This window comes from Pelobates fuscus, chromosome 5 (assembly GCF_036172605.1).
Source record: "Pelobates fuscus isolate aPelFus1 chromosome 5, aPelFus1.pri, whole genome shotgun sequence".
Classification (NCBI taxonomy): domain Eukaryota; kingdom Metazoa; phylum Chordata; class Amphibia; order Anura; family Pelobatidae; genus Pelobates; species Pelobates fuscus.
Genome location: NC_086321.1, coordinates 154,692,595 through 154,836,773, shown reverse-complemented (window position 1 = coordinate 154,836,773; position 144,179 = coordinate 154,692,595). Strand labels below are relative to the sequence as shown.

Genomic DNA, 144,179 nt, shown 5'->3' with positions numbered 1-144,179 from the left:
ATAGTCCCAGGTAGAAGCTTAATTTTACAATCAAATGACCTGTGTGGAGGTAAAGAATCGGCATTCTTCTTGTCGAATACTGCCTTTAAGTCTTGGTACAGGAACGGTATCTGTCTTTCTGTGGACTGAGTAGGACTACCAGGTGTGTTAATATTAGCCAATGGAGAAACCTTGCGTAAACACCTCTCCTGGCAGTTCTGACCCCACAAGAGTATCTCCCCTAATTCCCAATCGATAATAGGGTTATGTCTCTTCAACCATGGATACCCCAGAACTATGGGAACAGAAGGGGACGAAATGAGCATAAGAGATAAATTCTCCACATGTAGGATACCAACATTTAAGTTAATGGGTATAGTCTCACGAAAGATAACAGGGTCCAGTAGTGGTCTACCATCTATGGCCTCAACGGCCAAGGGTGTCTCCGTTAACTGGGATGGGAAATTGTGTTTAGTGGCAAAGGCTTGGTCGATAAAATTCTCAGCAGCTCCGGAATCTATCAGTGCCATAGCCTTTACTACTTCCTTCTCCCAAGTTAAGGAAACTGGTAGCAGAAGCCTGTGATCTTTATAATTAGGAGTAGAGGACAAAATAGAAACACCCAAGGCCTGTACTCTAGAGAAACTTAGGTGCGAGCGTTTCCCGGGCGGTTAGAACAGTTCGAGAGTAAATGACCTCTGGCACCACAATACATACATAACCCCTCCCTTCTCCTGTGCTGTCTCTCCTCCTCAGAGAGGCGGGTATAGCCTATCTGCATAGGTTCAGGAAGCAGAGAGACCGTGGAGTCAGGGCTTGGAAATGCGGGGGCTAACCTAAAGGAAGGTCTCCGGTTCCTCTCTCGAGTGTTCTGTCTCTCTCTTAAACGTTCATCTATACGAGAAATGAATGAAATTAAATCCTCTAAATTTTCAGGAAGTTCTCTAGTAGCAACCTCGTCAAGGATTACATCTGATAGCCCATTCAAAAATACATCCATATACGCCTGCTCATTCCACTTGACCTCTGACGCCAGAGACCTGAACTCTAGTGCATAATCCACAAGTGTTCGGTTCTCCTGTCTCAGGCGCAACAGTGATCTGGCTGCATTAACCTTTCTACCTGGAGGGTCAAACGTTCTTCTAAAAGCAGCTACAAATGCGTTATAGTTATATACTAACGGGTTATCGTTCTCCCATAGTGGGTTGGCCCATCTCAGAGCCTTCTCAATGAGTAAGGTGATAATAAATCCTACCTTTGCCCTATCTGTAGGATAGGAGCGAGGTTGCAATTCAAAGTGGATACTAATTTGGTTTAAAAAAACACGACATTTCTCAGGAGCCCCACCATAACGCACTGGTGGGTTAATGCGAGAAGAAGCACCTACTGTGGCTACCTCTAGGCCTGAACTTACAGGAGAGATAGGAGTAGTACGTATCTCCTCTGGTGGGTTATTGGCACGAGATAATAACGCCTGTAGTGCTAGCGCCATCTGATCCATTCTGTGATCCATGGCTTCAAACCTAGGATCAGGAGAAGCCAGCTGACTGTTTGTACTTGCAGGATCCATTGGCCCTGTCGTAATGTCAGGATCGGGACAGGGATCCAACACGCAGAGTACAAACAGTAGCCAGATACGTATACCGGACCTTAGAATGGCCGGACTAACGTAAGTAGTACAGTAGGGAATGGTCAAAGACAAGCCGAGGTCGAGGGTAACAGAAGACAGGTAAGCGAGAGACAAGCCGAATCAAGGGTAACAGAGATAAGCAGAGTAGAGCAAACAAGCCGGGTCAAAACCAAAAGGGATAACTAGAATACACGAGCACTGAGTGACTAGAACAAGCTAAAACCACGACAGGGCAATGAGCTAATGAAAGAAGCACTGTTAAATGCCCTGTTCAGATAAGTAAACACGCCTCCGAGGCGTCCTGATTGGTCCTGAAGCAATTGAGTGACAGGTCATTCCGGGTTAGCGTCCTGACGTCGCGTTCCGGACGTCATGCTATAAAAGGGAGTCACTCCCTCGCGGCCGGCTTTGCATGACCGGATAGACCGCGAGGAAGGGGGAAATCAGACCGTCCGGATGGATGAACGGCTAAGTCTCTACCTCTTTCGGAGGTAGAGACCTCAGGTACCCTGACAGTGGGCACTCGGGGGCGACATGCGCTCCTGCGGTCCCCCCTCCAAGAATCCGCATACTCAGTGCCCCCTGCACCTCCCCCAAACCTTCGGTACCCCGGTAGGTACATGGGTTGCCTTGCCTGTCTCTCCCAGTGCCGGCCGCTTCTACGGGACAGGAGATGCATTGCCTCTCAGCCACCGGTCCGCCAGTTCATCATTGGGTTTTACTTTTTCAACAGTTAGTGATCAACATTTTTGACAGCACTACTCTGCACATTTCAAGCCATTTGGCTTCACTAATACCTCACCTGTGATTAAAGATTTGTTTGAATAATTTTTATGTACTGATACTAGTCACTCCAACGTTTAGAGTAATACATTTCTCTCTTTTTACTTGACCTTTTTTATACTTTCCAGTGTAGACACGGGAGATCTGGTAACATTTGCCCATGGGGACAGGTACCAACAAATCAAATGACGTTTTCTTTTCTCACTTTTTTTTGTGTGCAGATGAATAGATCTCCATGTGAATGATCCTACTCCTATGTGAAACATGCAATATATAGAGATTTTACAAATGGAGACAGCTGGAGTTTAAAGGTATTCTATTATATATATATCCAAGAAGAGAAGAGAGCACTCCAGAGGACTTGTTTGAAGCAATTTATTCCGTGAGGAAAATCGTGCAGAAAATCAACGTTTCGACCCGCAGGTCTTTATCAAGATACAAAATCAAGTACAAACATATCTTTATATACCCTATAAGATTAAGGAGTGATTACTTACCCTGAATAAGATGTGCACCCGAAAGCCATGTGTGTTCGATGAGCTGTGATTGAAAAACCCGCACTGGCCGTTCCGTCGGTGTGTAGTGACGTCACCAATAGTGCGACGGGACGGAAAAGGACGTGAGCGTGCGTCTAAGTAACCCAGGGAACCAAGTGTGGGCAAAGACTTCCGTGATGTGTGTGCAGTGTGAAAATTAAGCCAGTTAAAAATACATAAGAAGAAGATATTCATTAATAAAACCACATATTGGGTTGGGCTTGTACTGTTATGAATAGACATATTAATCCTGCAGATAGGTTCATCCAGTGATGAACAGCGCAATGCGTATGTGTGTTAAATACAAGACGAGAATCATAGAGGATAATGATCAAAAAAGGGACAAGTGCGAAAGGACAGAGGACCCAGGTTGCAGAGGGTGTCAAAAGATGGGAAAGGCGGGGGATATGTGACAAGAAGTGGTAAAACATAAACACAAGGATGCCTGCAACCCTCCCGGACGCCCCATCGTCTCCGCCAGACGCGGAATTCTGGAACCATTAGCCAAATTCATTGACCATCATTGCAAAATGCCCACGTTATCAATTCCCACGTGCCTTAAGGATACACAAGATCTACTTGCTCACCTTAAACAAGTCAGCCTCCCAGAAGGTCCCATCACTCTGGCAACGGTAGATGTAAAAAACCTCTACACTATCATACCCCACACTGATGGGCTTGAAGCCATGAGACAGGTCCTCATCCAATCTGATCTATACACGGGACCCCCCATTGAGTTTCTTCTTGAATGTCTTGAGTTTACTTTAAGCAACAATTATTTTCGGTTTGAGAAATCTTTTTATGTGCAACAAACAGGAACGGCGATGGGATCGGCTATAGCCCCTAATTACGCCAATAGTTATATGTATTCTTATGAACAGAAACACATACTCTCTAAATATCAGTCCAATCTCATTTTGTATCTCCGGTATGTGGATGATATCCTCATGCTATGGTCAGGTCCCCCCTCGTCCTTTGAGAGCATGATCCAAGAGCTTAATACCATTACCTCACCAGTACGCTTTAGCTACTGTTGTGACACCAAGACGATACAATTTTTGGATGTAGAGATCTTCCGTTTCCAGCAATCCATTGGATACACTTTATTCAAAAAAAGTTCGGACCGCAACACGGTACTGCACGCAACAAGCTTCCACCCCAGGGCACTCAAGAGATCACTCCCGACTTCACAATTCCTCAGAGTTCTGAGGAACAACTCAGACATGGATAATACTAAGACACAGATTACGTCGATGCAACAGGCGTTTTTGAAAAGAGGATACTCTCACTCAACATTAAAACAATCACTGGAGAGGGCCTGGGAGATCTATGACAAGCCCCGCACACAACCCACGACGCTATCCAACAAACCTAAGATTGTAACCCTTCCCTTGTTATACCATACGGCCAGTGACCAAATCGCCAAGGCTATCCGCAGACGATGGGATCTACTATCCTCGGACCCTACACTCCACTCGGCTTTTGCACAGCCTCCTCGTATAGCTTTCAAACGAAACCGCAACCTCAGGGACATTCTGGTTCACAACGACTGTCCTGATCAATATGTGACACAAAAAGCTCACAGCAAAACGGGTTGCTTTAAATGCACCAATTGCGTCACCTGTGGACATATGCTCACAGGTTCCTCGTTTGCCCATCCACACTCAGGGAAGCGTTACCCCATTAAACACCATATTACCTGTCTCACCACCCACGTAGTCTATCTAATATCCTGCCCCTGTGGACTATACTACGTGGGAAAAACCGATCTCACGCTTAGAGACAGAATGCGGGGACACCGGTCAGGCATTATGACTGCATTCAGGGACAATAAAACAGAAAAACCGGTGGCCAAACACTTCCTAGAGATGAACCACCGTCTACCCACTCTCAAATTTATAGCCATTGACCACATCCCCCCTCTGTCCAGGGGGGGTGATCGATCCAGGATCCTGCTCCAACGGGAGGCATACTGGACCAAGATGCTAGACACCGTACACCCAAGGGGACTTAATGAATACATCTCCCTCCATGCGTTCTTGGACACTCGCTGAGCCCCCTCATGTCTTTGAACTTTTTCAACTATTTGAATTTTTTATGCATTTTTTTGCATCTCTTGACATGCGTCCAATAACTTGGACACCATCATGTCCGCTTGGTATTGATATGTCTCTACTATGGTCGCCCATGGTATTTTTGTATATGTTTGTACATTCATTTCTATTTTTTCGTATTTTATTCTATTTGATTTTTATTTACTTATTTTCTCATATATTGTCCGTATATTTTTCATTTCTTTTTTGTGATATTGAGTTCTCACAATCCTAGCATTTCTTTACTACTAGATGCTATATATTGCTCATTTTTTGTATAGATTTTTTATCTTTTTACCTTCTTTATTTTTATGTTTATTATTTACTCCCCACGTCCTGTTCATTCATCTGCCTCTATTCTACATAATATTGTCTATTGGTAAATTGGGCATTGTCACACGCTCGTTTTGGAGTGCAGGACCCTGTTCGGTCCATGTATACACAACTTTATGTATCTACTTGGTTATTGCATACAATCCAGCCTACTAGACGCTATATGGGATTTCCTGTCCTGTCACCTTTCCTCCTACTTTACCACTTCTCCCTTAACTCTACACCTAGCACTTGGCTTCCTAGCCTACTACCACTAGCTGCATAACATCTTCCCACACGTCACTTCACTACCTTTCCAGTTCTTCACTCACTCCCATACACACCGCTTAGCACCTCAGGACCCTTCTATACAGATCAGTTCATGTGCACATTGTTTTGGTCACGTTTTGTTTGTAAGTCCTTATGTTTTACCACTTCTTGTCACATATCCCCCGCCTTTCCCATCTTTTGACACCCTCTGCAACCTGGGTCCTCTGTCCTTTCGCACTTGTCCCTTTTTTGATCATTATCCTCTATGATTCTCGTCTTGTATTTAACACACATACGCATTGCGCTGTTCATCACTGGATGAACCTATCTGCAGGATTAATATGTCTATTCATAACAGTACAAGCCCAACCCAATATGTGGTTTTATTAATGAATATCTTCTTCTTATGTATTTTTAACTGGCTTAATTTTCACACTGCACACACATCACGGAAGTCTTTGCCCACACTTGGTTCCCTGGGTTACTTAGACGCACGCTCACGTCCTTTTCCGTCCCGTCGCACTATTGGTGACGTCACTACACACCGACGGAACGGCCAGTGCGGGTTTTTCAATCACAGCTCATCGAACACACATGGCTTTCGGGTGCACATCTTATTCAGGGTAAGTAATCACTCCTTAATCTTATAGGGTATATAAAGATATGTTTGTACTTGATTTTGTATCTTGATAAAGACCTGCGGGTCGAAACGTCGATTTTCTGCACGATTTTCCTCACGGAATAAATTGCTTCAAACAAGTCCTCTGGAGTGCTCTCTTCTCTTCTTGGATATACATGTACGCTGTGTAGCACCGAGGCTTTTTTCTGCGGTTCTATTTAAAGGTAGAGTGCCAGACTTTGAACATTTTATATATATATATATATATATATACCTGAAAGTTTCATCAGTATGATGTGGGCAGTACGAAGGAACATTCACAGGTATATGTGCATGACTAGAAGATGCAGAGTTTGTGAGTCCATTATCGCAAATTACAACTGATGCTTTATGCATATCACTGTTTTATCTCACCCTGTGGTCTCTGGCTGACACATCTAAGAATATCATACATAGTGATTGTGGCCTGGCAGCCAGGTCAGCCGCAGATAATATCCCCATGGAGTACAGGCCTGAAAAGCTCCAGCCCATGTACAAACCCACACAGTAAAGCCAAATGCCCTGTACATTTCCTGCCTGCTACCTTACTGCTATAGAACTGTGTAAACAGACATCCACAAACACCTTCAACTTTTACAGAGAAACGGAAATTGCTTTATTACATTGAAGTGGTTAGCAAGAGGATCTGCCCAGTCTCATAACTAAAGAGCCTGGTTCACGCTGTGAGGGATATGATGTGCGTCATGTCCCTGTCTCATCCAGCATGACCCAGAGCTTGAGGCTGGGCAGAGGAAAGGTGTTGCAGCTCAGCTGCGCTACATAATAAGAGGGAGGGGAAAAGTGCAGAGTAATGCTGGCATGCCAAATTATGATTTCAAAGAACTCCCCATCCCGACTGTGAATACCACTAGGTAGGACTAAAAGAGTCTCGGCCCTACGTCCATGACCGAGAGACCAGGTTTTCAGTCCATCCTTAGCACGGTATGATACCCCAGTGTGTATAAGGCCTCTTGGCCTAATGCTGTAGCCACCTTTGCTCCCTTGAGGTTCAAGCAGGTGAAGGGGCTCACCCGAGCAGGAAGATCTTTTGATTTTCCTGTCAACTCACGAAGGGCACCCTCACAGCTAGAGTCAAGCTTTAGGCCCATACAGGGGCCCACCAGGCCCCCTAATGGGTAATCCAGCTCTGCTGGAGAAGGTTGATTGGAGCATACTTGATACATTACCCTCAGATGATTTGAATAAGCCAGATGACAAATTCCTGTAATGCAGTGTTAGGTCTGTGTCAGGAGTATCAATCTGTGGCCCCCCTTATGTTGTAGGTTTTCAGAATATTACAGAGGTTGTATTCAAAAACACTTTAGAGCGGTCAGTGGTCAATGTTAACCCAAAATAACCAAATATTTTTATTTGTGTGATTATTTTGGGCACTTGTATATAGGTGTAGTTTGTAGTTTTTCTAGAATGTAAGCTCATTGAGCAGGGCCCTCCACCTCTCTGTTCCTGTATGTCCTGTAAGTCCAGTTGTCTGGTTACAATTACACGTCTGTTAGTCCACCCATTGTACAGCGCTACGGAATCTGATGGCGCTATATAAATAATAAAATAGTAATAATAATAATATAGCACTTTTCTTTACTTAAGCAAGAACTGTAAGTAGGAGACAGATTTTGGTTATGTGTCCTCTTTTAACAGGGTGCCGAGGTAACCTCCTTTCCCTTGATTTTCTGACAGGCATGTTATATCTGGTAGTATCTCTATTAGAGCAATCTAAGCAGTATGTTATCAGTAACTTGTATTTTAACAGATTTCCATCTCAAGTGTAATACTGAGGAGCATTAGAGCTGTATGATATCCATACATGCTAGTGGTAGTGCTACCCTCACTTAGTATAAGTGTTAGGTTCCAACTATAGTCAGACTATCTGTTTATGCTTGACATTGTATGTACCACAATTCTGCACTTATAATCAGGGGTGTATTAGCCGCGAGGCAAACAAGGCATTTGCCTTGGGCGGCATTTTCCAGGGGGCGGCAAAAAAAGCCGCCCCCAAATGCCCAGGGCAAATGCCTTGTTAGCCTTGCGGCTAACAGACATGCCGGCGGGCTGCTGGGCGATCGGGCGGCACTGCCTGGCGGGCGGCCGGCCGGCGAGGGAGCACTTCCCCTGAGCTGTCTGCTCAGCTCCCTCGCCGGCCGCAGAGTGAGGCTGGGAGGCGGAGCCGGAATATGACGTCATATTCCGGCTCCCAGCCTCACTCTGAGGCGCGCGTGGGAGCTGAGCAGACAGCTCAGGGGAAGTGCTCCCTCGCCGGCCGGCCGGCCGGCCGCCAGGCAGTGCCGCCCGATCGCCCAGCAGCCACTGGACTACCAGGGAGGAAGAGACACCCCCCTCCCCAGCATTCCCAAAGGTAAGGAGGCTGGGGGGGGGGGTGTTAAATAAAAAAAAAAAATGTGTGAAAAATGCATTTTAAAAAAATGTGTGAAAAATAAATTTAAAAAAAATGTGAAAAATAAATAAAAAAAAAACGTGTTAAAAAAAATACAAAAAAACGTGTTAAAAAAAATGTGTTCAAAATTTTTTTTAAAAAATGTGTTAAAAATACATTTAAAAAAAATGTGTTAAAAATACATTTAAAAAAAATGTGTTAAAAATACATTTAAAAAAAATGTGTTAAAAATACATTTAAAAAAAATGTGTTAATGTGGGTGGGTGAGTGTGTGTCTGTTAGTGTCTGTGTCTGTTAGTGTCTGTGTCTGTTAGTGTGTGTGCCTGTTAGTGTGTGTGTGTCAGTGTTTGTGTCTGTTAGTGTGTGTCTGTGTGTGTGTGTGTCTGTTAGTGTGTGTGTGTCTGTTAGTGTTTGTGTCTGTGTCTGTTAGTGTGTGTGTGTCTGTTAGTGTGTGTCAGTGTGTGTGTCTGTTAGTGTTTGTGTCTGTGTCTGTTAGTGTGTGTGTCTGTGTCTGTTAGTGTGTGTGTGTCTGTTAGTGTGTTTGTGTGTGTGTGTCTGTTAGTGTGTGTGCGTGTGTCTGTTAGTGTGTGTGTGTGTCTGTGTCTGTTAGTGTGTGTGTGTCTGTTAGTGTGTGACTGTGTGTGTCTGTTAGTGTGTGTTTGCCTGTGAGTGTGTGTGTATGTCAGTGAGTGTGTGTGTCTGCTAGTGAGTGAGTGTGTGTCTGCTAATGAGTGAGTGTGTGTCTGTTAGTGAGTGAGTGTGTGTCTGTTAGTGAATGTGTTTGTCTGTTAGTGAGTGTGAGTGTGTCTGTTAGTGTGTGTGTGTTTCTGTTAGCGAGTGTGTGTGTGTGTATTTAGAATGCGGGGCGGGGGGAAAGGTTGGGTGGGGGTAGCGCGGGGGGAGAGGGGGGCGCCTGAGTTTTGTCCTGCCTAGGGCAGCACAAAACCAGGATACACCACTGCTTATAATGTCCTCATTTCAGTGATATAGAAGACTGGACATTCTGTCTGATTGCCAGAAAATGTATACATTGTCTGAATAGACCCTTGCTGTGCTTAAAGTGGCTCCGTTGCCTCAAACTTGCCTTTTTCTCTCCTATTGTCTCCACTTCTCTTCCTCTTTCAGAATCTGTTCAGAACCCATATTTTGTCTTATGTTTTAAAGACAACTAGACTGGAAAGGAAGAAAAGAAGAACAGAAAGAGGAAGAGAAGATGGAACAATATCAGAAAGGCAAGTTTGAGGTGACAGAACCAGTTTTAATTGTTAGTAACTCCACTGTGACAGTTATAATCATTCAACCATAATAGTTCCCTGCAGGACCTTGAAATTTCGATTGATTTTTCTAGAGATACGTTTTGAAGGCTCTTGTACCATATTACATTAATCCCTAGCTATTTAGAGTACACCTTTTTGTTGTACATGTTAATCTATGTAATAGGAGAGGATTGCTATGATCCGGGTAGTCAATTATTCACTAGAAGACAACCTGTTCAAAAAAGAGTTCTGCACCTTTCACCACAAATTGTCATTTGTTCCTTTTGAAATAATAACATTTTACCTTTAAATCTCTCTAATTGGGAGTTTTCTTTGTAGCTTCATCTCCAGTCCCCATCAAAACCCATGGAATACCTAGTATTCCTTATTAAGATACACACAAAAATAAGGTTCAGCGCTGGTACTGGTAGATGGGAGAAAGCAGCTGGAACAACCCAGGCCAGAGTCTCTCTTATCCGGAAGAAATATAAGGTAGTGGTAAGGAGGAGTTTGGAGTAGCGCCTTGATGTGACCTCAGTGTGGTCACTTTGAAAAAGCTCTATGGTGTGGTGAATTGCATTAGTGCTACTTTTAATTGCTTTATCTTTCTCACTTGCTTGTTTTATTTTACACAATAATAATAGATCTTTTTTTTTTTTTTAAACTATCCTTGGCCATCCTGTCTGATTCTAATTCTATTACCTTGCCTACCTCACATACAGTGTGCACTCTATATTTGTTCATTGTCTTTCATATATATTCTGGAGAAGATACTGCGCTATCAATATATCCCTAAAGTGGGAATTATGCCATTCCACACTATTTCAAGGAGCCAATAAATGTGAGTGCATTTTCTATCCACCTATTTTATAGACTAAATCATCCCAAACTACTACACTATATAGTGTACATTTTTTTTTTGTTTTGTTTCATAGTTCTGGACCATCCACACAGGAACAAGACATGCACTGCATATCCTTAAGCGAGGATTACATTGCTCAAGTATGACCTACTAAAGATATTTAGCTCCACTTCCAGTGAGTGAATTTCACTTTCATCCATACTTCAGTTGTATTACATATTACACTAGATTATCTTCCACTGTCCCCCTCTTTCTCATTGAAAACGATATCATATATCACATCATGAAGCTATTCCCAACTCCTCCCTTCCTATTCCTCGTAAGGAGCCATGTGCATGCCAGCAGTATAAGCACATTATTTAAACTAGACTGTTTGCGATATCCCATGACCGGTGTATAGTCACCATATGGGCTGTCGGAACCTTGGACAAAAAAAACCCACATACCTAACCCAATAACACACTGACACTATGGTATATGGGAAAATTTGTCCACAGCTTTATTAAACAAATATATAATATATAACGATAATACTGCTTTAATAATAATGATAGCAATAAATTAACATATCAATTAACATATAAATGAACATATAAACATGGGTCATTGCCCCCACCTTGCGCCCCTCGCATCCGTATCCTTCTTTTTTAATAAAGGGCAATGACCCCCAACATAACTAATACAAATATATATTGACAGTTTCCAACTTGAACCGAACAAGTGCCAACCATAAGTAACCACGGCAGGGGTATACCCGGATACCCCTGCCCCACCAGGTTCTGAGCCACCTCCAGGACTCGAAACCACTATTGACCATAATTCTCCATGTTCCTCACGTTCCTCATAGGGAGCCTATGTCCTCTCTCTCAGCTCCCTATCCCGCCACAAGCTCAGACCTTGACCCCTTAAGCTGTCTGAGCTCCGCCACCCCAGAGGAAGAACGCCCTCTGCATCCCCTCCTGCAGACCCAAGTTCAGCAGGTCAAAACCCACCGCCGAAAGGTGTACACCGTCCGAGCGGTAATACCCAGCCAACCCCTCTTCCAATTCCGTATGTCTTATTACCACTCCCCCCAGTTTCCTGACAAAACTTGCCATTAGGCTGTTCACCTTACCCCTGCATCTGTCAATGGCTACCGGGTCCCGTGCGTGCCGCCACCACCGTCTCGGAACGATCTCCGACCATACCAGCATCACCCCGGGAAGCAGATCAACCAACCTATTAAGATCCTGCTTCATCCATTTGTCCAACCTCTGCGGGATGAGGCCCAGGTCATTACCGCCCGCATGTAAGACTAGCATGTCCGGCCGTGCCCCGCCTGCGACCATTCGGAATATCGCCCCGCAGACGTCCCCCCAGCAGAAACCGCGATACCCCCACCAGCGCACCACAAGCTGGTCCTCTGGAAAGCCCAGCTGTTGGCCTTGAGCTCAAGCTGCAGCCCTCCTTCCGGCCCAGAAAACAAAGGAATGACCCACGATCTATGCGACCCGGCCTGGGGAAGAAAGAAAAACAGGCTAAAACACACCCGCACCCCCAAGGCCGCCCCAAGGCTCCCTAGTGATCCAACAGACCCAAACGCACATACGAGCGGATTCCCATCTCCCAATCCGCTTGACTACCTCGTCCCCCAAACCCAGGCGCGTGGCCTCAGTGGCCGCCCCAATACGAAAGGAATGGGTACCGTAGGTGCCGGCATCCAGTCCCATCCGACCCAGACCCAGACTGAAAACCTTCTGAAATTGGAAGTGAGAAAGCGACGAGCCATCCGCGTGAACCAACAAAGACCCACCAACCGCGGGTCTCCGATCCAAATACTCCGATACCGCAGCTACTGGGCACAGTGCCGAACCCGGCAAGGCACCCAGCGCAACGTCCCGGCCCTTACCTTCCACATCCGTCTTGGACCTGGCCAAGTGTACCACCAGATTCCCTCCCAGTATACGCACCCCTGACACCTGCAGGCCCCCCGCGGCCGCTCGGGTGTTGCTCACCAATTCCCCGACGCGGAACGCCCCAAAGAAAGCCAAGAGAAACGCCACTCTGAATAGGGATACCTCAAAATCATTGAAACAAATGTCCGGAAGCACCTGGATAAGCCCTTCCAGCACCCTCACCGACACCGGGCGCCTAGCATCGGGAACCTTCCGAGCCCTCCGATACCCTTTGAGCGCTTTCCTGACAATGAACGCCTTGGTAAGGTCCTCTCCCCCATGGAGCTTGAACCAAAACGCCATTGCTGCCATGTTCCTGTCAATTACCGCTAGGGAGGCGCCCCCTGCCAATAATTGAAAGGTGAACCACAAGAAGGCATCCAGAGGCGGTTCCCCCTGTACCCCTCGGCCCAGCCCGCCCCAGGAACGTTCCTATGAACTCCAGACCTTACTGTAGGCGGCCCATGTGGCCGGCGCCAGCGAAGCCTTCACGAGTCCGCCAAGCAGGACGCTCCGAGTTGCCACATCTCGTCCGGGCACGGTTGACCCACGTCCTGAGCCTTCGGAGCCATCATCCGAAACCGGGACCACTGAAAACGAGACAGAGCGTCAGCTACCTCGTTCAAATACCCTGGCACATGGCGCGCGCGAAAGACCACATTCAGGGACATGCACAACAAAACAAAGCGACGCAGCAGTGTCACCACCGGCTTAGATGCCGCTGATTGGTTATTGACCGCGTGCACTACGGACATGTTGTCCGAGAAGAAAACTACCTTCCGGTCCCTCAACCGGTCCCCCCACAGAGCCAATGCCACCACCAGCGGGAACAACTCTAGAAAAGCCAGGTTACGCATGAGGGGGCTCTGCCCCCATGCCTCCGGCCACTTCTCAGCACACCAGTTCCCGCTGAAGTAGGCCCCGAAGCCCACACTACCCGACGCGTCGGTGTACAGCTCCAGCTCAGCCGTCGACACGCCCCCTTGCCGAAAGAACACTGTCCCATTAAAGTCCCGTAAGAAGGTATCCCACACCCCCAAGTCCGCCCGCATGGATGAAGATACCCGTACGAAATGGTGAGGGGAACGATTCCCCGCGGTAGCCGCCGACAAGCTGCGGCTAAACACCCTACCCATGGGTATCACCCTACAAGCGAAATTGAGCATGCCAATCAGCGACTGCAGGCGGCGCAGGGTTATTTTCCGCGCCCGCCGCACCTCGGCCACCACGCAGCGCAACCCTTCCAGTTTTGCCAGTGGCAGCCGACATTCCACCCGCACTGAATCGATCTCCAGACCCAAGAAACGGAGGCACTCGGTCGGGCCCTCCGTTTTGTCAGCCGCCAGCGGCACCCCAAATCGGCCCGCCACCCATTGAATGGTCCTCAACAGGTGCTGGCACGCGGGAGAGCCGGCAGGCCCCACACACAGAAAATCATCCAGGTAGTGAACCACCGCTCTATTTCCCGCCTCAACCCGCACCACCCATTCGAGAAATGAACTAAACTTCTCAAAGTAAGAGCACGAAATGGAACACCCCATGGGGAGGCACAAATCCACGAAGTAGCCCCCTTCAAAGAAGCACCCCAACAGGTGGTGACATGCCGGGTGTACCGGGAGCAACCGAAAAGCGGCTTCGACATCTACCTTGGCCATCAAGGCACCACGCCCGGCCCTCTTCACCAGCTCGACCGCCTGGTCAAATGATGCATAAGAGACCGAGCACAAGTCCCTATCGATGTCGTCGTTCACCGACTCCCCTTTGGGATAGGAAAGATGGTGAATGAGCCGAAACTTCCCTGCTTCCTTTTTGGGGACCACCCCGAGAGGGGAAACCCTGAGGCCCTCCAGCGGCGGGGCCGAGAACGGTCCCGCCATCCTACCTAACCGCACCTCCTTGCCCAGCTTCTCCCGAACCACCCCCGGAAACTCTGCCACGGACTTGAGATTACGAGGGCACGCCGTACCGCCCCTCTCCCGAAAAGGAATAACGAACCCTTGCCCAAACCCCGCCCGAAGCAACTCCGCGTCCGCCCTGTTACTGTAACGGCTTAGCCAGGGCTCCATCGCGTCTAGCTTCACCGGAGTTAGCGCCCGGGGTAGCGGGGGACCTTCCGCCGCCAACCGCGGCAGAGACTCCTGCCCCCCCAGACTTTCCCTTCTTGAAACATCGTTGGAGCCCGTGTGCCCCTCCGCAGCCCGAGCACTCATGCTTAAAGCGGCAGGCTGTGCCCCACTTGCACTGACCTTCATTAAAGAGCCAGCATAAGCCCTTCTGCGAGGCGGCCGACGAGGAGGACTGATCCTTAGCGCCAGCCGCGTGCTGAAAGGGCTGCGCCTTCTGTGCCATCATGAGCTTCATCCAGAGAGGCAGGTCCATTTGGTCCCACCTCATACCCGGATTAGCCGCCAATCGCTGCTCATCATACCGCCACCATGCCAATCCGCCATAGGTGCGGTATGCCTCCCATATGCCGTCCAAGTAGCAAAACAGGGATGAGCAGGAGCCCGGCGATTTCTCCCCGATCACGCTGGCTAGGATACAGAATGCCCTCAGCCAGTTACCAAAAGACTTCGGTATCTTGCGATACCGCCGCCGTTTTTCCTCCTCCTCCTTTTTCTCGTCCTTCTTGTCCTCGTCCATGAGGTCAATAAAGTCCTCCAAGGGAAGAAGGGAGAAAATCTCGCAAAATTCCCCTTTCCAGATTTTGTCTTTCACCTCCTGCTTGAGGTGCACCCCCAGCGGGCCCGCGAATGACACATACGCATGCTGCCTTGCCGCGTCCGGCACCCCACCCATCAACTCCGCCCGTTCGCTCCCCGCCTCCCCTACGCTGGACGCCACCATGGCATCTCCGCCCGCAACCGCCGCTGGGGTCCCTAGACCGGACCCCGCTTCCACCGCCCCCTGTGCCCACACCTGCCCTACACTACCTTGTGTACCACCCCCCACTCCCAGTGAGTGGAGTAGTGATTGCAGTGTTTGCACCAATGCACTGGACTGTAGCGATTCAGTAGACTCACCGGCCAAGCCCCTCGAGCCGGGAATACCCGGGGCTGCGCTGTCCATCACTGCCTGTCCAGGATGAGCGACATCCGCCGACGTCCCGCCAACCAGGGAGCCCACCTGGTGCCTGGAAAACACTGACGAAGAACGGCTCCGGGACCTGGAAAGAGGAGAAGAAGTCCTGGGCAAGGCGTACTGTTCCCCCACCACCTTCCCGTCCCGAACCGGGGAGCGCCTGCCAACCGCCAAAGCCTCCCGCCGGGTGTCACCCCGCTGTCGCGCCCCAAAGGCCCGGAGAGCCCTGCCCCGCGGACTACGGCTCCTACCGTCACCCCTAGATGCCATCCCCCGTCGTTGCAGCCTGGGGGACCCTGACCCCGCTGAACTGCCTGAAGTTGAGCGCCTGCGCCGGGACCTCCTATGGATTCTGCGTGCCCTCAGGACCCTAACTGGCGAGGGGCTAACACTACCAGACTCCGAACTGGGCCCACCCCACCTCCCCTCCGAACTGGGCCCACCCCCCCACCCGACCTACCCCCGCCCCCACGCCACCCAGACCAGGGACGCGGCCCCCGGGACCCCCTAAAGACTCGGACTGTGGCACACCGCTCCCAGAGGCAGCTACCCCCGACCGACCAGACCTCGGGGCCTTCCCCTTACCCTTACCGCCCAACGCCCCCCAGGCACCTACTAGACCAGAGGGCCCCCCCCTGCACCCCTTGGGAATTACCAGGCAACCCCAGGCCCTCCCCCACTAAAGCCTGACCCCTCTGCACCCCATGAGACCCTTGCGCAGCATCCTGCACCCCTCCTGGGACCCCTCCACCCGACCCTTGCTCTCCATGGGCAGCTCGCCTACCCTCCCCCTTCTCCACCCGCTCCCTCGACATGGACCGCGCTCCCCCTCTGACCCCCCCGCCAAGGGGACCCCCAGAAGGGCCCCTTGCACTTGCCTGCTGCGTCCTGGGCCTGTCCTGGACCGTCCTGGTCCGTGCGCCGCTGTCCACCGCCATGACCGATGGGGGCGCCCTCCTGGGCTGTGACCCCGCCCCGCCGGGCTCCACACCGGGCCGTCCCGCCGCCATCTTGGGTCCAGCTCCGCGCACGGCCCCATCCAGCTCAGGGGGTGCGCCGGCGTTGTCCTGGGCAGCCGCCCGTCGAGACTCACCACGCCGAAGCCCCGGCCGCACACTGGGAGGCAGAGCCTCGACCAGGCAGCCTCTGGGCCTGCTGCGGCCTTCACTAGCTGCCTCCCGCACGCCTGTGCCTCCGACCTCCGGCTCTCCACCTGGGCTCAAACGCCGGGCGCGCACCTCCAGCATCCCGTCCAGCCGCTGCAGCAAGGACCGGGCCCAGTTGGGCCTGCACCCACTCCGCTCCCTGTTGCCGCGCCGCTGTTCTGATCCCCTCCAAGAGCTTCTCCACGACATCCATGGCCCTGCAGAGGAGACAAAAGAGGAGAAAAAGGCCCTACCCAGCAAGTTTAGAGGGCACAAGATGCACACAAACTAAACCGGGTAGGAAATTAAAAGTGAACACTACAAAATGGCTCCTCATTTAAATAGCCAAACCCCCATATCCCACAACCCACCTGTCCTGTAGCCCCATGTAGCTAGAGCGCAGCTAAGCGGAAAAAGGCCTTGACAGGGGTTAGGAGGCGGGCTTAGGAGGAAGTAAGCAAGGATTGGAGTTATGGGTAAGTAGGATTGGCTATTTAAATTGGCAGCCATTTTAGGTGAGTCATTCTAACTTTCTACCTGGTTGAGTTTGTGTTCACCCCTGTGTGCACAGATTTGGCTTGGTGGGATTTTCCTTTTTGTCTCCTCTGCAGGTGCGATGGACGACGTGGAGCGTTTTCTGGAAGGGATCAGGTCAGCGGCGAGGCATCAGGGAGCAGACTGGCTGCAGGCCCAGCTGGGCCCTGCCCTGGCGGAGGCGGCGGAACGGGACGGCGGCGGTGGCAGACCGGTCCGGGCCAGGAGGCCCCGGAGGAGGCTAAGCCCGGGCGTGGGGCCCGGTGAAGACATCCCTGGTGGCAGTGGCGGTTCCGCTGCGGGCGGCCGGAGCCTCGGATGAGTGCTCGGCGGCGGAAGGATGTCGCGGACGGGGGCGCTGCTGCTCGGAGGTGACCGGGCGGCCCCCTGGAGGGCTGGGGACCACGGAGGTGCGGTCCGGGAGGGCCTCCTCCCCGTCGGAGCTCGAGGATGACGGGACCGGATCCGGGAGGACGCATGGCCGGCCCCTGAGGCAACAGGCAAGTGCAGGGGGCTCCGACCGGGGCCCTCTTGGCGGGAAGGACACTGGGGGAGCTCTGTTAGGGGGGGGTCGGGAGTATACCAGTGGGACTTAGTTACAAGGGGGGGGGCTCTGGGGCTCTTAAGAGAAAGTGTGGCCTAGGGGGAGCGGGTACTAGGGCGGGTGGGGGGTTAGCGGGTTCCACTGTGTCAGTGATTGGGTCCTCTAGGGGTGGTGTTGGTAGGCCTGGTCAGTCTGGGTCGGATAAGCATGGAGAGAGGGATGGGGGGGCTGAGGTGGTTAGTGCTGAGATGGGGGTTCAGGGAGCGGCTCGGCAGAGGGTCAGGGTAGGTGGGGGGTTGGGATCTTCCGCAGGGGGTGGACGGTTGGGGGCCTGCGGCCTTAGGGGGGGTTCGGGTTCCGGGAGTAGTAGTGGCAACACCTCGCCGGTTAGATCCTCTAGGCACAAGGGGAAAAAGGGTAGGTCCAGACGGCATTGCTCCCCCTCCGACAGCTCAGCAGACAGTGGGGAGGCAGCCCCCAGGTGTGGTCGGCGGGGGCGGTCCCCGGGTAGGGACGGGAGGAGTCGTAGTCCCAGGGGTTCCCATATGCCACGGGTACGCAGCGCTCAGCGGGAGGCTTTGGTTAAGGGCAGGCGCTCCCGGTGTCGTGACGGGGGGGGAGTTGATGCTCGTTACACCCTACCCAGGACTTCTTCTCCTTTTCCTAGATCTCGGAGCCGTTCTCTCTCCTCGCAGGCGAGACTCCGGGTGGGCTCCCCGGTTGGCTAGACAGTGGCGGGAGTATCTCTTCCTGGACGTCGGGCGATTGACGATGCAGCCCCTACCGCTCAGGTGTCGGGGGGCTTGGCCGGTGAGTCCAGTGGGTCATTACACGCCAGCGCTTTAGTTACCACACTTCAAGCACTTCTCCACTCACTGGGGGCGGGGGGTGACACAGGGGGCGGCGTTGGTCAGGTGTGGGCCCCAGGGGCTGGGGCTACGGGTTCTCGGGTCGGGAGTTCTGCAGGGCCTAGTTCGGGCGGGGACACGGTGGTGACGCAGGAGGTTGGGGAAGCTGGGAGTGAGCGGGCGGAGTTGACAGGGGGTATTCCCGACGCGGCTAGGCAGCACGCGTATGTCTCTTTCGCGGGCCCGCTGGGGGTTCACCTGAAACAGGACATGAAGGAGAAGATCTGGAAGGGTGAGTTTTGCGAGATATTTTCCCTTCTCCCCTTGGAGGATTTTATTGACCTCAAGGAGGAGGATAAAAAGGACGAGAAGAAGGAGGAGGAAGAGAAGAGAAGAGGAAGCGGTATTGCAAGATTCCGAAATCCTTTGGGAACTGGTTGAGGGCCTTTTGCGTGCTAGCCAGCGTGCTCGGCGAGAAATCGCCGGGGTTATGCTCGTCTCTGTTTTGCTATTTGGACGGCATTTGGGAGGCATACCGTACCTATGGGGGGTTGGCTTGGTGGCGGTATGACGAGCAGTTTAGGCAGCGGCTGTCAGCTAATCCAGGTATGAGGTGGGATCAGATGGACCTGCCTCTCTGGATGAAGCTAATGATGGCGCAGAAGGCGCAGCCCTTTCAACACTCGGCCGGCGCAAGGGGGCAGTCCGCCTCGTCGGCCGCCTTACAAAAGGGCTTATGCTGGCTCTATAATGAGGGCCAGTGCAAATGGGGGGCCACCTGTCGGTTCAAGCACGAGTGCTCCGGCTGCGGGGGTGCTCATGGGCTCAACCGCTGCTTCAAGAAGGGTAAGTCTGGAAACGCCGGCGCAGCTATCGCGGCTGGGGGAGGGGGCGCTTCCGCTACCGCGGGGCGTAACCCCGGTGAGGCTAGGCGCGAGGGAACCGTGGCTAAGCCGCTACGGTAACAGAGCTGATGCTGCTGTGCTCTGGGCGGGTTTTGGGAGCGGGTTTTTTATTCCGTTCCAGGAGCGGGGGGGTCAGGGAGGCTGCACAACCTGAAGTCCGTTGCTGACTTCCCAGACGTGGTGAGGGAAAAGCTGGGCAAGGAGATTGGACTGGGCCGAATGGCGGGCCCGTTCACGGTGCCTCCGTTGGAGGGCCTACGGGTTTCCCCCCTCGGGGTGGTTCCCAAGAAGGAGCCGGGGAAGTTCAGACTCATTCACCATCTCTCCTACCCGAAAGGGGAGTCGGTGAATGATGGCATTAGTAGGGACTTGTGCTCGGTTTCGTATGCATCATTCGACCGGGCGGTCCATTTGGTCAAGCGGGCTGGGCGTGGGGCTCTGATGGCTAAGGTGGACATTGAGGCGGCGTTTCGGCTGCTGCTGGTCCACCCGGACTGTCATCACCTGCTGGGTTGTTTTTAGGACGGGGCCTACTTCGTGGACTTGTGCCTACCCATGGGCTGTTCCATTTCGTGCTCCTATTTTGAGAAATTTAGCACTTTTCTCGAATGGGTGGTGTGGGAGGAGGCGGGGAACCGGTCCGTAGTTCACTACTTGGATGATTTCCTGTGTGTGGGGCCGGCTGATTCCTTGGAATGCCTGCGCCTGCTGCGGACAATTGAGTGGGTGGCGGGCCACTTCGGGGTTCCGCTGGCGGCGGATAAAACGGAGGGCCCGGTGACGTGCCTGAGTTTCCTGGGACTGGAGGTCGACTCGGTGCTGGGCGAATGCCGGCTGCCTCGGGACAAGCTGGATAGGCTCAGAGGGGCGGTGGCTGCTGTGGCTGGGGCGCGCAAGGTTACCCTGCGGCAGCTGCAGTCTTTGATTGGGATGCTAAATTTTGCATGCCGGGTCATACCAATGGGGAGGGTCTTCAGTCGCAGCTTGTCGGCTGCTACCGCGGGGGTTCGGTCCCCGCACCACTTCATCCGGGTGTCGGCGGCCATGAGGGCGGACTTGGGCATCTGGGATGCCTTCTTGCAGGATTTTAATGGAACGGTGTTCTTCCGACAGGAAGGACGGTCAGCAGCTGAGCTGGAGCTGTTCACAGATGTGTCGGGCAGTGTGGGCTTTGGGGCATATTTCGGCGGGTGCTGGTGCGCGGAGCGGTGGCCGGAGTCTTGGGGGTCGAGCCCGCTTATGCGCAACCTGGCCTTCCTTGAATTGTTCCCGTTGGTCGTCGCGATGGCGCTGTGGGGCGACGGGTTGCGCGATCGGAAGGTGGTCTTTTTCTCGGACAACATGGCGGTGGTACACACAGTAAATCGTCAGTCCGCGGCCTCGAAGCCGGTGGTTAAGCTGCTTAGGCATTTTGTATTGCTGTGTATGTCTCGGAATGTTGTTTTTCGCGCGCTACATGTTCCTGGGTATTTGAACGAGGTGGCTGATGCTCTGTCTCGTTTTCAGTGGTCCAGATTTTGGCTGGCGGCGCCAGGGGCATCGAAGGAAGGGCAGGCTTGCCCGGACGAGATATGGCAGCTGGGAGCATCCTGCTTGGAGGACTTGTGAAGGCTTCTCTGGCGCCGGCCACCTGGGCCTCATACAGTAAGGTTTGGGACTCTTGGGAACGGTCGCTGGAGGGGTTGGCCGTGGATGACGGGGATGCCCTGCGGGATGCTTTCCTGTGGTACACCTGTCAGTTGTTGGCGAAAGGGGCGTCCCCTGCCGTGGTTGACAGGTCCATGGCGGCGATGGCATTTTGGTTCAGGTGGCGCCGGAAGGAGGACTTTACCAAGACCTTCGTTATCAGGCAAGCCCTGAAAGGTTATCGCAAGGGACGCAGGTTGCCGGATACCAGGCGCCCGGTGTCGGTTAGGGTTTTGGGGGAGTTGGTGGGTCTGTTGCCCGAGGTCTGTTTCGATGGGTTTGAGGTCTCTTTGTTTCGAACGGCGTTTCTCTTGGCGTTTTTTGGGGCGTTCCGCATTGGGGAATTGGTGAGTGCTAATAAGGTGGTGCAGGGGGGCCTGCAATTTTCGGGGGTTCGTATTTTGGATGGGAAGGTGGTAGTGCACCTTGGCAGATCCAAAACGGATGTCCGCGGAGTGGGCCGGGACGTAACGCTGTGGGCCTTGCCGGGATCGGCTTTGTGCCCATTGGCCGCTACGGCTGAGTACCTGGCGAGGAGGCCGGCGGTAGGGGGTTCCCTGTTGGTTCATGCTGACGGTTCATCCCTTTCTCGGTTCCAGTTCGCGAAGGTTTTTCGGGTGGGCCTAGGTAAGTTGGGGCTTCGGGCTGAACGTTTTGGAACGCACTCATTCCGTATTGGGGCGGCCACGGAGGCCGCACGGTTGGGACTGGGGGATGAGGTCGTGAAGCGGATAGGGAGATGGGAATCGGTAAGATTCCGTTCCTATGTCCGGTTGGGTTTATTGGAGTAATGACGTTGGAGTATTACTAAATAAAAAAAATAAAAAACTGACGAATATATAAAGTAAAACTTTAATGTTTTGGGCCGGGGTGGGGGGTCTTTCTCGGACTTCCATCACCGTTTGTTTTCTCCTCCCCAGGGCGTGTTGCATGGATCGTGGGTCATTCCTTTGTCTTCTGGGCCGAGAGGAGGGCCGCAGCTCGAGCACAAGGCCAGCAGCTGGGTTTTCCGAAGGGCCAGTTGGCGGTTCGATGGTTTGGGTATCGGGGGTTTTGCTGGGGGGATGTTTGTGGGGCGCTGTTTAGGATGCTGGCAGGCGGGCACACGCCGGACTTGCTGGTCCTGCATGTGGGGGGTAATGACCTGGGTCTTACGCCGCAACGCCGGCTGGTGAAGTGGATGAAGCAGGACATTAATAAGTTGAGGGATCTACTTCCGGGAATTATGCTGGTTTGGTCAGAAATTGTCCCGCGGCGCCGATGGTGGCACGCACGGGATCCGGTGGCTGTCGATAAGTGCAGGAAGAAAGTGAACAGCTTGATGGCAAGCTTTGTCAGGAAGGTGGGGGGTGTGGTAGTGAGGCACCATGAGTTGGAGGAAGGGTTGCCAGGGTACTACCGCTCGGATGGTGTTCATCTTTCGGATGTGGGTCTGGATCTGCTCAACTTGGGTTGGCAGGATGGTATTCAGATGGCACTGTTTCTTCGGGGTGGCGGAGCTCAGACGGCTTAAGGGGTCAAGGTCTGAGCTTGTGGCGGGACGGGGAGCGGAAGGAGAGGAAATAGGCTCCCCAGGATGAACGTGAGGTGGAGCAAACAAGTTGTGGTCATCGGTGGTTGATAGGTTTCGAGTCCTGGAGGTGGCTCAGAACCTGGTGGGGCAGGGGTATCCGGGTATACCCCTGCCGTGGTTAATGGATGGTTGGCACTGTTACAATTGGTGGATTGGAATAATGTTGGTGTATGTTATATGTATGTATATGTGTTATTTATATGGGGGTCATTGCCTTTTGTATGGTAGCAGAAGGAACAGGATGCGAGGGCGGAGTATGGGGGGCAATGACCCATGTTTACCTGTTAATTTATTATTATCGTTATTATTATTATTATTATTATTATTATTATTATTATTATTATTGGTTAATAAGCTGTGGACAAATTTTCCCATATTCCTTAGTGTCTGTGTGTTATTGGGTTAGGATATGGGTTTGGTTGTCCTGGATTCCGACTGCCCAAATGGCGACTATACACCTGTCATGTAGCCCCATGTAGCTAGAGCGCAGCTAAGCGGAAAAAGGCCTTGACAGGGGTTAGGAGGCGGGCTTAGGAGGAAGTAAGCAAGGATTGGAGTTATGGGTAAGTAGGATTGGCTATTTAAATGGGCAGTCATTTTAGGTGAGTCATTCTAACTTTCTACCTGGTTGAGTTTGTCCCACCCACCCTCCCTATGTTTGTTATGTGTCAGTTTATCCCGTTTCTTTCACAGCGGCGGGACGGGGAGCGGAAGGAGAGGAAATAGGCTCCCCAGGATGAACGTGAGGTGGAACAAACAAGTTGTGGTCATCGGTGGTTGATAGGTTTCGAGTCCTGGAGGTGGCTCAGAACCTGGTGGGGCAGGGGTATCCGGGTATACCCCTGCCGTGGTTAATGGATGGTTGGCACTGTTACAATTGGTGGATTGGAATAATGTTGGTGTATGTTATATGTATGTATATGTGTTATTTATATGGGGGTCATTGCCTTTTGTATGGTAGCAGAAGGAACAGGATGCGAGGGCGGAGTATGGGGGGCAATGACCCATGTTTACCTGTTAATTTATTATTATCGTTATTATTATTATTATTATTATTATTGGTTAATAAAGCTGTGGACAAATTTTCCCATATTCCTTAGTGTCTGTGTGTTATTGGGTTAGGATATGGGTTTGGTTGTCCTGGATTCCGACTGCCCAAATGGCGACTATACACCTGTCATGTCTGTTCCTCCTAGGCCCGCCTCCTAACCCCTGTCAAGGCCCTGTTCCGCTTAAGCTGCGCTTTTGGCTACATGGGGCTACATTATTTAAATGTAGGAAGTATAACATATAAATGGTTGATGATGAATGCATAGTTTACAGATCTTTAAATATTGAGCATGATAAGTTCATGATTTGCAGGGCTTTAACCCCTTCATGACAGATTTCATGCCAAGACTCTCATGATATCACAGGCTTTTCCCTCAAAGAGGGGGGCGCCTGAGTTTTGTCCTGCCTAGGGCAGCACAAAACCAGGATACACCACTGCTTCTACTTGTTCGGCACTTATAGAAACTGAGAAAGAAGATACAACTAAAAATCCAGAAAGCATGCCCGAAATAGTTGTATCTACTGTTCCTTAAATAGCAGAGACAAGTGACAAGTCCAAAAAAAAAAAAAAATAAAGAAAAGCACACAAAGCTGGCAAATCTTTTTCTCAAACAAATAAAATATGATGATAGCTACTTGTCATTTGGATTCACAAGTACCAGAAATGAAGATTGTCCTGAAGCACAATGCGTACTTTGCAATAAAATATTGCCAAACAGTTCATTAGCACCTACTAAATTACGTTGTCATTTTGAGCAAAACCACGCAGAGTACAAAGATAAAGACATTGACTTTTTAAAGCGAAAGCTAAAGTTGTTTTAGAAGAGTAAACAATTTATGAGCGAAAAAAATCAAAATGCTAATGAAAAAGCCACAGAGTCTTCTTACAGAGTGAGTTACCGCATAGCGCTTGCAGGAGAAGCACACACAATTGGGGAATCACTAATAAAACCATGTGCAAACGAAATAGTGTCATATATTGTGAGTGAGAAGTTAAGTAAAAAAAATTGAAGCTGTGCCACTTTCCAACAACACAGTTTTGCGCCGTATTCATGATCTTGCTGATGACATCCATACTGATTTAATTTCTTGACTGCATCAATGTGATGGGTACTCACTGCAATTAGACAAGTCCACAGATGTTGTTGGTTTTTGGTAGATATAATTTTGACAAACAGATTGAAGAACACTTGCTTCTGTGTGAAACTTTGAAAACTCATACCACTGGTGAGAACATCTTTAACTGTATCCAGAAGTTCATGAACACACACAGTATAAATTGGGACAGATGTGTAGATGTGTGCAGTGATGGTGCCAAAGCAATGGTTGGGAAAGTGGCTGGCGCTGTGACACGAATAAGAAATGTAGAAAAAAACAGCACCAGTTCTCACTGTGTTCTTCACAGACATGCACTGGTAGCTCAAAATATTTCAATCTCACTTAAAACTGTGCTAGACGAATCGGTCCAGATTATTAATTTTATAAAAAGTCGACCATTACAGTCACGACTATTTAAAATAATATGTGAAGATATGGGTAGTCACCACTCTGCTCTGCTTTTGCATTCAGAAGTCCGTTGGCTATCACGAGGTAAAGTCCTTGTTAGAATGTTTGAATTGTGTCAAGAGTTGTTTTGTTTACATATTTCCAGGATCATAAATTTGGATTACCTGATCGATTAACAAACACTCTGTGGTTATCCAAAGTGGCATATCTTGCAGACATATTCACAAAATTAAATGACGTATGTTTATCACTCCAAGGAAAAAACACCAATATTTTTAATGCAAGAGACAATATTTTCACTGTCTTGTGAGCTGCTGTTTTGTTTTAAATATGTTTATTTGGTTCATAACATATTCCACGTATTAATGTTGAAGCGGGTAAGTGCCTGCGCAGAGGCCTGGTTTTCATTGCATGCATGGATATTCAAATCGTTGCCTGCGCAGAGGCTCATCATGATACCGGAGAAACTGACGGAAGCCAAGCACAGAGAGATGGACACAGGTTTCTTCAGGAAGGAAGAGATTCTTTATTGGATCACCGATCGGGACTCAGAGGGACTAGCGTCACCAAAATACAGCAAAGTCTGAGTACTGAATACATAGAGTACATTCCTTATATAGCACTGTAGCTCCTCCCACAATTAACTACACCCACACATACCCTTAACCTATTTAATAAATAGAGTCTAAACTCATCCATCCGGTCTAACCACGTGGCTCATCTGATACAAAGGAGAGGGACGCGTAATTCCAGTTCTTACATTCCTGCACCTGGTCAGTACAGTGATGACAGTATCTTAGCTACGTGTTATTAACTAACTGATACTACAAACACATATACATACATATGCCTTGTGGCAATCTTAGCCTGCTAAACTTGTATTTTACTGGAATTACATCACATTCCCCCCTTTGATGCCTCTGATATTTCACAATTACTTGAGGCATCACTTAACCTTGGTTTGCATATACCTCAGGTTACCATGAACCAGACCAGACTTATCTTATGATGTGAATCTTTTAACACTCATCTTCCTGCATTGGTTCTCCTTGATCTAGAGCCTTATACTTATATATCGCCATTATCTGTGCAGCAGCCTTCCTCTCTGCTATACTTCCTATCAGGCTTTGCACAGACCTAACTACTAAGGGTATAAGACACGGTAGGAGTAGACACAACAGTAAAATCAGTAGGACTCCACCTACCACTGCCTTAAGCCCTCCAAACCACTCATACCAGCTACCAAACCAACTACTTGGATTGTACCCTTTCCATACCTGAGTAGGCACATGCGCTAGTTTAACCATATGGCTAGTAAGCTCAGCTATTGCTTGCCCTTCGTCATCTATTTGAAGACAGCAATTACTTAGGTTAAACTTCCCACATACACCTCCCTCTACTGCCAAAAGGTAATCCAAGGCTAATCTATTTTGGTAGACTGCTGTCCTCATCCTGGTGTTATGCTTCGCTAGAAGATTGAGCGCTTGTGATGTCTCATTTGTGATAATCTCAACCACCGCCTGTAATCTTATAATACGGTTGAGCATATAAATAGGGGTTCTATAACCAAAGGTACCATCCTCAGCCCACGTGGCTGGCCCATAGTAATCTATAATACGCTGGGGAGGCCATTCATCATCTTCCCAGGCGCCTATCTCTATGGGTCCCCTTTTCTTCCTATGATTCACATCATACACTTTAACACCTAAAGTCTCACCTGTTTCAATCGGTAACAAGAAGAAGGATGGTTTGAGCATACCCAACACACATGCCCCTTCCCAGTCCTGTGGCAACTCCGAATAGGCTTTCTTACCACAGATCCAGTACAAATTTGCTGGGGCTCTCCAGGTAGATGTGATGGATAGATCAAACCACACATCCTTTAAATTGGCATATCTAGCAAACGGGTTAGATGGTTCTGAGACATTTGAAGCCGACCACCAAGTTGTATTCTTTGTATCATCATCATAAGCTTTTTGCCCTAGACAAGTTAATTCTCCTACAGAAGTATTATACATTATTCCTTTCCTTGCTATGCAAACATAACCTATGATGGAGGTCTTTAATCTCCACTCAGATTTACCTCTAACACTCAAATGATAATCGGCTTGTGTAGATATTAGTTGGTCAACTGCCTCAGAACCGGACATTACCTCCTTTGCTTCCCAAGGCCATTGGTCTCCCATGTTAGTACCTCCACACACATAGCAGTTGGTAACATTAAGACTACCGGCAATACTTTCAGCTAGGTCAATGAACAGGTTTTTAGCGTTATGGGGGATCTTATTATCTATACTCATCTCTTCATAAAAGGAATGGTATACTTGATGAGTCTGGGAGGATACCGTATCAGTCTCTATTCCTATAAACAATAATGTCCCAGGATCTAAACCCGTCCCGTATATCTGAAACCCAAATAAATTTCCATACTTATCTAGGAACTTGTCGGGGTTATTAATAAGTATATGGACTGGGTTGCATTCCATAGACTTACAATAAGGGCTAGTCGGCAACTTAGTCACTATCATGTCTTTATCTACTGTCTGTCCCCAAGTCGCCCACCCCACACAAGACCAATATGGACAAAAGTTATAGTCTTTATTTGGGCATCTAGGACTCACATATTTATTTTTACTACTGGGACAAATATATTTATCATTAGACCCATACGTCCTCTCCCATCTAAGATCCCCACATACATTCCACGGTTTTCTACCACTTGATATCGCCTTACATGCATCAAATAGCAGAACACCCGAAGAATGTACGGATTCTAACACCGTCTTATTAATTAGGGTCCCCTGAGGATCTCCATTCCTGAGAGTCAACCAAATTGTACGAGGTTGATACTCTGGACTGAAGCACTTAGGTTCTCCTACTCCTAAATGGCACACACTATAGTCTATATTTAGGTATCTACATCTTGATACCTCTCCTTTACATTCGTATTGTGAATGCCAAATTAGGGTTTGGGAAATATGGTTACCTGTTCTCGTAGTCTTAATGCATACCTCACAGCTAGGAGTGTCGGTACCTCTACCTTCCTGAATATAAAAACACATATAAATAAACACAATCAAAAGCACATCTTTCGCCGTCATCCTCAGTCTTCGTCCGTGCGATGGAACCTCAGCTTCCAGGATGTGAGGGCTGCAGGGAATGGAGTTCTGCTCATCTTCACAGGTGTCCCTTCGAGACTTTCCTGGCTTATACACTATGTGATGGTAAGCGGACAGGCTTTATTATGGCCTTCTCACTCACACCTGTAACAATAAAATTTGTAATCCACAATAATTCCTCGTTACTCCGACTGAGTAGTGCGTTTCAACCGGATCTTGCAGGGATTCTCTGGATCTGCTGTAATTTGCCAAGAATCGACTGCTGCTGGTTTAACCCTGGAGTGATGTATCCACGGAGTTACTTCGGCTACTTTTATCGCTGTAGGGGTAGACAAAAGAACAACATAAGGACCTCTCCACTTGGGCCCTAACGGTACATTATTCCACTCTTTAATCCACACTTGATCTCCTGGATGATAACTATGAACAGGGGGATAAATATTCACAGGTAATCTATCTTGTACCCATTTCTGTACCTCCTCCATAGTCTTACCCAACTCTACAACCTGCTGCCGGGTAATTCCTTCTCCCAACTGACTCAAGTCCCCCCTTAAGTTACCAAGTACGGGAGGTGGTCGCCCATACATGATTTCAAAAGGAGAGAGGCCCATCCTTCTGGTAGGGGTACTGCGGATTCGCAATAAAGCTATGGGTAAGAGAACGTTCCACTTAAGTTGGGTTTCCTGACACATTTTAGCCAACTGGTTCTTTATAGTTCTATTCATTCTCTCTACCTTACCAGAACTCTGGGGTCTATATGCAGTATGAAGCCTCCACTTTATACCAAGCATATGAGTCAGTTGTTGTAGGCACTGATGAACAAAAGCTGGACCATTGTCCGATCCTATAGAACAGGGTAGTCCATATCGGGGTATTATTTCTCGTAGCAGGAATCTTACAACTTCTCCTGCTTTCTCTGTACGAGTAGGACATGCTTCTACCCAGCCTGAATAGGTGCACACAATTACCAACAGGTAACGATGTCCACCCGATTTAGGCATTACTGTAAAGTCTATTTGTAGATCGGACATGGGGAGTCCCCCCATAAACTGGACTCCTGGTGGCTTTACTGGTCCTTGTCTTGCATTATTCTTAGCACACGTTACACATCTGCGTACAATGGCCTGAGTCAAGTTGGACAATCTTGGTATGTAGAAATGTTTCCTGAGAGATTCTTCAGTACTGTCTCTCCCAGAATGTGTCCCGTTGTGATAATTTTGGACAATTTCTACCGCTAGTGATGCTGGTATGACTATTCTTCCATCTTCTAGCTGATACCACTTGTTCTCCAAATACTTTCCCGGTTCAGTCTTTAACCACTCCTCTTCTTGAGCTGTATAAACTGGAGTCCATTGGGACAGTGGAGTTGGTATAAGAGCAGCTATATGCCCCACATACTCCTGTCTTCCTGATTCAGCAGCACGCTTAGCTGCACTATCTGCCATCCGATTTCCTTTGGTTACATCACCATCTCCTCTCAGATGCGCTCGACAATGTATGATACCGACTTCTTTCGGCTCCCACACTGCTTCCAATAGTTGTAGGATTTCGGCTGCGTACTTGATTTCTTTGCCTTCTGAATTCAGTAGTCCTCTTTCTTTATACAAAGCTCCGTGGGCATGAGTGGTTAAAAACGCATACTTAGAGTCCGTATAGATATTTACTCTTAAACCTTCAGCCAATTGTAACGCTCGTGTTAGTGCTATTAATTCTGCCTTTTGTGCTGATGTTCCTTTCGCCAGTGGCCGAGCTTCTATCACCTTGTCTATTGTTGTCACTGCATATCCTGCATAGCGGATCCCTTCTTTCACATAACTACTGCCGTCGGTGTAATATTGAACATCGGGGTTCTGGATGGGAAAATCACGAAGATCTGGTCTACTTGAGAATACTTCATCCATTACTTCCAAACAATCATGTTGACTTTCAGTAGGTTGTGGCAAAAGGGTAGCTGGATTTAAGGTGTTTACAGTCTCTAAATGCACTCTTGGGTTTTCACACAACATTGCTTGATACTTGGTCATACGGCTGTTACTAAACCAATGATTTCCTTTGTAATCCAACAACGTCTGTACTGCATGTGGGACTCGTACATAAAGTTCTTGACCCAGAGTGAGTTTATCGGCTTCAGCTACTAGCAGGGCGGCTGCAGCTACGGCTCTTAGACAAGGTGGAAGTCCGCTGGCCACTGCATCCAGTTGCTTAGACATGTAGGCAACAGGTCTTTGCCATGATCCCAAGTACTGTGTCAATACTCCCACAGCCATTCTTCTTTGCTCGTGTACATATAAGTAGAATGGTCGTGTGTGATCAGGTAGACCTAATGCTGGGGCACTCATCAAAGCCTTCTTCACATCTTCAAATGCCGTTTGCTGTTCTTGGGTCCATAAGAAGGGGTCGTGCTCTGTACCTTTGATAGCTGCGTACAGAGGTTTTGCTAGTATCGCATAGCTGGGAATCCATATCCTACAGAAGCCTGCTGCCCCCAAGAATTCTCGCACTTGTCTTCTATTCTTGGGTATTGGTATTTGGCAGACAGCTTCTTTTCTCTCTGGCCCCATAATTCTTTGACCTTCAGAGATATGGAATCCTAGATACTTGACAGTTGGCAAACACAACTGAGCCTTCTTTCTAGACACCTTGTATCCTGCCTTCCAGAGAATGTGTAGTAGATCGTGCGTTGCTTGCTGACAGATTTCTTTTGTAACTGCTGCTATCAACAAGTCATCTACATATTGTAACAATACACACTCTCCTGGGATGGACTCGAAATCCAATAGATCTTGACTTAGGGCTGAACCAAATAGGGTAGGTGAATTTTTAAACCCTTGGGGCAGTCTTGTCCAAGTCATTTGGCGTTTTGAGCCCGTTACAGCGTTCTCCCACTGGAAAGCGAAAATACATTGGCTTTCTGCGGCAATTCGGAGGCAAAAGAAGGCATCTTTGAGATCTAAGACTGTGAAGTAAGTAGCCCCGCCCGGAATTAAAGCAAGCAGGTTATATGGATTGGGTACAACTGGATGTATGCCAACAACCGCATCATTGACTGCTCTTAAGTCCTGTACAGGTCGATACTCATCTGTACCGGGCTTTTGAACAGGCAGCAATGGGGTGTTCCAGGGGGAAGTACAGAATTTTAGGATACCATACCGTATGAACTTATCCAGATAGGATTGGATGTTCTTCTTAGCCTTCTGCGGAATGTGATATTGTCTTAGGCTCACTGGATAAACCCCATGTTTCAGTTCAATTTTTATTGGTGGAATATTGCGGGCCAGTCCTGGTGGGTTGTTCTCTGCCCAAACTCCTGGTATGTTAAACAATGTCTCATCACTCCTAGGGTTTTGGCTAGTCAACACTGTATAAAGTCGCCACTCTTCTTCCTTTGGTACGGATAAAGTCATAATACCTGAAGGTCCATTAAACTTTAAAGATGTTGTTCCATCTGGTAGGAACGTAATCTGCGCTTGTAATTTGGATAGCATATCACGTCCCAGCAATTGGACTGGACATTCAGGCATATAAAGGAATTGGTGTTTTACTACGTGGCCTCCCAATGTACAGAGTCGACTTTTAAGAACCGGTCTTTCAGCACTTCTTCCAGTTGCTCCTATCACAGTAATAGTCCTTCCAGATGGAGGAGCAACTAGATTAGTCACCACTGAATGTTCAGCACCAGTGTCGATCATGAACGCACTCCTCTTTCCCCCTATTGATACATCGACCATAGGCTCCGCTCGACCAAGGGGGATGGAGCCCGGTCGGTATCAATAGTCCTCCATGACCGTGTCAGCCAATCCTACGAAGTCCCTACCTTCTCTATCGCGGGACCTTTGCGCTGCTGGAATATACCTATCTTCCCTAACACTTCCTCTGTTCCCATTACTCCCTCTATACCCATTACTCCCTCCGGGGCCTCCTCTACCTCTCGCTCTGCCTCTAAAGTTTCCGTAGCCTGCCCTGGGTTGGTCTCTCTCGTACTGCTCTCTTTGCGGACATTCGTTCCTCCAATGCCCTTCTTCCTTGCAATACGCACACTGATCCCTACTCAAAGGCTCCCTACTCCATCTATTATTGCCTCTATCTGGGCCCCGTTTATCTACGCCTGCGATCGCTACCGCTAGCATATCAGCCTTTTTACGCATCTTGCGCTCCTCCTCTTTCTTGCTTTCTGTTTCCCTATTCATATAGACCTTATTAGCTACCTCCATTAGTTGGGAGATTGACATACCTGCAAACCCTTCTAACTTTTGTAGCTTGCGCTTAATATCTCCGTATGCTTGGCTGACAAAGGCGGAGTTAACCATTCGGGAATTGTCTGCGTCTTCCGGATTAAAGGGGGTATACAAGCGGTATGCCTCCAATAATCGGTCATAAAAGACACTGGGCGCTTCATCGCTTTTCTGGATCACCTCAACTGTCTTCGACATGTTAATGGCTTTCTTTCCTCCGGCTTTCATGCCAGCAATTATAGCGTCTCTATAGGCTCTGAGTTGAACCATATCAGCACCATTTACGTTCCAATCGGGATCGGTGTTGGGATAGTGTGTCGCGGCCCATGCTGCTGGATTGGCTTGGTTCAAAGCACGGGCTCTATCCTCTAATGCTTTAATGGCTGCTTGATTTATTCTTGTCCTTTCCTCATTGTTAAATAAAGTCATTAGTAACTGCTGGCAATCAGCCCATGTCGGATTATGCGTCTGTACTATTGAGGTGAACAGATCAGTCATAGCTTGTGGTTTCTCAGTATACGAGGAATTATGGGTCTTCCAGTTTAAAAGATCGGTTGTGGTAAATGGGACATATACGAAGACTGGGTCAGCGTGTGCCATTTGACCTGCGGCATCGATATAAGCTGACCCGGGATTCAGACGAAGAGGCATCTGATAGTGCTTTAATTGTTGGGCACCAGTCAACTGTCGGGTTTGGATGGGGCTACGTAGAGAGGCGTCAGTCATGGGTTCCGGTCGGGGAGAGATAGGGTATGGGGATGTGGGAGGTCGGTTTTGGGAAAAGGTCGTAAATAGAACACTTCGGGCCGAGCTAGATGAAGCTTGACCGGAAGTCTGAAGTGGCGCCAAATCAGGATATTCGTTTCTAATGGAGGTTGGTCTATCTGGTTCCGGAAGGGGGGATTTAGTACGAGGGGGGGTGGATCCTGCACTGGAGGAGGAAGCGGAAGTGGATGAGGGTAATGAGGGAAGGGTTACAGGACTTCCTGTATTTGCGTCACTTCCTCTTACCGGAAAGTAAGGGGGCGGCAAAGGGATCTCGGACTCAGGGGGCGTGTCCAAAATGGGCCTAACACCAGTCCTAGTGGACGAGCAAGTCCTAGCTACCATGAGGCGACACTGCTCCTCGTGGCATGTCTGGAGCCATTTTGGCGAGTCATTTACGGCCTGTCTCCAACAGTCAATATAAGGAAACTGGCCGTAAAGTTCAGGCCTACCCGATACAGCCACGTGTAAGCGCTGTACCAGAGTTGGATCCAAACTGCCACGTGGCGGCCATGCCGCAACCAAAGTAGGCCACTCCCTAGTACACAAAGTGACCAAACGTACAGGAGACATCTTTACCCCAAAATCACAAACTTTGAATCCCTTTTTAAAATTCTTAACCATACATCCTAAGGGATCCGGAATCGTTGACTGCGACGCACCCATACTTAACAATGGAACGTCGTCGACAACGAATACTATACACGCGTACTATTCAACAGTCACACCCGTTTCCTCTGGCAACAGCACCACGTGGTACGGTTACCAAGTGAAACGTACACAATAACAATAAACACTCAGGGAATTCCCGTACACACACAGCTGCTACACCAGTCACTATATAATCAATATTATGCCCTTTGGCGTAACTACACAGTCACCCACGCTATAATTCTCTATATACGAATTACCCGTCTATAACACACCCCAGTAACATCGTCTTTTACAAATAGCGGTTACAGTACGGTTAGCATAGGTCAAAGCACAAGTTAAGGTCACAATACAATTATTAGTGGTTATGGTGTTAAACATGCAATGGACGACAATGATTAGTACTTATTATATAATGTCAGTAAATATACAGGGTTATGGTACCGTGCACTATAATACAGCAACACACTATTAACACTCTCGCTAGACGGCTGAGCTCGCGCTATCTAACAAGATATACACTTTACTAAAACAATCGTTAACACATTTACAATTCCCAACTAAACTATTGGCCAGTACCTTGAATGGACTACCTAAAACTATATACACCCGTTTTGGTTAGCCACACTGCCCAATCACCACATATACATAGCGAGCTAGAGAACCGAATTTACACAGGCGCCTCTTAGTCGCACTATACAACGAGCTAGAGATCCGAATTTACACAGGCGCCTCTTAGTCGTACTATCAAAAGTCTAGTGGGTTCCAAATTTACACGCCTTCCCACTTAGCCCAGATAGGATGAGAACTAGCGAACCGAATTTACACAGGCGCCGCTTAGTCTCCCGGTCCCTCCGACCTAGCGAACGTAATATACACCCTAGAACGCTAGTCTAGACAAGACACCGGTGTCCGGCTAGGGCTATCTTACACCAGGACCCCGCCTGACTAACCAAATCAAACGGTCTGACTAAAGAGCGTTCGATCGAGCGGTGCGCCTTCGCTCCTTCCCTCCGACAGAGGGGGCAGATACAGATTCAAAAACCCCTTTGGGCCTACCGCACAATCGGTATACCCCTAGCGGGTCCTGCCGTCTAAAACAGCAGTTATCTTACCTCCTCGTTCCTGAACCTGAGTTCACACTCATCGACGGGGACACCCCAGCACTTCTCACGTAGAGGCCGATGATCTCCTGGACAACAGACCAGTGGCGCCGAGACGAAGGGAGGTCCACGCAGAAGTTCAGGGGTGCAGCCGTAGAGAACGTGGGCAAAGATAGACCGTCTCACGCCTCTGCCTCTCAGCTACCGTTGAACGATGAGCTTCCCGGCCAATGCACCAAATGATACCGGAGAAACTGACGGAAGCCAAGCACAGAGAGATGGACACAGGTTTCTTCAGGAAGGAAGAGATTCTTTATTGGATCACCGATCGGGACTCAGAGGGACTAGCGTCACCAAAATACAGCAAAGTCTGAGTACTGAATACATAGAGTACATTCCTTATATAGCACTGTAGCTCCTCCCACAATTAACTACACCCACACATACCCTTAACCTATTTAATAAATAGAGTCTAAACTCATCCATCCGGTCTAACCACGTGGCTCATCTGATACAAAGGAGAGGGACGCGTAATTCCAGTTCTTACATTCCTGCACCTGGTCAGTACAGTGATGACAGTATCTTAGCTACGTGTTATTAACTAACTGATACTACAAACACATATACATACATATGCCTTGTGGCAATCTTAGCCTGCTAAACTTGTATTTTACTGGAATTACATCACAATCAATCTTGTCTGTTGTTCTATAGCGTTTAATATAATATCACATTTAAACGTGTTTTTGTCGTCTTTCTTATGAAGGCATTGTTCAAACTTTACAGTATCTAGTAATCATTTGGCATTAAATAATAACATATCCTTAAGTCCTTGTTGCCTGACCCGATTCTCATCTGTTTATCTTGCATATTTATAGCCAAATAAAATATATATTAACATGTAAGCATGTAAACATGGAAATGCTCATTTAAATAACGTAATTAACTTATAATGCATGGTCTGGTATAGACTGTTGCTAACAGTGCAGTACTGGTAACGGTTATATAATCGGACTCCCAATATAAAATGCTGTTGTCTTGTATATTAAACATGCATTAACTTTACGAGAATTTATGTTTCTTAACTGGAGTCGAACTTGGGGAGGCCGCGTTTAAACGCTTTATCCCAGCTGCTATAACCGTATAGAGGCAATTAACGTCTTTTATCTAGCCCATTTCTCCGGTACGGTTGTTGGGGCAGGTTTTTACATCATGGATAGATAATGTATTTTTAACAGCGCCTAAGAAGGCCCTGGCTTATAGGTCAGTAACATATCACAGGTTTGGTTCTGCCCTGGCTTAGCCTCATCAAGCTAGTGCCTGGAGTATTCCTTTAAGAGTTTATGAATGTGTTTTTTAAGAAACTAATGTTGTATTGCATTAACATGGTTCATAAAACCACCCAACAGAAATCTCCAGAAAAGTAACTGCCATTTTGTTTCGTTTGTGATAGTTCCTAATTTCTCACATTTAATGCAACGTTTGCTGAGATGAGAAACATACTTACCTCTAACGTATGAAGTAGTGGGCACATGCTTCCACCATCCATCCAATTCCTATGTATTTTTGGAAAGCATTTGGTTGTGGAATTTTTATTGCTTGTTAACTTTTTTTGCTGAGGCAAAATAAGTCCTAATGCCTTAAGTTACAATTTCTTTTTCATGTAAAATAGTGAAAGGTAGTTGCATTTTAAGTCCATCTGTTTCTCTATAGTAAAACAAGCATGCCTTTACAAAGTTGTTAATGTACCTCTATAGACAAATATTGAATAGAGAATTTACCAATAACCTTTTTTGCTTGCATATACTAATTCCACTGTTTATAGTGTTTACTACAGCTAATTTGTATTCTTCCTTTTACAATATAAATATTTACCACCAGAGGGCGCTCAAAACCATAGAGAAAATACATCAAATTAACAAGCTCTAAAAGTCACAGTAAAGAATTTTTTTTTTTTAATTCTTTATTTTTGAAGTGCGTGAGAGTAACAAGCATTCTCGCTATGCCACGACAGAAAAAAGCAAGATAGGAGTAAACAATGAGGTTAACAGTGTAGGCAGATTGGCAGATTGGAATAACTGCGCACCTTTTTTCTTAAATCAAAAATGATACACGTTTAAAGCATAAAGTAGAATAACTTCTAGCTTGGTCATGTACGGTAATTAATACTTAATAGTTTGGCAAAAGTAGGCTGCTTATGTTCTAGAGGTAAACAGGAGGATGCTAGTAGCTATTTATAACAAACACAATTATTATCCTTTCTTATACCTTGTGCGTTTTGCTCTGATGAGTGCTCAGTACTAGGGAACAGGTTATGTTGAGTATATTATTACTAGGTACAGCTATTATACTGTAAATAACCATGTAGTTAGATCGCCATTAATGCATCCCTGGGTGCAGGGCCAGCGATAAGCCTCACCGCAGTGGCACTAGGCAGTGCAAGGAGAGGCAACAAAAAATGATTAGCAATGTAATGTATAAGAGCATTCTTATAGTGGTAGCCTGTGATCATGTACTTGAGCTGCACATTTTAAAACTGCAATATGTCACCTAAGGTTTACATTCCTACCAAGGTAGGCAATAATAGTACAGGCTGTATGCTGTTCAAAGGTAAATCTTACAGGTTATAACACTTAGCAACTTTTAACTAGCTATCTTAAAGATTATAAGACGCTAGTGTCCGGGTACTGAGGCAGGAAGAAAAATATATTGGATCCCAAGTTCAGCAATCATGGCAGTATGTGTCATCTTATTAAGCGGTCATGCGCAGGAACACGGTGGAGAGAGTGTTCGGGACATGAGAGTGGTAATTAGAAGTTGTCTCTCTCATCCGATTCCTTCTGTCGGGAGGCATCTGTATCCCTTTGGTGGATCGTGGGGGTCAGTTGCCACATGGGTGCGGGTGTAGGTGACCCTCCAGCCCCAGGCTGATTTATAGGTCTGCATCTCGTGGCCACAAACTCTTCTGCTTCCCGAGCATGAGTTTCCTCCTTGCATGGGAGCGGCGGGAGGCCTGATGATGGGCTGCCGTTTGCGGTGCATGGGACGCCGCCGGTGTGGGCGATGCTGCTGGGTCAGGACCCTCTTAGCCTTCAGCCTTGGTGGGCTAGGGCGAGTAAGTAGTGGGTAGTCTAGTGCTTTGCCCGAGGGTGACCCCTTTGCCCCCTGCTGCCCGTGACCCTTCTTACCCTTTTCCAGGGGGTCTGGCTGCTGTAGCTGTGCTGACTGCATGCGACTTTGAAGTCTCTCCCAAAAGTCTCTGAATAGTCTGTCCAACCGCTGCTCAATATCAGCTGCTCCGTTATAGCAGGTCCTGTGACCTGTATTGGCTTAAGTGAAGAGTGTGCCTCCGCCATCTTATGTGCGCCTCGTGTGGCGATGCTGCTGATGCGTGTGTAGCGCTGGGGTTCCGGTCTAAGTAAAGGCAGGATACTCCGGACTTCCAGCGGTGACCGGGATATCCCCCACCGGTCCCGGGGGGGGGGGGGGGTAGGAGGGTCGAGGTACTTTCGTGCTAGTTAACGAGCGAGGAGAGCGACCGTCTCATCTCAGCTCGATCTTCAGCAGGCCTCAACAGGCGATTTCGGGTTCCCGGGTGGGTAGAAGGCTGGTTTTGGTGTCTATGAGTACACCCGGGTTTCCCCAGAATTAATGTAGCCCTCCGAGGTGCGGGCGTGTCGTTTTAAGGGGGGTTTTCACCCTCCAAGTTGTGGTTTGTTGCGTGAGCTTGATCTCGGCACGTCCGTTCACTCAAGGTGCTAGGCTCCGCCCCCACAGTAAAGAAATTTATAGCATGAAGTAAAACAAATACAAAAGATATATACCTGCTTCCTTTGGCAGCTGTATACCCCATAATTTACTGCTTCTTCACTTTTACTCAATCTCCTTTTAGTCCTTTATTCATCAGTACAGAAAAGAGATTGGGGGCACACCCGAAAGATGCATTATGCAAGAAAGGTGCTGCCGCAGTGACCAAAATACATACAGAAAAAAACTAGTTACGGCGCACTCAGACTTGTACAAATTCATAACTAAGAAGGCTACTATAAAACGCCTATCTAAGAGAATAAATATGGGGATTTAGTTCTTACAAAGAAATTAATTCAATACACTGTAGCTTGTGTTTAGCACCAGTACTATTTCATTTGTCTCCCACATTTTGTAATAAGCGTACGACCCACTGACATTGGGGTACTTTGAAGCAGTGGTGGGCTTAACATCATATGGCCATATGGTGGAACTAAATCCCCATATTTATTCTCTTAGATAGGCGTTTTATAGTAGCCTTCTTAGTGATTATGATATTACAAAGGGAAGCAGTATAGATTGAGAACAGTAGGGGACCAAGGACTGAACCTTGGGGGACACCAACAGAGAGGAGTTGGAGAGAAGAAGCAGAGCCAGAGAAAGAAACACTGAAAGAGTGCTGGGAGAGGTAGGAGGAGCACCAGGAGAGAGCAATATCTTGTAGACCGATATTGCGGAGGATGAGAAGAAGCTGTTGATGATCAACAGTGTCAAAAGCCGCAGACAGGTCAAGGAGAATTAGGATAGAGTAGTGACCACAAGATTTTGCAGCGAGTAAATCATTAGATACTTTGGTCAGTGCCGTTTCCACAGAGTGCTTAGCGCGGAAACCAGACTGAAGCGGGTCTAGCAGAGAGTTGGACTTGAGGAAGTCTGTCAATCTCGCATACACAATTCTTTCAAGGATTTTGGATGCAAAAGGCAGTAGCGAGATAGATAATTCTCCCTAAGTAAAGCCTCTGTATTAATGCCAGGCTTTCTTATCCTCATCTTGCTCTTTACCAGAACTCAGTCTTGGATGGACACTGCACAGTGCATATGTATATCTGTTAAGCATTATATATATATTTATTTGTGGTCGTGGCAAAATTGCCATAACGGTTAGATAACATATAAATAGTAGTAAATAACTTAGTTTTAAAACACCAGTCAGTTGTAGTGTGCCGGAACCGACAATGCAGTAGGCCTGTAATAAAAGAGGGCAAAAAGAAGTGTACCATAATTTTTTTTAATTCATTCTACAATACATCAATCATTTGGATAAGTCTTGAAAAGCCTGATGAATCTCTGGAGTGTTATTAGAGGAGGCAGGTGTGGCTGCCCCTATGTGGAAAGAGTGACCTGAAGAGTGATTTGAATTAAGTCCAAGCCTAGTTAATAGCATGCGAACGTACAGCATAAATTTGTGTTAAATTGTTTTTATTACGTTCACTTATGTTAAGCGTACACATAGCATATATAAACTGTTGTTGCATCATTGCCTACGCAGAGGCTCTGCTTGTATATCAAAGGTACTTGGAAGTGCGCCTACGCAGAGGCTCTGCTTGTATAACTAAGGTAATCGAAAATACGCCTGCGCAGAGGCTAACTTAATGAACATGCAGGCGAGTAAATTATGTGTATAGTAACTGTACAAACATAGTTTTTGCTTCAGATGAAACCTATATACCTATAGCTTTAGAACTAACAACAAAGAAGCTGAAATATGTGTAATAGTCGTGCATGTTGTATGCGGGTGAAGTGATCGATATGTGCAGTTCTTGTTTATTTACTATGCATGCAGTAGTAGGTGGTATTAATCTCTGGCCGCTAGGGGCAGTAACATAAACTAATGTAACGTATATTATGACATGCTGTGTTCAATGCAGTTCAGTAGGCACATAATATAATATTAAGGACTCTGGTACTGTCCTTTTAAGTCAAAAGCTAAGTGTCTAGTAAAAATCGCAGTTGTTATACTGAAAGAGTACACTGGTGTTTAGCATGAAGGGTGTCTACATTTCCTGGCTGACGTGTATGCATGTGGATATCTATTATGCAATGCGTTAGCTTGTAGCCATATGCCCAGATAGCCTAAGCAAAGGTTAGCCCGCAGGACCCGCAGTAACATTATAATCATGCTAAACATCATTGTTGTACAGTCTGTCCTGTTGCACTCATTAATAACCTGCAGTTTTGTATAGAATGCTCATTAGGGCAGATAGCAATAAACTTTTGAAAGAAAAAATGAAAAATTATGGGATGGAAATAAAGGCAGGTCAATACGGGAGCAGGACCAGTTTTGATGTCAGTCCAATGAGGGCCTCCCTTGGCGCGGTCGCAGTGTGTCACCCAGGACCTCGAGTCACCATCCGTCCTCCCCGAGACTACTCCAGCCCAGCACCCGAGTCCTCTGCGGTGCTGTGGGCACTCGGGAGCTGAATCAGTACACTCGACCCCCACACCTAGAGTCCGTGGGCCACTCACTCCCTGCACCTCCCCATCACCGCCTCAGACCCAGTGAAGCTCGTGTCCCAATGTCTCTCCTGGTGCCGGCCACACACTTGGGGCTGGTGCTCGCCGCTCCCAGCCACCGGTCCGCCGGAAGGGCCGCGCTGTCCCGCCCCACAGGGCTCGCGGCATCAGGGACATTGCTCTCTGGGGACCCCACAGACCCAGAGGTTAAGGCACTCACTTTTCCTGCGGGCCAGTAGCAATCCCAGGGGTCCGTCCGGCACCCAGCTGTGCCAAATTCCGCACTGGCCGTCCAGATCAGCTCCCTTTGGTGGGTATTTTTCTTAGTATCGGTCACCCAGGTTCTGCCTTCTCCACCTTCCTGTCAGGGTACTCACCTGTGAGACAGACGGCAAGACGTGGTCGTTCCTGGAATTCCCAACAGGGGACTTGAACCGGGGTACTTGTCTATCCCAGCCCTGCTCTCTACCTCTGAGCCACAGCGGCTTTACCTGAGACTTCTGATTCCGGCCTTGTTCATTCTGGCTTGGCTACTACACCGGGGGTTGCACCATGACTTGCCTGCTTCTCACCTGACTCTGATCTCCATTAGCAGGGTATTTAAACCCAGCCTCGCCCTGCAATCATTGTCAAGTCTTTGATCTTTGTTCCTGTGTCGTACCAGTGTTCCTGTTGATTCTGCTTCGTGTATTTGACCTCGGCTTGTGACTCGTTTATTCTACCTCTGGCATCCTTTGACCTCGGCTATCCCTCGACTATCCTGCTGGTTCTGTCCTTGCCTGTCCTGCGAATTTGGTACTGCATCTTGCACAGCCCCCGTGCACAGACCCACAGGCCAGGTGAATTCTTACCTGACCACCTCGGCCTGTGGCTATCTGCAAGGGTGAGCGTCATATCTGCGCTACAGACTCCCAACTCAGGTAAGACCCTGACAAAAGACTTGACCAATATGGAGTCCGCAGAAATGTGCTCACCCTCACTCCAGCAAGTATCCAGCTTGGCCCAGATTGTTTCGGAGTTGCAGCAGGAACTTTTATCTCTTAAAGGCGCAGTACTTCCAGCTCCGGAACCCTTTGTCATCATGCCCGACAGATTCGATGGTAACTACACGTCCTTCCAGTCATTCAGGATGGATTGCGAGGTATTGTTTTCTTTAAAGCCTCGAACTTACGCCACGGATTTCATCAGGGTCAGAGCGGCTATCAACCTGTTGTCTGGACGCATTAAAACCTGGTCTTACCAAATGTTGCAGAGGAAGAGTCCTGTCCTTGTCAGCTGGGAGTCCTTTATTATTGCCTTGGACTCACAGTGCAGGATCACTAAGCCCAAGCCAGCTTCTACTACTAAAAAATCGCGGAGTCTACGTCACCACACCCCAGTGATACCCTCTTATGATTCAGTTCCCAGGAGAACTCCAGAGGTATCCTGTGTTCAACTTGATCCTGAGGAGCCTATGCAAATTGGACGTATCCACTGCAAAGTCACACCGGGAGAGAGGGACCGAAGGAGAAGCCATGGTCTGTGCTTTTACTGTGGAGAAGGTGGACACTTCATCACCCTTTGTCCTGTTCGCCCTCCTAGACCTCCTGCTCCAGAGTCGTCTGCTGTTACTACCAAAGTTGCTTCCTGTATTACCACCACTACTTCCTACCCACTTGAAAAGGATTTACCCAAGGATTGTGTAATTTCTTCTAATGGCACTACGGTCTGTAAAAAAGACTTGGAAGTGTTCGAAAAAGCACTGCTAGCTGCGAGCACTGTCCCTCCTGAAGTGGTGGAAGTTTTTGTCACCCCTACCCGGAACCTAGACCGATCGTCAGCTGTACCAGAAGCTGGTACTGGGAAATCCCGAACTAATCAGGGATCCCATGCTGAGGACTTTCACTATGGGGACTCGACGGATTCTGAGAGTGACACTGGTGAGACGGATTACTTCGATGAGGAGCCTGCTTACGCCCAGAGGTCGTTTTTGAAGGGGGAGGTACTGTCAGGGTACTCACCTGTGAGACAGACGGCAAGACGTGGTCGTTCCTGGAATTCCCAACAGGGGACTTGAACCGGGGTACTTGTCTATCCCAGCCCTGCTCTCTACCTCTGAGCCACAGCGGCTTTACCTGAGACTTCTGATTCCGGCCTTGTTCATTCTGGCTTGGCTACTACACCGGGGGTTGCACCATGACTTGCCTGCTTCTCACCTGACTCTGATCTCCATTAGCAGGGTATTTAAACCCAGCCTCGCCCTGCAATCATTGTCAAGTCTTTGATCTTTGTTCCTGTGTCGTACCAGTGTTCCTGTTGATTCTGCTTCGTGTATTTGACCTCGGCTTGTGACTCGTTTATTCTACCTCTGGCATCCTTTGACCTCGGCTATCCCTCGACTATCCTGCTGGTTCTGTCCTTGCCTGTCCTGCGAATTTGGTACTGCATCTTGCACAGCCCCCGTGCACAGACCCACAGGCCAGGTGAATTCTTACCTGACCACCTCGGCCTGTGGCTATCTGCAAGGGTGAGCGTCATATCTGCGCTACAGACTCCCAACTCAGGTAAGACCCTGACACTTCCTTCCTCCGACTCAGCAGTAGCGCCTTTGTGGAGTATTTGCCAGTGTCAATAGGTCTGCAGGCAGGCCCCTGTCTGGTGGCCTTTGCCTGTATAGGGGATCGTGTGGGCTCCACGCGGTATCTACCGCCCTGGAGTGTGTCGTCCCCATACGGCCGGGATTACCCCCACCCGCCGGGGGGGGGAGCGGGGCCGGGCCCCCCCCTGCGGCTTTTGCTTTCCTCAGCGGAGAATTGCCAGGGTTTAGATGTCCCTGGCCTGTTGGGCCGTTATCCGTGCTACTACATGTGCCGTGCATGTCCAGGCTTAATGTGGCGTGTAGGCCCGCTTTAGGAGTTTCAGTGTTCCCATCTCAGCACCGGGTTCAGTGTGGTATCGTCAGGTAGCTGATCTGTTCCTCTTCGGTAATATGCAGAGGGATCCCGCTTTATCGTATTGTATGTGCTGTTTTTAGCCGTTTTTCTGGGCTCAAGGCTGGGAGACATGAGGTGCTGCTGCCATTCAGCTTGGCGGCCCGGCCCCGCCCCCCGTACAGCATGAATTTGGATGTAGTGAGTGTGGAACCATGTAGTTCAAGAAGTGGTTGATGAGGTTGTTTTTGAAAGGTACTGAAATATTTGTCTAATACCTGAACTGGGCACCATTTATTGTAGGTAGGGTATACTGACCAGGTGTCCCATCTGACTTGTTTTAGAGTGGCTAAGTGACAGGATGTAGTGATTTAAATTTCTAGTTGTAAGGTAATTTGTGGAAGTTAGATTGATAGAGGTGAATTCCCTTGGTCTTAGGAAACCATAAAAAGCTAGGTATATGGCAGTTTTGATTACCATATTTGTAATTGGTTCAAAAGGAGATGTGTCTAAAAAAGTGGATAGGGATTGAAACAGTTTACCATGGATGGGTAGTCTCTTAGAGGGTAATATTGTGTTGGATTTCTGTATTCCTTCCAGTATGGTTTTAATTTGGTTAGAGGATAGGAATCCTGTTTTGCTAATTAAGGTGTAGTATCAGCATGTGATGTTGAATGCCTGTCAGTTAGAGTTTGATTGTGTTATAAGATAAATGTAGCTTAAGGTGGCAAAAAGAAGTGAAAACTGATAAAGACTCCATTGCAAACTGTCAGGGTGGCGGTCCGGTGACCGGGACGCAGTATGCCTGATGTTGAAGTAGGAGTCACAGTGTGGAAGTGGATAAGCAGGGTCTGGTGCAGGGTTACCGCACGCCCCCTGGTGTTGAGCACCAGCGTTTGTGCGGCCACATACCAGGACCCTGATGCAGCTTCAGCGGATCCCAGGAACTAGGAGCTTGGAGTTAAGCAGACCTCCCAGGAGCTGAATAGGGAGGCTCTGCAGCAGGAATGTATCCAGTACAGAAGCAAGACTAGAGATAGGCACCAAACATGAAAACAAGACAGAACTAGGAGAACCCAGAACCGGAGCAGGACAGAAAGCTGAACCTAGAACATGTACACAAGACATGAGGGAAACATGAACAGGGAAGGACAGGACTGTACATGAACTGGGAATACAAGACAAAATAAAACAAGACAAGATATAATAGGCAAAACAAGAGGAGACAAACTAAGTACTATATGTGAAAAACTATGGGGATTTAGTTACATTATATGATCATACATTGCATAAGCCTGCCAACAACACCAATGTACCCCATATTTGGCAGGTCCTACTCTAACTGCCTAATGTCTGCTAAATGAACCATAATAAAGCACATACAGCACTTACCTGCAAGAAAGGGCAGAAGACTTGAGCAACTGCTTGCAGGAAAAAACTGAAACAAAAGGAATCATGGAAAAGGAACGGGTGTAGCAACATAAAACAAACATTTAATGGAATTCAAGAGACTGGGAATTCCAGGAACGGGACCCAGAAAACCCAACATAAAGAAAACCAGACATGGAATAGAAAAGCAGAAAAACCAAGAAAAACTAAACAAGAATTGTAAAAAGAGTACTGGATACCAAAAGCCATTGCCAGAATGACCTGCAGCTAGGAACAGGATGTGACACAAACATGTTGTGAATTTGAAAATCAGTAGTGAATTTGGTGAAAGGGGGAAAAGCCCTGTTGTATGATTTCCTTGTGTTAGCCGAGAGTGCCAAGTGGGTGCGGTTCTGTGCGTGTGATAATAATACATTTAACCATTCTTGGAATGGAGGGACAGGAGTAGCCAGAGGGGGAGCAGTGGGCAGAGTCTCATGGAATGCCTGCAAGCGGAAACAAGACAAGTGGTCAGCGGATATATAAGTGACCCCCAGGATGTGAATACAAGTAAGAAAAAACTGGTGAGTGGCTGCCACCCAAGTGAGTTTCCTCAAAAACCTCATGACAATTAATGATGATGATCAGCCTTTGTTGACAATGTGGCAGGTAGCTAGGTTATCTGAGAAGCATCTGATTGAGCGACCTGCCCAGCCAGGCCCCCAGGTTATTGCTGCCGCCACTATGGGGAATAGCTCAAATAAGGCCGAAGTTTTAGAAAAACCTGGTAGGGACTTAACTTCAACAGGCCATGGACCCTAGTGCCAGTTATTGCCACAGGTGGCTGAGAATCTTGTATTGGCCACAGCATCTGTCCAGTTTGTAGGGGAACTGTCAGAGATTGGGGGAATAAACATTACTTTTCCGTTCCAATTTAGTAAGAAAGTGCGCCACATGAGTAAGTCCGCCATCGCGTGAGGGTCCAAAGTTATTCGTGTGTGAGGGAAGGTTAGGGAAGAAACAGGAGTCGTGAAATGAAAGATCTACTTTGTGGAATAATCCTCATGGCAAAATTGAGCGAACCAAACAGGGAATGTAGTTCGTTCCGGTTGCAAGAACCCAATTGTAAGTATAGGTCAATACTTGACAAGGTTCGCTCAATTTTATCATGAGGCAGACAGGACTGCATTTTAACCGAGTCTAGTTTAATACCCAGAAAATTTATCACCGTATCAGGACCTTCTGTCTTTTTGGGGGAGACAGGGGGATTCAAAAAGACAGACTGCAGCTGTGAGCAGGGGCGGGCTGGGCTGGGGGGCAGGGAGGCAATTGCCCCCCAGGCCGCCCTAAATCCTTTTAAGACTGGCCGCGGCGGGCCGGCCCTTTAAATGCTGCAGCCGCCTGAGCGCTCTGTAAAGAGCCTCAGGCGGCTGCAGGACAGATTCTCCTCTCCCCTGTAGCATGGCCGAGCTCCTCTCTGGTCCGCGGTGCCCGGCCGGAGTGATGGGAAGGTGCACGCTCAGTGTGCACTTCCTTTCAGTCCGGCCGGTTACAGGAAACAGAAACTCCTGTTCCGCGCGGAGTTTCTGTTTCCTGTAACCGGCTGGACTGACAGGAAGTGCACACTGAGCGTGCACCTTCCCATCACTCCGGCCGGGCACCGCGGACCAGAGAGGAGCTCGGCCACGCTACAGGGGAGGGGGTAAGAAGAAGGGGGGAGGGGGGGAATAAGAAGAGGGTAGGGGGGGAGAGTAAGAAGAGGGGAGGGGGAAGAGTAAGAAGAGGGGAGGGGGGTGTAAGAAGAGGGGAGGGGGGAGTAAGAGGGGAGAGGGGAGTAAGAAGAGGGGGGAGTAAGAAGAGGGGAGGGGGGGAGAGTAAGAAGAGGAGGGGGAGTAAGAGAGTAGAAGAGGGGAGGGGGGAGTAAGAGGGGAGAGGGGAGGGGGAGTAAGAGGAGGGGGAGTAAGAGGAGGGGGGAGTAAGAAGAGGCAAGGGGGAGAGTAAGAAGAAGGGGGGAGTAAGAAGAGGGGAGGGAGGGAGTAAGAAGAGGGCAGGGGGATAATAAGAGGGGGGAGTAAGAGGGTAGGGGGGAGTAAGGGAAGGGGGAGTAAGGGGAGGGGCGGAGTAAGAGGAGGGGGAGTAAGAAGAGGGGAGGGGAGTAAGAAGAGGGGGAGTAAGAAGAGGGGAGGGGGAGTATAAGAAGGAGGGGAGAAAATAAAAAGAGGGGGGAAGAAGAGGGGAGGGGAGTAAGAAGAGGGGGAGTAAGAAGGAGGGGAGATAAGAAAAAGAGGGGGGTAAGAAGAAGAAGGGGGAGTAAGAAGAAGAAGAGGAGGGAGTAAGAAAAAGAGGGGGGAGTAAGAAGAAGAAGAGTGGAGAGTAAGACGAAGAAGGGGTAAGAAGAAGAAGGGGTAGTAAGAAGAGGGGGGAGTAAGAAGAGGGGGGAGTAAGAAGAAGGGGGAGTAAGAAGGAGGGGGAGTAAGAAGAAGGGGGAAGTAAGAAGGAGGGGAGATAAGAAAAAGAGGGGGGTAAGAAGAAGAAGGGGGAGTAAGAAAAAGAGTGGGGAGTAAGAAGAACAAGAGTGGGGAGTAATTAGAAGAAGAGGGTAAGAAGAAGAGGGGGTAAGAAGAAGAGGGGGGAGTAAGAAGAAGAGGGGGAAGTAAGAAGAAGAAGAAGAGGGAGTAAGAAGAAGAGGGGGGAGTAAGAAGAAGAAGGGGGTAAGAAGAAGAAGAGGGGTCGGGGTGTAAGAAGAAGAAGGGGGTAAGAAGAAGAATGGGGTAAGAAGAAGAAGTGGGGGTAAGAAGAAGAAGGGGAAGTAAGAAGAAGTAGGAGGGTTAAGAAGAAGAAGGGGGGAGTAAGAAGAAGAAGAGGGTAAGAAGAACAAGGGGGGGGGGGTAAGAAGAACAAGGGGGAAGTAAGAAGAACACAGGGAGGAGGGGGGTAAGAAGACATCATGGAGGAGGGGGGTAAGAAGAACACAGGGGGGGGTGAGGAGAACACACAGAGGGAGGAGTGAGAAGAACACAGGGAGGGTGGAGGGGGGGATGAGAAGAGCACAGGGAGGGTGGGTGAGTGTGAGAAGAGACTGCTAGGGGAGGGTGGGGGAGAGGAGAGACCACTAAGGGGCAGGGGTGAGCTCTAAGGGACAGAAGGGACAGCTCTATAGGACAGGGGGCAAGACAGGGAGCTCTTTCACACTACGCGCACACACACACACACACACACTCACACACGCACAATGCATCCCTATACATACACAGAAACACAAAATGCATCCCTATACATACACAGAAACACAACATGCTTCCCTTACACACAGAGAAACACACAATGCATCCATTACACACAAAGACAATGCATCATTTGTACGCATACACAGAAACATACAATGCAAACCCTTACACACACATGCAAACACACACACACACTGTTTTTCTTACACACACACAGAAACACAATGCATCTCTTACACTCAATGCACACACATACAGACACACACCTTGCATCCCTTATGCATACAAACACAGATTCACACAATACATCCCTTACACACAACCAGAAACACATAATACATCCCTTATACACAAATACACACTGCTTCCACTACACACAAACACACTGCATCACCTGCACAAACTTGTATCCCTATACACTACATACCATAAGCACACATATTAGATCCTCTACAATAACACATAACACATCCCCTACACACTCCACTCCCTGTGAGCGAACTCATGGGTGGGTGGAACATATAAGTGGACTTATGAGTGGGCCTTATGGGCATACTCACCGTCAGGCCCTGGGGCCCAGACCTTGAGCTGTGTAAGAGGCCCCCAAAAAATGGAGCTGCTTCCAATTCTCCCAGAACATTGAATTTTGTGACCACAGTTGCAAACAGCCTCCAGAGATCCTGTTCTACACCAGACCAGTGGAGCCAAACTGCAGCCCATCATCATCCTCATCTAATTGTAAGTAGGCAATCTAGTATATTATTAGTGACACTAATCTATAATTTACCTCACATTAAAACTATAGCTTAATGAACCTGATACCGGAGAAACTGACGGAAGCGAAGCACAGAGAGATGGACACAGGTTTCTTCAGGAAGGAAGAGATTCTTTATTGGATCACCGATCGGGACTCAGAGGGACTAACGTCACCAAAAATACAGCAAGTTCTGAGCCCCGGACAATAGTGCAGGCTCCTTATATAGGCACATAACTCCTCCCATATTAAGCTCCACCCGCACATTCTCTTAACCAATCAACACAAATAAGAATTAACTTCCTGCTTGACCGCATGGCTTGTCCAGCACAATGGAGGAGGGGAATACTATATCCTGTATTCTTGCACATGCTCCGTACACTACTGATCGTATCTTGCCTCGTGCAACCAACTGATCGATACGTCAGCATATGCACGTACACATGCCACGTGGTAATCTCGGCCTACTAAATTTATTTTTACCGAGATTCCACCACATTCCCCCCTTTGATGCCTCTTGATATTTCACAATTACTTGAGGCATCACTTAACCTTAGTTTGCATACACCGCAAGTTACCTTGAACCAGACCAGACTTATCTTATGATGTGAATCTTCAACACTCATCTTCCTGTATTGGTTCTCCCTGATCTAGAGCCTCATATTTATAAATTGCCATTATCTGTGCAGCAGCCTTCCTCTCTGCTATATTTTCTATCAGGCTTTGCACAGACCTAACTACTAAGGGTATAAGACACGGCAGGAGTAGACACAACATTAAAATCAGTAGGACTCCACCTACCACTGCCTTAAGCCCTCCAAACCACTCATACCAGCTACCAAACCAACTACTTGGATTATACCCTTTCCATACCTGAGTAGGCACATGCGCTAGTTTAACCATATGGCTAGTAAGCTCAGCTATTGCTTGCCCTTCGTCATCTATTTGAAGACAGCAATTGCTCAGGTTAAACTTCCCACATACACCTCCCTCTACTGCCAAAAGGTAATCCAAGGCTAATCTATTTTGGTAGACTGCTGTCCTCATCCTGGTATTATGCTTCGCTAGAAGATTGAGCGCTTGTGATGTCTCGTTAGTAATAATCTCAACCACCGCCTGTAATCGTATAATACGGTTGAGCATATAAATAGGGGTTCTATAACCAAAGGTACCATCTTCTGCCCACGTGGCTGGCCCATAATAATCTATAATAGCTGGGGAGGCCATTCATTATCTTCCCAGGCGCCTATTTCTATGGGTCCCCTTTTCTTCCTATGATTCACATCATACACTTTAACACCTAAAGTCTCACCTGTTTCAATAGGTAACAAGAAGAAGGATGGTTTGAGCATACCCAACACACATGCCCCTTCCCAGTCCTGTGGCAACTCCGAATAGGCTTTCTTACCACAGATCCAGTACAAATTTGCTGGGGCTCTCCAGGTAGATGTGATGGATAGGTCAATCCACACATCCTTTAAATTGGCGTATCTAGCAAACGGGTTAGATGGTTCTGAGACATTTGAAGCCGACCACCAAGTTGTATTCTTTGTATCATCATCATAAGCTTTTTGCCCTAGACAAGTTAATTCTCCTACAGAAGTATTATACATCATTCCTTGCCTTGCTATGCAAACATAACCTATGATGGAGGTCTTTAATCTCCACTCAGATTTACCTCTAACACTCATATGATAATCGGCTTGTGTAGATATTAATTGGTCAACTGCCTCAGAACCGGACATTACCTCCTTTGCTTCCCAAGGCCATTGGTCTCCCATGTTAGTACCTCCACACACATAGCAGTTGGTAACATTAAGACTACCGGCAATACTTTCGGCTAAATCAATGAACAGGTTTTTAGCATTATGGGGGATCTTATTATCTATGCTCATCTCTTCATAAAAGGAATGGTATACTTGATGAGTTTGGGAGGATACCGTATCAGTCTCTATCCCTATAAACAATACTGTCCCAGGATCTAAACCCGTCCCATATATTTGAAACCCAAATAAATTACCATACTTATCTAAGAACTTGTCGGGGTTATTTATAAGTATATGGACTGGGTTGCATTCCATAGACTTACAATATGGGCTGGTAGGCAACTTAGTCACTATCATGTCCTTGTCTACTGTCTGTCCCCAAGTTGCCCACCCCACACAAGACCAATATGGGCAAAAGTTATAATCTCTATTTGGGCATCTAGGACTCACATATTTATTTTTACTACTGGGGCAAATATATTTATCATTAGACCCATACGTCCTCTCCCATCTAAGATCCCCACATACATTCCACGGCTTTCTACCACTTGATATCGCCTTACATGCATCAAATAGCAGAACACCCGAAGAATGTACGGATTCTAACACCGTCTTATTAATTAGGGTCCCCTGAGGATCTCCATTCCTGAGAGTCAACCAAATTGTACGAGGTTGATACTCCGGACTGAAGCACTTAGGTTCTCCTACTCCTAAATGGCACACACTATATTCTATATTTAGGTATCTACATCTTGATACATCTCCTTTACACTCGTATTGTGAATGCCAAATTAGGGTTTGGGAAATATGGTTACCTGTTCTTGTAGTCTTAATGCATACCTCACAGCTAGGAGTGTCGGTACCTCTACCTTCCTGAATATAAAAATACACATAAATAAACATTATCATAAACACATCTTTCGTCGTCATCCTCAGTCTTCGTCCGTGCGAAGGCACCTCAGCTTCCAGGATGTAAGGGCTGCAGGGAATGGAGTTCTGCTCGTCTTCACAGGAGTCCCTTCGAGACTTTCCTGGCTTATACACTATACGTCGGTGAGCGGACAGGCTTTATTATGGCCGTCTAAACACTCACTTCACCAAATCTCTGTAACAATAAAATTTATAATCCACAAAGTTCCTCGTTACTCCGACTGAGTCGTGCGTTTTAACCGGATCTTGCAAGGATTCTCTGGATCTGCTGTAACTTGCCAAGAATCGACTGCTGCTGGTTTAACCCTGGAGTGATGTATCCACGGAGTCACTTCGGCTACTTTTATCGCTGTAGGGGTAGACAAAAGAACAACATAAGGACCTCTCCACTTGGGCCCTAACGGTACATTATTCCACTCTTTAATCCACACTTGATCTCCTGGGTGGTAACTATGAACTGGGGGATAAATATTCACAGGTAATCTATCTTGTACCCATTTCTGTACCTCCTCCATAGTCTTACCCAACTCTACAACCTGCTGCCGGGTAATTCCTTCTCCCAACTGACTCAAATCCCCCCTTAAGTTACCAAGTACGGGAGGTGGTCGCCCATACATGATTTCAAAAGGAGAGAGGCCCATCCTTCTGGTAGGGGTACTGCGGATTCGCAATAGAGCTATGGGTAAGAGAACGTTCCACTTAAGTTGGGTTTCCTGACACATTTTAGCCAACTGATTCTTGATAGTTCTATTCATTCTCTCTACCTTACCAGAACTCTGGGGTCTATATGCCGTATGAAGCCTCCACTTTATACCAAGCATATGAGTCAGTTGTTGTAGGCACTGATGAACAAAAGCTGGACCATTGTCCGATCCTATAGAGCAGGGTAGTCCATATTGGGGTATTATTTCTCGTAGCAGGAATCTCACAACTTCTCCTGCTTTCTCTGTACGAGTAGGACATGCTTCTACCCAGCCTGAATAGGTACACACAATTACCAGCAGGTAACGATGTCCACCCGATTTAGGCATCACTGTATAGTCAATTTGTAGATCGGACATGGGGAGTCCCCCCATAAACTGGACTCCTGGTGGCTTTACTGGTCCTTGCCTTGCATTATTTTTAGCACACGTTACACATCTTCGTACAATGGCCTGAGTCAAGTTGGACAATCTTGGTATGTAGAAATGTTTTCTGAGAGATTCCTCTGTGCTGTCTCTCCCAGAATGTGTCCCGTTGTGATAGTTTTGGACAATTTCTACCGCTAGTGATGCTGGAATGACTATTCTTCCATCTTCTAACTGATACCATTTGTTCTCCAAATACTTTCCAGGTTCAGTCTTTAACCACTCCTCTTCTTGAGCTGTATAAACTGGAGTCCATTGAGACAGTGGAGTTGGTATAAGAGCAGCTATATGCCCCACATATTCCTGTCTTCCCGATTCAGCGGCACCATCTCCTCTCAGATGCGCTCGACAATGTATGATACCGACTTCTTTCGGCTCCCACACTGCTTCCAATAGTTGTAGGATTTCAGCTGCATATTTGATTTCTTTGCCTTCTGAATTCAATAGTCCTCTTTCTTTATACAAAGCTCCGTGGGCATGAGTGGTTAAAAACGCATACTTGGAGTCCGTGTAGATGTTCACTCTTAAACCTTCAGCCAATTGTAACGCTCGTGTCAGTGCTATCAATTCTGCCTTTTGTGCTGATGTTCCTTTCGCCAGTGGCCGAGCTTCTATCACCTTGTCTATTGTTGTTACTGCATATCCTGCATAGCGGATCCCTTCTTTCACATAACTACTGCCGTCGGTGTAATATTGAACATCGGGGTTCTGGATGGGAAAATCACGAAGATCTGGTCTACTTGAAAATACTTCATCCATTACTTCCAAACAATCATGTTGACTTTCAGTAGGTTGTGGCAAAAGGGTAGCTGGATTTAAGGTGTTTACAGTCTCTAAATGCACTCTTGGGTTTTCACACAACATTGCTTGATACTTGGTCATACGGCTATTACTAAACCAATGATTTCCTTTGTAATCCAACAACGTCTGTACTGCATGTGGGACTCGTACATAAAGTTCTTGACCCAGATTGAGTTTATTGGCTTCAGCTACTAGTAGGGCGGCTGCAGCTACGGCTCTTAGACAAGGTGGAAGTCCGCTGGCCACTGCATCCAGTTGCTTAGACATGTAGGCAACAGGTCTTTGCCATGATCCCAAGTACTGTGTCAATACTCCCACAGCCATTCTTCTTTGCTCATGTACATACAGGTAGAATGGTCGTGTGTGATCAGGTAGACCTAATGCTGGGGCACTCATCAAAGCCTTCTTCACATCTTCAAATGCCGTTTGCTGTTCTTGAGTCCATAAGAAGGGGTCGTGCTCTGTACCTTTGATAGCTGCATACAGAGGTTTTGCCAGTATCGCGTAGCTGGGAATCCATATCCTACAGAAGCCTGCTGCCCCCAAGAATTCTCACACTTGTCTTCTATTCTTGGGTATCGGTATTTGGCACACAGCTTCTTTTCTCTCTGGCCCCATAATTCTTTGACCTTCAGAGATATGGAATCCCAGATATTTGACAGTTGGCAAACACAACTGAGCCTTCTTTCTAGACACCTTGTATCCTGCCTTCCAGAGAATGTGTAGTAGATCGTGCGTTGCTTGCTGACATATTTCTTTTGTAACTGCTGCTATCAACAAGTCATCTACATATTGTAACAATACACACTCTCCTGGGATGGACTCGAAATCCAGTAGATCTTGACTTAGAGCTGAACCAAATAGGGTAGGTGAATTTTTAAACCCTTGGGGCAGTCTTGTCCAGGTCATTTGGCGTTTTGAGCCCGTTACAGCGTTTTCCCATTGGAAAGCGAAGATACATTGACTTTCTGCGGCAATTCGGAGACAAAAGAAGGCATCTTTGAGGTCTAAGACTGTAAAGTAAGTAGCCCCGCCCGGAATTAAAGCAAGCAGGTTATATGGATTGGGTACAACTGGATGTATACTAACAACCGCATCATTGACTGCTCTCAAGTCCTGCACAGGTCGATACTCATCTGTACCGGGCTTTTGAACAGGCAGCAATGGGGTGTTCCAGGGGGAAGTACAGAATTTTAGGATACCATACCGTATGAACTTATCCAGATAAGATTGGATGTTCTTCTTAGCCTTCTGCGGGATGTGGTATTGTCTTAGGCTCACTGGATAAACCCCAAGTTTTAGTTCAATTTTAATAGGTGGAATATTGCGGGCCAGTCCTGTTGGGTTGTTCTCTGCCCAAACTCCTGGTATGTTGAATAAGGATTCATCACTCCTAGGGTTTTGGCTAGTCAACACTGTATAAAGTCGCCACTCTTCTTCCTTTGGTACAGATAATGTCATAATACCTGAAGGTCCATTAAACTTTAAGGATGTTGTTCCATTTGGTAGGAACGTAATCTGCGCTTGTAATTTAGATAGCATATCACGTCCCAGCAATTGGACTGGACATTCAGGCATATAAAGGAATTGATGTTTTACTACGTGACCTCCCAATGTACAGAGTCGACTTTTAAGAACCGGTTTTTCAGCACTTCTTCCAGTTGCTCCTATCACAGTAATAGTCCTTCCAGATGGAGGAGCAACTAGGTTAGTCACCACTGAATGTTCAGCACCAGTGTCGATCATGAACGCACTCCTTTTTCCCCCTATTGATACATCGACCATAGGCTCCGCTCGACCAAGGGGGATGGAGCCCGGTCGGTATCAATAGTCCTCCATGACCGTGTCAGCCAATCCTACAAAGTCCCTACCTTCTCTATCGCGGGACCTTTGCGCTGCTGGAAAATACCTATCTTCCCTAACACTTCCGCTGTTCCCATTGCTCCCTCTACTACCATTACTCCCTCCGGGACCTCCTCTACCTCTCGCTCTGCCTCTAAAATTTCCATAACCTGTCCTAGGTCTGTCTTTCTCATACTGTTCTCTTCGCGGACACTCATTTCTCCAATGCCCTTCTTCCCTACAGTATGCGCACTGATTTCTACTTAGAGGTTCCTCATTCCACTTACTATCGCCTCTATCTGGGCCCCGTCTATCTACGCCTGCGATCGCTACCGCTAACATATCTGCCTTTCTACGCATCTTGCGCTCCTCCTCTTTCTTACTTTCTGTTTCCCTGTTCATATATACTTTATTCGCTACCTCCATTAGTTGGGTGATAGACATACCTGCAAACCCTTCTAACTTCTGTAGCTTGCGCTTAATATCTCCGTAAGCTTAGCTGACAAAGGCGGAGTTCACCATTCGGGAATTATCTGCGTCTTCCGGATTAAAGGGGGTATACAAGCGGTATGCCTCCAATAATCGGTCATAAAAGACACTGGGCGCTTCATCACTTTTCTGAATCACCTCAACTGTCTTCGACATATTAATGGCTTTCTTTCCTCCGGCTTTCATGCCAGCAATTATAGCGTCTCTATAGGCTCTGAGTTGAACCATATCAGCACCATTTACATTCCAGTCGGGATCGGTGTTAGGATAATGTGTTGCGGCCCATGCTGCTGGATTGGCTTGATTCAAAGCACGGGCTCTATCCTCTATCTATCTCTTTAATGGCCGCTTGATTAATCCTTGTCCTTTCCTCATTGTTAAACAAAGTCATTAATAACTGCTGGCAATCAGCCCATGTCGGGTTATGTGTCTGAACTATTGAGGTGAACAGATCGGTCATAGCTTGTGGTTTCTCAGTATACGAGGAATTGTGGGTCTTCCAATTTAAGAGATCGGTTGTCGTGAACGGGACATATACGAAGACTGGGTCAGCATGTGCCATTTGACCTGCGGCATCGATATAGGCTGACCCGGGATTCAGACGAAGAGGCATCTGATAATGTTTTAATTGTTGGGTACCGGTCAGTTGTCGGGTTAGTATGGGACTACGTGGAGGGGCGTCAGTTAGAGGTTCCGGTTGGGGGGTAATAAAACATGAGGATGTGGGAGCTTGGTTTTGGGAAAAGGTAGTAAATAAAACACTTCGAGCCGAGCTAGAAGAAGCTTGACCGGAAGTCTGAAGTGGCGCCAAATCAGGATATTCAGATCTAATGGGGGTTGGCTCTGGTTCTGGAAGGGGAGATTTAGTACGAGAGGGGGTGGATTCTGTACTGGAGGAGGAAGCGGAAGTGGATGAGGGCAATGAGGGGAGGGGTGCAGGACTTCCTGCATTTGCGTCACTTCCTCTTAAAGGAAAGTAAGGGGGCGGCAAAGGGATCCAAAATGGGCCTAACACCAGTCCTAGTGGACAAACAAGTCCTAGCCACCATGAGGCGACATTGCTCCTCGTGGCATGTCCGAATCCATTTTGGCGAGTCATTTACGGCCTGTCTCCAACAATCAATATAAGGAAACTGCCCGTAAAGTTCAGGCCTACCTGATACAGCCACGTGTAAGCGCTGTACCAGAGTTGGATCCAAACTGCCACGTGGCGGCCATGCCGCAACCAAAGTAGGCCACTCCCTAGTACACAAAGTGACCAAACGTACAGGATACATTTTAACCCCAAAATCACATGTTTTGAATCCCTTTTTAAAATTCTTCACCATACAACCTAAGGGATCCGGAATCGTTGACTCCGACGCACCCATACTTATCAATGGAACGTCGTTGACAACGAATACTATGCACACGTACTTTTCAACAGTCACACCCGTTTCCTCTGGCAACAGCACCACGTGGTACGGTTACCAAGTGAAACGTACACAATAACACAATAAACACTCAGGGAATTCCCGTACACGCACAGCTGTTACACCAGTCACTATATAATCAATATTATGCCCTTTGGCGAAACTATACAGTCACCCACGCTATAATTCTCTATATATGAATTACCCGTCTATAACACACCCCAGTAACATCGTCTTTTACAAATAGCGGTTACAGTACGGTTAGCATAAGTCAAAGCACAATTTAAGGTCACAATACAATTATTAGTGGTTATGGTGTTAAACATGCAATGGACGACAGTGATTAGTACTTATATACAGTGTCAGTAAATATACAGGGTTATGGTACCGTGCACTATAATACAGCAACACACTATTAACACTCTCGCTAGACGGCTGAGCTCGCGCTATCTAACAAGATATACACTTTACTAAACAATCTTTAACACATTTACAATTCCCAACTAAACTATTGGCCAGTACCTTGAATGGACTACCTAAAACTATCTACATCCGTTTTGGTTAGCCACACTGCCCAAGCACCACATATAGCGAGCTAGAGGACCGAATTTACACAGACGCCTCTTAGTCGATAACTATCAAAAATCTAGTGGGTTCCAAATTTACACGCCTTCCCACTTAGCCAAGATAGGTTGAGAGCTAGCGAACCGAATTTACACAGACGCCGCTTAGTCTCCCGGTCCCTCCGACCTAGCGAACAAAATATACACCCTAGAACGCTAGTCTAGACAAGACACCGGTGTCCGGCTAGGGCTATTTACACCAGAACCCCGCCTGACTAACAAAATCAAACGGTCTGACTAAAGAGCGTTCGATCGAGCAGTGCGCCTTCGCTCCTTCCCTCCGACAGAGGGGGCAGATTCCATACACAATTCAAACCCCTTATGGGCCTACCGCACAATCGGTATACCCCTAGTGGGTCTGCCGTCTAAAACAGCAGTTGTCTTACCTCCTCGTTCCTGAACCTGAGTTCACACTCATCGACGGGGACACCCCAGCACTTCTTACGTAGAGGCCGATGATCTCCTGGACAACAGACCAGTGGCGCCGAGACGAAGGGAGGTCCACGCAGAAGTTCAGGGGTGCAGCCGTAGAGAACGTGGGCAAAGATAGACCGTCTCACGCCTCTGCCTCTCAGCTACCGTTGAACGATGAGTTTCCCGGCCAATGCACCAAATGATACCGGAGAAACTGACGGAAGCGAAGCACAGAGAGATGGACACAGGTTTCTTCAGGAAGGAAGAGATTCTTTATTGGATCACCGATCGGGACTCAGAGGGACTAACGTCACCAAAAATACAGCAAGTTCTGAGCCCCGGACAATAGTGCAGGCTCCTTATATAGGCACATAACTCCTCCCATATTAAGCTCCACCCGCACATTCTCTTAACCAATCAACACAAATAAGAATTAACTTCCTGCTTGACCGCATGGCTTGTCCAGCACAATGGAGGAGGGGAATACTATATCCTGTATTCTTGCACATGCTCCGTACACTACTGATCGTATCTTGCCTCGTGCAACCAACTGATCGATACGTCAGCATATGCACGTACACATGCCACGTGGTAATCTCGGCCTACTAAATTTATTTTTACCGAGATTCCACCACAAACCGATTAACCGATTCGGGTATCTGTGCTGGTGAATTAGAATCTTTCTTTCTTCTGTTTAACAATTTTCAATGTGGGTTACCCCCTGTTATGTACAACCTGGTGGCTCCCTTTGATTTCAGGGTTCTGGGAGGGAAACCCGCCTATTCACCCCACTTTTCCGTTTGGGTTGAGGAAGGGGGGTCTCCCAACTGAACCTGGAATCTACCTTTAGATAATTATAGCTTAATGAAGTGGTTCTGGTGTCTATAGCTGGTCCCTGCAGGCTTTTTAATGTAAACACACACTGTGTGCAGCATTGGCGTTAGTTAATATGGCAGATCATATGGGTGGGGCATTGTGATGTCACATGGGGGGTCGGCAAATTTATATTTTGTCTAGGGCGGCAAAAATCCTTGCACCGGCTCTGATCCTGGGCAGGTGCACCAGTCTACTGGTGACCCACAGGAAGGGAGTGCACTGATTGCACTGCACTCTCCTCCTGCCCAGACCCGTCTTGACCGCAGTGCAAGTGCCCTCTGCCCTCTGCCCCTAGGCTCACACTCACAACAAGCAGTGCCTGGAGCCCTTTGCAGAGACGGAAACAAAGAGGTTCTGCAGCAGCTGGCTGTCCTGCAAGCATTACATTAAACAGCTGTTCCCCATGCAGCCACAGGTGGCGTTGTGCTGGGAGACTGTGATTACTCTTCACTTCCTCCCAGCCTACAGAGCAGCGCATGGGAGAGAGAGAGGAGGAGGCATAATTTAATCTTACAATAAATCCTCTAAGCAAACCTTTATAAATTTGGGGGGATCAGCTCTGTTTCCACAGTTTATTGGTGTTTACTCTGATGTCTGTATTAATATTGAGGGATGTCTAAGTAGTAACGTCAGTGTGTGTCAGCAGGGCCAGCCGTTGGGGTGGGCAAGCTGTGCGGTCACGCAGGGTGCCATGACAACAGAGGCACCCGGCGGCCAACACAGCTCACAAGTTGGGGACACCAGCATATTCAATTTAAACGATTCGCTGGTGGTCCACTGGCGCGCACCAGCAGTAGGTGCAGTCAGATCATATCCTCTCCCTCGTGGTTCCGGCGCTCAGTTAGTGAGTCAGAGCACAGGCTCAGGCTCGTAAGCTATGTATGTGTTTGAACACTCCACATATAGGTGTAGGTCTTTGTCACTTACACCGCACCATAATCTACAAAATTGTTTAGTGGAATAGAGGATATTTCCACACAAGTGTATAGAGCTGCCTGTAAATCACTTTTATTCTTTAAGCACTTTGTTACACACATTCCTCCGTAAAAAGAGGCAACCTTGGATTGGTATACTTGTGTGTAGTGTTTGCATTTAAATGTAGGGGCGTGTTTGTATGTAGTGTTGGCTGTTAATTGCAGTTGTGCTTTTGTGTGTAGGGTTTGTGTGTGAATGCAGGGGAGTTTGTTTTTCACTTTAGTGTTTTAATACAGGGGTGTATTTGTTATGTTTGCATTTGATTGCAGAGATGTGTGTGTAGTATTGATGAATACATGTCATAATTTTTATATTTGCACCCACCCTCCTGTTAGCATACCTTTTGTGTGCATTAGGGTGACTTGCTTGGGGTTATGCTGAGGCTGATAGGAGTGTGGTATCTAGAGCGGCTTATACTGCCTGTGTTGCCTCCTCCTCTGCCTCCCACATGTCGCTCACTCTATGTAGCTTGAAGGAAGTGACCGGCACTGACTTACTCCCAGGCTGCTGATGTAAAAGGTCATGCTGTTATAGGGCCAAGGCACCCAGCCAGGCCAAATTCTGTCCCATCTCCATATTCTCTCTTAAACCTTCCACTCCCTCTCCATATTATCCAATCATATATTTAGTAACCCCATATCTTTAGCGTATAACAACCCAATAGTTGCTAACACTTCTCTAGCGCATGTACCGCTGGTTCAAAGCATGCTGCCCAATGTAAACTGTGAGGAGGGGGCTGGCATAGAACATAGTTATATGTTTTCTATCACAGTCCCGTCTGGCATCGCAGTTAAGATTCCTGACAGTGTGCTTGCTGCCAGTACTCTCACTCATATGGCTTCCCAGTATGTACAGTGCACACTAAATTATTTTTAAACATGATTATCACTCTTGCTAAATGAATGTCGACGGTATTGCACTGTACATTTGTCACTTGATGTCGGTACCAGTCTGGCATCCAGGCACTGGCCCTTATTCCCCCCACACCAAATCCACCCCTGATAGCAGGCCATGTCAGGTCTCTATACTCTCTCCTTACACTAGGTCTCTTAATCCTATTCCTCTATGACAGACCATCTATCCACCAACTTGATTAGTAGACTTTCAGTTTAGATTGATTTCCAGGAGACAGTCATTCCAGTTACTAGAATTTCTAGTTGGCACTGGGGACTAGAACATTTGAAGTCCCTCTCTGCTAATATATCTGTGCTGGCTTTTTATCATTTACCTGTGTCAGTGGTTTTGTTAGCGGGGTTGACAGAGACTGAATCCTGAATAACCCCAGGTTGAATATTGACGTCATTTCATTGAGTCCCCAGTAATATTGAGAGAAATAACACCTGCAAATATATAATTTGTGGCAGAGCCACTGTGCACCATATTTGGAGTTAATTGTACATCACAGTGTGGGGGTGTTGCTGTGTGCAGAGTTTTAATGCAGTGGAGTAAAAAGTTAATAATGGCTAGTGGGTACAGCAGGTGTAGCATTTACAAATATACCTTCATATAATTCTTTGAATTCAGTGAAAAATTTCGTGTCACAGTATATAGGACACATTAAGATTTAGGATTGGACTTGTCATGAAATACATATAACATGGTGAGCTTTGTGTTTATTGCAGAGCTTAACTTGAGAACCTACATCATCTGCAACCTGTTTGAGTCCTGTCTCTGGAGCCCTTCCTGTGATGTCTCAGGCTCTCGGCACATTTACCACTTTTTAATAACTATACATTTTTTTTTTATCTGGTATCAGGCAAACAAAAGATATAAAGAGAAGAGCAAGTAAATATAGGCAATTGTGCAATACTATCTTGTACATTGAGGTCACTTTTATTTTTGCAGCTACGCAAATGAGCAGAATAATCTCTCAGTCACTGTGGACTAGGACGCAATTGGGGTAGACTCCTAGTCCACAGTGACTGTGAGAATTTTCTGCCCATTCGTCAAGTCACTGGTCTAACTACAGTGCTAATCTCGGTAGCATGTTTGTGAGAGTGGTAGTGACTCCAATTGAAGCAGCGATGTATCCATACCGGAATCATGTTGCAAGGGAGTCACACCACTTAAGACCAGGGATTCTACCAGCTGCCTTTTCAAATTATCAGCACCTAACTCCTCAGTGAATGACTGAAGGTGTCTTCTATGGCAGTGGGTAACAGTCCCTCCTTATGTGTGGACCACATAAGATATTGGCTCGGGGAAACACCCTACTACAGTGGCCAGTATCTTCCACCTTCTTTGGTCATCCACTTTGACGCTGACACTCTGGTCAGGCAATGGTCACACAGAGTGTCTTCTATCATAAAATAATTTATAACTCTGCTTTGCCTCCTCATTCCTGTGGTATGAGTAGGAATAGAATTCTATTAGGTGTTGCGAAACTGCATTGCATAAGTTTTAAGCTGTAAGATCTCCAAACATGCCCTCTGTGAATGTGAACTCATGCATTCTTGCAACAAGGTCAGACTGCAGGCTGCGTTCCAGCTCAAAAGGTTAACACATTGTTTTGTAGTTACGTACACCCACATAATCATTTTTTTTTCTTGTACTCACTGCTAGCAAGATATTACCTGGCACAATCAATGCCACCTCCAGGGTTGTGAACTTTTATTGTAATGTCCTCAAACTGTGGTCGTCATGGCAGTTCTGTGAATGTTGCACAACCAATGACGGTAATGTCTGCTTCCGTATCAATCTCAAAATCAATCCTTGCATACATCACTTTAAGTGTAAGTCGACAATCTTCCTCAAATCTGGACTATTCCACTGACCCTATAAAGGACCCCTTTTGCATCGCCTGGTCACTGTTCAGGTGCATTTCCTTAATGGACTCTAATTTGCAAACCACCTCAAAATGGCCGACTCAGTTGCACTTCCTGCACCTCTTGTCTCTAGCAGCACATAACACCTTTGTTCCATGAGTGCGGTTCCAACTTGTGCAAAGAGGCTGTTGCATCCACCCTCTTCTGAGTCTGTCTGCTTCTCACACTATGTTTGTCACATGTAGCTCTCCTGGACTGCTGCGCTTCTTCTACCATGCTTTCATGTCTCATATCTGCACTTTGCTTTTACACCTGTTCATACTGGTAGACCATTCCTATAGCGTCATTAATTGTAAACTCAGACTCCAGCTGCAGCTTCAGTGAGAGTTCTAAATCTGCAATTCCTATCACAATTATATCTCTGATCTGCTCCTCATTGGCAGCACCAAACTCACAGAACTCGGAGAATACCAGCTGTGTATAAATGATTCCACTGAAACAGGCCTTCGCAGGAATGGGCACTGAGCTTATTCATAACTGTCTCAAGGTTAAATACTTCCCCCTCACGGAATGTAAATGTATTGTAGACAGGCCCCTACAGCTAGAATATAAAAAATAATTAACTTGTACTTCACCACTCTCCCTATCCAGCTCGGATGCAATCCTGAAGGGTGCAAACTTCTGTTGCCAAAGATAAATCATATGGCTCAGGTGGAGTGAACTTAGACATCTTCATGGATTTACAATCAGATGTACAGGTTAGTACTTCTGACATCATGTCATGAAATGTATACAACACGGTAAGCTGATTTCAACATGTGTTTATTGCAGAGCTTAAAGCAGCACTGTTATGCCAAACTTACCTTTCCCGAATCACTCTCTCTCACAAGATCTATTCTAATTTTCTTATGTATTTTTCCTACTCTTGACCAGCTTTGACTCCATTTCCTGTAGTCAAAGAAATTTTCCCACAATACTCACCTCTCCTACGTGTTCTCCTGTTGCTTCATTTTCCACTCGAATGCCGGCGAAACTACTGAATTTCGTCATAACCAAATGAGAACAGTTTGTCCTTTTGTGTTAAGACACAATTCGGTACTTTGTGTTCGAATGAATGAAATTCCGATCTTATTCTTGCAGCCACTTAGTAGATAGCTCCCTAATTCCCACGGTATTTCCCAATTTTGGTCTTTCAACCTTTTAGTAGATGGCTCCCTAATACTGTTGTAATAAAAAACTCCACCACTCTAATAAAGTGCCCCTTAGTGGGTCATCTATAAAAATAATTAAGGGGTGGATATAGTGTTCCCCCGAGCCCCTAACCGTGCACGAGTGGGGTCCACTAAACTAAATGGGGGGCCCCAATGGGTGGCAGGTGGGGTCCTAAGATACAATTGGGGGACCTACTGCCTCCCCCAGCCCCCCACCCATGAGCAGCGGATGGGGGCCTAGGTACAAAAGGGGGGGGGCGGGACCTATTGTTCCGAGGCCCCACCCATGAGCAGTGGGTGGGGAACCTAAATGACAATAGGGGAGACCTATTTCCCCCCCTCAGCCCCTATTCATAAGTGGTGGGTAGGGTCCCTAGTGACAATATTGGGGGGGTAGACCTATTGTCCCCTCCGTTGGCCCCCACTCATGAGCGGTGGGTGGGGGACCTAAATGACAATGGGGGGGGAACCAATTGTCCCCCACTCATGAGTTGCGGTTGAAAGCCTAAATGACAATAGGGGGGACCTATTGTACCCTCCCTCCAGCCCCCACCCATAAGCGACAGGTGGGGGCTCAATGTAAAAATAACCCCCCCCAAGGTGGCTAAGCATCCCAAAGTCCCTAGTCGACCCCCCTCAAATAAAATAAAAGCCTACCTACCTCCCTCACCCGAAAAATAATGAGGGGAAAAGCGATAAATACCTTTTAAAAAAAATAAAATCATAGTCACCATTAGATGTCCTCTTATTTTTTCAGCCCTAAAAAAGTGGGATGGGGATTGTGGATATTTATTTGGCCTTTTTGAGGCTGAAAAAATAAGGTTTTAGAAAAAAGAAGACATCTAATGCTGAGTATGATTTTATTTTTTATAGGTTAAAAATCCACAATTCCTGTCCAACTTTAAAAAAAAAAATCAGAGCGCAAAATAAAACACAGAAAAAAAAAAATCCATCTTCATCCAGCGAGGGCACCACGCAGACTGAGCTCCACAGGGCAGGGAAAGGCTTAGTAACCCTCCCCACGCCCTGCAATTTGATTCAGAGCGGTCTGATTGGTTGGTTTAAAGGGACACTATAGTCACCAGAACAACTACAGCTTATTGAATTTGTTCTGGTGAGTAGAATCATTACCTTCAGGCGTTTTGCTGTAAACACTGTCTTTTCAGAGAAAATGCAGTGTTTACATTACAGCCTAGTGATAACTTCACTGGCCACTCCTCAGATGGCTGTTAGAGAGCCAATCTGGGTCATGGCTGCCTAAAATGCATCCAAACATTCAGTATCTCCTCCCTCTGCATGCAGACACTGAACTTCCCTCATAGAGATTCATGGATTCAATTCATCTCTATGAAGAGATGCTGATTGGCCAGGGCTGTGTTTGAATTGTGCTGGCTCTGCCCCTGATCTGCCTCTTTGTCAGTCTCAGCCAATACTATGGGGAAGCATTGGGATTGGATCAGGCTACCACTTCTGATGATGTCAGCAGACTGCTTGTTTTTTTTTAGTCAAACAGCATGCAGATCTAAAGCTTCAGGCTTGAATACAGTAAGATTTTGCTATATTTATGGAGGCATGAGGGCCCAGGGGACTAGATGATGGTGTTAACACTATAGGGTCAGGAATACATGTTTGTGTTCCTGACCCTATAGTGATCCTTTAAGCTAACCAATAAGAGTGCTCTGACAGGAAAATCTTGAGCCTTGTCTGATTGGTTACTTGCATGAGCGATTGGTTGGGACAATAGGTTTATCGCTAGGCCCCAACACACCGTTCATGGGTGGGGCGGGGGGGGGAGGTAGTAGGTCCCCCCATTGTATCTTATAGCCCCCACCCGCTGCTCATGGGTGGGGGTCGAGGGGGGACACTAGGTCCTCCATTTAGTTTAGTGACCCCCACTCGTGCACGACTAGGTGTCCCCCCCATTAAATATTTTTATAGGTGCCCCACTAAGGGGTACTTTATTAGAGTTGTGGCGGGTTTTATTGCAACAGTGAGCAGTCATTGGCTGCTCACTGTCAAGTAGACATGCCCCTACTCGCGGTATAGCGAGTAGGGGCAGATGGAAGATTTCAATTTCTTTTAATTACTAATACTAAGTAATCTTTACTTCGTATTAGTAAATTTGGCTGAAAGACCAATTTTGGTGTTTCAGCCTTTTAGTAGATGGCTCCCTAATACTGTGGGAATTAGGGGGCTATCTACTAAGTGCCTACAAGAATAAGATCGGAATTTCATTCATTCTAATAAAATTTTGAACCAAACAAAAAGTACAGAATTGTGTCCTAACACGAATGGACAATCTGTTTTCATTCTGTTAGGATGAAATTCGGTAGTTTCTCGTTTGAATGGCGAATGAAGCAACAGGAAAACACGTAGGAGAGGTGAGTATTGTGGGAAAATTTATTTGACCACAGGAGATGGAGCGAACTTAGCTCCTCCTCTAGGTCAAAGCTTGTCAAGCATAGGAAAAATGCATAAGAAGGGTGTAGGGGGTAAGGGTGAGAAATAATTACATGAAAGGGACTGAGGGGAAGAGGCACACAGAGGGAATGGGAGACATAGACACAAATGGGCTGGAAGAGAGGAAGAGACACACAGAAAGGCAGGGGAACAGAAGAAAGAGACACACAAAGGGGCTGAGGTGGAAAGAGACACACAAGGGTCCCGGGATCGAAAAAGAAACAAAAAGGGGCAGGGGGAGAAAGAGACGCACAAAGGGGCTGGGGAAGAAAGTGACACACAAAGTGTCTGGAGCAAAGTAAGATACACACAAAAGAGGCTAGAGGGAAGTAAAAGACACAGAAAGGTAAGAAAAAGCCGGGATAATATATACTAAAGGGGAGTTCAAGACAAAAGGGGGATACTATACACTAAAAGGGACAAGACATTCAAAAAGAGAGGACAAGAAACACAAAAGGTGGTATGAAACACACAGAGGTGAAGATGCATTTTTGTTTGGGAGAGGGGTGAAGGCAAAATGCATCTTTGCCAGTGTAGCCAAAAATCCTTCCACCGCATATATATATATATTTATTTATATATGTAAAGGATGTCCTTGCACTCAAGCTATAATATTCCAAGTAACTTGCCGGGTGCCAGCCAGGGCTCAAGAGTATCTAAAAAAGTATAGCTGCACTCACGGTTGAGGATTAAAATCTTCAATATTTTATTCAGTCATTTAAAACAGGGATCAACGTTTCAGTCCAGCTTGTGGACTTTCCTTACATGTATTGATCCTGAGGAAAGTCCACAACCGGACTCAACCGTGAGTGCAGCTATACTTGTTTACTTTTATATATATATATATATATATATATATATATATATATATATATATATACATACATACATACATATACACACATAGGTCCAGTTTATGGCACTCACCATAACATCAAACATAAAGTAATAATAACCAGGTGCTTCTAGGCACAAAAAAGGTAAATGAAAGAGCAGATCTTGATGAAGACCCAGGAGGGTCGAAACGTTGATTTTACATTATACCTTTGAAAAAAAATCCTATGGAGTGCTCTTTCATTTACCTTGTATATCTCTTTCTATAATGTGTGTGTTGCTTAGTAAACGCCTCCCAGTACTTATAGTTTATTATATCTAATGTGAAACACTCCCAGTAGTAAACAGGACATTACTCAATCTGTAATATGCGTTTTGGTTAACCTGTTTTACACCATCTATTTTTTTTGTCTATAATCCTTGGCCAAAGGTGTGAGTTGCAGCAAGCTAATACTTTATTGTCAGGTTATCCTGGTGTATATTTCATTATATGTCTTTTTTTTATTTTATTTTTTACGACCTCTAAAACGTGTATGGTACTTTCACAGAGGGCATATATTTACATTCATATAGGCCATAGCTTCCTCTTGGTCTATCTTAACTCCTTTTAACCAGATGGACCCAGTTTTTCAATGTGCTGGACAGAAAATGGTTTGTAGGTGTGTTTATTAAGGAATTAAAATGTGTATCATGGCACAGCTCTTAACTTTAGATGTGCTGTGTCGCATCAAAGAGGACGTTATAACTGAGGATCTGTATAAAAGTCACTTTGAGAGGGTAAATAAATAAAGTTTGAAATGTTGAGTCTTTGGATTAATCTCACAGAGTTAGTTACTAAAGTGTGAATCCTAAGTGAATTTCAAATTTAATACCAAAATAGCCAAATTGCGGAAAAAAATCATTTAAGTCAGCTATGCTTCTAATTTAACTACTTCCACCTAAAATGTGAAATTTTCTTAAATCCTCACTTTATTGAATAGCCCTATCAGGTATTAGGCCAGACCAAACCAGAAAAATTCTCAATGTCAGCTTTGTTTTCACTTCAGCTATTTTGGTTTGAAAATCACTTTGAATTCAGACTTTATTGAATAACCACGTAAAATATAAGCAATCACTGTTGATATCACTTGAATATCCTTGATGTTTCATCTACTACTAATATTTTATTCCAAATGTGTTTGCAATATATTATACCATCTATGATACCCAATCGCAGTGACTTGCAGTATTACCACACATGTTGGGTTAACATTAAGTCCTGTTTATTCATTACCTGGCTATTTACATGAAGTGCCCCTCACCCCCCAAACCTATATCTTGTTATCTAGTTAAACTCTCCTGTCAAGTTGTTTGCATGATTAGATAATCCACTCAGTAAATAACTTTCTAGGTGACTTTCCCTCCTGCCATTTATTTACCATCGTATTCTCTCCTGCTTTCTAATGATCCATCTCATTATTCATCTCCTTCAATCATTCATCTTTTACTCTTTGCTTTCTCTCCTCTCTCTCTTTCTCTCTCCCTTTGCTCTCCTCCCCTCTCTCACTCATGCACTTTGTGCAGAGTTGGGGTCCAAAGTTCAGTAACTTGCAAAGCACAGGGATAAATATGAACCTTGGAGGATTTGCTTTGCTCTGATGTAAACAGACAGACAAGGGTCCCTTATCTGTTATGTCTCAGGGAAGCCTGTTCAGGGGGTGACCGCGAGCGAGTTGTGACCGTATAGCAAGTGTTTTTTTGGGGGGGAGGAGGAGACAGAAGGTAGGTAGAGCATGGGCCCCCGCCTGCTGATCCCTGTTGCTGCCGCAGGATGGTGAGGTGGTAGAAGGTAACAGGATGGCGTCTCGTCTCAGCTACTTGCAGCAGGAGCTTCTAAGTGCTCTGCTGGAATCTGGGGTCACTAAAGAAGCCCTGACCAAGGCTCTCACTGATAGGGAAAATTTTTCTTACCCCAGGGACTCTTTGGATGAAATGAGCAGCCTGGAAGATGCAGAGCACTGTGTACAACTACCTAATGGGTTAGGAGAACCCCATATATCAGAAGATGAGAGTTCTGATGATGGGGGGGACTTCACACCACCAATAATTAAGGAGTTAGAAAGACTGAGCCCCGAGGAAGCTGCTCATCAGAAGGCCGTGGTGGAGAGACTGCTTCAGTAAGACCTGTGTGCACTGCACTCTTATCTAACTTCTGTCGTACATTTCCACTCTTTACTTTTACAGCATTTCTTCTCTTATTTCTTGAACCTATCTTTTACTAACCTGCAATCTCTGGGACATTGACTACCTTGCTGTGTTGCTTGTACCTCTTAACACTCACCAACGTAAAGCTCCTAACTGTTTTCAGGACTCCATTTGTTCTAGATGAAATACAGCGTACAGGAGCACTTCAATCCCCTTTAAATAAATAACGGTCTAAGCATTCATCTGTCCTGCTTGTTATCAATACCAAAATGATGCATAGTACAGAAAATAATACATTTATCCCCTATACAGATGGAAGCTCCTCCGACTTATTTGGTCCATTATTTAACCTGGAAAGACCTGTAGTGCTAGCTGTGTCCATTGGGGAAAGTTTCCCATTGCACAGGGTGCTCCTGGTACCACATTGTTTGCTTCCTACTTCAAAGCTCTGTGTGCCTTGTTCTCTTTCAGATTGGGGTGCTGAATATTTTGCATTTTCTCTGATTGGAGTACGATGTGTGCTCTTTTGTTCTTTCTCTCTCTCCTTGGGATGTCCTTCTCCAAGTTTCAATATTAATCCTCACTCTCTCCTTACGATGATGTGGGTCCTGTTCAGTTTCTGTTCAGGGTAATACACTGGGTTCTGATAATCACTAGGGATCAGGGGGCCAGTGCTGGTTACTAATTATCCAAGTCCTCCATAATTTGTGCATTTCTAAACCAAGTGGCCTCTGCCTTTTGTGATGATTAACTTCTGATGATTAACCCATCCACTGCGTCTTGCAGCTGAGATTAAAATGCAATTTACTTGTTACATTAGCCTGCACCTCAGTGACATGCTTTGCTTATGTATGTAAAGGGTAAAACATCCAGGCCTTCTTCGTTGATGTAAATAAGGGGTAAATCCAATAAAATAGCAATCCTGATTGGCTAGGTTGGTATGTAAGGTTTTTCAAGAGTCATAACTGGTAAATGCTTTTCTCCAAAGGCTGGATTCAAGGTGTCTTCCAATCTTCCACTACGAGCAAAAATATTCTAGGGGTGCCCTCCCCAAATCCCATTCTTACCTCTCTCCTGCCCAATTTTCCAATTCAAATCTTGTTGTCATTTGCTGGTTTTCTCAGTAGCGAAATGTTTAATCCAGGCCTCACACTGCCAACAGGCTCTGAGTGAACAAGTAGAAGCTGTATGTACGATTTGGGTCTCCTGTTATAGTAATCTCTTCATATGAACTTTCCATTTAAATTGGTTGTGATGCTATAAATTATCAACCAGACTCTTGTTTCCTCTGAGTTGATAACTAACTAACTGGGTTACTTATTGTTCACGGAACAAAAGGGAGGTGAAACGCCCTTAGAATTGACCTCTAAAATAGAAAGAGGCTGAGGGGTATCAGCAGAGTCCAAGGTGAATCTTCAGTACATGATTGGAATAGGCAAGGGGGCAGTAGTAGATGTAGCCCATCCTAGACCATTATAAACCACCAGTACCATTATGTTGTTGTTACTATTGCTATCAGTACAGATTAAAGTTGTTAATTTGGACCTTCTTAAAGAATTATAAGGTGTGGCCCCGGTACTTTAAATATTTCATTATATGTGGCTCATACTGGTTATGACATCCAATTCAAGTTATGCATTGTACCCCATAAATCCACCATTAGCCCCCTGGACACTTACTAGATAAAGCTCTCTCAGGAGCTATGCATAACAATAATTGTTTGCTTGCTGCTTGGACTTTGTGCTCAGATAAGCGGTATCAGGAGCTGAGTGAGTCACCATATGGTGCGTGGACTGGGCCTTCTGCTGTGTGTGCACACAGGTGTGTGTATATGAGCTTAATATAGATCCTGCAATCGGCTCTACAAACGCAGTCACAATGTTACCTTGACCAGACAGCTTGCTACCAAACAGACCTGATATTATGCGGGTTCATATCCAGTTGGTCATTAAAATAATTACCCTCGTAAAGCATTCAAAGAAAACAAATCAGCTGAAAAAGGTGCACATGAAAATATCATTTCAATATAATGTCACTGTAGCTACAGACATTGTTGTGATATACAGCTGCAATTGTAGGCCAAAGCGGGGAAAATAATATACCCCTCCCATTAACAAAATGTTTGTAATTTTAATATAGTTGCATTTATTTCAAGCATACATTTTTCTGTGTCCCATATCCCCTTTTTCTCTCATAGGCTTGCCCTGCTTCTCCCTCACCCCAGGCTTTCCCTGCTTATAGTTTGACTCAGGCTCTCCCTGTTCTCCTCTGCCCTAGGCTCCCCCTGCTATTCCTCTGCCTCAGACACACACTGTCACACATGCAGACACACATAAACAAACACTGACACACATATAAATACAGACACACACACCTGCAAATACACAGATGCAAACACTGAAACACATGCAGATACACACACTGACATACATACAGGTACAGATGTACAGACACAATGATACACAAACATACAGATAAAACACTGACATACATACATACACAAAAAAACATACATACAGATACACAGATACAAACACTGACACACATACAGATACAGACAGAATAAAACACTGACACACATGCAGATACACAGACACACACTGACATACATACAAGTACACAGCTACATACCCTGACACAAAGATACATACCCTGACACATATGCAGATACAGTGAAACACAGATACATACTCTGACACAGATACCCACAATGACACACAGATACAGATACAGTATGTATCTGTGTGTCGGTATCTGTGTGTCAGTGTCTGTATCTGTATGTCTGTGTGGGTATCTGTGTCTGTATGGGCGTCAGAGTATGTTTCTGTGTGTCATCTTGTGTATCTATGTGTGTCAGTGTATGTATATATGTGTCTGTGTATCTGAATGTGCATCCGCCATTACTGAAATTATTTTACGTACCCCCTGAGGCACTGAATTGTACCCCTGGGGGTACGCGTACCACGGGTTGGGAACCCCTGATTTAACGGGTTAATTTACATGTGGTATAAATGAGCCTTTAAAGACCACTATACTAACATGCCTGACTGTCTGAATTTCAATCATATATAGAGGAAAGATCAGTCTGGTCAGTCCATGGAACTTTTTTTTTATATCTGTAATGGATAAGCAGATGTTAACAGTTGAGAAGCTTCAGTGTAGGTATTGTTGAAAGGTATAGCATCAGAAAGGATGCTCAGTAGGTTGTCATTACAAATACTGTTGACCTTTTCAAGAAGTAAGTTTTAAAAGTAATTCAACAGTAGGTAGCTTCTCTTTAGCATAGTGCATGCTGAAGTGTACAACATTGAGGTCTATGGAGGAGCCTAGCGGATTATGCTTCCTGATGAGTAAGACTTTCCTATCCCCTTTCTGTGCTTCTTCCTCCACAGGCCCTTTTATGTATATTTCTCTCCCCTTCCTCACTCCCTCTGTATGTCTATCTCTCCCCCAGCCTCTTTTGTGTGTCTCTTTCTCCCCTTACCAGCTCCTTGTCTTTTCTGCCCCAATCCCTCTGTGCATCTTTGTCTCTCTCCCCCCCAGCCCATGTCTGTCTCTTTTTCCCTTTCCCAGCCCCTATGTGTCTTTATCACCCAAGCCCCCCCCCTTCCCCCCTCCATCCCCTCTAGGTGTCTCACCCCGTCTCCCCACCCTTTAGAAATGTATCTACTGCTGTCACACATGCAGTTACCAAAAGGAGGGGAGTGCTATGCTGTGCTCTGACCTCCACACGGTCAAACGTGTCTTGCTCCCACCAGCCCAGTGCTCCATAAGGCCTGTGCCACCTATGGTTGCACGCTGCCCTGTTTGTGGACTTTCAGTTTGTTGGGGGGAGTGTATGACGCATTTCACCTCTGGGCTAACTGTTATAATATTGGATGCTGCAAAGTATATTGGACAGAAAACACCTGTCTGTTCATTTACATAGAATTACACCGATGTCAAATTATATTACCCAAAAATGTCCTTATTGAGAAATATATAGGTGTCTAATGTCTAATGTCATATAAATATATATAGCATTGTAAGAGAATTTGTTTAATTTCTTTCTGTGTGTTCTAATAGTTATATAGAGTATTTCATTACTTGTTCTACACCTATTGCACAATTCTTCCACATTTAACAACAATATCATTAGACTTTGTATTTACCTGTGTTAAGGAGTGTTAACTTTGCTGATAAGATTCATATACCCCATTGATGGGGTGAGGCTACAAACATTTGACAACGGGGCATTTGTAGTGAGCACAAATGGTTAAAACGTTTGATAACAGAAATTTGCTGAATTTGTCTTTGCCGACAGATTATACACTTATAATTGGTTTCATGATATTATATACATTTGTAATTATTTACTCCAGGCTGCAGATGACTCCCATGTTTGAATGTGGCATATTAATGGGTTAAGTTATAAACCCACAAAAATATGCCTAAAAGTAACTTTGAAGCTTCTGCAGTAAGTTTAGGCCAGACCAGAAAGTGGCTTAGCCAATAAGGATGCACCAATCATTTTACTAGTCCTCTAGCCCACTCCTCATAGGACTGAGCATGTGCATAGTACCCTGTTTCCTTGAAAATAAGACATCCCCCGATGCTCGTAATATGAGCCCTGGCCAGAAAATAAGCCCCAGTCACTAGTTCGCTAATCTATGTTCGGGAATTTTTCCCGAACATAGATTCATGGGATTACATTTGCAAGTAAGCTGATCTATGTTCGAGAAAGTTTCCCCGAACATAAGTTCGCGGGATTCCATGCCATAGTGAACTGGTCTATGTTTGGGGGAATTACCCCAAACGTAGTCCTGCTTTTCTAGCACATGCTTGCTACCATTTTTCCCCGACTTAAGACATCCCCCAAAAATAAGCCCTAGTACATATTTTGGGGGAAAAATTTATATAAGACCCGGCCTTATTTTCGAGGAAAGACGGTAGCATATTGGTGTGGGCAACTACTTGTATACTGTACACATGCCATTGAAGTACAGGAGATAGAAAAATCATACCTTCCTCCTGTGACCTTTCTCAATGCAAATCACTGAAAATATAAGAAAAGTCTTTGTTTAAAGTCAAAGGACCTACTGGTTTCATAACTTATGCAAGAATAATACGTTGTTATGGCACTTGGAATGTCCATTTAATAAAATTATCAGTAAAATCTTTGGAAAGGACAACCCTATAGACCTAATACTTATGTATCCTGCACATTCATTCCTCACGTTCCTATTACACCAACCCTGTACATCCATCCAAACACACAGTCGATAATACCCATCTGTCCTGTTAAATACCCCCAGCTCACCTACCAGTCATTTTCACCCTCCACGGCCTCTTACATATCACCCTCACCACCCAGTCATGCACTCCAACCTACCCAGATTCCAGAAACAATCATCTCCATACCACGTAACCTACCCGGTCACCCTCCCTGTCACATGTTAATCCTCACCCAGTCACATTCACTACCTAATCTAGGGCTTCGATTCTAGGAGCCAGCTAAGAAAGTTAGGAATTTTTTTTTAAACTAACAAATAATTATTTTAAATTACAAAAATAAAATACTTAAAGGGACACTATAGTCAGAAGAATTACTACAGCTTAATGCAGTGGTTCTGGTGTCTACAGCCTGTCCGTGCAGGCTTTTCAATGTAAACACTGCCTTTCCAGAGACAAGGCAGTGATCCAATGCTTTCCAATGGGGAATGTTTAATGGGCATGCACATTAGGTTCCACCATCAATGTGGAAAAATGGGTTTTAACCTTTGGGAGGGGGGGGGGGGGGACACTAATAAGTTAGTGGCAGGGACACTATAGTGCTAGGAATACAGGTTTTTATTCTTCTTTTTTTTTTTTTCTTTATTTGTATTGTGGCAGCAAAACAATGAAATCGACAGTTGTAGAGTATGCCACAGTTTTCAATAATAGATATTGTCTCAATTTTCACAAACATACAGGTTTTTATTCTTGACACTATAGTGTGCCTTTAATTTAAAGAGGTATCACAGAATAACTATAAAATATGCTGTCAGTAACTAAATCATGTGCGTCGCTGGCTGGGGATTTTAAATACAGAGCAGCATTTCTCTTTGGAATACCAGTTTACTCAACAGACCAGCTATCAGACAGGAATCGCATTGCTCCTGTGTGCTCAGCTGTATACACGTGATCACAGGCATTGGGAGTGCACATCATTGTAATGCACTGTCTGTGGGTAAAAGGATCTACACTGATAATACTCTGGGCTGTGCCACAGCTATACTTGCGACATAGAACTCTGTCAGGCAATATTTGTGAACCAGATTTACCTAGCTATTTGTTTACTAAATTCCCTGAGCATCATGGGAACATTAGTCTGCAATCATCTCCATTTCCCAGGTTAGTCAGTTAAAGCTAAACATTTTTACAGTGTTAAATGTTAGGAAAATAAATGGAAAATATTTTACCAAAACACTTAAAGGATCACTATAGTGTCAGGAAAACACAGCGGTTTTCCTGACACTATAGTGCCCTGAGGGTGCCCCCACCCTTAGGGTCCCCCTCCTGTGGCGCTGAAGGGGCTAAAACCCCTTCAGTTACTTACTTTAATCCAGCGCCGGGCGCTGGTGACCTCTCCTCCCCACCCGATGTCAGCTCTCCCGTCCGACGTCAGTGGAGCCGAATGGGCATGCGCGGCAAGTACCGCGCGCACATTCAAAGTGTCCATAGGAAAACATTTCTCAATGCTTTCCTATGGACGCTCTGCGCGATGGATGCAAAATTCGCATCCAGCATCACAGATGCGCCTCTAGTGGCTGTCCGGAAGACAGCCACTAGAGGCTGGATTAACCCCAAATGTAAACATAGCAGTTTCTCTGAAACTGCTATGTTTACATCTGAAGGGTTAAAACCTGAGGGACATTGCACCCAGACCACTTCATTGAGCTGAAGTGGTCTGGGTGACTATAGTGTCCCTTTAACATTTCATTTTGCCACGTATCAATTTTGAAACAGTGCTATGTTTATACAGCTTAAAATTTAAAATATGTTATTCTTGCCATTATATTTATTATCTTTGCATTCAATAAAAATCCTGAATTATCTCTGGTGTGCCACTTAGACAGTGATGACCAGGGAAGGATATCGCACTAGGCAGAAAAGACATGTGCCGACAGGTGCCAGCCTTGTAAAAGGTGCCATTTACAGCACGTATAATGTTCCTTTCTGGAGCTGGTGGGGGAATATAAGTACCAGGAGCCTTGACAGTGTCGCCTGTAGTCCAGTTTGCCTCCTGTTCTTGATAGCAGAGCTGCAGGAACAGTACTAGATGGTGTAAAACATGTCCCAGCTCCTCCAGTGTCTGTATGTGAGGCTGCACAAGAAGTAGAAGAAGTCACTTCCCATCTGCCCACTAGCAGCCACTCACACAGGAAATGCCTTGCAGGAGAAATAGGAAGAGAACTGCGTGAGAGAGTCACACTGTGTATCAGTTCTACTACCAGTCATAGTAGGGTGAGCACCTTGTAAATAACTCTTCAAACTCTATATACATGTACTCCCAAATTTAAGCACCCAAAGCTTAAACCTGAAACAAAACATTTTACTTCAATTCTAGGTTTAATTCCTCTTATAGTGGCCATGTGCTCCCAACCCCCATTCCAAAATGAGTATTTCTTATAGATAACATTTTTATGTAACACTCACATTGACTGTGTTGGAATTTCACTGAACTTCCAACACAGCTAAAAGATATACTAAAACAAAGTAGGGACTTAGTACATTTCCTATGATTGACATAAAGGCATAACTACTTCCGCCATATTTTGTGATTCCCCCAACCCTCATTAGTGACGACTGCAGGGAAAAAGACATTGTCTATGCATTAGAGAAAAACACTAATGTGTGCTCCTGGCAGATGAAGGGTTATGACCTGAAGAGGACGGACAGGAAGACCATGGTGGCAGTCACAAGGGACCAGTTCAGGTAAGTAAAACTCACCTTTCCCTGCACCCCGTGTCCACCTAATTGATGCACGTGCAGAGTGAAAACCAACCCATCTTGTCCAATCACACAGAACAGCTACTGTAGCTCAAATTATTAAAAAAAATTTTTTACTGTTGCCAATGTTAGAGAGGTTTCAGAACACACAATGCATCAAAGTTTGCTGTGTATGGGGCTGCATAGCCACAGATCGGTCAGAGAATCCATAATGATCCCTGTCCATTGTCAAAAGAGCCTTCAATAAGGATGTGAGCCTCAGAACTGGACCATAAATCTTTTTTTTTTTTCTTTTAGATCAGATGGCTGGCTGGGTGAGTTTACCTAGGGAGAGATGGCAACAGGATACACAATGGCAACAGTAAAAAAAGGCAGGCCAGTGTTATGCTCTGGGCAATGTTCTGCTAGGAAACCTTGGGTCCTTGCATTCATGTGGATGTTACTTTGACACGTACCACCTACCGAGAGATTGTTGTAAACCACGTACACCTCTTCATGGTATTGGTGTTCCCTGATGGCAGTGACCTCCTTCAGCAGGATAATGCCCCCTGCCACACTGCAAAAAATGTTCAGGAATGGTCTGATGGAATATGACAAAGAGTTCAAATTCTCAAGACATATTTAGAGGTCTTGTGGAGTCCATGTCTTGACGCATCAGAGCTATTTTGGCTGCATGAGGTGGACCTACACGATATTAGGGAGGTGATTTTAATGTTGTGGCTGATCAGTGTATGTAATCTAACTGATATTAAAGAAACACTATTGAAAATTAGGAATACAAATGTGTATTCCTAAGGCTATAGTGCCATAGTCACCGTTTAGGTGACCGGACCCTACTGCCAGGGTTATAAAGGTGATTTTACTTACCTTTTCTTCCTCACAGCGCAGGTCTCTGGCATATATATATATATATATATATATATATATATATATATATATATATATATATATATATATAATATCAAATAATACTAGACTTTGCAATCCTACCTCCAGGCTCCAGCCAAATGACACTGGGTGCTTAGCCAAACTATAAACAGTAGGAAAATAGAAAAACTTGCTAGCACTCCTGGATTTTCAGTCAGGAAATTTTATTGTGACAAAGGTCGACGTTTCTGTTCCCAATAGGAATTTCCTGATGAAAATCCAGGAGTGTCGGCAAGTTTTTCTATTTTCCTACTATATATATACATATATATGTTTGTCAGAACTGAATATATGTTGTTTAATTTAATGCCTGTGTTGTCCAGTTAATACATTAATTAAACTCACTTTATCTGCCTTTTTGGAGGGGAGGTGCCTAAGAATTATGTGGCTACAAGCACCTGGCATAAAAATCCGGATCTGGTGATCACTGTAAAATCACTGATTAGCCGGAACAGGTGTGGCAGGGAAGAGATAAGGACAGAAGAAGGGTCAACAATAAGTTTTTTGTTTGTTTGGTACAATAATGTTTAAAATTGTTAATATAGTTTGCTGTTTCCCCACCACTATGAGCACCAGCTTTCTTGCAAATAAAGTGATATCAATAACTGGTTTCAAAATATCTCTTAAATCTCTTCTTTTACAATGGCAGTCCTTCTTTAAACAGACAGATTTATTCACTGAGAATTCAAGGTGAATTCAATGCTATTTAAAATTTAAGGTGATAATAGCCAAAAAAGGAGGAAATCTCCGTCAGCTATGCTTTTAGATTGACTGCTCTGGCGTCAAAACTTGACATTTCCTTAGAATTCACTTTGAGATTTCACTGTAGTACATAATCCTGACAGTTTCCCCCCTCCCAGTTTTTGTACCTGCTCTGTCTATTTAGTCCATCACAGAGATCCATAGCAATATTACTGACTGTGCTTATTATTAGTATTTATATAGCGCCAAAATAATATGCAGTGCTTTACAATTATAGAAAGGTGATATTTGGGTGTGAAGGAGGCTATGCTCAAATGAATTTACAATCTGTGAGGATATGAGGTAGGTGGATAAAAATCAATAGGTTTCTTTCCCAAGAAAACTTATGGTAAGGTGGTCTCACCATTGATCCAAACATTTGTGTTACCACTGCTCTAACCAGCTGTCGCTATATTGAAGTGTGGGGGAGTGGGGAGACCCTGCTGGCCAATGCAGAGTGATACCTTTATGGGCTTGTGGTGAGATCAAAGATCTCCCTTAATGTCCCAGAGCACCTAATGTAGGGAGGAAAGGGGAGGAGCCCAGAGAGCTTCTGGTTTGCACCTTCTGTTGGGTGCAGACCTGGTGTATGGCAGTCGGCGGACAGTAGTCCCAGAGTGAGCAACCCGGGGCTGTGAGCTGCCCTCCTTAGAGCTATCGATTGACCCTGTCTCCGCTGGCATGGGCCCAATACTCTTGGGTGGTACCGTCGTTACCCCAAGCCTCCGAAGGAAGGGCTTCAGGTCTTCAGAAGAGTTAAAGGTGAACAGCGCTTCCCACTTGGGGACTATGAGAGAACCCTCCATGCCGCAGCGATATCTGATGGACTGGACTCTCAGCCTCTTTGCAATGGGGGCCAGTAGTCGTCTCTCTGTTAGAAACATGAATGGGAAGTCTCCATACAGTGCCACCTAACAGCCCTCAAATAGTACCTTCCCCAGGGCTCTGGATCTGGCCATAATATCAGATCTGGCTGCAGTGTCTTTAATGACTATGATAGTGTCTCTGCCTCCGGACCCTGAATGCTGAAATCACCGGTGAGAGATCCGAGCTTCTCTTAAGGGCCCATTGAGGAAACTAACTGCTGGGTGAAGTGCAGCAGCTCTTCCCCTCTGACTCGTTCAGGGAACCCCCCTGCAGGTGAATATTCCTCTTTCCGCGCCTTGCTTCTAGCACTGCCACTGCTCTGTTCAGCTGTTTGACCTGGTTGGTAAGACTTTCCACTTGAGTCTGTGTGTTCTATATCTGGCTGTCTCTTGCCTTTATCTCACTGGTGTCCAGTCTCCCATGGATGATCTTTATCTCGGCTTGGACTTCCTCAAGGTCAGATTCCCACACCTGCCTTAGATCCAGTATTAACCTCTTGATGTCTCCCTTAGTGGAGGGAGATGAGTCCGCATCTGACTCGGACTGTTTATACACTCCCTCTGTTTCATTTGAGGCTTGAGATTCCGCATCCTCGTGGGATTCTTCCGAGGCCTCAGTCTCCCTTTGCGCCTCCTGCGCCATCTTGAGTGCACGCTCCACATGTCTCTTGAAAGAAAGCCTGATATCAGGCAAACCGAAGCTCTCTGGATGGTGAGATTTTATGTGTTTGCGCCCCATACTGTAATCTGGCGGGGCAGAGGGGTGTGTAATATTGTACGCGGTGTGCGGCTTGCAATTGCAGTAACTTGCCGTTTAGGTCGGAGCTGTATCGGAGCTCCGGGGAAACACGTCTGGTGCTGTTCGCTGGTAGCCACGACCCTCTAATCCAATGCCTTTTAATGTGCACCCAAACAAATCAGTGAATAAAACTCCACAGGTAAATCCTGAGTAAATCAATTTATTTGGATGTGAAAAAGCATTTGATTTACTCTTCCTAGCTGAAAAGCATTTGTGTCTTAATATCTATATAACGCATTAAAATATGGGGTTACCAGGGGGCGAAGCTTAGCAACGGAGCTGAACAGTCGCATGGCACATGAGCTCCTGCAATTTCAGGCCTAAATCTACCCATTTGGCACCACCTAAACATTAATTTCCTCACTTTTGGGGGCTGTTGGTGACAAGAAAGCAAGATGGGTCGCAAGACAAAGAAGTCCAGACCGGACAAACCGAGAAAGGGGCCAAACATTGCCGAACTCCTGAGGCAGACACAAGGGGCATCTGGGACCAAAATGGCCGCCAACCCAGAGACCTATTCCGAACTATCGGACGATTTCTCCTCGGGGGAAGAGGTAGCTGACTTACCTCCGATGCAAACACCAGTGCCGGTCGCCCAGAGAGCCGATGCCTCACTGCAGACGACGGCGGTCCTGATGTAGTTTCTTGCAGACCTCCGGAAGACCCTCAAGTCGGACGTTGCCTCGCTAATTCTAGATGTTATCTTAACTAGTTATGCAAGTGTGCCTTATGTACCCCACAGAACGGATGGTCTATCGACCACAAAACTTTCTCCCCCCCCCCCCCGTCTAACCAATACTACCATGGCCCCTGTGACCCATACCGCCATAGTCAGGCGTGATACTAAATAGCACGATGTATGCCTCCTTTTTGAAGAAGTAGCCACTCGAAATGTATACTGCCCACACACATTAAATGTACCAATGTATAGGCAATGCCACATCCACACAAGAGTTTACCCTGTGTCTTACCTACCACCAGCTTAACTAGGTATATACTATGGATGACTGTTTGCTATAGCTAATCTGGGCATGTACTTCCAGCTACTGGTTTAAGCCTCTTTCACTCAAAAAAGTGCAATGTATTAGAAGCCATACCAATGTTAACAAATGTTTATTGTTCTGCTATCACCAGCTGTTGTGGCTGTACAAATCTGTCTGTTACCTTAAGCACGACCTAAATAAAGAAAAAAGAAAAAAAATATGGGGTTACCGCCAGTTTGTAATGTTCATTTGGGATATATATGTTTAAATTGTGACATTTAATGATAATTTACCAATAACATGTAGAATAAGGAATCTCACAAGTGGAGCGTCCTGGGAAAATGTGTTTATTGTGCAGATGTGGGAGGGTATTGCTCAAATGAGAGATGGCATCCAGGTACAATGTAGTCAGTGCAGTAATCTGTTCTATTTAATCATTAGCTCAGTCTGCTAATGATTCAGAAACATACATAGATTGTGAATGCAGATAGTAACAATTAACCCTGCTAGTCTGTCTATAAGGGAGCACTGTCACTTTAGCAATACAAACCTTTTTTCCTAATGTTATAGTGCCCTAGTTGAGGTTTAGTGTCAGGTACCCCCCTGTATGCCGGCCTGTCCCTATTTGTAAAAGTGCAGATTTTAAAGGAAATTGTCACTCTTTTCAAATGATAAGGGACAGTGGGGAAACATCCCTTTTCAGTCAAGCTCACACTAGAAGAGCTTCCTAATTGACTGTGATTGAACAAACATTTAAGTGGAAGTTACGTTTTTCTGTAGGGAAGCATTTGGCAATGCTTCTCTATGTGAGTTTGACCATTTTTATTGGCATATTTGTGGTATTTCCCAACTTTTTCCAGACAGGAGTTTAGCAGTGGAGCGCGCTTGCTGTTGGATAGAAAGTTGAGTAATATTTATTTTTTAATTGAGTGGGGTTGGTTGCCTGGCATAATCCGGATTAAAGGAACACTCAAAACCTTAAAATTGAATACCTGTTTTAATGTTTGAGTGTTCAGTTAAGTTGAAACTGTTTATTGGCTTCTACATTACCTCTCATTATAGGTTTACATTGCTAAGATTATATCTTCTCACTTTGCATTATAGGGAGGACCCATGGCACGTGGCCAAGCTGGTAAAATCATACCTTCAGCAACACAACATTCCACAAAGAGAAGTGGTGGACACCACAGGGCTCAACCAGTCACACCTTTCCCAGCACCTCAACAAGGGTACACCCATGAAGACACAAAAGCGGGCAGCTCTGTACACTTGGTATGTGGGCAAGCAGCGAGAGATTGCCAAACGTAAGTATGGTTTCACTTCACAAGCTGTAGAGGCCAGGACTGGCTCACCAGTTACATTATGTGGTGATGCCACCCATTCTTCTGGGGTCATTGTGAATGCCGCACACTGGCTTCTCCAGATCTTCAGATTATACTTAATCTAAGGTGTGCCATGCGAACTATGGCCATGTCATGCATATGCCAGCACACCCGCACCTTCTGAGCACACAGGAATGTGGCTTCTAGGAGGCTCACATCTCATTAGTCTTGTCTCTGTTTGGTACGGACCCTGCCTTACATTGTTACATAGCTGAAGTGAGACATGCGTTCATCACCTTCAGCCTTTCTAGCCTTATTCTCTTGTTGCTCTGATTTCTCCACTCCTTAACCTCAACTTTTTTTTTACGTATTTTTCTGTTTGTAGTTGGTGTTGTTTCTCCTTTCTTTCGACTACATGTTACACTGCACCATTTTAAGGGCTGGTAATTTGGACTATCCTGCTTTTCCTTCTTTCAGGAACTTCTTAGGATTCAAGTTCTGCTCGCTGGGTACTTTAGATTACTGTAACATATGGCCAAATAAAGCTGTGGATCTAAAATGGGTAGAAGACAGCTAGTATGCTGCTATAAAAATATCTGATGTCCAGATTAGTAAATTGTCAACTATAATCTAGTTTAGCTACACCCAGTATACAAGTCCATTGTTATGCACCAGCTGTTAAAATATGAATGAACAAAAATAAAATACACTGAACAAAATTATAAATGCAACACTTTTGTTTTTGCCCCCATTTTTCATGAGCTGAACTCAAAGATCAAAGACTTTTTCTATGTACACAAAAGGCCTATTTCTCTCAAATATTATTCACAAATCCGTCCAAATCTGTGTAAGTGAGCACTTCTCCTTTGCCGAGATAATCCATCCATCTCACAGCTGTGGCATATCAAGATGCTGATTAGACAGCATGATTATTGTAAAGGTGTGCCTTAGGCTGGCCACAATAAAAGCCCACTCTAAAATGTGCAGTTTTACTGTATTGGGAAGGTACCGAGGGGGTCTGAAAACCAGTCAGTATCTGGTGTGACCACCATTTGCCTCACGCAGTGCAACACATCTCCTTCACATAGAGTTGATCAGGTTGTTGATTGTGGCCTGTGGAATGTTGGTCCACTCCTCTTCAATGGCTGTGCGAAGTTGCTGGATATTGGCAGGACCTGTAACATGCTGTCGTATATGCCGATCCAGAGATTTAGTTGAATAAAAGTAGACTAAAACAATTCAGATGACTAATATACGACTAAAACTAAAATGGCTTTTTAGTCAGAAGTCTATGACTAAAACTAAATAGAAATTTGCCGCCAAAATTAACACTGCACAGAGGGGTTGTGGAAGGGGCAAAAGAGACATAGCAGGGCTTGGGAGAGAGACACATAGAGGGGCTGGGAGGACACAAAGAGACACAAAGGGGCTGGGGAAGGGTAGACAGAGGTTTTAACTAAACCCATTAGATATTAGTCGTGTCGACTAAAGTCTACTGAAGATTTAGTCGACTAAAATCTACAGGAGATTTAGTCGATTAAAACTAGACTAAAACTAAAACAATTCATACGACTAAAACTAACATGTCTTTTTAGTCAAAAGACTATGACTAAAACTAAATTAAAATTTACTGCAAAAATAAATTAACACTTGTAATGGTCAGTCTATTTGAAAGTGTAGGTGATGAGAATTCTTTAATTCTGCAATGTAATCGATGATCAGTCTTGTTTTCTGCACAGAATATCCTTTATATTATAGGCTCCCCTGTGTTCCTCCTGTCATGGGGTGGCCCAAGAGGTGGCCTGATGGCCACCTAATGGACCCCCCCCCAGCGGGCGCCTGTCTCGCTGTCAGATGCGACGAGGGAGCTGTGTCCTCTCTGCTCCCTCTTGCCGCGCGCCGTTTGCTGATGCCAGGAGCCAGAATATGACGCCGCGTCTGACAGCGAGACAGGTGCCGCCGCACTGAAGCCCCACTGGACCCCAGGGACAGGTCCACGCCAGCTCTCCAGGTAGGGAGGCTGGGTGGACTTTTAAAAAAATATATGAATAATTTGTATGTGTGTGTGTCTGTGAGTGTGTCTGTGAGTGTATGTGTGTGTGTCTGTGAGTGTATGTGTGAGTGTGTGTGTGTCTGTATCTGTGTCTGTGAGTGTGTATCTGTGAGTGTGTATCTTTGCCTGTGTGGCTGTGAGTATGTGTGTGTGTGTGTGTGTGTGTGTCTGTGAGTTCCCACATGTTATTCCCCAGGACTTTACCCCTGACCAAAACTGTGATCAGAAGGAATATTTAACAACAGAATGTCTCACCAGAGGCCGGTCCTCATTGCAGTATATATGGTTATATGATTAAGATAATAAAATTATTGTTTCATTGGATGTACGTTCTTTCCACTTCAAGCTAAACATCCAGATTTCTAAACACAAGCTATAGTGTTTGGATAAATCAGTACAAATGTTAGACCTTCTCATTGGAAAGTCCAGAGCTGCATGTGCTTGGTATGCCGTGTTAACTTTGTGTCTAGGTACAGATTTATTCACCCTAATAGCTAATGGATAGACGGATGTCAAGAATCTCTTCAACTGATAAGGCAGTAGCAATATTAATATGGCTTCCACAAATAAATAAATATCACAAGCAAGTATCTAACAAACAGACCATCTACAGTAGCTGGATAGTGCTAGTTTGTAACAACAGGTTACAATCTTTATGTTTTTAGTCTCTTTAAAACATAATACGTGGAAACTGCAGAGATTTAAAGGAACATTATAGTCACCTAAATTACTTTAGCTAAATAAAGCAGTTTTAGTGTATAGATCATTCCCCTGCAATTTCACTGCTCAATTCACTGTCATTTAGGGGTTAAATCACTTTGTTTCTGTTTATGCAGCCCTAGCCACACCTCCCCTGGCTACAGATGTAATTTACCTTAAATAATTGTATCTCAATCTCTAAATTGAACTTTAATCACATACAGGAGGCTCTTGCAGGGTCTAGAAAGCTATTAACATAGCAGGGGATAAGAAAATCTTAATTAAACAGAACTTGCAATAAAGAAAGCCTAAATAGGGCTCTCTTTACAGGAAGTGTTTATGGAAGGCTGTGCAAGTCACATGCCTGGAGGTGTGACTAGGGTTCATAAACAAAGGGATTTAACTCCTAAATGGCAGAGGATTGAGCAGTGAGGCTGCAGGGGCATGTTCTATACACCAAAACCGCTTCATTAAGCTAACGTTTTTCAGGTGACTATAGTGTCCCTTTAATAGATGTATACACAATATATTGGTGATATCCCTAACACTGGCTGTATCTGTGCTGACAGAATTCACACATGCCGGGCAGGGAATGCTCTCCGATGACGTATCCTGTGATGAGGCACCGAGCAAAAAAATGCGAAGGAACCGTTTCAAGTGGGGTCCAGCCTCTCAGCACATCCTGTTTCAAGCATATGAAAGACAGAAAAATCCAAGTAAGGAGGAGCGTGAAGCACTGGTAGAGGAATGTAACAGGTAATGGGGGCAAAAACTGTCCTATCAACACATGAAATGTATTCACTTAACTGGTAATTCTGAAGAATTGACAAGGGAATTATAACGTTTAGGCGAAAATAGCTGTAGTGGGAAAATCAAGTTAGAAACTTTTTCTATCTTGACTACTTAAAGGGTTACTCCTACCACCATGACCACTTCAGTGATTTGAAATAGTCATGGTGGCAGGAGTCTGTATGCGCAGTGTTTCTGCTTGAAACCCTGCACATAAAGAGGCATTTTTAATTTTGTTCCGGTGGCTAGTTGATACAGAACTCCGGTCTGCGTAATGTCAATTATATGCATATTTTATGTCTGTCTTCAATGCGTACTGTACGCTGTCAACTGACGTAAAATTCTTTCCCTTTGCAAAGCTAGATATTCCTTCCCCCTGTCACTTAAATATACTTTTTAAAAATAACCCTAATATCGTGCACGCATATGATTTGAGCCTGCAAAATGGTCCAATCACAGGCTTCTCTATGAAGAGCCTGCGATTGAACAGCACGCATGCTGGATGATGTCAGTATGGGGCATGAAAGAGCCGTGCTGAGCGAAGCTGGATTATGTAAAATAAAATATTTTTTTTCAGTTAAAAAAAAAGATTTGGTAATCCTTTAATTCTCCACTATTCCCAATTAAGTTAATAAATCTAGTTTATATTAAAGATATAGCAGGGTTCTCCAGCTCTGGCCTACAACTCCCAGAATTCTTTGACAGCAATAGATTGCCAGAGAAATCTTGGAATTTGTAATTCAGCGACATCTGGGTGAGAAATACTGGCCATAATGCAGAAGGTTATGGCGAAGGGATAGACATTGTAGAGCAAGAAAACAAATGTTTTTCATTATGTGCTGGTTACAGTATTTTTTTATTTGTTTTTATCTATATCTTTAATCTTCAGTTATATTTGTTGTTTATATCTATTTGCCCTGATCTCACCTTATATAAAGCTCACAGCAACCTGTTTCATCTATAATTGCCTATAAGACCCTCTATTGTATCTGTTACCCTTCATGCCAGCAATCCCGGGGTATACACACCTGGTATTAACCATTCAGCCAAGCCTCAGTACAAGAGGTTTTTGGGATCAAAATATTTTTCCAAATCCACTTACTATGCAGATATGGCAGGCTTCTGGGCTAGTTTTATGGGCTCATGAGGCTGCTTTGTTTTACCCCCCCCCCCTGTCTTTTTAGGACTCTTCTGATATTCAAAGTTGTCCTGGGTACCCACAAACCTGCTCTTTTTTTTCATTAATTACATTTTTGCCATATTACTACCACAAAGTTGACATTTGAACCCATAACACACAGCAGTAAAAGCATTCGAATTTAGGTTAGTTGTGTAAGCACAGGGATTAGTTTGTTATTGTTAAGCCATTACAAAGATTAAAAAACAAATTCTTGAGATGCAAATATACATGTGAGTGTGTATATATTCCCCCAGATTTAATACTTTAAGTGAAATTACCAAAATACTTTGCCAATAGGGAACATTTGTGTAATTGTGTTCCTGGCTTTGTTTTCTATGATCCAAGGGCAGAATGCCTGCAAAGAGGTGTCTCCCCATCTCAAGCACAAGGATTGGGCTCCAATCTGGTGACAGAAGTACGTGTATATAATTGGTTTGCAAACAGGCGCAAAGAGGAGGCATTTAGACACAAACTAGCAATGGACACTTATAATGGGCAACAGAATACACCACCTTCTCTCTCGAACCATGACCTTCCACCTTCCAAGGGACATGGTAAGTGTCACCTTTTTTCTTAGGGATCTCATTATTTAAAATGTTTTAACTGTCATCGTAATTCATATTTTTACTTCTTATCTAACCAGGACTCCGATACACTCATGAATCTTCCAACGAAAGAGGAGGCGCATTGTTAAACAATCAGAGTGGAATGTCTCCCTCTGGCCTGGAGCATAGCCACAGTTTGATGAACAATGAAAGCAAGCTAATCCCATCAACAGGTGGCTCTCTTCCTCCAGTGAGCACACTAACTGCTTTGCACAGCCTAGACCATGGACAGCACACAATTGGCCAGACCCAAAACTTAATTATGGCCTCACTCCCCAGTGTAATGACGATTGGAACGGAAACAGCACTTGGCCCAGCATTCAACAATACAGGCTCCTCAACACTGGTGATTGGTAATGAAAATGAATGGGGAGGTGTAGAAAACATGTCACATGTCAAATCAGCTCTTCAAATTAGCATATCCATTTGTCTGCTCTTATAATATGCCTTGTAGATGGCTTTTTCTTTTCCTGGGAATCTTTGCTCTTATTGCCACACTTGGAATTTTACCAGAACTATACCCCCTACATCACATCGTGAAAAATAAAATGTAAATATAGTAGAATACTTCAAATACATGAAGGATTTGAATTAAAATAAAACGCATTAACATAATGGAACCCATTACAAAATGTACCAGAAAAGTTGTTAAATAACACAGGGATCCATTTTTAAACAAAATAAATAATTTAGTTAGTTAATGCACCAATTATAGTTCCCCAGTCCATTATTGGCAGGCAAGCTCAAGCAGAAATTCCAAGAAATAATGCGGTTGACTTATGTAATATCAATTACACCCATGCATATCTTAAAACAAGAATAAATCGTAATTTGTGGTTGTGGCCATACATGCATTTCCATAACATAGGAAACATGCGTGTCATACAAAAATCTGATACAGTGATTGCAGCTATGTCTCATAATCCACACTGTAGAGTGTGGAAAACATGAAAGTACTTTAAGAGTAGAAACTCAGGCAGGACTTAATTAAGTAAACAAGACCCAATGTAACTGAACTGATCATGTGTGATAGTCCTAGACATACACGTCACTGAGCAAAATAACTATAGTGAAAATCGTCTGGAATTCCAAGTTCATTTTATATTTAAGGCTTAAAAGGACTCTCCATTGCCAGGAAAACAATCCGTTTTCCTGGCACTGCAGGTCCCCTCTCCCTCCCACCTCCCAACCCCCGGTTGCTGAAGGGGTTTAAAACCCCTTCAGTCACTTACCTGAGACCACCGCTGATGTCCCTCGGCGGTGGTTTCGGGTTGCTGCCGCTCCTCCCAGTCATTATGTCGGCCGGTGGGCGAGACTGATCCTGCCCGCCCGCCGTGGAGACCTAATGCGCATGCGCGACAATGTCGCTCTAGAGCTCTCCATAGGAAAGCATTGAAAATGCTTTTCAATGCTTTCCTATGGGGAATTGAGCGACGCTGGAGGTCCTCACACAGCGTGAGGACGTCCAGCGACGCTCTAGCACAGGTTTCCTGTGCTATGGACAAGGAAGTGCCCTCTAGTGGCTGTCTAGTAGACAGCCACTAAAGGTGGAGTTAACCCTGCAAGGTAATTATTGCAGTTTATGAAAACTGCAATAATTACACTTGCAGGGTTAAAGGTAGTGGGAGTTTGCACCCAGACCACTCCAATGGGCATCAGTGGTCTGGGTGCCTGGAGTATCCCTTTAACTAGCTGAACTGGGAAACAAATCTCCAAGTCAGCTATACTTCCAGTTAAGTTACTTTGGCTTTAAAGGAACATAGGCACCACAACCACTACAGCTTAATATAGTGGTTCTGATGGCTTGAGCCTGTCTCAGCAGGTTGAGCACTGTGGATACTGCTTTTTATGAGAAAAGGAAGTGTTTACATTGCTACTTAAAACCACCCCTAGTGGTATTCTGGTCATAGAGAAGCATTAAATAGTCATTCTAACGATATAGCGTTAGCATTACATATTTGCATTCAACACAATATGTTCCTTAAGATTTAAAAAAAAATAAGTCCACTTAGGATTCCAAACAAGTCTCACTTTACTGGGTTACCCTTTAATCCCTGAATTGAATGTTGAATTCCATTACAGAGGATGCTCAGATAAAGTAAATATAGGATCAACTGAACTGAGCTGTGGCCACTGTTACAGGAACTCTAGACATAAGACTGTAGAATGTGATAAACAAGTATAAACAGGCCAGCCTGCTACCACAAATCCAGTCTAACAAGTTGCCTTTAGCATGTATCCTTCATGGCAAAATATTGTTGTTCTTAATATATCATATTCTTATATAAAGAAGGAATGTACCTAGACAGTTATCCAAAGGTGACTTTCATTACCTAAAATGTTTAAGATTTGAATTACAATTTTTTGATGAGCATAGAAATGTGTATGATTCTTATCTTCAGTCATTAAGTAGGTTTTATCAGTTGTCAAGTATTGTTTTGCTCTTGAATTTTATCATTTGTCCTGCACATGTCTCTATCCTAAAGTCATTCACATGGTGTGTCCATAGTAATGTCCAATGATAACCTTGTCTATACCTAGTTAAGCTCTGCCATTGCTGCATTGCTATAGCTGCACATTCTTCTGATTTTACCCACTGACCACCCCTGCTTTATTTACTTTGTGATTCAAGCATCGGATGCACAGTGCTCGCTTTCTGGGTTGCTTTAGTAAAATGTACATCGATCTATATTTCAGGTCTCACATCACAACCTCAGAGTGTCCCAGTCATTAACAGCGTGGGAAGCAGCTTGACAACTCTACAACCTGTCCAGTTCTCCCAGCAGCTGCACCCATCACACCAGCAGCCAATCGTGCAGCAAGTCCAGGGTCATATGGCACAGAACTCGTTTATGGCAACAATGGCTCAACTGCAGTCTCCACACGGTAAGATAATAAAGCCCCAGAACATAGGATAGGGAAGGTCAGGAATGAATATCTAGTGACACTGTAACGATTGTATTCTCATTTAATTGGTTATAGTGCCTGTAATCCTCCATCACCCTCTTCCCCTCCCCTGCTGGAGATTTGGCTAAGATAGAAATTACACTCTTCCTTCTAGCCATATCAATTCAAACCTGCAATGGGCACTTTCAGGGAATCACTGCCTCCCATTACTACTCATGCTAATGCTTCCTCATGAGTCCAAGCAGCACTCTTGCTTAGCATTAAAACATTTAATACTGAATGGAAGGCTGGTACAAGGGGACTCCAGACACTATAACCACTTCAAGGAGATGAACAAGTTACAGTTCATACAGTGTCCCTTTAAACTTAAAAAAAATTACATTTGCTATGATGCACAGTCAGCCACATGGGAAATAAAGTCCACAACAGCTGACATGCCTTTTGGTGTCTTTAACTGGAATACATCAAAGTAAAGTACATTTAAAACAAGATGCACCCCTCATTTGGGATATTGAATCTTGGGACGGGTATGCCATATCATAGATAGGTCAACTCTATAGTGTCAAGATGACACTCTTGCCAAAACTCTTATGTTACTTCCAAGCGCTGCTCATTACAGTCCTTTGCTCAGATTTAAACCCACTGCAAAGAGCTACTGTTAGTTCGTTTGGAAAGATCGAATAGAGAAGGTGGCGAGGGGGGTGGGGGAAATCAGGCTTCCATCTTATTAATTTTATTACCTTATGGCTAGGTGGGCCCCTGTCAAGGCTTTGAACTCTCCAGTAGGATAAAATGTTGGGTTGGCCTGGGATCTGGTCTCCTAGCCAGACTTGGCAATATTTTTGACTAGGCTTCCCAACACATCTAGAAGCTTGCTTTAATTGTGCTGCCCTGCTGTCTTGCACAGCATAGCAAAAGGGTGGCCATCTGACATTCCCTAAACATATGCCATCTTCTATGTCTCCTGCTCCATGTAATACCTCATTCCTCCCAGGTTTAAAGGCTTTCAACTTTAAGGGTCTGGAGGAAGTGAAAATTCAGAGCTATCAAGACCTATATGAACAAGGTACAGTTGAATTTTTGACTCTCACATGGAAAAGGAAATAAAAGTCAAAACAATGCCCTGGTTGTATCCCAGGGCAAGTAATCAAATAGTTTGAGATTGGTTTGACAACTGTACTGAGAACTAGTAGTCACTTATTTATGTGCCCCCAGAAGCTCTCTGGTCTGAGTTAGCTCATTGGCTGAGAGTGCTCAGTCGATGCTCTCAACCAATGAGCTGGCCCTGCAGTGCTTAGCTTAGGGGAGCTAATCACTTCTTGGATTGTTCATTTAATAGTTGAGAAGATGTGTCCCTGGTAGGATTGGCATGTAACTGTCTTTCTGTCTCTTTTCTCAAGCACTCTATGGCCACAAACCTGATGTTGCCCAATATGCTTCAGCTGGCTTCTTCCCACAGACTATGGTAATTACAGATACCTCAAATTTGGGAACACTTACTAGCTTGACACCCACCAAACAGGTAAATTTAAAATGGGTTTGCCGTAAATTTAAAATGGGTTTGATAATGCCCTCAGATTCTGCAGCACTGTGGCTATATAAAACACACATACATGATCTGTCCAGAAATTATCTAGCCATTGTTAATATAACGAGAATGGTTTGTGCGACATTGATGTAACCTGGCAGCCAAGGAAAGTGGAGTGGAATGCGCATGCGTGAGCAATGACGACTTCACTGTACTAGTTAGTGGGGGCGCTTGACTCCATTGAGTAAACATGCGTACTGTGTGGCCATCGAATTCAAAATTACTGAGTGAGTAGAGCAATAAATCTGCATCAGATTTTGTCTTAAGTTTGTGTTTGTATCCACGGAAATCATTTGGATGATTCAGAAGGCTTTCAGGGACAATGCATTGAGTGCAGCACAAATACAAGTGTGTCACAAACACGTCAAAGATGGTTGAGAATCTGTTGATTTATTTGGCGCCCTGAGAATTCTGGCTTTTTCAAAAACTAAACATCACCCTTGAAAGGGAAGAGATTTTAGCTCATTGATGAGATCAGGTAAATACCACAAAGACACTGATGGCGAGTCCAACAAAGGATTTTGCAACAGTGGGACGCTGGGAGAATTGTGTGAGGTCTCAAGGTGCCTACTTTGATGGGGACCATGTACAATGTTTCTTGTATCTTCAATAAATATCTCTATTTTTCATATTACATGGCTGGATATTTTACGAACAGACCTCGTGCGTGCGTGTTTTATATACAAAAACTTGTTGGTTTTTTTCTACCGCCTCAAGAACATGTCATTATTCTGATTCTGAAAATGTTATAATCTCACCAGATTTTTCCTCTACAATCTACTGCTCAGGGAGACTCTCAGGGATCACAACTACAGAGTCAGGACTCCAGCATCTTGCAACTTTCTTCCAGCCACAGACTGACCTCCAGTCCAGCCGGTAAGAAATAGGACATTGTTAAAACAGGTTGGCAAATCACTGTGTACAAAGACTCCCAATAGTTGTTACAAATAAGAGGAGTTTCATGATATCCCCGTTTTACTATAAATAAATTGGCTCAATTATTTTCCCTGAGGCAAACATGGAGAGGATGTGATAACTGTAAATCTTGTTTATGGTTGTAGTGACTTGGTATTTAAAGGAACACTATAGGCACCAAATCAACTTTAGCTCGATGAAGCAGTTTTGGTGTGTATAGATCATTCACCTGCAGTCTCACTGCTCAATTATCTGATATTTAGTAGTTAAATTACTTTGTTTATACATCCCTAGCCCCACCTTTCTGCATGTGACTTGCACAACCATCCTAAACACTTCCTGTAATTAATCATCTAATGTTTATACTTCCTTTATTGCAAATTCTATTTTATGATAATTTCTTATCTTCTGCTCTGTTAACAACCTTCTAGTCGCTGCAAAGCCTCCTGTGTGTGATAAAAGTTCACTTTACAGAGCAGGATATAAAAAAATTATAAAACAAGTTAACACCTGATTGAAAATTAAACCATTTTGTTTGTTTTCATGCAAGCCGGATGAGTCACAGCCAGCGAAGGTGTGGCTAGGCCTGCATGGACAAAAACACAAATGATTTAACTTTAAATGGTAGATAATTGAGCAGTGATACAACAGAAGCATGATGTATACACCAAATCTGCTTCATTAAGCTAAAGTTGATTTGTTGCCTATAGTGTTTCTTTAATAATACTTACTTGGTGAATCATACTCACATTTTCTGTATAACCTTTTTCGAATTTTGCATCCAGCACCGGACTGGGAATGAAAAGCATTCTATAGTTCTATACCAGCCCCATATTGCATCATACCAGCATAGTGTGCCAATATGAAAGCGGGAAAAAAAAAAAAACTAAAAAAAGAAAACTATTACTCAAACGTAAAAAGAAAGCACTTATAGGGCTTCAAAATAAACAAAAGAGCGGATTTGTTGTAAGCAGACGTACCTTTGCATATAATCAATGTTACAGTACCATTACCTTGACATATTAACTCCTTAAGGACAGCGGGCGTTCTATGCCGTCCTTAGGGAACTGGCTCTAAACGCCGGAGGGCGGCATAAAACGCCCAAACCGTCCTTTCTACTTACCCGGTCGCCGGCGATCACACGCCGGCGATCGCGGTGTGGGGACTTACGTGGGAGCCCAGGGAGTTCCCCTCCGTCCTCTTCAGCCCCCCTGGGCCATGTGATTGCGAGGACCTCACTATCACATGGAAGGCATAGCCGTCCATAGCAATGCCAGCAGGGGGAGTGCCTGTAATGACAGGTACTCCCCCTGCTGTCTGTAAATAAAATGAAATGAAGTTAAAACAGTGTAAAAATAAATAATATATACTTAGATCATATATATATGTATTACATGTGTAATATGTATTACATGTATGTAATTTTTTATCCTGAAGAAAGCCCAGAGTGGGGCTGAAACGTCGATCTTTTTTCCTTTTTAATGTATACCCAATAAACTACATTTGATTTTATATGAAGACCGGAGAGTGCAGTCATCACTACTTGGATTTGTTATATGCATCAGCCATTTGACTTTGGCACCCGGCAACACTCAAAGAAAGCGCGAGTGCAAGGAACCTTTTTTCATTTTTTATATATACACACATATACATACACTGTTTAAGTGTATTTTAATATTAATATATATATATAATTATAAATATATATTAATATCAAAATACATGTACAATGATATTGATTAAATATATATATAATTTTCATTATATATTTATATATAATATAAATATATATATATATATATGTGTATCAAAATACATGTAGAACGAAATATATATAAGTTTATACGTATATATCACTATATATACATCCCTATATATATAAATAAAAATAATTTTAAAAAATTATATATCCAAATAGTAAGGTAATGTGGCTGCACTCACGGATTTCCAATAAAAAATAACTTTTATTCCAGTTTCTTTAAAATAGATCAACGTTTCAGTCCATCTTGTGGACTTTCATAAGGATCACCACCATGGTGATCCTGATGAAAGTCCACAAGATGGACTGAAACGTTGATCTATTTTATTTTATTTTTTTAAATTCTTTATTTATTTCAAGACAGGATGAAAGATACAGCATAAACAAAACTTCCATTAGCTTTAAACAGACACATATTAACGTACTTTGAACAGTAATTGCACAGGTATGAGCAATAAGGGTAATGCCGGGTATAGTATAACATGAGTTGTCCGTACATTGAATCCGTGCAATGTGTCTGTGACCCAGTTCAAAAACACGCCACATCTGACATCTCGCCCTGAGGTTTGAGCTAAAATAAAAATGAAATAGCGTACAACTATATATACGTTTTCCAACAAGATAGGAATGACAGATTTCCAGTGGACTCCTCCCGTTCAGGAGCGGTGTATAGCCTTATAATATCTGAACCATCTCATTCCTAATCTTTGAACCCTAGTGTTGAATCTATGCTGCGAAGTCGCACGAAGTGAGTCGGAATACGAATGTAAGGTTAAATAGAAAAGTAATAGAGATAGGATAAGGAGGGGGGGAAAGATCATGAGAGAGAGAGAGAGGGAGGAGTTATGGGGGTTTGACCAGTTTGTCACTAGTGGTACGGTTACTGATTGCTGGACTACAGGGGCGTATGCCCTAGGGTAGTTCGGTGAATAAGTGTCTTCTAGGGGGATCCATGAAGTCCCCTCAGACGCTGGCACTTTCTAAATTTGGCCCGCTTGTGGCCTCTATTATGAGATAACAGGTGCATGGGGGACTAAGTCCACCCCGCCCGTCCTCATTCACTAGCTGCATTCGCCATCCAAGGGCCCCAAGTCTTTTCAAACTTCTTAAACATCCCTCTAACCGTTGCTGTTAATTTGTCCATAAGAAAGGTATCTTTCATTTTTTGTATCACCATGGGGAGCGTAGGTGTTTCCCTCTGTAACCATCCCTGAGCCAAGGCTCGCCTGGCTGCTAAGTTTATCTTATGAAGAAGGTTTTGTTCCGTTCGTGTCCAATTTTCTAGGGATCTAGCCAGTAAGAAGACCCATGGATCTATTTTGACCTCTTTGTCAAAGATATCACGCTCTAGTGCCTCTATACGCTTCCAGTATGCCTGCGCTTCTGGACATTCCCACCACATGTGAATGTAGGTGCCCTTTTGTCCACAGCCTCTCCAACATAAGTCCGTCTGAGTTTTATGCATTCGATGTAGTTTGACCGGTGTAGTGTACCATCTAAATAATGTCTTAAATGACTGTTCCTGCAAGGAGACACACACAGAGGACATTGCGGCGGCCTCCCAGATTTCCTGCCATTCTATGCCTTCCAGCTCCTCCCCTAGGTCTGCCTCCCACTGGTCTGCATATGTAATCCGTCCCCACTCCAAAGTGTGAGTGCTCAAGTGAGTGTATAGGCAGGAGATTAACCCGTTCGGAAACGTTTCCTTAAGACACATCCTCTCAAAGAACGTTGGTTGTGTTAGGGCCGCTTTCTTCACCTGCGGAGTTTGTGCATAGTCCCTTAGCTGAATATAACGAAAGTAGTCGAACGGTCTTAATATAGCCTTAGTTTTCAGTTCCTCAAACGTTACTATAGAGCCATTTTCGAATAGATGTCCTAGTCTCTGCAATCCTGTAATCTCTATACCTCTAAAGTCCCTAGCTGCCAGTCTGGGGGGGAACGCTTTGTTTCGCAGAAATGGAGTCATCGAGGATGGGGAGGAAGTCAGGCCATATTTCATAGCAATCTCATCCCATATCTTAAGTGAGTGCAATATAGCTGGACATGTCGTCTGAACCGTCGGTCTATGTTCTTTAGGGACCCAGATCAGGAATTGGGGTAAATCTGCCCCCGTAAGGGAGGTTTCCAGATCTACCCACCTTCTCTCCTCCGGGGGAGAGTGCCAGAACGCTATCTGGGCTAGTTGCGCTGCAATGTAATAATAGTACATATTCGGGAGTCCCAGGCCCCCTCTATTCTTTGCCCTAAAAAGCACGTTTCGGGAAACTCTAGGTCTTTTGTTCTGCCAGACAAATTTGCCTATAGCCTGTTGAAGTGACCCTAACTAAGATTTAGTCATGCGGACCGGGAGGGCCTGAAATAGAAAAAGTATTCTAGGAAGAATATTCATTTTGACGGAGTGGATCCGCCCGATCCATGAGATAGGTTTGTCCAGCCATCGCTCCATATCACTCATTAAATTACGGATCAGTGGGGCGTAATTATGTTGGTATAATTGAGTTGGGTCGGCCGTCAGTCGAATGCCTAAATATTTGATGGAGTCCTGAGCTATATGTATGTGGTAGGTCGATCCTATGTAGGTTGCGTCAGCATCAGTCATGCCTATGGGAAGCGCGCTAGATTTGTCCAGGTTTACTTTGTAACCAGCTATATCGCTATAGGTCTGTAATATGTTTGTCAATGCCACCATCGAGTCTTTAGGGTCCGTTATTGTTAGGAGTACGTCGTCTGCAAATCCGGAGACCACGTATCGCTGTCCGCCCACTGTAACTCCCTTAACACCCGGGGAAGCGCGGTGTGTAGCAAGGGTTCCAGAGATAAAGCGTATAGTAAGGGTGATAGGAGGCAGCCCTGTCTAGTACCGTTGCTCAAGTGAAACGGGGTGACCTTCGCGCCCGAAATCCGTATTCGCGCTTTCACGTTAGTGTACATGGCCCGGATTGCGGTGATGAATTGGGCTGGTATACCAAAGTAAAAACAAAACAATGAGTAAGCGCTAAATAATACAATATGGCAGCAACCCTAAAGGGAGTCCCTCAAAGAACCCTTAGAGATAACACAAAGAAGACAAATACAAGGTAAGGGCTGCGCCTGGTAAAAAGTTAAATAGAATCGTCCAGATAAAATAAAAAAAAATAAAAAGAGAAAGTCTTATCTCACAACGTCTGATAAAAACGTGTAATATGGTGGTGTTCAATCCGGAACACTTATCCTTATAGGATTCTTCCTTGTGTCTTCAGCTCGTATATGAAAAACAAAGGAATATATAGGAAGCCAGATAGTGTAGTATGTTAGGTAATAAATGGGATAAAAATTTTGAAATCTCGAATGCAAACTCACATTTGGAGGAGCTAGAACCCGCTCTGGTATAGCAAGCGTACAGCGATTTTGATCCTCGCTTATGGGATATGGAGTAGATAATCTTCGCCTGTGGTATGTATCCTCGATCCGAAATAAGATGGTCACTCGGGTAGAGAGAAACAACCAATAGTGCACACTGAGTAAAAACTTTGAATAAAATAATAAGGTAAAATGGATACTCACAAGATAGGAGCAGGTCACCTGCTCCTATTTAATAGCGCTGGTGGTATAATCCCCACCTAGGATTGCTTGGAGTCCGATGAATAAAATGCCAGGTAAAAAAGTGGATAAGTTTATATAAAAAGATAAATTGTACAATTAAAAGTAACAAAATATACTTTAATATTAAAATACACAAATATTATAACCATAAACGCGTTTCGCCAATACGGCGTTATCAATATGGGGAAAGAACCTGATACCTAGCAAGAAAATCATTATATAGCAAACATAATGCTTTGAAATTGGCGCCAAAAAATGGATAGCCAATCACATCAAAAGATAGAATTAATAAAATAAAAGCAACATTAAAACACATAAATTACAATATTGTAAAATAAAGATGTATAATGGAAACTTGAATATATATACATTGGTAAAAAACGAGCAATATTGGAGTAAAAATAAATAAATAAGAGAATAAAAGCGCGGTCATGTGACCGGCAAATAAGTCCTAAAGCATGCTGGGGGATGTAGTACGACGCCGGCGGGCACTGCGCAGCCGCCGGCGTCTATATGACCACGTGGGTTGGGGGAGGCGCGGTCACAATCACGTCAGCTCGCATGAAATGTGCGGCTGACGTGTGAGGGGAAGACGGCGGCTCGCACAGAGCTGCGGCCGTCGTCTAGGAGTGGGTGACGCGGCGGCTAGCAACCGTCGTCAAGGGAACAGAGATACAAACGAAGTTGGCGCGCACGAAGCTGCGGCCGGCTTATATCTAAAAGGAAAAAAGTTTTAAAGTGTAAAAATGGAATGAATGAAATAGGGTATGATATTGAATATACATCATGCCTGATCCACTGCATCAGTATGATCAGGCATGATTACAAGGGAAAGCATACAGACATAGACAACAGTCAGAATAAAAACTGATAATGGTATAACAAGAAAAGTATAAAAAAAAAAAATAACAATAAAATATCACAATAAAATATTTTTAAATGTACAATAAAAGATAAAAATACTCACAATAAGAAATAAACATAAAATAATACCAGAAAGATAAAAATTAAACATTATAAAAAATTATAAAAAATTGAACAGATCAAAGTCAACATTAAGACCTTGAGGGGCAAGGGTTTGAAGTAAATAGACCCACTCCATTTCTTTTCTACCTAGAATATTTTTAATATTTCCGCCCCTCCACGGAACCACACATTTTTTTATTCTAATACATTTTAACATTTTTGGATCTTTGTTATGCATAATGAAATGTTTGGATACTGAATGATTCAGGTATCCATTTTTTATGTTTCTGCAATGTTCACTTAAACGTGTTTTCAAGCACCTTGTGGTCATTCCAACATATTGGAGGCCACAGGGGCATTCAAGCAGATATATAACATTTTTCGTAGAGCAATTAATAAAATCGTTGATTTTATAAACCTTGTTTGTCGTTTTTGATGTGAATTCAGTAACTTTATGGGGGACATTGGGGTCAGTAGTTCTGCAAACTATGCACATTTTGCACTTACAAAAGCCTTTGATTTGTGGAAAAAAAGATACAAAGGGGGTCTTTTTAGTTTCTCTAGTATAGTTCTTAGTTAAAATCGACTTAAAATTTTGAGCTCCCCTGAATATAATATTTGGACGTTCCGGTATAATTTTATGAAGAGTTTCATCTTGTTTTAAAAGGTGCCAGTGCTTTCTTATAACCTTTTTTATGGCATTGCTTTTATTGTTAAAATTAAAAATGATTGGTAAAGGCATTGCTATATCTGTAGTTTTGGGTTTATATTTTAGTAGTTCATTTCTATCTTTTTTTTGGATATCTTTAATAGTATTTTCAAGTTCTATTTTAGAATAATTTTTCTCAATGAATTTATCTTTTAAGAAATCGGCTTGTACATTAAAATCTGTTATTTCTGAACAATTTCTTCTAAGTCTAAGTATTTTACTTTTTGGGGCGCTGTCTAGCCAGGGTTGATAGTGACAACTACTTTTATCTATAGCAGTGTTTGCACAGACTTTTTAAAAAAAAGTCTTTGTATGTAGTTTCCCATTTGTTATAAAAATATTAAGGTCTAAAAAGTTAATTTGTTGTCTGCTATATTCATACGTAAGATTAATACCTCTGTTATTTGTATTTAAATTAGTAATAAAAGAATTAAGATCGTCTTCAGTACCATCCCAAATAAAAAAAAGGTCATCAATATATCTGAAAAAGGAGACTAGGTTTGCTCTCCAAGCATGATCGCTAAAAATGGCTTCTGACTCCCAATCGGCCATAAATAAGTTTGCATAGCTGGGAGCAAACCTAGTCCCAATAGCAGTCCCTCTTTTTTGAAGATAAAATGAGTTTAAAAACCAAAAATAGTTATTTTTTAAAATAATATTAATGCCTTCTAAAATAAATTCAATTTGTTTACCAGCGATTCTACCTTCCTTGGTTAAGATGTTCTTTACAGCCTGACATCCTATATCGTGAGGTATGATTGTGTACAGAGACTGAACATAGCATGTCACTAATATAAAACTAGGTTTCCATGTAAAATTATTTAGAAAATTTAAAAGGGCCATGGAATCTTGAAGATAGGATCTCATGAGTCTGACTGAAGGTTGTAAAAGAATGTCAATATATTGTGACACATTGCATAAAAGAGAGCCTATGCCAGAGACAATGGGTCTCCCTGGAGGGGAGGTTTCATTTTTGTGAATTTTTGGGAGGAAGTAAATAACAGGTGTTACGGGAAATTGATTGTTTAGAAACTTAAACCCACCACACTGCACTAGCCCAAACACCACACCCCTCACGTTCAAAAAAAAGGATTTTAAATTTAGAGTAAGAAGAAGTGGCAGACGGGAGCAAAAGAGACAGACTAGAAAGATAACAACTCCCCAAATTAGTACTAGTGCTGGCATTTTTAACCTTTCTCAGAAAATTCTATCTAGTGCACATATAGCAGTTTTAACTAAAGGTCTTAAGTTTGCCCCCACTAATACTTTTAAATCATTTGAAGCTTTTATAGATGTAAATAAATTTGTCCGAAAAGCTACGCTCAAAAGATTTTTTATGGAAAAAAATGTAGAAAGCCCTACGCAAAATTCAGTTTTAACCCCGCTTATATCTTCTGACAACCAAAGTGTAATCAACACTTCTTTAAGAGAAAAATCTACCTTTTATCCTGCCCATTTTAAATCCGCCCCTCTTACTATGTTCGAGAAATTAGTGACAAAAGACTTAGAAAAAATCAAGAAAAACAAATATGACCCTCACAATCTCACACATTTAGAGAAATTGGCACTTAAAGAACTTCAAAATGATGAAAGTATTGTGATAAAACCTGCTGATAAGGGCGGAGGGATAGTCATTCAATCAACACAGATGTATATAAATGAGGCATACAGACAACTAAATGACACAAATGTGTATGAGAAACTTTTATCTGATCCTATCAAACAAATCCAAAATAGTTTTCTACAATTTTTAAATAATGGCGTAATTTTAGGTATTTTAAATAAACATGAATTTAAGTTTCTAAACAATCAATTTCCCGTAACACCTGTTATTTACTTCCTCCCAAAAATTCACAAAAATGAAATCTCTGGCATAGGCTCTCTTTTATGCAATTTGTCACAATATATTGACATTCTTTTACAACCTTCAGTCAGACTCATGAGATCCTATCTTCAAGATTCCATGGCCCTTTTAAATTTTCTAAATAATTTTACATGGAAACCTAGTTTTATATTAGTGACATGCGATGTTCAGTCTCTGTACACAATCATACCTCACGATATAGGATGTCAGGCTGTAAAGAACATCTTAACCAAGGAAGGTAGAATCGCTGGTAAACAAATTGAATTTATTTTAGAAGGCATTAATATTATTTTAAAAAATAACTATTTTTGGTTTTTAAACTCATTTTATCTTCAAAAAAGAGGGACTGCTATGGGGACTAGGTTTGCTCCCAGCTATGCAAACTTATTTATGGCCGATTGGGAGTCAGAAGCCATTTTTAGCGATCATGCTTGGAGAGCAAACCTAGTCTCCTTTTTCAGATATATTGATGACCTTTTTTTATTTGGGATGGTACTGAAGACGATCTTAATTCTTTTATTACTAATTTAAATACAAATAACAGAGGTATTAATCTTACGTATGAATATAGCAGACAACAAATTAACTTTTTAGACCTTAATATTTTTATAACAAATGGGAAACTACATACAAAGACTTTTTTAAAAAAAGTCTGTGCAAACACTGCTATAGATAAAAGTAGTTGTCACTATCAACCCTGGCTAGACAGCGCCCCAAAAAGTAAAATACTTAGACTTAGAAGAAATTGTTCAGAAATAACAGATTTTAATGTACAAGCCGATTTCTTAAAAGATAAATTCATTGAGAAAAATTATTCTAAAATAGAACTTGAAAATACTATTAAAGATATCCAAAAAAAAGATAGAAATGAACTACTAAAATATAAACCCAAAACTACAGATATAGCAATGCCTTTACCAATCATTTTTAATTTTAACAATAAAAGCAATGCCATAAAAAAGGTTATAAGAAAGCACTGGCACCTTTTAAAACAAGATGAAACTCTTCATAAAATTATACCGGAACGTCCAAATATTATATTCAGGGGAGCTCAAAATTTCAAGTCGATTTTAACTAAGAACTATACTAGAGAAACTAAAAAGACCCCCTTTGTATCTTTTTTTCCACAAATCAAAGGCTTTTGTAAGTGCAAAATGTGCATAGTTTGCAGAACTACTGACCCCAATGTCCCCCATAAAGTTACTGAATTCACATCAAAAACGACAAACAAGGTTTATAAAATCAACGATTTTATTAATTGCTCTACGAAAAATGTTATATATCTGCTTGAATGCCCCTGTGGCCTCCAATATGTTGGAATGACCACAAGGTGCTTGAAAACACGTTTAAGTGAACATTGCAGAAACATAAAAAATGGATACCTGAATCATTCAGTATCCAAACATTTCATTATGCATAACAAAGATCCAAAAATGTTAAAATGTATTAGAATAAAAAAATGTGTGGTTCCGTGGAGGGGCGGAAATATTAAAAATATTCTAGGTAGAAAAGAAATGGAGTGGGTCTATTTACTTCAAACCCTTGCCCCTCAAGGTCTTAATGTTGACTTTGATCTGTTCAATTTTTTATAATTTTTTATAATGTTTAATTTTTATCTTTCTGGTATTATTTTATGTTTATTTCTTATTGTGAGTATTTTTATCTTTTATTGTACATTTAAAAATATTTTATTGTGATATTTTATTGTTATTTTTTTTTTATACTTTTCTTGTTATACCATTATCAGTTTTTATTCTGACTGTTGTCTATGTCTGTATGCTTTCACTTGTAATCATGCCTGATCATACTGATGCAGTGGATCAGGCATGATGTATATTCAATATCATACCCTATTTCATTCATTCCATTTTTACACTTTAAAACTTTTTTCCTTTTAGATATAAGCCGGCCGCAGCTTCGTGCGCGCCAACTTCGTTTGTATCTCTGTTCCCTTGACGACGGTTGCTAGCCGCCGCGTCACCCACTCCTAGACGACGGCCGCAGCTCTGTGCGAGCCGCCGTCTTCCCCTCACACGTCAGCCGCACATTTCATGCGAGCTGACGTGATTGTGACCGCGCCTCCCCCAACCCACGTGGTCATATAGACGCCGGCGGCTGCGCAGTGCCCGCCGGCGTCGTACTACATCCCCCAGCATGCTTTAGGACTTATTTGCCGGTCACATGACCGCGCTTTTATTCTCTTATTTATTTATTTTTACTCCAATATTGCTCGTTTTTTACCAATGTATATATATTCAAGTTTCCATTATACATCTTTATTTTACAATATTGTAATTTATGTGTTTTAATGTTGCTTTTATTTTATTAATTCTATCTTTTGATGTGATTGGCTATCCATTTTTTGGCGCCAATTTCAAAGCATTATGTTTGCTATATAATGATTTTCTTGCTAGGTATCAGGTTCTTTCCCCATATTGATAACGCCGTATTGGCGAAACGCGTTTATGGTTATAATATTTGTGTATTTTAATATTAAAGTATATTTTGTTACTTTTAATTGTACAATTTATCTTTTTATATACACTTATCCACTTTTTTACCTGGCATTTTATTCATAGGACTCCAAGCAATCCTAGGTGGGGATTATACCACCAGCGCTATTAAATAGGAGCAGGTGACCTGCTCCTATCTTGTGAGTATCCATTTTACCTTATTATTTTATTCAAAGTTTTTACTCAGTGTGCACTATTGGTTGTTTCTCTCTACCCGAGTGACCATCTTATTTCGGATCGAGGATACATACCACAGACGAAGATTATCTACTCCATATCCCATAAGCGAGGATCAAAATCGCTGTACGCTTGCTATACCAGAGCGGGTTCTAGCTCCTCCAAATGTGAGTTTGCATTCGAGATTTCTACATTTTTATCCCCCCATTTATTACCTAACATACTACACTATCTGGCTTCCTATATATTCCTTTGTTTTTCATATACGAGCTGAAGACACAAGGAAGAATCCTATAAGGATAAGTGTTCCGGATTGAACACCACCGTATTACACGTTTTTATCAGACGTTGTGAGATAAGACTTTCTCTTTTTATTTTTTTTTATTTTATCTGGACGATTCTATTTAACTTTTTACCAGGCGCAGCCCTTACCTTGTATTTGTCTTCTTTGTGGTATACCAAAGTGTTGTAAGACTTCAAATAAATATAACCATTTGACCCTGTCGAACGCCTTCTCGGCGTCTAGCGACAGGATCAATGTCGGTGTGCCCCTTGTGGCCTGTCTCCAAATCAGATCGATATTGCGTCTCGTATTTTCAAACAATTGTCTCCCCGGTATAAATCCCACTTGGTCCGGGTGAACCAATCGGGAAAGCATCGGATTCAGTCTCCCCACTAGAACTTTTGCTAGGATTTTAGAGTCGTGGTTTATCAGGGAGATTGGGCGGAAGTTTCCAGGGATCTCTTCGTCCTTGCCAGGTTTTGGTATTAGAACTATGTCTGCCAGGGACATATCTCTGTCCGGTGTGCCCCCTTCCATTAAATCGTTGCACCAAGTCTCTAAGTGAGGTACAATTTCCTCACGGAAGATCTTATAATAGCTACCGTCGAAACCATCAGGGCCGGGTGCTTTATTGCTTTTTAATGCCGATATAGCTGTGTCTACTTCATCAGCGGAGATCCGTTGTTGCAGGGTTTCCACATCCGCTTCAAGGAGTTCCATCTGAGACAGAAATTATCGTATCCCCCCCCGCCTCGTCGCAGGAACCTGAAGAGTCTCCCTTTGAGTGGTTATACAAGTTAGTATAGTAGTCCGTGAAGACTTTAGCTATATCGGTGGGGTTAGTATGATATTTGCCCGTCGTGTCCTTGATTTTCGTGATGTGTGTGCCTCTTTGCCGCGGTCGGAGGGACCTCGCCAAGAGCGTATCCATTTTATTCGCCTTCTCGTAGTAATTCCGTTTGGACCACACCATCGCTCTAGCCGTATCGTCCAATAAGGCGTCGCAAACTGATTTCCGTGAATTCTGCACTGTCTCTAAACTGGCCGGGGTAGGATCCGATTTATGTTTTAATTCAGCTTTCCTCAGGGACGTCAAAAGAGTCGACAGTAGTTGGGTTTTCCGCTTTTTCTTTAACGTCGCTTCGCGTATCAGGGCACCTCTGATAACTGCTTTGTGGGCAGCCCAAATTGTAGCCTCAGATAGGCCAGAGTCAGCTTCTCTTGCGAAGAATTCCGTCAAATCCGTCCGAATTTTCGCGACAATCTCCGCGTCCCGGAGTAAAGAGGTGTTTAATCGCCAAGACCAAGGCGACATCGCACACAATTTATCAAGCGTTATGGTAATCTCTGCGTGATCAGACCACGTTCGGCATGGGTGTGACAATTATGTACGTTTTCTTACTTTTTAATGGAGGCAAGCCACCTAAATGGTGGTTTTAACACTATAAGGTCGGGAATACACGTTTGTGTTTCTGACCCAAGACAGTAAATAAAGTCTTCAGTTTATCTGTGAAAGAAACTTCTACTAGGTTGGACAATGTAAAATATATTCCAAGCAAAAGACACAAAGTAAGCATTTAAAGAGACACCTTAATTATTACAACGTATTATAGTGGTTATGGTTGTAGCGGAGCTCCCTGTACCTCCGCCAAGGATCACTTCCTGGCTGGAGCCGGGGAAAACCTCTGCACTTGTGCTCCAGTCGCCGTGGCTTGATTGGGATCCCCCTGCAGCCTCTCCGTCCTGGAACAGGATAGGGGACTACCTCTATTCCCTCCCAGGGACTGGACAAGGACTTTCCTTTTGAGGGTCAACTTTCGGGAGCTCCTGTGTCCAAAATACAGGTTGCCCCGCCTGGCTCTCAGGTAGCGTTTGCTCCCCTTAGTCTCAGACACCTTCCCTCCAAAAACTGCTCTCCTAGAGGGTTTCACAGTGGTTCAAAACCTTGGACCAAATTGTCCGGTAACCGCACACCGTCACCTCATGCTGAAAACAGTTCAATAACATTCGCGGCTAAGTACCGCTGAGGTGACCAGGGATCCACGAAGTCCTCATGACAAAATTAGTTCCATAGCGGTCGTGGATAAGTGCCGCTGAGGACCATTCGTAGGTTTGGTTCATGTGAGCGGCCGCCAGGGAGCTAGTGTTTGGTTCCATTCGAACGAAGGGAAAATGCCGAACCAGGGGCACCCAAGGAAAGCTGCAAATAGCGGCTGGGCAGGGTAACTCCAGAACGGTGTCTCCGACCTGGACCATAGTCGGTGGGCAGGAGGCCAGCTTTCACACTCCTCCAGGAGTTTGTGGCAAACATTCATGGCAAGGAGTGTTTGTCACAATGGTGCTGTTAGTTTTGGTTTCCTGTCAAATACCATTTGAGCTATTTAAACAGAAACTAAGATTAGCACCCTTCCAATACACGTGAAGCTGCCTATATAGCCATGCATTTAATAAGCTTTCTAAATGATTTAATACTGACATTGTGTAGACATTTTAGATTTTTTTTTAATAACAATATTAAAACAGAGTCTATAATGCAAATATTATACTTCCACATTATAGGTGGCGATTATAGGCTGCGAGTATTGGGAGAGGGTTAGCAGAGTGGTATGACACTACAAAAAGTGGTCATAGTTATGGTGCTTGAGATTGCCCCTTCAAAATATATGAACGTTATCAAACATTACTCATCATTTCCTAATTTTCTCTGAGGTACTGACAAAATTTAAATGATTCCAGACAGTGGCTTGAGTGGCAGGACTCACAACCAATGCTTGAGTACTCTGAGGGTTATTCTAAAGCAAATAGTTGGGGTGATTGGCGCAGCATGGCATTTTGCTATGCATGTACAAGTCTCCCAATTCTTTTCTATGGAAAAGCACTGGACTGGCTGAGATCGTCAAGATTGATGATCACAGGCATGGAGTTGGGGCCAGTCACGTCGAGATTACCTTTCCCATGTGATTGGAGGGGGGCCATTCCTCTAAACAGACACACTCACAATCATTGATTTAACACACACACTGACATACATTTTCTCAACACTTACCAATTATTATTTGTTTTATTTTAATTTGTGCACCCAGCCTCCCTACCTTCAGGAGAGCTGGCGTGAATCCTTTCCTGTGGTTCAGCTGCTCTGATCATTTTCGTCGTCTTCTTGCTCTGCTTCCTTGTGAGCCAATTAGTAATGCCTGGTCAGCATCATAGGAGGACGTGTGAAGTAGAAGAGCTAAAAGATTACTGCTTGTTGCCTCTGCTCTCAGTTAGCCAGCCAAACACCTGCCCTCCTCCGATCTCCATGAGCTGCCTGCCTGCCTCCAATCTTAATCAGCGAATTAGTGGCTCTCCCCATTGATATAAAAAATAAATTAAAAAAAGACTTTTTGATTTAATGGGGAGCTATTAATTGGTTTAAAGTAGGCATAGGCAACCTTCGGCACGGCAGATGTTTTGGACTACACCTCCCATGATGCTTTGCCAGCATTATGGGTGTAAGAGCATTATGGGGGATGTAGTCCACAACATCTTGGGTGCCGAGGGTTGCCTATGCCTGGCTTAGAGCTTCAGCTGACCGCTCTAACCACTCAGTGGCATCTGTAACTCAGATTCAGAAGCCAGATGCTACCCAGGATACCTGGAGATTGGAGCTGGAAGCAAATGTTGGGGGTTAAACCCTTTAAGGCAAGAGAGTAACCTGGGGCCACCTGGCACAATAGTAACCTAATTTAGATGAAGTTGTTATGGTGACCAGAGTGTCATTTTAATTGTGATACACACCTAAACATTATCCAGCTATCAACCACTTTTCTTTTATCTGTTTGTATAATAAAAGCAAGTGAAAATAAAACGATCATTTGTGAGTTTGAAGAACTCATATAGACGGAGCGTAAACATTTTTTTATTTTTTTTTTCTATGTCAAAATGAATTTTATTCTGACAACAAGAATAGAAGTTTATTTTTCTGAAAGGTCATTTAAAGCAGAGATGGCTTTCCAGCGGTTATGTATCTTCAACTACCATAATTCCTATGGGCAGGCAAGGCATCATGGGATTTGTGGTTTCAGAGCTAGAGTGCAGCAGTTTAAATCTAAGTTTACAGATAGAGCGTTTAATTTTTTTCTTTAAATTAACATTAAATTGGGCTTTCAGCCCAGTGTTCTCATTAAAGGTTCTGGCCCACTCTGAGCAAGCTTAGTGCTTTTGTCCTTTATGGATTCGCTCATGTCTGCGGAGGGACAGAGCTAAAGTTTTATTGAAATTCCAAGACAATCAAAATGTATAATAAGAAAGTAGACACTACTGTTTCTTATGGATGAAACAGTTTTTGGCAAAATGCCAGCTGCATCTTCTTATTTTGTATATTCCACCACTAGCAATGACTGATGAGAACAAGCATCTTCTAGCACAATAGAAACATTTGGCATCTCATTGTCATGTGTGAGAAGATCAATTGAGTAAAACAGTTCTTGCAAATGAAGCCCCAACAGAAGGACAACTTTACATAAGCACATCTCCCCATGAGTGCCACCATGCAAACAGATGTCCATGCAGGGAATCTTGAAGACAAAATAGTTAGAGTTGCTTTCACATAAGCCCAGCATATCAGTTATCTCACAAATTCCATTGATTACTATAGTTTCAAGAGGGGAAAAAAAAAGTGGATTAGGATTTATTAATTTTTAGTGCATTACATGCCTTGAGTAATGTTAAAGCAACACTAAGCACTACAACTACTACAGCCTACTGTATTGGTTATGGAGCGAGGCGATAAGTTCCCTGGCTCCCTTCAAGGGTAAATAGTCAAATACAAAAAGCAAGGGTGGAACAGCGCTACAATAACGGATCACAAGAGAGCTGCACATCTGAATAGGAAAGTCACAAGCAGAAAAAAGGATACAGGTAGCACCAAAATAAATACAATATTGTGGTAAGTAATAAAAAAAAAAGGTACCAAGTAAAAGATAAAAAATGTCCTTTTGAGGTTTTAAAAGTCTTCAAATGTTGAATAAGATCACGTGTGGTATCACATCAATGGCATATGCAAAAGATAAAATAGGAGACCAATACTGCAGTATTGTAAGTCTATGGACTATAGACAATGCAGAACTAAAAATTGCCAACCTACGTTTTTCAGATTTATAACCAGCTCTCGGTAAAACAGCTTACAGTGGTATTTCAACTCCCCACTTGTAGGATATCCTTCAAACAGTAGTTGTAGTGTAGTTTATATGCAATTAAAGAAAAAGACGACCCATAGTGCTCTACATATTTGCAAATAAGTAGTAGTAAAATGAAATGTACTTCCAATTTTGAGAGCAGACAAACCGCTCTATGGTAACAGCGTGGGTGGAACAATCCCCACATAGGATACTTTTGATGATGGACCTGATATGTATGGGAAACAGGTTGCGCCAGGTACAAATTAAATAAAATAAAAACTAAATAAAAGTATAAAAGACTGTCCCAAAGCAAATAGGTAGTCTAAAATTCTTACTTTTATTTAAACAAATAATAATAAAATCACTTATTCAACATTTGAAGACTTAAAACCGCAAAAGGACATTTTTATCTTTTACTTGGTAAAAGATTTTTTTGATTACTTACCACAATATTGCATTTATTTTGGCGCTACCTGTATCCTTTGTTCTGTTTGTTCTAAGTAGTCAAATAGTTTGATAACTTGCTTGCCTTCTGCCTGGAACTTACCACCACTATCTGCAAGGAGCTTCCATTAGCTCCACTGAGCGAAGCTCTGCTGTGCAGGGCTGGTTGACTGGCGGAGAGCTATTATCCAGTGTACCTGTACTGCCAGGCTTAGCACAGTGCAGCACATTCCAGCTGAGGATCATTTGCAGTTGTGAAGAAGAGTTGCTAACTTCAGCAGAGCTTGGTAGAAGCTCGCAGTGATCATGACTAGCCGCAGATCATGTTACTAATTGACATCAATGCACCAGAGTATTACATTTGACTTTTCAGAGCAATTGCCTGGTCAGCCAAAAATTAAGAGGTGAATAAAGACAAGATGTTGAAAGCGCTTATTGACAATGTGATCTTTGTTTCCACGCAGTGTCCTCGGCAAGCATGGCACACTACCAGAATTCCAGTACCCCAGAGAGTCACAGTCACCTCCTGTCTCCCTCACACAGCTCCATCGACAGTTTTATTTCCACACAAATGGCATCATCCTCACAATGACACTAATGACGTTCTCTGAAACAAACCTGTGTTACAGCTGCAAGTGGCAAAATGTCGACTGTGGGTGGATGAATAAGCTTTCCTTCCTGTGTGGATATGCCAGTGAAAGACAGAAATGGTAGAAATCGCCAGGAGTGACTTTTGGAAATATTTATATCAGCTGAACATAGACTTCAATGGAGAATATACACAGGTTACAGACAGCCACTGTAGTGTCAGCTCAGAACATCCATGCCTTTCACTGACATGCATATGCTACAACGCGATTCTCGCAGACTCCTGAAATGGAAAGTACGTCATCATTGATGAAATCTGATATTTTCTATGATTTGTTCCCCAGTTCATTACAATATCCCATTGGTGTGCTCTTATTTCATTTTCCCACATAGCCCGTTGCTCTTTTTCTGTGCCTGAGGGGTATCGCCTGCTAAACTCTGCTCATTCTCTACAATGTCTTTTTTCTTATTTTTATTTTTCACATATATTGCATTGCTCTCTGTCTGAAGTACATCTCCATCCTCTACTATGTCTCTCTTTTTTTTCTTTTTCACAATCAGTCCAACACACTCTGTCTGAAGAACATCTCCCACTTTATCCTCTTTCTTCTTTTTTTTGTTTTCCACTCTGAATCCATTTAACGCTGTGTTAGTCTGAAGAATGTTTCCCTTTTCATCCTCTATGTCTTTCTTCTTTTTTGCATTCAGTCCACTGCTCTCTGTCTTTGTCTGAAGAACATCTTCTACTATGTCTTTTTTCTTCTTTTTCTTTCGTTTCTTCTTCTTTTTTGGACCGTCACAGGTTTCATTGGAGTTCGCTATATGTATACTCTGCAATGCGCTGTTCTGGAGGATGTCAATGCCTGATACAGCAGCCTCCCGGCATCTTTGCTCCTCCTCTTCACTATCCTCACTGTGAAAAAAACAGTTATATTAGTGAGTTGTATTTAAACTAAAAGATTTACACAAAACCCAGTGATTGAGGAAAAAAAACAAGATTGCACAATATTTGTTAAAGAAAAACAATGACTGGAGCAAAGGGCTATCTACCATACATTGCAATTGTCAAGTATAGTATAGGTAAAACCTTGATAAAAAATTAGGAAGCTACACATCTTCAGATACTGCTCTGGAATGCAGTTGTGCTTCAGAAATAAAGTGAGCAAAAATATGTGGGGGCATTATCATGTACAAAGAAAAGTCACTAAAGGTTTCTGTGAAAAATCATTCTTGTTCTGCTTCCAACTTAAGTTAATTTACAAACCCTACCTTTAGCATATAGTGCTTATTGCCAAACCTTCCTGGTGATTTTAATATCGAAAACAAACAGAATACCTTTTTTAAGGGATATAAAATTACACAAAGTCAATTCATTGTAAACTTAATGGACCAAACAATCTCCTTCAAAAAAAATCACTTTCTACTGAATTTGGGGGACTGGATAATTACATCATGTCCAAGAAGAATCCAGTAGTCAGACAGATTACATTTTTTTTATTTAGGGACCGACCATCCTTAGTTACTATATGTCAGGTCAATATTGTAAAAATCGCTCTCAATTCACTGCTTTCAGTTAAATGTACAATAAATTTGTTAGTATTCAATTCTTACAGAAAACGTAAACAGTAATCTGTGAAATGGGAACAACTCTAAAATACTCAATTTTAATCGTAAATGTGTTCAAGAAAAACCCACAAAAGTGACGATTGAACAGTTGGAGCGGACTAGATTCTAACAATCTTTCACCTTCCCAAGCAACAATATTTAATTTACATGCACACCAAAGTTTGAAAAACTGAATCAAAACCTTAAAAAGGCAGTCAACTTTTTATTGAAAAACCTCATTATATGTTTTTCTTTATGCTGTACAGTATAATAAAAAAAAAAAAAAAAAAACACACACCAAGAAACAGGCGAGGAAGGGATTAGCATCAAGGAAGAAGAATAAAGAGAGAACACTGCCCACTGCCTTTTTAAACCGTTCCCTTGCAAGTTTCCTCACACATTACCTGTCTATGCTCACTGCCATATACTCTGCTCTAGTTCCTGCATTTTACTTATTAGCCCACTTTAGAAATGGGTCAATTTGCCTTCTGTTACAGAGCTCCATTACTGTGAAGTAACTTTCCAGGAAATCACAAACTCCCCACCAATTTAAAGTCTCGCTATCCACAATGAAGCTGAAATCATTGCAAATGTTTAATTATTTGTTTTGTATATATTTGTTTTAAATGTATCCTTGTAACCACCTCATTGTATTGTTTATACTCTCCAAGACACAAGACCAAAGAAATCCAATGTATTCTTCTTACTGGTAATACACTTTTTAAATAAACAAATAAGTAAATAAATGTGTTTAGATGTAGGGGAAACGGTTTCAAGGGACACTTCACAATGGAGATAACCCAGCTGCGTAATGCACTACACAAATAATTCACAAAGACTACACTGTGCTTTAACCCCTTAAGGACACATGACATGTGTGACATGTCATGATTCCCTTTTATTCCAGAAGTTTGGTCCTTGAGGGGTTAAAGGTTACATCTGCTGAAAATCGCCAAGATCTGTTTCTACAGGAAGTCTTCATTAACCCCTTAAAAGATGGAGGCAATTGGCCAACTTCTGAACCAAAAGAAAACCTAAAATTTGTGCCAAGTGTCTGTTCCACTGTAAATAGTTTATTTTTAAATGCAGAAAAGGGCTTTGTTTTAATATCCAATATGAATAACTAGCACAGCATTAAAGGGTTTCTCCAATCCTCATATTGTTTCTTTTTAAATTAATAAATGCCCTATTAGGCATTATTTCTTAGCTTTCCCCTCCCTTCCAAACAGTAGTATAAAATAAGTTTTTACTTACCTAAGAACCAGCTCTGAGCTGGCATGGGGAAGGAGCCTTAAAAAAAAAAAAAAAAAAAACATAAAACCTGAAAAAAGGAGGGGATAGGGAGGTGGGAGGGAAACAAGGCAGAACCCGCAAGGGGAGACTCATATTATGTATGTTGCCAGCTTGCAGAGCGAGCAGATGACAGATGTAAAATACGCACAGATTTGAAATTTGGCAGTCTGGAAAGAGTTCCCGAAGTGTATCTAGCCCACTGCATACAAGTGCAAATAACTCGTGATGAGCAGTGATTCAATTACAGCCAGATTCCTTCCTCCATGACCACTTTGAAAAGGCATAGGCACAGTGTCTGAGAGCCTTACATGGCATTTAAAGGGCTGGGGCCAGTAAATATGTCCCCAGCTGTCAGAGGGGAACCCCAAGTATCAAATGATACCTTGGTTTATCTGGGTGTGCAGGGATTTAACCATGCTCACACCAAAACTTTAGGATGTCCTGATGCAGACCTAACGTAATTAAAGCCTATACCCTTAATGGATTACACCAGAAAGGTATTTAAACTCCCAGACAATCCTGGTGCATTCATAGCAACCCTTTAAAAAAAAAAAAATATGTGCAGCCACATTAGTAGAGAGAAAACAAACATATATACAATGTCATGTCCAGTTGTAATATTGCAGTAAAAACATAAATAACATAGGTTGGGAGAAAGTAAGAAAAGAGGCAAGCTTGCATTGCCCATTTAAAACAAAATAACAGTTTTTTCACCTCTGGACCAGAACTAGGGTGACTAATGTTCTAATGTTAACAGACCGCAATTTTATTTTTGTGATTATTTTTTCTTTTTTAATGACTTTCATCCTCCCACTCTGTACACCCTGATGGAAGTTATCAAATACAAATTGACAGTCCTTTACAAATGTTAGAATATCAGTTGTGATACAGGGTGATAATACTGATATGGCCTCATAAACTGAGCTGGTATAGCTAAATATCTAGGTAGTTTGAGGAGTAGAGCACATTTGATACACATATTTCTACAAACATTTTGTATTCTCAGTTTTGAGAAGACTATTACAGATCAAGAGGGTTAGAATGTTTACTTGTCTTTTACCAAAATTATACCACACTAGAACAAAGTTGCACCAGTTTTAATAAGGCAAATTTATATTTCAGAATTGTGCAATTACTTTTTTTTTACTTTTCTTTTTCACACTGCATTCACCATTATATTGTATGTACAATCAAATATAAAAAAAATTCATGTTGTTTTGCCATTTAGTTACACAGTATTAATTATGCACTCAGTTAACTTATTTGTTACTATACAGACATAGTAACAAATATGGTAATTTCTCAGCATCTTCTTAAATTATCTATCACATTTTGCACCCTTTAAATGTTCTAATATATACCTCATCAATCACCTTGTACCATTCTTTAGTGACAGGTGGTTAAAGGGACTCTCTCTAGTGCCAGGAAAACAATCAGGTCCCCTCTACCTCCCATCCCCGGTTGCTGAAGGGATGAAAACCCCTTCAGTGACTTACCTGAGACCCCCGCTGATGTCCCTCGTTGCTGCTTCTTGGTCCGCCGCCGCTCCTCCCCTTCATCACGTCAGCCAGCAGGGGAGACTAATCACGCCCGCCGGCTGGTGAGACCTAATGCGCCCGCATTAGACCTCTCCATAGGAAAGCATTGAAAATGCTTTTCAATGCTTTCCTATGGGGATTTTAGCGACGCTGGAGGTCCTCACACAGCGTGAGGACGTCCAGCGACGCTCTAGCACAGCAAAACTTGTGCTAGAAACCAGGAAGTGCCCTCTACTCTAGTGGCTGTCTAGTAGACAGCCACTAGAGGAGGAGTTAACCCTGCAAGGTAAATATTGCACTTTGCAATATTTACAGTTGCAGGGTTAAGGGTAGTGGGAGTTGGCACCCAGACCACTCCAATGGGCAGAAGTGGTCTGGGTGCCTGGAGTGTCCCTTTAAGGCTGCCATCTCTGAGGCTAATGTGTAAAATAATAAAATCAGGTGTCAATACTTGCTAGTGTGGTGCAACATACTGGTAAAATGGTACTCCAGAATAGGAAGTCATACTTTTACAGCATTCCGCAAGCTGACAGCAAAGAGTGTGTGTCTGGGTCTTTGGAGGAACTAGTACTTATTTGAAGAAATAGAATTCCAGATATGTAGGGTGCTCGGCTACATGTGACTCAGAGCAGCTACTACTGCACCACTCTATACACACATACAAAGTTTTTGATCAGTGCTTGGTATGAATCACTTTTTGCTAGCTCAGTACTGATAAGAGAACACAACACAACCTCATGTGAGTTTGTAAGCATGGATGAGGACTTACCTGCTAGAGGAAGCCAGTTTGCGTTTCATAGTAGTAGTGGGTTTTGCAGTCCCAGTGTCCCCAGGGATGGACGTGCAGAACAATCTAAAACCTGATAATAAATGGAGAAATAATAAGAGGCTTAAATACAGGGCATATGTGTGTGTGTTTTAATTTGATGTTTCTCGGTTATATTTCAATGTAAGGTAGAAAAAAACATTGAGGATAAAGGGGCGGTTTATGATCCCATAGAAATTATGAACTGAACATGACAGAACCTTGCAACCGTGTTCCAAAGCAAACAGAAGTCAAGCAACAGGTCTGTAATAGGAATTCAATACTTAATAAGGAATGAAATGTGGTCAATCTTTTCTCTAAAGTGTGGAACAAGTTATATACTCGGCTAAATGAATATAGAGTATACCTATTCAACTTAAGTAGAATGGTTAAATTTAGCACAGTGACCAAATTATAAAACTTATAACAAAAGTGTGCAGCACATGCTAAAAATATGACTCAGGGGCTGACTGCTGTGGTAGGCAGTATTTGCCTCTACTCTACTTCCCCAGTATGTCAGATGATGCCTTCTCTTGAAGGTCTCTTGACTTCACTAATTACAGATGGCCAGACCTTAGCACCAGACAAGGTGCATCGTCTCTGTTGAAGGCACACTCAGGGCACCGCAGGTAAGTGTCACAATCTGTGTCAGGGTGTCCCCTGGCCACTCCTTCGTAAAGCAACCTAGGACGGACACTGGAGGTTTGCCACGGTATTCCCCCACTTTCCTCAGCATAGAATTGAAGCTATGTTATTGGGGTATGGTCTATTCAAAAGCCACACAGTTCCTACATTAAGGTCAGTCAATTCAGCTGATCTAAGGTGGCAAAGAAAGAGCCATGACCTCTCAGACACACGTGGCCATTGCACAGTTGTTTGGGACGGTAAAACTTGTGAGTTTCACTGCTGCTCTTGTTTGCGCTCTTGGCTGCTTTTGGTCACTGGAGAAATATCCGACTTCCAGGACGACGTTAAGGCTGTAATTGCTAACTTGCTTAACATTAAGCCCCTACAGTAAAATATCTCAGTTTTGCTGAGCACACTAGTGATGTGCCTATATGCCTGCTTTGTCAAAGGAGAAGGCTGCTTGCTCTCTGCTTAGCTTGACTAGAAGGACTCCAGTTCTGAGTTTCCGCATGCTCTTCAGGACCAACTAGGGAGGATGTAACTTACTACTTCAAGGGCGAGCACAAGAACTCTCTTTTTGGAGGTGCTGCATATTCGAAAAATGAAAAAATGAAACCACCCTCTGCAGAGGATTTGAAATGTTGGATCAAATCTTTATTCCAGCTGTGTTGATGGCGGCACCTCAACGTTTTCGTATTCGTATTCGCTCTAATGGAGGCACACAGCTGATGCTTCTAATTTCCTCTGCCAGGAAGGTAACTTTTGGTTCTATTTTGTTAGCCCCCTCTACTAGTTTTTGATAATGACTGCGCAGTCATGAAGACTCTTTACTACTTTCTGCCCAAGGCGGCATTCTTTAACTGCAACTTACAGAGAGACTGTTGCAAAATGTAGATATTGTTCATGTCCTTAAGTATTATGTTTAAGCAAACAGGCTCTTTAGGATGTGTTTAGTTTTTTCAATTTTCTGCCTTTTTCCAAAGGGTCACTGATCATTCCACTTGGGCAGTAGTTATCTAGTGGGCCTTTCACCATGAGGCTTGTATGGATCAAGGCCTCAATTTAATATTCTTTGCTAAGCTTTTCAAAGATACCGAATCCAGTCAAGTACAGAAATAAACATTGCCAGAACGGTTTACATAAACTCTGTACTGGTAAGCACATACAATGCACGGTAATTCACACCCTTGGCAATAGGATTATATATATATATATATATATATATATATATATATATATATATATATATATATATATTCCATTTTGTGGTAACATTCTGTCATCAAACTAACATGGTGACCAGGGGTCATGTAGATCTTTCTTACAGGGGGATAAGCTTAACCTTTGATATGGTAATTCAATACCTTTACAAGTCAGGAAAGAGATAACCACTCCCCCTCTATCCTCATTCCTCTCTGTTCCTTCTTGGCTCTGCTGCAGAGCAGATGTGCAGACGCCATGTGCTATCTTCGTGAACCATGTTACACTCTGTTGCTTCCTTTTCTTCCTTGGTGGATGTTATGTCGAACTTGCAGCAGTGAGCCATTACTAGATGTGAAGGCCTAACCGTGGGTGAGATCAAACGTGTGGAGAAGGGGATTACTATATAGATAGATAGATTTACAAGGGTTGTTGATCCGTGGGTCTGGGCTGTATGTTTGTGATACATTTATAGTATTGTGTTGTTGCCTTCTAAATAAATACCTTTTAATGTAGACGAACCTTGTGTAATATATACACCACATTTACGGTAGATAAGACCGGTACTAGGGAGCAATGTCTTCCTATAAAACAGCAACATAATTACTGAGACAAGTAATGTCGCCACTCACCACTGTCTTCTGTATCCATTATAGGCTCAGTCTGAAGGGTACTGATTGCTGGGATTACTTTGATGCAACTAAAAAGTAACATATAATATTAATAAAAATCTGTCCCGACATATTAGGAGAGCAGCTTGATAACTAATACCATGAGTCTTACCTATCCAGGATAGCGGTTAGCTTTTTAGCAATGTGTGATCGAAATTCAGGTGTAGTCTGCAGCTCATTACCATCATGCTCATGGCAGTCAGCCTGCACACTATGGAAAAAGAGATGTTTATACAAAGGGTAACAAGCACTCTATTCACTATAAAATGTAACCAATGCTTCTTACCGAAGACTTGGAGCAGTAGATGGAACGGCCTTCTCCTGGCGCTGAACTGGTTTAATACCTGTGACATAATAAACAACAAATAGTAAATGGAGTGTTTGCATAGAAATGCTAGAATACTAAGGACGTATATGCACAGTGAACCAAAGCATACATAAGATGATTTGAGAGCTATGTACCAATCAGATTCATTACAACAAAGTCATGAAATAAATGAAAAGTCCAAATGAATTACATGTGAGAATTCAGACTATAGCATGAGGGCATCCAGCATGGGGAGGGCATAATGCGTTTGCCGTACATGCACATTAGCCTTTCCACCCTGTTGGATGACATTAACCGCTTAAGGACCAAACTTCTGGAATAAAAGGGAATCATGTCATGTGTCCTTAAGGGATTAAAGGAGGTGGAGTGCCGACCTGGTGCTGAGGGAGATCAGCGCTGGAATCGAATAAGTACAGAAAGGGTTTCAAATCCTTTATTGGCCAGAGAGGGGTGTGCAGAGGGAGCTATAGTGTAAGGAATACAACTTTGTATTCCTAACACTATAGAATCATTTTAATCCTGAAATGTAAAACATCGCTGTTTCAGAGAAAGTGTGTGTTTGTGGGGTGGGGGTAAGGGACACTATAGCGTTAGGAATACAAAACTGTATACCTAATGTCATAGTGTTCCTTTAATAAATATCTTCTACCTATTCATTGAATATATAGTTTGAGATAGTGATAATTTATTTAATAGCTTTGTGGGATATTAGATAACTTTCTATTCTCTATCCAGAGGGGACTAGGCAGTCATTTTGGCCATTTTTAGGGGGGCACCAGAGTAATGTAACACACCCTTGTCCTCCTTCATTGCAACAATATTATTAAAAATGTCCCCAAGCAACCATGACACTAGCAGCTCATCAGTTACTTCGTCCTTACATTCCTCAGAATGCATGAGATGATTGGAGAATAGCTATGACTTAGAGCAGAAGATCCAACTGGGTTAAGATTCTCCATCGCTCCCCTGTTTGCTGACTCAAGATACTTATTTATGGATTATTATTTTTTTTTTGAGGGAAGGGTTAATTCACAGTACACTAATATTATTCCACACTAATCTTTATGGCTGTTATCTTTTGTAATGTACCCATGCCATTCCTTATCCATTCTGATTGTTATTCCTCCAGTCCTGAGCTTCTCTGGGGACAGTCGCCAGCAGTTATACCATGTGTAACACATGCTTGCTACCCAGACCCCCAGCATGCAGCCCCCCCCACCAAAAGGAACGTTTGAAGCACCGCGCGCCTATTACCCTACCGGCTCCCTCACCCGGTGGCTCCCAGGCCGCCTCCCGGAAGCGCTGCATATCCTCACTGCCGCTATCCGAGTCCGAGACCGGCGCTTCGCTCCTGGGCGCCGCCATCTTGCAGGCGAGTCACGTGTCCGTGTCAGGGCCGCGCACCGCCCGCAGCTCTGCTACTTTGTACCCGGAAGTGACGTGTGAGCGGTGGGACAGCCCGTGGCCGCGGGTGGTGGAGTTCGTCGCCGTACGGTGAGTTACTGTGACAGGCAAGGCGGACATACCGTCACACCGCGAGCGAGCGGTAAGTTCCGGCCCGGGGGCCTCCTGCCTGACACCGGGAGCCCCGCCGCCCGTCCGCCCGTAGCCTGCTCTGGGGGTAACCCGGATAGGTCAGCTGCTGGCCGGACAGCCCATACCTTGCCGTAGCCTGCCACTAACTGGGGCTTCCTGTCACTCAGTATCGGCATTCACATCCAATCCCCCAGCAGCTGGCCCCACACAATGCGCTCCATGTATACCGTCAGTGACATATGGTGTCTGTCCGGTACACAGAGTGACGGGGATTCAATACATCGAATAGAAAATCATCATTCACTGCAATATAAAGTGACCTGGAACATAAATAGCACAAATAAATCATCAGATAAAGGGATATATAGAGAGAGAGAGAGAGAGAGAGAGAGAGAGAGAGAGAGATAAATCAAGAGATGCACTCTCAGGACTTTTTAAGTGAATAAAGAAGAATTTATTCCAATAAGTAATACATAAAAAAAAATGACCGACGTTTCGACCCGTTCGGGTCTTCCTCAGGATCTTGAGGAAGACCCGAACGGGTCGAAACGTCGGTCATTTTTTTTATGTATTACTTATTGGAATAAATTCTTCTTTATTCACTTAAAAAGTCCTGAGAGTGCATCTCTTGATTTATTTCTCTATATATCCACAACGTGGGATTGCACCCAGGCATAAATCAACCTCTTTTGGAGAAAGTGAGTGCCAAGATACCTACTCTGTTTATATATATATATATCCTATTAAGCTAAAGTAAGCTTGGCTATTTTAGTGTCATTCACTTCTTAGTTTGCTATTTACTAAGGACCAAATGCAGTGCAGGTTTACAAAATTTGTTACATTTCTTTTTTTTTTTTAACAAATTCTCATATTTACTAGTCGCAAATCCTGTTGAAATATACAGGGTTATTCACTAAAGGGGGAATTCTAAGTGAATTTAAAGGGACACTGTAGGCACCCAGACCACTTCAGCTCATTGAAGTGGTCTGGGTGCTGTGACCCTTTTGCACTTAGTGCTGCAATGCTAAACATTGCAGTTCCAGAGAATTTCAATGTTTACATTGCAGCTCTAAATCTGCCCTCTGTGGCTGTCTACCAGACAGCCACACAAGGGCTTCTGGAATCCTAACTGACTTTTGGTTCGTTATCTGAAACTGGACATCCTCACGGACCTCCAGCGTCAGATTTTCCCCATAGGAAAGCATTGAACATTTAAAATTCACTTTAAATTAACACAATTGTATTCCTAGCACTATGGTATCCTCGCTCACACAATCATTAGGACAAACACATGGGAAAGCATTGAATCAATTGTTTCCTATAGTGTTTTAGCCGATGGTGGATGTCCTCATGCACAGCATGAAGACATCCAGCGTCAGTTGGCCAAAAGTTGCCTCTGTCACATGATGCGAGAGCCCATAGGAAAGCTTTGAATACAATGTTTTTTCTAGTGGTAAGCTTCAAAATCAGTAACTCCCCATTCACTAAACTGGCTTGAGAAAGGTATGTTTCTTTTTAAGCCAGTTTAGTGAATGGGGAGTGACTGGTTGAGAGCGTCCACTGCAGCCAGATGCCACTAGGATAGGAGTGAACTATATTGGGCCCCTTTATGCAGTTAACCACATTTTCCCATGGAGTTAGTTATCCAAATATTAGTGTTTACGGTGGTATTGTGCATGGAGGGTTTTTTGGCATTGCATGCATGTGTGTGGGATGTTTGTTGTATTGTGTGTGCGTGGGATGTTTGTTGTATTGTGTGTGTGTGATTATAGGCTGCCTGCCGTGTTATGTACGTGTGCACTGTTTGTGGTATTTATGTATGTGAAGATGTCTGTGGTGTTATGTGTATGTTTGTGGACTGTTTGTGCTCTTTTGTTTATGTGGGAAGGCTGTTAGTGATGATAAATATGTGTGTGTTGTCTGAGGTGTTAAGTATGTGGCTTGATCGTGTCTTTGGTGTTGTGTGTATCTGAGCTCTTTGTAGATTGTGTTAATGTGGGCTGCCTGTGATGTTAAATGTTTGTATGTAATTGCTTGTAGTACTTATATGTGTGATGTGAGCTGTCTGTGGTATTGTGTGTTAGCTGGGGGGTGTTTGCAAGGTTTTGTATGTGTGTCTGTTTATAAAGTTATGTGGGGATTGAATGTCTGTGAATTGTAGTTACCTTACACTTTAATTGCAAAATATAGGCTAAAATTACTGATTGGGAAAAAAATCTCTCACCCAGCTATAGTTACAGCTTGGGTAATTTTACCTAAATGTTGCATTTTAGTAATCAGTTCATTACAAATTGCTGTTACTTAAATAAACCCCGTAATTAAATGTAACCAGGACAGCTACATTTAATTTCTGTTGGTATTCATGTATGTCTTGGGGTTCTTCTGTATGAAATATTCTAAAAATTAGGTGCCTGAGGTCTGTGAAGTTACTGGTTAAACAAATAACTACGAATTACAATGTATTGATCTATTAATTGTGACATATAGGCCAAGTTGGGAAGATGTAATGCCTTGGTTATTTGGATTACATATTGTCATTTGATTATTCACTGCAGTTCTTATTTTAGTGTACCTGCAAAGTTGTATATTTTATATTACACATCTGTATTATTGTATATACAAAAATAAAATGTGAGTTGAAATGATGTGTTTGTAGACTACTATGCAATGAGTATGTTTTTTGTAAAATTAGTTGTTGCTATCATTTTTAAAACGTCTATACTATATACTATATTTTTCTATAGTCAGTTCTACAAAAATAGGGGAGCAAATCTCCAAAAGTTTGTGTTGTTCATACACAGTACCAGGGAAGTCTTGCTGCTGTGCAATGTAGTGACAGCTATGGAAAACAAATTGCTGGCCCCTATCCAAACATTTTAAATGGTTGGTGTCAGCTAAATGGATTTCTTGGACCTGCCAGTCTTTTACGTAGGTGTATTGTGTGTTTACAAACGTGTCATATATTCTGTGCTATCGACTTAACAATTAAAGGGTTACACCAACTTCCATGACCACTTCTACTTTTAGAAGTAGCCATGTTGGTAGGAATCTGTATCTGCAACACTTCTTCTTAAAATGCTGCACATATAGAGATATTTGCTCTTGTGTGCCTAGTTGCACCCCTGACTTAGGCAGCCTGGAACCCTGTTCCAGACTGCTTATATCAGTTCTGTAGAAAAGTTATGTCCATTGCCAGCTTGTAGTAAACTGCTATTGCAAGGGGAAGCTTGAGTTTCCATCCCTGCCTCCCTATGTTCAGCTTCATTCATTTTTCCTGGTACCCTCTGTCCTCCATCACTTTTCCAGGTCAGAGTGCGCGCATGTACTCTGAGCCCGGAGAATGGTCCAATCAAATGCTTCTCTATGAAGTGTTTTTGTTTGTTCGGTTTTTTTTTTTTAACATGTGCAAGGTTTTATTAGTGACTTGTAGTCCAGTTATCAGATTTCTACTGCATCTACAAGATTTAGCCTTCAAAAGGCTAAAAAATGCTTGTATATTCTGTAGATATTCTATAACTAGACAGAAATGTGTGAAGTAAGCACTCTATTTGAGTATGTCCAATAATTCGTTTTTCCCCCTTTATTTTGCTTATTCATGTTGCTGTCCACTAATTGAGCTAATTTATTATGTATTTTGTGTTTTAACTTATTTTAATTTCTTTTCAATTAACGCAATATACTGTGATGGTGACCTAGTCTGTCACTCTGGAAATCTTACAGCCTTGATCACTTGCACTTGTTGAACCAGTATTTCTGATTTTATTGTATGTACACTGGTATACCCTTTCTACTGTCCCTGAGCAGCCATGCCATCTGTGAGAGGGGATTAGTTCCTTCCATTCTTGTGGAAAGGGGATTAGTCTGGTAACCCGTGTCCTCAGAGGGGCGTTGCAGACAGGTGACATGTAGATATTAGTTTCACTATAGAGGCAAAGTGTCATTGTCTTGGGTTTCATTGGTACAATTAAATTTCATATTCTCCACTCCCTCGTCTTATTTCCTCTCCTTATATGTTTCCCCTTTAATTTTTATTAAGATCAACTATATCTGTCAAGTTCTAGCAGACCCTGTTAGTAGTGGCGGTTTTATGCGTCATTACTGGTTCCTTTCTCAACTATCAGCAGTTTATTCTTTGGGGACATGATGTAACAGTGTGAAAAGCTGCTTGCACTTAAAGCTCAATTTTCTCTTCCACAGACACTAACAGACGACTATTCTGACAGCAATTCCACCTTCATCTGGAGTGCAGGCTAATTATCACTCGGTAAGTGTGGGTGGGCTGTGTTACAGTTTTAAATATCTCTGAATATATTTTATGATCTTTTCATTGCAATTCTGTTTGTCTGGCAGGTGTTTCTTTTGGTGTAACATTTTCTATACTGTGTGGCTACGCCAAGTAGGATGGCAAGTGCAGGTCCAGCTCCCTCTGCATCTGCAGAAAACTCAAGCCCTGGTGGGGCAAGTGGAAGCAGCAACGGAGATGGCAGCAGCCAGGATAGCACATTTGAGTGTAATATATGTCTGGACACAGCCAAGGATGCAGTGATCAGCCTATGTGGCCACCTGTTTTGGTAGGTGCATGGAGTGAGAGATACAATACTGGGACTTTTGTGAGTTATATTAAACGCTTAGCAGTTTGGGTACTATTAGTATTTCCTGGGATGGAAATATAAATACAGATGGGATCCAGTTATGGCATGTATTGTAAAATGTTGTAAAGTCGCTAATTACTTTATATTTTTCTCACCCATTGTAGCTGGCCATGTTTGCACCAGGTAAGTTGAGTCTGTTTTCTTCTCATTTACTATATACTTTAATTTCTAAAAATCCAAACATTTTAACAACTTTGCACAGTGTTTTTTATGCAATAGAAATCAAAATACATAGCATGTATTGGTGATAATAAAGTCTGATAAAGGTTTGGCTCTGTAAGTTAATAATGGCCTTTGTTAGTTCGGTATTGTTTTTGCAATCTCAGCATCTTTGTGGACTGACCAAGGTATTTACAAATTGTGCTGACAAGGCTAGCTTATCTGGTGTTTATAGTGGCACTTTTTATTCTTTGTGTGTTGGTTGGTGCTAGCATAGTAATTTCAGTGTAGGGTTTGTACCAGCTAATCCTCATCTGAGTATTTTTATATATTATTGATATATAATTATCTCATTAATTATATTTTGTTGGACCTGCCTGCCAATTCTCCCTGCAGCCAATCTTGGCAATCTGAGTCATGTGCCACAGCGAACACAAGGCTCAGAATGACTGGATTAGCTGCAGGGGAACAGCCTGGGTTGTCAGGCAGGTCCACCAATCGTGATGTATGAGGACTGGAGGGAGGTCAGATCATTAGGACTATGCTATGCCGCCCTATTGGCGTTAAAGCCTTCTTTTGTAGGACGGCATAGCACACCATAACATCAGAAAGGGGTTAACCTGTTAAACTGGTGATTCTTCACCTTGCAATCATTTCATCATGATCTACCTGTGAATTTCTAATGGTATAAAATCAGTTCTGATAAACTAATCTATTTAGATATAAATCTTCATTTAATTGGAAATATTAAAATTCTAACAACCAGCCAGAATGAGTCTTTACATATAAAACTCACAATTTAATTAGAGTCTTACTGACTAGTGTTTTAAATTGTGATTTAAATCAAATCCACCCTCATTTGCAAACTCACTGTGGCCTGGTTTTAGTCTGGCTGTGTGTGTGAGAGAACATTGTTTGCATGGTATGGCCTTTGCATCTCCTTTCTTTCTATGAACAGGCTAGTCTCTATTTGTAAAGCTGTGTAGGCTTTGGGTGGATATTGTAGAAGCCATATTGGATATAACCGGTCTCTGCATGTTTTATATTATTAGTGGTTGGAAACACGACCTAACCGTCAAGTTTGTCCAGTTTGCAAAGCTGGAATCAGCCGTGATAAAGTGATCCCTCTATACGGGAGAGGAAGCACTGGACAGGAAGATCCCAGGTGAGGAGCAGTGCGTTGTATAATGTTTGTGTTATTTGGCTTTTCCTTGTTTTCAGCCTCGTTATGTGTGCCACAGACTGTTTGCACTTTGTAATTCTATACATCTCTCTATGCAACAGAGAGAAAACTCCACCAAGGCCCCAAGGGCAAAGACCGGAGCCAGAAAATAGAGGAGTGAGTACAGATGGCAGTGTGTTTGAGTCACATGATGAAATTATTGCTTCTAATCTGTAATTCTTCAAAGACTCGTGGGCATTCAAAGTTATCACATAACGAGCTTCCTAAGGGAAAAACTAATTACAACACTAACAAGCTGAGTGAAGCCGCGCCACGCTTCTGATATTTTACAGGTCTCATGATTTGATTGGTCATTTCCTATAACCTATGACCTGAATGATGATTTTGCCTGCTCTGCAGTCCACTTTTAAGTAGTTGGTTTTATATTTTTATTCTCTTCTGCAGGGCTTCCAGGGATTTGGATTTGGAGATGGAGGGTTCCAAATGTCCTTTGGAATTGGAGCATTTCCTTTTGGAATATTCGCTACAGCATTTAACATTAACGATGGCCGCCCTCCCCCAGGTATGTTTATCAACTTCTAGTTACAGCTCACCCGTTCATTTTTAGCACAATTGCCCCCCCATGCAATTAATTGTCTACATTTATGTTCCCCACCACTGACATGTCACTGAACGTGTTGTTTTCAGTGTTCTGTTTTTACACATAATTTATTTTTCTGCTTACCTCAGGCTACGTGTAGTGTGTATTGTTACTACTTACAGTTTTCTAATAAAATTTGACTCAGTTTTCCTGGTTTTTGAAATGTTTTACTCTCCTTTTATCATTTTTTTTATTATTATTATTATTATAAATTTTTTACACTGTTCTCATTGTAATACTCGTAATGTTCCCACTTGCAGATAGTTTGAGATTGACTTTTCTTCTCACTGATTTTTTTTTGTGTGTGTGTGTGTGTTTGGCAACAACTTTGATAATAATTCTTATACTGCGTCATCTCTGCCCTGTCATTAAAATATTCTTCTTACAGCAGTTCCTGGGACACCTCAATACGTAGATGAACAGTTCCTATCACGTCTCTTTCTCTTCGTTGCCTTGGTTATAATGTTCTGGCTTCTGATCGCCTGAAGTAATCTCCCAGTGAGCGGCACTATGGACCGTACCCCTTCAAAGACTACATTCCCACCATTGCATTATTTTTTTCCAGTTCTTTGCCCCCTCATCTTGTACAGTCATCAGATTCCTGCTCTCCAGTGCAGTTGTGTATAGTGGAAGAGGGAAATACTGCACTTTGGAGAGAGAAGCAATAAGTATTACTATTACCTAAAATGGTTCCAGATTTGGGTAAGCCAGAAGGGCGGCAGTAGAAGATGGGGATGGGAGTATGGGATAAAAGTATAAGCAACATTTGAAGAACACTACATACCTAAGCAATGTGAACATATTTAGTTCTGAGCAAGAAGTTCATTGCAATAAAAGTGGAAAGTCAGTATGCTGGTGAAGGACAGCATAACGAAATCCAGGATACAAAACAAGCGCAGCAAAAGATATCATAATGCAGGAAGCTGTGGAATAATTGCAACATAACACAGAGTAAAGATGGCATAGAAGAGGTGGAGAACAATTAAAAGGCTGTACAGGGGCAATGGAGAGCATCTTAAGGCTGTTAGTCACACTGGGGAGAGCAGTGTTAAGAGTACGGAATTCAATGTGAATTTCAGTGATTTTTACTGGCTGGCATTTGTCCAGCACACCCAATGGTCTGTTTATTGGATCTTCTGAAGAAGGAGAACCCATGGACTCTATGGTGTACCTTTCGTACTTCCTTTGTGAGCTGGACCTGGGAATAGAAGGGTGATAATTCCTCAATTTTATGAGATTTAAATGAATTTACTATAATTAAATTGCACTATTTAAACAGTATATCTGAGTGGTGCTATTTTTTCCATATGCATGATATTGAAGAGAAGCAGATATGGTCTGGGCTATGTTTATGACAATCTGTATGTTGTACTTCCTTTTATTGGAGTCCACATCTTGCTTAACCCCTTAAGGACCAAACGTCTGCAATAAAAGGGAATCATGACATGTCAGACATGTCATGTGTCCTTAAGGGGTTAAGTCCAGTTTCCAAGTTCCTTATGTCCTGAGAGAGTGGAATAAAAGCTGGGAATGTTGGAATGATGTGTTGTACTCTTATTAAACTGCCTACTTCTTCCTTATGTAATCTTCACCTCAACCTGTGTTTCTGGCTAGTATCAGGAATGATTTAACAGGATGGAAAATTGTGTGGGAAAGAGTGCTTTTAACTAGCTTGTAAATTTTATTTTTGCTTTTATTACATAAATAGTCATGTATTGGATCAGTGAGATTCATCTATTTGCAAACTTCAAACAGAGAGATGTGCACCAAATTGTATCCAAAGACATTCACATTGTTAATAGGGCCAATATCTGGATGATTGAAGGAATCCCTGCTCTTTAGCATAGCAAGTGTATTTATATCAATTCTAATTTGATATATATCCAGCAGGTGGCAGTAAACAATCCAATATTTTTAGAACACACAAATATTCAGCAGTGGTTCCCAACCTTTTTTTCACTTGAGTATCCCTTGGCAGCCCATTTCCATAAATTGTACCCCTCATATTAGCAAAATGTTTGTAATGAATATAGTTATTTCAAATGTACATGGTTTTTCTCTGCCCCATCAACCCATTTTCTCTTCTTTAGGCTCCCCTGCTTCTCCTCTGCCACAGGTGTATGTATGTGTATATACAAACACTGACAAACATGCAGATACAGACACACACAATCACACAGATACAAACACTGTCACACTAATACAAATGCAGATACATAGACAAAATGATACACAGATACAAACACGGACACGTAGTTGCATAAACATTGGCGGGTACAGATACACACCGACACCTAGAGATTTACAGACATACAGATACAGACCCACATGCAGATGCACACACAAATGCAAACAATGACACCTACAGTTGCATAAACACACTGACACACATGCAGATATACACATACTGACACAGATACAAACACTCGAATACATACAGATACAGAAATAAACACTGACAAACATGCAGATACAGACACTTAGCTGCAAACACTGACATATACTAACACACACACAGATACAATCACTGACACATGCAAATACAAACGTTTACATGCATGGAGATACACATACACAGATACAAACATTGGCACACATAAGCATTCAGATAGACTGACATGTACAGAGATACCAACATGATAACTGACACACATGCAGATACACAGATACAAACAATGACATATATAGATACACACTGACACACGTATAGATGTACAGACACACATACACATTCAGATAAACATACAGATACAATGACACACTGATACAGACACACATGCATGTATAGTTACACTGACAGACACATACAGATACACACAAATACAAACACTGACACACATGCACAGACACAGATACAAACAGCAACTGCACAGACACACTGATACAAACTGACACACATGTATATACACACGATGACACACATACAGATGTACAGACACAAATACTGACACACATGCAGATACAGACAGAATAAAACACTGACACACATGCAGATACACGACACACATACAGGTATATAGATGCATACATACATACATACATACATACATACATACCTGACACATATGCAGATACAGTGAAACACAGATACATACTCTTACCCAGATATCCACAATGACACACACAGATATACAAGACAAATACTGACACATGTACAGACACCCTGATACAGATACACACATGCAGGTACTGACACACAGATACACACAAATCCAAACACTGACTCAAATGCGGATGCACAGATATACACACACAAACACTGACATACAGACACACAGATACAAAGACATACATAAGGACACAAACATACACTGACAGAGAAACAACACTGACACAGGTGCATAGACACACAGATACAAATACTGACACACATGCAGTTGCACAAACACTCTGATACACACATGCAGATACACAAATACAAACAATGACACACTCATACAGGTCATAATATTATCCAGTTTCCTACATTTAGATGCAGGAGGGTGGCTCTTACTGGCCAGGACTAATGAGAGTTAGGGGCTTGCTCCTCTCTCAGCCTGGCCCTCCACTTGCGGCTTCACACTCCCACGAGGCTGTGTCTGAGTGAGTTGGGAGGCTCTCACTTCCTCTCCGCTCTCCCTGCAGGCTAGAAGGGACCTGTTTGCGTTGTTACAGTGCAGCCCTGGCCTCTAACGACATATGTCCATCGGGTGACCTTGGCAGCTTCGGTCACCCGATGGACCCGCTCACCCTGGGGTTCCCTGGGAATCGCCATTACTGATTCTTTTGCATACCCCTGGGTGAACACCTACTGTAAAGCATTTCTGCAATTTGCAGGGGATATTGAATGAATGCATCTATATAGGGAAAGTTCAGCATCTCCATGCAGAGCGTGGAGACGCTGAACGTCAGCACTGCACACTGTGCTGCACTGACCCATGAAGCACCTCCAAGTGGCCCTCTGAGTAGTGGCCAGTGGAGGTATCCCTAGGCTGTAATGTAAACATTGCCTTTGCTCTTAAAAAAAATAAAAAAAAAAGTTTACTGTAGAAAGCGTGCAGGGACTGACTATACTCACCAGAACAACTACATTAAATGACCACTATAGGCACCCAGACCACTTCAGCTTAATGAAGTGTTCTGGGTTCCTGGTCCAGCTAGGATTAACCCTTTTTTCTATAAAGATAGCAGTTTCAGAGATACTGCTATGTTTATAATAGGGTTAATCCAGCCTTTATCGGATGTCTCATTGACAGCCGCTAGAGGCGTTTGCGTGTTTCTCACTGTAAAAATCACAGTGAGAAGACGCCAGCGTTCATAGGAAAGCATTGTAAATGCTTTCCTATGAGACTGGCTGAATGTGCGTGCGGCTCTTGCCGCGCATGCGCATTCAGACGAAAATGAGGAGAGGAGGAGGAGAGCTCCCCACCCAGCGCTGGAGAAAGAGGTACGTTTAACCCCTTCCTCTCCATCCAGCCTGAGGGTGGGGGCACCCTCAGGGCACCTGTTTTCCTGGCACTATTGTGGTCCTTTAAGCTGTAGTACTGGTGACTATAGTGTCCCTTTAATGCAGAAGTCTCAAAGTACCTGCCAGGGGGCATTTTCTGTCCCTCTAAATTCTTAAATGCGGCCCCTGGCCACCTATCCTGACAAATAGAAATGTCATTGAAATTTCAGTCATATGTCTTTATAATTGGATAATTGTAACTAAAAGCATTTCTGTGAATGAACATCAAATTGTTTTGTGCACATAGTGAAACAATGTATATATATGCATGTCGGAGGAAGTGTAGTGGCAGTATGTGTAAATGCAGTAATGCTGTTTTGTATGCATTGTGTGTATATGAAAGGCATTTCACTGTTTGAATTTGACATGTCAATGCATTTGAATGCAGGGTTGTGTTTGTAAAGCATGTCAGTGTGTGTATCCCTGGTTATTTTCGGAAGTGTGACATTATTTGTGAGAATGTGGTACAGTCTGTGAGTCTTTTCTCCCACTTCATATATCCCCATCCACATTTCTCTCTCCAAAAGTGTTCTTGCTCTACCTAAATCTTGGGCCCTAACATGCATCTCTCACTCTACCATCTACTTGTATCACCTACCCTACCTTCTTACTTGTGTTTCTAAACACAAGTGCCTCCCCTGGAATCTCCGCCTTCCCATTGTGTGAAAGGGGCAAAGAGATTATGTAACATCCTATCCCAACCTCATCGATCACATCAAACTCTGATCTATTTATGTTGCATGAGGAAGAGAGGCTGTGCACAATGTTGGCACCATGCTTGTAATAGATTGGTGTTGAATCTGTTAGATCTGCAGATATTCCCAACTGACCCATTACTGCAGAATTGTGGCCAGACCCTTCACTGCGGTGGGCCCCAAATACATGACCAGAGTGCCAGAATGGTCAGTCCAAACCTGTCTCTAATATTCTTTAAGAACAAGTGAAGTAAATGATTATTTGTTTACCATTTTCATTTATGGAACAACCTACAATTGACCCATATTTAATGCAATAGTTGAACAGCAGCTTAGATGGTTTTGTGAACTTTTCTAGATATTGAATACATTTCACTATTTTTTTTTTTTGTCAATCTTTCTTTTATTGAAGCATATTAGATGGGATACAGAAACAAAGAGAGGGAAATGCAAAAACGAATTACATTAAAGGGTACGTACATCGTTAGCTTAAGAAATTACATTTCCTGAGTGATGATGCCTCTTTTTTAATTATGTAAACGTATCGTGTAACAAAAGCGTGTTGTAGCTAGTATCAGCGTCTATCCTGATAGACTATAGGAGATTAACATTAGGCTATGCAAAACTTAGGTACATAGTAAATAAGTAGTGTGTAAGGTCACAGCAGAAAAAACAACGAGTGGTATTCGCCGGGTACCTGCTAGCATTCCTTTAAGACATTTAAGGTAGGTACATGCAAATAGATGAGCCTAAGTTAGTCTAGCTAGTAAACTGTGGAGTTTAGTGCACTATATCTTCCAATAAGTAGGGCTACATAAGAGGTAACAGGCTTCTTGTTATATCCCCCTCATTATCAGTGATGCATGGCATAACAGTAGTGTGAACTGGAGAGAGTCTTAGCAGTGCAAAGCAAAGTGACAGACAGTCCTCTACATCAAAGATTTCAAAGTAAAAAGTAAAAAAGGGGGGTAAAGTTAATGAATATTATGTGTCCACAAACCAGTCCCCCTCAGCCCATGCCGATTCTTGGCATGCAGGTTGTCGATGCCATTCTGCAGGTGTGTATGCGGTGCGCATCTGTTGCTGGGCGTCTGTGCCCCGTTGCGGTGCGGGTGTCGGCGAGGGTGATTCCCCAGCCCCAGGCTGGTGTGCAGGCCTGCATCTTCTTGCCACAAACTCGGTTGCCGCTGGGGTCCGGGTTTACTCCACTTGTGGGAGGGACGGAGGAGTAGGTCGTTGTCCGTCGCTTGCGTTGCTTCTTCCTCCGCCAATGTGGACGATGCTTGCGGGCTCTTCGCCCTATGGCCTGCGGCCCGGGTGGGTTAAGTTGTGCGTGGATGGGTTGATGAGGCGAATGTGTGCCCAAGGGTATCCCCCTCAGCTTCCCGCCTTGCATGGTTCCGCTCACCCTTCAACTGAGGTGGAGGTGACATGGGACTAGCTGCTTGTTGCTGCCTTTTGAGTGAGTCCCAGAGGTGGAGCAGTAATGCCTCCAGTCGCTGTGGTGGTGCAGTCTCCGGTGCTGGAGACTGTGACACACTCGCCATGTGGGTTGCTGTGCCTGCCGCCATTTTGGTTATTCTCTTTGAGGGCCTGCTGGTAAGCATGTCCCGGTCGTGCGTATGTGAAATGCTCAGCTGTGTGCCGTTGGAGTCGAGTGTGGACCGGGATAACCCCCACCGGTCCAGAGGGTGGGGGGGATGGAAGTGAGTGCGTGAAGGAGTCTAGATATGGCTTTACCAACCAGGAGAGCGGCCGTCTCTCCCTGGCTCCGTCGCAGATAGGCCCCATATATGTGTTTCGGGTTCCCGGGCAAAGTGAAGCTCGTTTGTCGGATCATTCGGTGCCCCATGGTCACCCTGACTCGGTGAGTGCACTCTGGCTCCAGATCGTGTCCGTTTTCGGGATTTATATCCCCTTTTTCGTCGCTTATTGTAGGAGCTGGTTTTCAACACGTCTGTTCGGCTCGATGGTTAGGCTCCGCCCCTCTTTGGTTTTTAATTCTATACTACTTTTCTTTTTTATCGTAGTAAACAATCCCTTAACAATGATTTGTGCTAAATGTAAGCCAAATTTAGGAGTATTGGAAAAATCTTCTACTTAAATTATGCTAATTTGCAGTAATGCTAGTAGAGATATGAGACCTCTTTTACTCCCAAACTGATTGTAGAACTGTCATGATCTTTTGAAGATTCCTTTATTACTTATAGGAGAGGGGCATTATTTATATCACATTTGCAAACATTTCCTTAGTGGAATGGGTTTTCTTAGTGGTTTCCAACCTTTTTCAAATTGACTACCCCTTGGCAGCCTATTTCCATAAATTGTACCCATCATACTAGGGAAATATTGATAATTATTATAGTTACTGTTATTTCAAAAGTATAATGGTTTTCTATGCTCCATCTCTCTTTTTCTCTGTTCCAGGCTCCCCACGGTGCAGATACACCCACTCCCGCTAGCATGTGTCTTTTTGTCTGGTTACAATTATGTGTCTTTAGTCCACCTATTGAACAGCGCTATGGAATCTGCTGGCGCTATATAAATAATAAATTGATATGTGGATCCACAGACCTAAAATGACACACAGATTGAGACACATGCAGATACAAACTGACACACATAAAGACTGACACAGATACATTGGCACACATACAGATATACAGACACATTGATATACATGCAAATACACACATTGACACTCATACAGTTGCACAGACATACTGATACACACACTAACACATATACAAATGTACAGACACACACACACTGATACAAACAATGACACACTCAGATAAACATACAGATACACACACTAACACACAGACATACAAATACGCACAGATACACAGACATACAGATACAAACACTACATACATGCTGACACCCAAAACACATATACCTTTGGGAGGCTTCTGCTGGCTGTGGCTGTTGAGGGTTATCTCCGGTGCGCCCCGCTTGCCTTCCGTGCGACTTGGTATGCTACTGCTGGGAAGAAATTGGGGCCGGATCACGCTATTAAAGTGCTTCAGCGCACGACTGGGACCCTCATGGCACATGTCCATTGGGTGGCCCTGAGTGGATGGACCACCTGATGGACCCGCTCACCTTGCGGTCCCCAGCCCGTGTGGGGCAGTTGCACCACTGTCATTACCATTTTTTTTGTGTACTCCCTGGGGCACTGGATTGTACCCTTGGGGGTACGCATACCATGGGTTGGGAACTGTTGCTCTACAAGTTGATACTCATTTCTTGTAAAACTAAAAACATGTCTACATGTTTTTGGTAGTGAAAGTTACAAATGAATGTGTTTGGGGGAGAGGGAGATTAATTGGTACCATGCCTAATCCCTAGACTATTAAATCAGTCTCTGATAGCTGCAGCAAGTTTTGCATCTGACTGCAATTTTAAGCTACATTGTGCGGGGGTATTATATGCACTGCAACCTGTGCAATGAGGATAGGTTGTTATGATACAAAGTGTCCCTGAACTTTCACAATGTATTAGCCAACTAAACTTTAGCTGTGGAATGGACTTTTCTTTTTCTCTTTTTCAGTTGTGTAAGCATACATTTTTAGAGTATACCATGTAATTGTACTTAAACCCCACAGTCATGTACATATATTTTCACATACTCTACACTGCAGTAAATGCTTAGTATTGTTCTCTGTCTAGGGTGAGGGAATGAGGAACTGTTCCTTCTAGAGAAATTATTGTTCTGCTTGTGTATAATGGTCAGCCACATATGTGCGACCCTATTGTTTCACAAAGGGGGGGGGGGGGGTTATTATAGAAACACTCTGTTAGAATGTCCCCCCCCCTTTTTGTTTTATTAGGCCCCCCACTGCTACATCCTAAAAAATATCAACATAGACCGTGATCCACTCACAAAAAAGCACTGACACTCTTACTTCTTTATGAGAAGTCCTCAACCCCCTTGCCAACAAGCACACAATATCATGCAGTTATTAACAAGGACGTAGAGAACTAGAACACAGACCTTATTGGATTGCTGAATATACAATGTTTATTATTTGGGAATTGCAAGCTACTATTTAATTGAAATAATTCCTCAGTAAATGGAAACCACCATCATCAATGCCTGGAGAACCCAATGCTTCACCTTTTAAGAATACGAGGTGGTGTTAATGTAATAAATTTCTTATATTATTAGTTATTTTGTATTGCTGTTCTGCTTACATAAAAAAAAAAAAAAAAAAAAAAAATACATCCTAAAATGAATCTTATAAATCTAATCATGTAAGGGTTAGGAAAATGTACATCCGTTGTATCCAGTTGACTGGATAGGGTAGGTGAGGAAGGTATAGGTTGGTTGCAGACTTATAATAGGGGGTAGCCTAATATGGTACCTTGATCATATCAAGGTACTACTGAATCAGGAGGCAAAAGATACCACGGTATACTAAGACAGCGTGTTACTGAACCTTAGAGTGTCCAGGCTTAACGCAAGTAATATAGAATAATATCCTGAGAGACAAAAGAACGATAAACAGGTCAAGGATAGGAAAATGTAGGATAAACGAGTATATAAATCCGAGGTCCAGAATTCCAGAGATGAGTAGTCAAAATACTGAGACAGGTAAAAAAAAAAACAGAAAAGCTAGTAGGATCACAACAGGGTAACAAAGTGTGGTCAGGGTAGGGGGTGATACAGCCTCAAATAGGCAATAATTAGTTAGGGAGCAATAATAAACTCACTGCAGATTTATTAGTGTTAGTTGTTTGCCCACTTATGTTTAGGCTTCACTGTGGTCATAAATAGTGAAAGTGTTTCGCGTTAGTGTGCACACCTCTTAGTGTGCGTGAGCATTCGGCATTGGCCGAATGCAGGAAAGTGACATGTCAGACAAATGAAAAGGAACATTGTGTGGAGTTTTGACGTTGGCCTAAATGAAGAGAAACAGCACAGCGACTACGCCCAGCTTTCCCAAACTCTGGCCCTACAGATGTTGCTGAACTACAACTCCCATAATTCACAAACTATTTCATTCATAGAATCATGGGAGTTATAGTTCAGCAACATCTGGAGGGCCTGAGTTTGAAGAAGCCTGGACTACGTAGTATGACAGACCAGAGGTTGAATAAAGGATCACTATAGTGTCAGGAAAACAAAGCGGTTTTCCTGACACTATAGTGCTCTGAGGATGCCCCCACTCTCAGGGTCCCCCTCCCGTGGTGCTGAAGGGCTTAAAACCCCTTCAGCAGCTTACCTTATTCCAGCGCCGGGCTCCATCGGTGCTGGTGACCTCTCCTCCCCCGTACGACGTCAGCGGAGCCAAATGCGCATGCGCGGCAAGTGCCGCGCGCGCATTCAAAGTGTCCATAGTTAAGTATTTCTCAATGCTTTCCTATGGACGCTCCTGCGCCTCTAGTGGCTGTCCGGAAGACAGCCACTAAAGGCTGCCTTAACCCCAAATGTAAACATAGCAGATTCTCTGAAACTGCTATGTTTGCATCTAAAGGGTTAAAACCTGAGGGACCTGGCACCAAGATCACTTCATTGTGCTGAAGTGGTCTGGGTGACTATAGTGTCCCTTTCAATCTGATTGGTTGACGAACGTTCTAAGGTGTGCATTATTTTCAGGTAGACGCATGGCTAAAGTAGTTCCAGTCAGGTCTTGACCGCATTACAGTTGCGTAAGAAATTACTCCTACATACAAGAGCGTTTTAATGACAAAATCTTGACAAACATCTTGAAATACATCATCTGAACAATATTTCGAGGTGTGGTAACTGTAGTATAAGCGAAATAATGGACTCCAGGCCGTTGAATTATTAGAAAAAAATATTGCACACCTGAGGTGTAACGGCCACTCTGCTTCGCATCTTGACCGCATTATGACCTTGGGTGTGCATTATTTTTCTAATAATTCAATGGCCTGTCGTCCTGATTTTTGGATATGTTGTTCACCCGGATCGGGGCTATCAGGGGATGTTAGTTTTGTGGCGATATGTTGTATTTTGGGGTACTTTTTGGGGTTTGTAAAAATGTATGTTTTTTATGCTAATGTTAATTGAGTTAGTCCATTGTCTTTGTTGATTGTATCACAGGCAGAGGGGAGGGTTTGTGTACAGTAAGTGGGAGTATTCAAGTGTAGTGTTTTTTATTGGATTGTGAATTTCATGTCCTGTGCCCCACAAGGTCCATCTGGGCGGAAACCTTGTGAGGAAAAACTGTATAAAAGAGCAGCTGTACTATTAAACCTTCAGTTCTACTTCACCCTCAATCTAGAGTCCTGTCTCTTATAGTGTGAATCTGCTACAAGGGATTGCTATGCTCTTCATACTCCCTTGAATAATCACTAAGCTCTTGTAAGAGCTTGTTCCTGTTCCTGCTTCACTCTCTGGGGAAAGAGATTCACCCACTGGGAACCCGGAGCCTTGTCGTAGGTCCAGAGTGGGTAGGAGACGATGAGACCCCAACCAAGCTGCGGCGATTCATGGGGTCTGAAGTGCTTATGGTGTCTGGTGCAGTGCTGATGGTTCTTGGTAAGCACTAGGAGCATCGATTGACGGAGGGTCCGTTACAAATCCCTTTTAGAAAACCAAGTGTGCATGTGCTTTGGACACTCAGGCATTGGTGACTTGAACAAGATCAACTACACTTTGCCCAAATATTGCGATTGTTTTAGTTCTCAGAACGTACAAGTGAAAGTGTTTCGCGTTAGTGTGCACACCTCTTAGTGTGCGTGAGCATTCGGCATTGGCCGAATGCAGGAAAGTGACATGTCAGACAAATGAAAAGGAACATTGTGTGGAGTTTTGACGTTGGCCTAAATGAAGAGAAACAGCACAGCGACTACGCCCAGCTTTCCCAAACTCTGGCCCTACAGATGTTGCTGAACTACAACTCCCATAATTCACAAACTATTTCATTCATAGAATCATGGGAGTTATAGTTCAGCAACATCTGGAGGGCCTGAGTTTGAAGAAGCCTGGACTACGTAGTATGACAGACCAGAGGTTGAATAAAGGATCACTATAGTGTCAGGAAAACAAAGCGGTTTTCCTGACACTATAGTGCTCTGAGGATGCCCCCACTCTCAGGGTCCCCCTCCCGTGGTGCTGAAGGGCTTAAAACCCCTTCAGCAGCTTACCTTATTCCAGCGCCGGGCTCCATCGGTGCTGGTGACCTCTCCTCCCCCGTACGACGTCAGCGGAGCCAAATGCGCATGCGCGGCAAGTGCCGCGCGCGCATTCAAAGTGTCCATAGTTAAGTATTTCTCAATGCTTTCCTATGGACGCTCCTGCGCCTCTAGTGGCTGTCCGGAAGACAGCCACTAAAGGCTGCCTTAACCCCAAATGTAAACATAGCAGATTCTCTGAAACTGCTATGTTTGCATCTAAAGGGTTAAAACCTGAAGGACCTAGCACCCAGACCACTTCATTGAGCTGAAGTGGTCTGGGTGACTATAGTGTCCCTTTAAATGTTTTCAATTATATCATATGACCTCTGCAATTATAGCAGGAAGAGCTGGCCTTTAAATTACAAATGGCATCAACAGGAGGTAATACAGTGTCTGGCATAGGTATCCACCCCTTGGCATTTTTTGCATTTTCTTAATGTTACAAACGTGAATTCAAATGGGTTTTATTTGGATTTGATTTATACAATACACCCAGCACTTGCAGGTGAAATAAAATGTTCCGTGACAAAAAACAAACAGACCTTTCATGGCTGCATAATTATTTTTCTGCCTGAGACAACACTCTGACTGCATTTAAATTTGTTATGTTTCTATCGTAATATGGATCCTTTACATTTTGATCACTCTTTCTGGAAAAAAAAAATGCTCAACCTATTCTAACTATGGACATGCTGTTTGAATGTTGACAAGACCAAAAATAACTGAATGCTCAGTTAGATGTTCTCCAATAGGGTGGAAGTTCACGGGGACTGGCTTTTTGGGACATTCCAACCAGTTCCACTTACTTTACTGATGTATTACGAGATACAAATATTTAGGGTTGCTATTTCAACATTTTTGGGATGCTTACAAAGCCTGGATTCTTCTGATATGTGGTTTATTTAGGATCCTGCTTATGAATAACTGATGTATATATTAGAGCTCAAGGAATCCATCCTGTGGGTAGTTAATTGATTTCACACCAGAAACACATTTATGTTTCCACCTACTGTTGGGCAGGGCTTCAAAGTGGTTCCCGTCAGGATGTTTACACAATACAAACCCTGCCCAGCATAATGCATGAGCCCTGAAGCAGGAAAAAAAAAACAAAACATCTGACAAACCTACTGATTAGATAAATAAATGAATAGGGTTGGATATAGCTCTAGGGTACAGACCTTGATTAATAAGATACCGGTATATAACCGTAGACAATTCAGTTTGTTAAAACAACTTTGTGTGATTTTATAATTCAGCGGTTTTGGTCTAAAATATGCTGTTACTGGTTTAGTGAATCATCCTGCAAGTATACCAGTAATTTTCTTTCCCTGAGTGGTAAGTTTTTCTGCTAAGTAGCAATCCTTAGTGATGTCTTCCCAGGCCCCTAGTATACACTCAGATGGATAGTTATAGCCAAGTGTTTACAACAGCGGGAGTTTAAAGATTAATCAATAATGCATGGTATATACGGTAAACAGTTAAAGGACCACTATAGGCACCCAGACCACTTCAGCTCAACGAAGTGGTCTGGGTGCCAGGTCCTCCAGGTTTTAACCCTGCAGCTGAAAACATAGCAGTTTCAGATAAACTGCTATGTTTACATTGCAGGGTTAATCCAGCCTCTAGTGGCTGTCTCCCTGACTCTGGCCGCGGATGCGCATTCGGCTGACGTCGGCAGGGGTGGAGAGGTCACTAGCGCTGGATTAAGGTAAGTGGCTGAATGGGGTTCAGCCTGGCGGGAGGGGGGCCATGAGGGAGGGGTGGACCTAATAACCCTATAGTGCCAGGAAAACGGTTTTGTTTTCCTGGCACTATAGTGCTCCTTTAAATATTGTAATGGACACATTCAGTACATAGCTAAATGCAAATTAACAAAATTAAATACTGTGATATGGTGTGTGTGTGTCTCTCTCTCTCTCTCTCTATATATATATATATATATATATATATATATAAGAGAGAGAGAGAGAGAGAGCGCGCTACATACAGTATATCATGCTAATATATACAATATGTAGACAGTGTATACAGCAGAGTTGGAAAGTAAAATCACTGTCACAATCTGCTTTACTTATATTGATCCACGCGGTGGGGGGAATGTTTGACAAACTACAAAACAATTCTCAAACAAAAACACAATTTCTACTACTAATAAAAGTAAAAAAAAAAAAAAAACATATGTTGTACGTTCTGAGAACTAAAACAATCGCAATATTTGGTCAAAGTGTAGTTGATCTTGTTCAAGTCACCAATGCCTGAGTGTCCAAAGCACATGCACACTTGGTTTTCTAAAAGGGATTTGTAACGGACCCTCCGTCAATCGATGCTCCTAGTGCTTACCAAGAACCATCAGCACTGCACCAGACACCATAAGCACTTCAGACCCCATGAATCGCCGCAGCTTGGTTGGGGTCTCATCGTCTCCTACCCACTCTGGACCTACGACAAGGCTCCGGGTTCCCAGTGGGTGAATCTCTTTCCCCAGAGAGTGAAGCAGGAACAGGAACAAGCTCTTACAAGAGCTTAG

General features: G+C 43.9%; 3 protein-coding genes across 9 annotated transcripts; 2 read left to right on the top strand and 1 right to left on the bottom strand.

Moving 5' to 3' along the window:
- Window positions 1-70,073: 70,073 nt before the first annotated feature.
- HNF1A (HNF1 homeobox A) lies at window positions 70,074-113,089 on the top strand. 5 transcript variants are annotated; one of them, XM_063454566.1, is made up of 10 exons: window positions 70,074-70,665; window positions 84,085-84,284; window positions 87,624-87,810; window positions 89,369-89,577; window positions 89,667-89,981; window positions 92,326-92,514; window positions 93,530-93,601; window positions 93,936-94,000; window positions 94,912-94,999; window positions 112,962-113,089. In XM_063454566.1, exons 1-10 carry the CDS (start codon window positions 70,346-70,348, stop codon window positions 113,087-113,089), a joined length of 1,773 nt encoding a protein of 590 aa, XP_063310636.1. In that variant the 5' UTR covers window positions 70,074-70,345. The 5 variants fall into 5 exon arrangements, with proteins under 5 accessions (XP_063310636.1, XP_063310634.1, XP_063310633.1 ...); XM_063454564.1 differs by having other exon boundaries at window positions 70,075-70,665; window positions 94,885-94,999; XM_063454563.1 differs by having other exon boundaries at window positions 70,075-70,665; window positions 93,936-94,057.
- C5H12orf43 (chromosome 5 C12orf43 homolog) lies at window positions 112,372-122,595 on the bottom strand. The gene is made up of 6 exons (XM_063454567.1): window positions 122,424-122,595; window positions 121,111-121,168; window positions 120,937-121,035; window positions 120,786-120,853; window positions 118,291-118,381; window positions 112,372-113,998 (listed from the first exon to the last, which is right to left on the bottom strand). The coding sequence occupies exons 1-6, from the start codon at window positions 122,515-122,517 to the stop codon at window positions 113,458-113,460; spliced, it is 951 nt and encodes a 316-aa protein (XP_063310637.1). The 5' UTR covers window positions 122,518-122,595; the 3' UTR covers window positions 112,372-113,457.
- RNF185 (ring finger protein 185) lies at window positions 122,590-130,598 on the top strand. 3 transcript variants are annotated; one of them, XM_063454569.1, is made up of 8 exons: window positions 122,590-122,646; window positions 126,886-126,952; window positions 127,039-127,259; window positions 127,445-127,463; window positions 128,552-128,664; window positions 128,784-128,838; window positions 129,127-129,244; window positions 129,711-130,598. In XM_063454569.1, the coding sequence occupies exons 3-8, from the start codon at window positions 127,090-127,092 to the stop codon at window positions 129,806-129,808; spliced, it is 573 nt and encodes a 190-aa protein (XP_063310639.1). In that variant the 5' UTR covers window positions 122,590-122,646; window positions 126,886-126,952; window positions 127,039-127,089; the 3' UTR covers window positions 129,809-130,598. The 3 variants fall into 3 exon arrangements, with proteins under 3 accessions (XP_063310639.1, XP_063310641.1, XP_063310638.1); XM_063454571.1 differs by lacking the exon at window positions 122,590-122,646 and having other exon boundaries at window positions 126,685-126,952; window positions 129,714-130,598; XM_063454568.1 differs by lacking the exon at window positions 122,590-122,646 and having other exon boundaries at window positions 126,686-126,952.
- The last annotated feature ends 13,581 nt before the right edge of the window (window positions 130,599-144,179 follow it).

Bases quoted from the DNA above. Each gene is read 5' to 3' on its own strand.
- HNF1A (XM_063454562.1), top strand. From the start codon at position 70,346: ATGGCGTCTCGTCTCAGCTACTTGCAGCAGGAGCTTCTAAGTGCTCTG. The intron at 87,811-89,368 runs GTAATGGGGGCA...CTATGATCCAAG, and splicing joins CTGGTAGAGGAATGTAACAG to GGCAGAATGCCTGCAAAGAG. The intron at 95,000-112,961 runs GTAAGAAATAGG...GTTTCCACGCAG, and splicing joins ACTGACCTCCAGTCCAGCCG to TGTCCTCGGCAAGCATGGCA.
- C5H12orf43 (XM_063454567.1), bottom strand. From the start codon at position 122,517: ATGGCGGCGCCCAGGAGCGAAGCGCCGGTCTCGGACTCGGATAGCGGC. The intron at 120,854-120,936 runs GTAAGACTCATG...GTTACTTTTTAG, and splicing joins CTAACCGCTATCCTGGATAG to TTGCATCAAAGTAATCCCAG. The intron at 113,999-118,290 runs GTAAGTCCTCAT...TTTTTTTCACAG, and splicing joins AAACTGGCTTCCTCTAGCAG to TGAGGATAGTGAAGAGGAGG.
- RNF185 (XM_063454569.1), top strand. From the start codon at position 127,090: ATGGCAAGTGCAGGTCCAGCTCCCTCTGCATCTGCAGAAAACTCAAGC. The intron at 128,839-129,126 runs GTGAGTACAGAT...TCTCTTCTGCAG, and splicing joins CGGAGCCAGAAAATAGAGGA to GGCTTCCAGGGATTTGGATT. The intron at 129,245-129,710 runs GTATGTTTATCA...TTCTTCTTACAG, and splicing joins CGATGGCCGCCCTCCCCCAG to CAGTTCCTGGGACACCTCAA.